Raw genomic sequence first — 144179 nt, forward strand, 5'->3', positions numbered from 1 at the left:
CCTTTTTCGTCTATCTAACGCAAGCCTTATAGTGAGGCTCAGATCAAGAGGTGCCTCGTCTAGAAAGCCTTCCTTGATGTCCTCACCTCCACTCAGCACATATGTGCGCACCCTTAATACCTACTGCATTTCTCCATTGCACTGTAATTGCATTTTTCTATGTCTTTCCTCTTAACCTGTCTCTCACTTGTTTGACTACAGAAACTGGATTGAATGCATCATTAAATTCCATGTTTCCAGAACTTAGTGGCTGTTCAGTAAATAATTTTGGAACGAATGAATGACTGAAGTGTCTTTAGTAACTTGTAAACCTACCATTAGGAAAAATCGACTTAGATAATTTTATAAAGGGCAGTGTTTTGAGTCCCAGATTTGCAATTCTTGTGGGCTTCAATTAAAAGCCTTTAATTGCTGGCTAGGCAAAGCCAGGGTTAGAAAGATACTCTTGGTAGGTAGGAAGATATTGAAATGACTATTCTAACAGAACTAGAAACATTGGTACATACTGCAATGAGTCATTCAGAAACTGTGAATTTCATTTCATTTAATATCTCTTTAAAAATAAAGTAACTTCTGTCATTCATTCACATATTTATTTTTGAGAAATTATAATGAGCCAAGCCCTATGTTAGGATCTGGGGAAACAAGGCTGGATACGACACATGTTTTGTCTGTGAGAGTTCACAGTCTGGTCAGAGGTAATACTATGGCTAGCAGACAATCCTATGGGGATGAAAGATTTTGAGTGATGAGAATTTAACCTAGTACATGTAGAAAAATCTTCAAATAGAAACAGACAAGTTAAATCAAATCTGCAGACTAAAGCAGTATGGGAGATGGCAAGCCAGAAGTTCTCAGGAGCCATCAAGGTGGGCAAGAGCTCAGACTTGTGTGATTTATTTTCCTGGGAAGGATTTTCATGGAAGAAAGAGAAGGAAAACAGTGAAAAAGCCTGCTTGAGATAGATTATGGTGGTAGAGGTGGAAGGGTTACACCTTTGTTCTATAAGCTTTTGATACTGTCCTGAACTTAGCCTCAGTTTCCTCACCTGTAAAGTGGGTATAGAGAAAGGGTGATGTAAAATCTTTATGCAAAGGCAAAGTAAGAATCAGACAATACTGCTGTTTTTTTTTTTTTTTTTTAAATCAAGACATTTTTAGCATACTTTTATGCAGAGACTATAAATGCTTTGGGTGTTGTTGGCTCCGGCTGAGGTGCCCCTGACAGAAGACCCTCTGAAGGCCCCAGCCAAGGCAGTGCTGGCTGAGCAAGGCTCACTGAGCTCAGGAGCACAGCCTGGCCTTCTCTTCTCCGCATTTGTAGCTTGAGGCCTTAACCTCTTATCGTTATTTTAATGATGTTTTTATGTTTAACTGTAAATCACAACAGAGTTTTGACTGGTATGTCAGAGGGCTCAAAACCGAGTTAAACTCACTCTACGAGCTAAAGAATTTGTCAGGTCTGACGTGTTTAGTCAAGATGATCCGTTCAAGTGTGGAGATGTCGGAGAGATGGTGTAGGATGGTGTTTAATTTGTTTAGGATTTGAGGGGTGGAAATGAACTTGTAGTAGAGCTTTTGCTCCATAGTAGCAACTGTTAAGAGGATAATTTATGGCTTTTGTTAAGGACATTAACCAAGGCAAAAATGCCCCTGTAAAGCAACTAATTGTATATTATGCTTAAGTTATTTTCTGAAGAATATGGTCACACCAGAACATGGCATAATTTAGGAAGGATTAGTGAAATTCTATACTTCCCTTATATTTCATAAATGTATTGTGGTAATGAAAGACAGGCGTTCATTTTTCTGTATTTGGAAATCATACCTTTAGGGGTCGAGAAAAACCATTTGTGAGTTTTTTATTGCAAAATAGGTGTTTAAGCAAGAGCAATGTAAAATATAAACTAGCGACTGTTAATACTGTTAATATTTTGATATATATAGTATTTTCACTCTTTTATATGAATAATATTAGTCAGGATACCTCAACTGCTGAACAGATATCCTCTAAAATATTGGGGGCTTAACGCAAGAGTTTCTTTCTTACTTAGAGGGGATTGCCAGCAGTGGGGGGAGCGGCGCAGGGGTGCTCTGGTCCATGCGGTCACTCCGGGCAGTGCCAGCATGAAAGCCTGCTACTGGAGATTCCTGCCCTTTGACCTCCAGCCAGTGGGGAGAGGGAGAGGATGGTAAGAGAGGTGTTTATACATTTTAGACCGCAATATGCCCAGTCTGGAGGGGAAGCAAGTTGATGTGCATATTGTCTCTGTGCCATAGCAAATATGTGTGTAAACAGGCTCACACACTACTATACATTCTGTTCACTCTACATTCTCCATGTACAACATTGTTTATTTACTCAGTCAATGTATCTCAACTACTTTTCTTTATTTGTATCATTGTTTGATTGTACTGCAATTTATTTTCCTTGTTAATTTCTCGTTAAACATTTTGGTTGTTACCAGTTTTCATGACTGTGTGCAGTTACTCTAATCACATTCTTGTACTTTTGCTTACTAGCCAAGTTGCTTTCTTAAAAAATTCCCAGAAGTAGAATTTCTGGGTCAAATGGTACGTAATTAAAAAAAAAGACTTTTGACACTTTGCCAAATTTCCTCCAGAAATTTATTTTCCTACCATCAGTGAGTGTACCAGTGGAGGACATTTTCCTTTTGAGTAATGGGGCCTTAGGTGGAAGCTGAAAATTGCACTTACAGTGTCCTTTTTATTTTTGTGTGAATTAAAGAATCAATTATCACATACTTGAGCATCTGTTGTACTAAGTGACTGGCCTGTGCTGTAGGGAACTCTAAGTGACTGGCCTGTGCTGTATGGAACTCAAGAAAAGTAAGTAAGCTTGTTTTTATTGGGAAACAGTACCCTATTCTATATATTTAACACAAAAAGGGAGTTGCAGTTTCCTGCCTCTCCCCAACTCAGTAACTGATGCTTTGGTTTTTATTGTGGCTATAGAAGGGAGTAGGGAGACTAAGGTTTTTCTTAAAATTATGAAGGATGAGACACCTATGCTATAACAAATTCAAATGAAAAAATAAGGTACTTAAGCTTATTCTTATTGTGATAATGAGTTCAAAATGATTTCTGGCTACAGGTGGTCGTAAGTCACAAAATTAGGTAAAGGCACCACTAATCCAAGGAATGTCTAGAGAGGACCTCAGAATCATGCCTCAGCTTTGGCTTCATGTATTTCTTAAAAAAAAAAAAAAAAGGATATGTAATTACATTACTGTTGTATTGATAATTAAGTTATGAATTCCCATGGCCAGTAGTAGCCAAAGATAAGCTTAATTTTTAAGTTTAGCATTAAACATTAAGGATACTTTTAAAGAGGTGTAAAGTTTGAGGCATCTCGTGAGCTTTCTTACTTTTTCTCATTACTTTGATGACCATTTTCTGAGTGGCTAATGATCACTATGTGCTCATTTTAAAATATAATGTTTGGATATACCCTGAGACCACATAGATTGACTGTATTTCAATGATAATTATATTTTTTCTTTCATTATTTAAAATTATATTGGATTTAACTTTTATTTTAAAGTTATGGATTTCTCAGATTTAGATTTGTTGCTATGTTTATGTATGTATGTATGTTGCTATGTTTATGTATGTATGTATTTGTTGCTATGTTTATGTATATTAAATGGAAATAATTTATTAGGAAATTCATTAATTAGATTCTTGTTTGCTTTCCTATTTTAAGCTATATAAATTTTTAGTGAAAGTAAGACCCTGTGTCTTCCTGAGATGTAGTGTCTATAGAAATGCTATTTCCATGAAATGGAAATATGGCCTTTGTTATTAGATAGATGAGTTATAGGTATGTATATATGTACCTCTATGATATATAAACATTTCTGTGAGCAGATAAATTGATGCACGTTGTATAGAAATCAGAAACTTTTCAGATAGATACTCTAGTCTTTAAATACTCAGAATGGCCCTGAGAAAGTTAAAAGAATAATAGAGTAGCTTTCAAATCTAGTAGGCATAGGTACTTGGAGTTGAGACAATAATTACAGCTGTGCCTCCGTATCTGTGGGGGACTGGTTCCAGGAACCAACCCCCGACAGATACTAACAGTCACAGATGCTTAAGTCACTTATATAGAACAGCATAGTATTTGCATGTCATCTGCACATATTCTCCCATATTCTTCAAATCATCTCTAGATTACTTATAATACCTAATACAATGTGAACGCTGTATAAATAGCTGCTGGCATATGACAAACTCAAGTTTTGCTTTTTGGAACTTTCTGGAATTATTTTCCAGAATATTTTCTATCCTCAGTTGGTTGAGTCTGAGATGTTGAACCTGTGGATACAGAGGGCTGACTCTATAAACAACAGACAAATAAATCACACGAAAAAGGAATTCCCATTTAGGTATTTTAAAATACCTAAACTGAAATTCGCAATGTCTAAACTTGCCTCTCAACTACTTGTTAACTTCAAAAACTTTTTTTTAAACCTAAGGCCATTGACTCAATTAATTCATCAAGCACACATTGTGTGTGAGATACATAGTCCATTTTTCTTAAGTTTTCATAGTCTGCTGGAGGAGACAAACAGAGAACCACAATTCAAAATGATAAGTGCTCTCATAGAGGGAAGTCCTGGGTTCTCTGGGAACATAAGAAAGAGACCGAATCTAGAATACCAAAAAAGGTTTCCTGAAGGAGGAGGTCAGAGACAGAGATTGTTTTATATTTAAGTTGACTAGTTGTATTTTGAAGCATTTGCTAATTTGTTAGTTCTGAAAACTTCTGAGTTATAACCGTTGCTAAAGACTCTTCTGACCATTCAAAGAGGAACACGTCTAGCTGTTCAAGTTTATGAAAAAGGACTATAAAAAGTACTGGGAAGGCAGTCTGTAGTGAACCGTAGTGGTCTGTGTGGCTTGTCGTCTTTAGACTTCAATTATTATTGATGTTACTACTCCAGACCATACTATTTGCAAATCTTATTAAAGTGTACACATCCTAAACTTAGGAAAAATATATACTGCATAAATATTAATAATTATGATGACGTGTGAATTTTGTTTATCCTCAATCCTGTAATTTTACAAGTGATCACAATGAAGTCCAAATAGACTTGAAATGGCTTAGGTCAAGGGGGGTTTGAAGGACTTGAATTGGACTGAGAGAACATCAAAAAGGACCAGAGAATCGACATGTACACACTGCTGTATTTAAAATGGATAACCAACTGTATAGCACAGGGAACTCTGCTCAATATTATGTAACAACCTAAAAGGGAAAAGAATTTGAAAAAGAGTAGATACATGTATATGTATAACTGAATCACTTTGCTGTACACCTGAAACTAACACAACATTGTTAATCAACTATACTCCAATATAAAATAAAAAGTTAAAAAAAGAAAAGGACCACAGAATCTGCAACTTAGGGTCGGAGTGGCCTGAGGTCAGGAAGAGGGAGGGTCTCTGTAAAAGTCTCCCAACAGCTGGGTTGTAAAAGGTACAGCTGGAGCAGTTGGAAGAGAGATTGGAAAGGCCTGAAACTGCAGAAGAATGAGGGTGAAATGAGATGTGACTTGCTCAGGACAATAAAGGAAAGGCAGGAACAGCTGCAGGGTTTGGATCTGAGATGCACGGCAAACTCAGTTTGCAGATGGCTTAAACGAATTGTGATGGGAAATGTATATTTATGTATATATAGATCTGAAGACACAGAAAACAAATGCTTAGGAAAAACTAACATGCTTAGAAAGTTCTGAGCAATGCCCTGGAACAATGAGGATTAAAAGCCAGAGAGAACTGTATTTTGATTATGCTTTCATGTTAGCAATGTACTGTAAATACCATGCTAAGAAATACTTGGAACTCTACACTGGTCACCAAAACCAGTTATGTTCTAAGTGAGTTTGGTATATTACAAGTTCTTAATTGGAGCCTTTAAAACATGCCCCAGTCTATTTTTACATGGACTAATAGGAAATCAATTTAACTTGCTCTACAACAGTTTACAAATATTAAAACATTTCCATAATTTTGAGATATTTTTCATCGTAATTTTAACAGGGTATAGTAGTCGATTAATTTTTTTCCTTCATTGTTAACAATGAGCTTTTATGAAATTGCTGCTTGGTGCAAGAACTGCCTTATATCTTTGGGTCATAAGATTTGCTGACTTGAATTTAAAGGGAAAATAATATTAATCCTCCCAAATATCTTCTCTTCAAATTATGTAGTGTTGCCTTTTTTTTTTTTTTTCTCTTCTGTTTTTCACTGCATAATATAGTCTGGCAAAAAGTAAGTGTGATCTTAATTGTTAGACTTGTTTATTCCAGGGAGGAACCAATGGAGCACTTACAGTAATTAACATATTTTCTCTGGTCTTCTCATTTTGTTAATGATACCTTATTGAAGGCTGTGCAGTAATTACTGCCCACTGAGGTACATATGCTGAAACAAATTAATGGCCAATGACCAATAATGATTACACTTGTAATTACCTCTTGTGAAGTATAAGCATAAAAAAATTGAAATTAAAAACAATGTTCTTTGAAGCTAAAATTAAACTATATTGTGAAATTGTCCTAAAAATCATATTAACAGGGCTTCCCTGGTGGCGCAGTGGTTGAGAGTCCGCCTGCTGATGCAGGGGACAGGGGTTCGTGCCCCGGTCCGGGAAGATCCCACGTACCACGGAGCGGCTGGGCCCATGAGCCATGGCCGCTGAGCCTGCGCGTCTGGAGCCTGTGCTCCGCAACGGGAGAGGCCACAACAGTGAGAGGCCCGCGTACCAAAAAAAAAAAAAAATCATATTAACAACTCAACAGAGAAATAATATTTCATGACTTTATCATTATCCCAACCACTTTCACATAAGTTACAAGACACATTTTTTTGCTGTGTTTCAGAGCATAAAGAATAGGACATGTTTACTTTTAGGTATGACTTTTGGGTATTGGTGGAACATTTATCTTAACATGGGAAGCATAATTTTCAGTGATTTCAAGAAGTTAAAGTAATTTTCTATACCAGCAGGCAATATTTCCTTCTTCCTTCTCAAGAGGAGATATTTTTTCTCCCCAGTGGCTTCTTTCTACCTATCTATGCTTAAGAAATTCTGGGTCACTTAGCACTTTTAGCAAGATCAATACTCTTTAATGCTCAAATTTCATTTATCTCATGGGTTTATCAAAATAAACAGTAATTTTCCTGTAATGCTGCCACTATAACTTGGGATAGAGGGTGGTGATAGATGTTCACACAATTTTCATATGATACAGTTTGATTTTGTAAATTTGAGTGATTTGAAACTCCTCTTTCTTTAGACTGCCAACAACTTCAGCATCTACTTTTTACATGTGGAAAAAATAATAAGTTTTAGCTAAGGATTAACATAGTACAGTATTTGGTTTCTCCAGACTGAAATAGAGAAGACGTGGGATCTAAGTCTGTGTCACTAATTAGCTGGCAAGTCACTCATTGTCTCTGGGCCTTGGCTTTCTGACCTGAGAAATGGGAGCTTTGTATTAGATCATCTCCAAGGTCACTGGTAGGCGCTAATGGACTATGGTAGGCTTTGTGATAAAGATCACAGGAGACTGGGAATTCTCTCTCTTATCTCTGGTTAAATTGTTGTGTGAAAACATCTTATTAAGATTTTTGGATTTTTTTTATTATTTGGAGTTCAGTTTACAAGTCAGATTTTTTTTTTTTTGCGGTACGCGGGCCTGTCACTGTTGTGGCCTCTCCGGTCGCGGAGCACAGGCTCGGACGCGCAGGCTCAGCGGCCATGGCTCACGGGCCCAGCTGCTCCGTGGCATGTGGAATCTTCCCGGACCGGGGCACGAACCTGTGTCCCCTGTATCGGCAGGCGGACTCTCAACCACTGTGCCACCAGGGAAGTCCTACAAGTTAGATATTTTAATGTTTCATTCTCAATCCTTATCAAATACTTGGATATTGAACAGGATAATAAATTTTTGTTCACCTGAGTAGGAAAAATGAAACTAGCTTCTAAATCTGGATAACTAGCTTAAATGTATACATTTTCAAATTTCAAACACTATAATAAAATCTCTACATTTTATTAAATATTTTAACTGAAAATTATATCCTTCTAAATATTATTTTTAATTATAGTGTTTTGTTTCTAATGAGAATTTGAGTTCCTGCAGGATCAGAATTAAGTTTTTATGTATTTTCATACCTGTTAGCACATTTTTGTGTTCAAGAAATATTCATTGAAAGAAAAAAAAACATGATTGTCAACATATCTTTGTTTTTGGACATTCTGTATGTTGCTATGTTGTTTTAAACTGTTTTCAGGGTAAACTATCTTCTCTCCCTCAAATGGGAAGTTGACTTTCTATATGACAACTTCAGTGTTCTACAATGAAGCAATTAAGGCTTGATTCTTTGAGTTCAGGTTTCTTATTTGGGTATGGACATCACAATGGAATTATGATCTTGCTGTTATGTGTTGGATATCACATCCAAATTACTTTTTTTACATATGAGGAAATTGGGCATAATGAGGATGGAAATTGCTAGATTACTATTATCTAAAATCTCTGCCCCAGAATTTGTGGTCTATTAAAGCTTATTAATGTCTTCTTTAAGATCCACTAGCAAAAGATGAGAAAAGTTGTTATCCAGCTTTAGATTTTTCAGGACCTCTTACTGCTTTTAATTTTTCCTTTCAGTTCATGGGAGCTAGTCTTGTACGCCTGGTTGAACTTGGTTTAGAATTTTGACAGTTTTTTTATGTGTGTCCCATTTGGTTGTTTCTCACAATGTCCAGACTTTTCACATTACATCTGAATAAGCACTGCCCAATGGTTTAATTCAAATTGTCTGACATACCTCTGATTAGTATTGTTAATGTTTACAGAGTACTCTTAATAAAATAAAACTTTCTGGCTTAATTTAAAAACAAGAAATGATAACAGAAAAAATTTTAAATAAATGTAATGTGGAAATTGTCATCAGTTTTACAGAAAAACGTGCTTATAAAAACTAACTTTGATAGAAAACTCTTGGTTGGGATGAAATGAGAAATGGCAGAGTGCCAAAATAACTGTCTTATGATATATTTCTTATGATATAATTCCCAATTTAAAATAACCTTGATAGTCATCTATTCATATAGTTAGACTTAGCAACATTGGCAAACTGAAGGTTATAGAGATGTATATAGAGAATGGTTAGCTAGTCTTGCTATACTAGTAATTACCAGTAAATTTTAATTATGTCCAAATCCATTATATGCCTGCACATCTGTACGTATTATAGCAATTTAAGAGAAGTCAGTTTGCTACAATATTAAGTTAGAACTTTTTTCCAGTTCTAACTTAACAGTGAGTGAAAAACAACAGTTTCTGAGAAGATTATTATTTAAAGGTAGACTGGAAAAATAAAATACTCATTGTATGGCTATATGTTTCCAGCCCTGAAGTCATGATATGCTTTTGTTTCTTTTGCTCAATATCATTTAAAGAAAGTTATTTAAAAAGTAAATAAGGCAAGAACCTGAAATTTGTTTGATTTCAAAAATCATGACTTTAAAAAAGGGAGGTGCCAGGCTCTTGTACTATGATTTTGTCTCTCTAGCTAAGCTGCTTCATGAACTTGGGCAAGCGTATCATTCAGAGGCTCATTTTCCTCATCTGACATTCTAAACTTGTCTGAAGCAGCACTAAAGTCCTTTCAGAAACCATTTGCTATGTGTATATTGGTGTTTATGGTTTTAGTTTATATATATTATATTAGTTTACATTTAGTTTGTGTATATATGATATATAGCATTACAAATTATCTTAAAATTTATATGAACATTTATAATTTTTCAATGTAAATATGTATGTATACCTTTTATGTTAAAGAAGAATAATGCAAAGGAATAGATTACTTTCCTTATTTTGTTCATATATTTAAAATATTTCCTACCATGTCATTTTCTTCAATGATGTGTGTATTGGAATTATGGTCATAGTAATATCACATTCATTATTCTTTTTTGGAAGCATTTCAACATTTCTATTCAAGGACTGAGTAGATTGTGTTTACAGAGGCTTTACAAGGCATCTGTTCTTAGCCACAGCTGAGAATGGGGCCCACCGTGCAGACTGGAAGCATCCACCTAGAATTTGTTGAATTAAGTCCTTGCACCTGGATATAATTGTCGAGCCGCTGTGCTGGGGTTTTCTTAAGCTACTGGTAAAACAAATTAGCTCAATTTTAAACTGGCGTCCAGTAGAGAAGCAACAACTCACCTCATATAATCTTTTTCAAATAATTATTTTTGTATTGCCAGTTTTACCTCATGAATATTTTCCTGGGGGCTGAGTGAGAAAAAAAAAATGTAGCTAAACCAGAGACGTGATAAAAATTCTCCTCATGTTATAGGCTTTGATATCATGGCAGTATAATTAAGATATTGGTAAATATGTGATTATAATTTCAGTTCAGCTGGATCTTTCCCCCACTAAACAAAACATAAATTCACGTATTTAGTTGTGATGTAGAGTTTAAGAAATATTGTCATATCCATATGCAAGTTTCATAAACCATTGTCATATTTGCTGTACTTTAATGACGGCTATTTTTATAGATAGAAAAGATGCATGTGAGAATCATGGTAAACAGGAGACAAGACTCATTTATGTTTGTCAGTAGAATTCATGGAACTCATTTGGTTATGCATTTTTGAGTCATTTATACTTGGCAACAAATTTCACAAGTTTTCTAGAAATCCAATAAATTCAAAACTTTAATGGCTGGTAAGAATGGGGTTAGTTCTTGTGGAATTATGAAGCTAATACATGCATGTATTTCTGTGTGTATCCATTACTTATCCATTACTTATCCATTACATCCACTTATTCATTACTTATCCACTTATTACAAATTTCACTTATTACAAATTTTACAATTTAGGGGTCAGGCAGGATTCTCAGCATTGAGGACAGAGCAGGGAAGCATGAGAAGTTCCTGCCTTCCTGAAGTTTATGTTCTAGTTTGGGAGACAGACAAAAAAAAAGAAAGAAGGAAGGAAAGAAAGGAAGGGAGGGAGGGAGGGGGGAAAGAAGAAAGGCAGAGAGAGAGGGAGGGAGGGAGGGAGGGAGGGAAGGAGGAAGGAAAGAAGGAAGGAAGGAAGGAAGGAAGGAAGGAAGGAAGGAAGGAAGGAAGGAAGGACAAAACAAGAATTTAATTTCAGTTAGTGTTGTTAAGTTCTATGAAGAACAAATGTGGGTTAATTACAGAGTAGTGAAAAGGTACAATTAGATTGGTTAAGAAGACCTCAATGAGAAAGTTTCTGTGTTGCTCTGTGTAACAGTAAGCACATATGCTAGCTCATTAATATACACATTTATTTCTTAATATGCCTTCCAGTGTTTTACACAATGTCTGGCATAAGATGGGAGAAAAATGCCCTACTTGATTTGAGATGAAAGGCACCTAGCATTTAGAAAAGTCTGTGCACATGTGTAGCCATGTATCCCAAGTATAACATACAGGACACAATAGATCAATATTATATATGATTTATTACAAAGGTTTGAATGTAAAGCCCTACAGAGCCTTTCCTAACCATTTTTCTTCAAATGTTGTCACTTCTTCCCATCATAATAACTTGTACATACTTCTTTTGTAGCACACCCCACCTTACATTGCCTTTAGTTGTACACCAATGTCTTTTCCTTTCAAGATTTTACTCTTTGATACAGCTTTCCTTTATATATCTTTATATTTCCAGGGCTTTACACCAAGTCTAGAAGCAGATACAATGTGTTTTAATATAAATGTGTAATAAAGAGATTCTACTGTATTTCAGTTAACATGCTCAGAGCTGATTACATAGAAAAGTTTCACTGATTTATTGATGTTCCGAGAGTAAAATATTGTGTATAAGTGACGGAGCTGAATTCCAAATTCTAGCAACCCAGCTAGCTGACTTGTGCTTATTGTTGGCAATAAACATTGCAGCCGAGTTTGATCAGCAGTGACAACACTGCTGCTGCTAATGGAAATAGCTACCATTTATTCAGCTCTTTCTAATGTCGGCTGTTGGCCACTATGTACATCATCCTCTAAAATCCTGACAATGAGGGCTTCCCTGGTGGCGCAGTGGTTGAGAGTCCGCCTGCCGATGCAGGGGACGCGGGTTCGTGCCCCGGACCGGGAGGATCCCACGTGCCGCGGAGCGGCTGGGCCCGTGAGCCATGGCCGCTGAGCCTGCGCGTCCGGAGCCTGTGCTCCACAACAGGAGAGGCCACCACAGTGAGAGGCCCGTGTACCACAAAAAATAAAAAATAAATAAATAAATAAAATAAAATCCTGACAATGAGCCTGTGAAGCAGGTGTTATTGCCCCACTTTGCGATAAGTAGTTGAAACTCAGAGACAATGAAAAACTGGCTGAAGTCACCAAGTTTGTCATAGATTAAAATAGATTATAATAATGTGTATTCCAAATTATATTTATGAAAGGTATGATGTATAATAAAAATAGTATAAAATTTCAAATAAAAAATTATAAATGGCTGCTATATCTATCTATCATCTATCTATATATCTTTGTGTTGTTATGTGACAGGGATGATCTTTCCAATGCTTGGTGAGGAAAGGGTGTGAAGTGGCAGGGATATGTACTTTGGTAAAGTTTGGGATGGTAAATACATGTGTGAGTGTATGTGTGTGAGTGTGTGTGTATATATATGCTCGTCATATGCATAGATATTTGCATAGTTTGATACTATTAGTTTTGAACTGACTTATACTCATTATGGTGCAATGTCAACTTTGGAGGACAGGGCTGTTTCTCGGTTATCCCTGTATCCCCAATGTAGGTGCAGTACAGTGTAGGCACCTACTAAATGCTTGTTTCAAAAATGAAAAATTAAAACAATGTTATCACTAAGGCAATTCATGGAATAGGAACACTTAAGGTTTTTACTCCCATTAGCTTTAAAAACTAATGTCAACAACACGGGAAAACAACACATAAATATCTGTTGGTTTTTTTTTTTTATTTTAAAAGCTCAGTGGAGCTTTTTTTATTACAAGAATTAATCTATTTCAGTATTATAGTTCTGAGTTAGGCAATATGGTATGGAAATGCAAAACTTGAGAAAATCACACATATGTGGAAAAATCTAGCAATAGTTTTCCTTATTAAAGTCTAAAACTGGCATGTAATCAACAAAATAAGCAGCTAAATGAGGTATTTTATAAACCTGATGCTAATGGTCATTGATATTCACACATTTACATATAGTCAATCAGCATGTCATAATATTGACTACTATACGTGTGTGTTCTAATACATCATTCACACATATATACTCTGTAACTCAAAGTAAGGCTGCCACACTATAGAGCTAACTATATAGGTTCACCAAATATCACACGCTTTTCAAGTTATGGACTTTTTTGTTAATATAAACAAAGGCAGAAGAGATGTGCAGACAAAAAAATATCAGTAAGCTAAAAATCAGAAGTACGAATCTTTACAAATAAGCCTTTTCAGAAATATAAAAATAGGATTGGTTAAAAAGTAAGTAAAAGGATATTTTTGTCTTTCTATGGGGTGATGGAGGTGAAGGTCAGTTCCTCACTGCTGGTAATTTATGTTTATATGCCTCGAAGTACAGAGAAAGTAGAACTCACCCAAAATGCTTTCTAAGAATTTAAGCACACACACTCTATTCTATGCAGCTCAAAGTGAAGACCTGGTCTGGATATAAATGTAAGCAATTTTACTAAGCAATCTTACTTTTATGTAATTATATACTTCAGACACTAGAAAAACCAAAATATGATTCTCAACGAGTTCAACTTCCAAAATTACTAAGTGCACAGTAAGAATAATCCAGTCCACAGCGTCTATTTGTTAGAAGTGGGAGATTTTGGGTAGAAGCTCTTTAAAGACTGTGCAGTGCAAGTGCCCAATTCTCAGAATTAAAGGGAGAATTAACTCCCTTTAGTTCATTCTCTGGAATTGGAACCACCTTGGGAATAATGTCTCACAGAATGACATGCTGCCTTAGACATCCCAGTATAAGCAAGACTCTTACAGTTCTAATATTTTTCTTAAATTAATATTTAGACCAAAATGTGAATGTGACAGGATTTAAAATTTCCCACCTTGTCTGATCTACTCTTAGTGTTCCAAGTGTAGCTCTGAAGACAAATTAAATTGTGTTTGTTGAAAGATAGTGTTGGAGAGACTTATTATAAAGGCTCTAGATGTTACCTGCCTGTCACAGAAGATTTGTTTTTATGCAACTGAATGAGAGATTGTTGGTTTCATGGAAAATTCTATATTTTCAAACTTTTGATGTCCCAAATTTAATTTTACTAAATGATACCCGTAGAGTGGTTATGCTAAAGTGATATGGGGATAGGTAATTGGAAATGAAGAGGTACACAATAAGCTAGGTGCTCCAGACAAAAACTAAGGAGGCATTTTTGATTTTTCCCATTCTTTCATTACTGCAAATGCTCTACACTCTGCTTTCAAAGTAAGTATTGATTTCTTTTTGTCTTCACTTGAACCAGCACCAACTTCTGTCACCTGGACTACTGGGCTGGCTTCCCTGCCTCTGGCCTCCCACTTTAGACACCCTCAAATTCATTCTCCACACAACAGTCAGAAAGTGGGTTTTTGTGTGTGTGTAAGTCAGATCATGTCACTTCTTCTCTAAAAGCCTCCAGAGCTGGCCCCAACTTCAAAGAACCCAAATGTTTATCAACCAGTGAATGGATAAACAAATAGTACATTCTTAAAATGGAATTCTTTACGCAAAAGTGAACAACTGATACACACAACAACATGGATGAGTCTGAAAGGCATTATGCTGAGTGAAAGAAGCAGGACACAAAAGGCTACATGACACCATTTATATGAAATCCTGGAAGAACTATAGGAACACAGATCAGATCAGTGGTGGCTAGCGGGGGAGGACACAAAGGAACTTTTGGGTGATGAAAATGATCTATTTCTCGACTGTGGTAGTTACACAGCTTTATACTTTTGTCTATAATCTTCAAACGCACGCACGAAAAGGGTGAATTTTATTGCATTTACGTGTGCGATGGTTACATATATATAGTACATATAGAGAGAATATATATAACCAGCACATATATGAATGTAATAAAACATAATAATTACGTACATATATATAATATATATATACATATGTACATATATATATATATATATATATATATATATATATATATATATATATGAGAGAGAGTGCCAATTCCATAGATACACTAAGTACTAAGTGTCCCTGGAGAAACCAAGAGAATAAACCCATCTTTATAAAGTGCCTCCCTTGAACTCTGAGAATTGTACATGTATACTATGGAGCTTTTGAGGGGCTTCTACCCCAAATTATATACCCATGAGGTAAATTATATCTCAATAACCATGACTTAAAAAAAATAAAATCAAAAAAAAAAAAAAAAAAAAAAAAAAAAAAAAAAAAAAAAAATAAAATCATTCTACTGCCTCCTCCTGTACTTAGAATAAAAATCCGTACGCCTGACTCAGGCCTGTAAGGCCCTTTGTGAACTAGCCCGTGCCTGCCCTTCACCTCATTTCTCTCCCTGCCTCATATAGTTCTAGACTATTTAGGATATTTTCTTAGACATTTGATTTGATGTTTAACTTTTAAAACAAAAAATTTATGTAATTATATAAAAAATAAATCATTAGCCTTTAAAAATGACATTTAATTTTTACTAATGAGGATTTAAAGTATAAAATTATGTGTTAATAATTCTTTTGCATAATACCTATATTTTCTCATAAAAATTAAAAAACCCATCTACAAATACTCTGCTGTCATCATCATAGGCATCCTGATTCTCTCTTTGTTCATGGAAAGGGAAGAGAAGAGGCAATAATTTTAAATGTCTGAGATCATCTTTAACTTACTTAGTGGCCAGGTACTTTCTGTCAGTTAAACATAATATAAGAAAAGATGAATGTATGCAATATTAATCAATTAATTAAACAAGTGATTTTGATACTATTATGTAGCAGGAGCCTCAAGGGGGCTATTTTTCACTTTATAAAAATATGAAAATTGAATTTAATTAAATAACCTCTCCTATTTTATTTACAAATATAAATGTAATATGCAAATGTTTAATCACATATATTTCAGATATACATCTTCAGGTATGTTGAATGTGAAGCCAACACACAAACATACAGAAAGTATAACATAAAAGAGATAGAAACTCTGTGTAGAAAACACACACATCTACAACCACGTGCACATTTTATTCATTTCTAAGAAAAATATATTTTTCTAACAGTGGTACCATATAGAACTAAAACTTCAGTTCACATATCTGAATTAGATTTACAGAACTTCCATAAATGCATTAAAACAGATTCACATAAATCACTAAAATGTCATCTTAAAAAAACAAGTCACATATATTATCTGATAGTATACCTCATCACATCGGTTACATTTACATATCATGCACCCCAGGAATACATCAGGACTAGACAAAATTTTCAGCTCATGTGAGACATAGCAAAAATACAAGCTGACTCTTCAGTGGGATTAGGGCACTTGAATTTTATAAATTTTTTTAATTGACTATTTCCTTCCTCTCTCTTTTTCTACTCCTTCCTCACTTTCCTCCTTCCTTCCCACTTCTCATTCTTCTTTAGGCTTCCTTTTTTCCTTACGTCACTTAAAGAATATGGTTAATTGCAGGAAGTTTCCAGTTTATGGCTTTAGGATATTTTCAATTTACTCTAAACTTTTGCTGTTCATCATGAATACAGTCAACATACAGATTGCTTACTAGCCCAGAGTCCCAGAATTTGTTTCTTTTCTTTAATTTCTCTTTAAGCTATCCAAGAATAGGATGATATTATTCAGGAAACATCTTGTGCAATGATGCCATATCCATCACTGGACTAAGAGATTGTTTTCAATTTTATAAGCCAGTGGGGTAAGCTTCTGTTCCCAAGAGAGGGCTTAAAATGCACTGGGAAAAGCTCTGCTTCTTGAAATAGCTGTTCACTGTTACAGATGTTCAGGTGACTGACTGATGGTTTCCTCCCCCCATAAGACAGCTCCTGGGAAGCTCTAGAATGTGACTTTAAACTGGAATGACTCTGGAGATAAGTTTGATATGGCATGGTCTCAAGGCATTCTTAGTCTGAAGTTCTTCCAGAAAGTCTGGTGAGTTCTAAAACTTCCCTGGCAACCCAATCTGCTCCGACAGCACAAAGAGGAAAATGTAAACAAGGGAAATATCAAGGTCAAGGTTTTCTTTGGTGCTTCCTGGGTGTCATATAACATAGTGGTGAAAAGCTTTAGCTCTCAGGTTAAGATGCTTGGCTACAATTCCTGGGTTCACCCCTGCTGGCTGTAAGACCAGAGCCTCAGTTTCATATTTATTATTATTTTATAGTCATAATAATACTCTTACGATGGAATTGCTCTGAGGATTAAACTCAATTAACACAGAGCCTAGCACAAAGTAAAAACTAAAGGTTATCTATTAGTATTGTTGTAATTGCTATTATTGTCATCCTAAGCCTCGGAAGATAATTTGGCCATAGTTGAGAGACTGCTAGGGATTTTGTCCTTTTATCAACTATGAGAATAATTTATGCAACAGCTGTGATAAAATGTATGTAGAGAGCTAAGCACATTGGTAAGTAGAATTCAAAAATGCAATTGGGTGCTGAAATTTAAAATATTCAGGACTAGTTTATATAGAGGAAGGAAAACTTTCTGTTTTGAGTCAGGTTACTTTGTTAGTTCAGTTTTATGCACAAACATCTCATTTTCCTGGATTTCTAATTAGATATAATTTTTTTGTTTTGTTTTTGTTTTTGTTTTGCGGTACACGGGCCTCTCACTATTGTGGCCTCTCCCGTTGCGGAGCACAGGCTCCGGACGCGCAGGCCCAGCGGCCATGGCTCACGGGCCCAGCCGCTCCGCGGCATGTGGGATCTTCCCGGACCGGGGCACGTACCCGTGTCCCCTGCATCGGCAGGTGGACTCTCAACCACTGCGCCACCAGGGAAGCCCAGATATAATATTTAAGGTCACTAAAATATTACTTACTGGAGGCGGCAGCTTAAGAAGAAAATCAATATGTGTTATATTTTTCTAGTATAACTTTTCTGTGAGAAATTAGATTAAGATAAGAAAAATAAAATCTCCTGTTAAAGAGTTCCTTCATCATTTTGTAATACTCCTTATACAAAATGCTAAAACCAAAAAAAAATCCTGTTTTATTTATTTACTGCACATACTTTGGTAAATTCTGTACCAAGTCTGGGAAGCTAATTATTAAAAGTGCATCTTCCAGGGCTTCCCTGGTGGCACAGTGGTTGAGAGTCAGCCTGCCGATGGTAGGGGACACGGGTTCGTGCCCCGGTCTGGGAAGATCCCACATGCCGCGGAGCGGCTGGGCCCGTGAGCCATGGCCGATGAGCCTGCGCGTCTGGATCCTGTGCTCCGCAACGGGAGAGGCCACAACAGTGAGAGGCTCGCATACCGCAAAAAAAAAAAAAAAAGTGTATCTTCCAGAAAATAAATAGGTAAATGTTATTATGCTGTTTTAATATAAAATTAGTAGAAAATATTAAACATTATCTTTATGGTATCTGTTTCCTCATCTTCCTTTGTTTCTCATTAATATTTTTAATACTATTATTATTAGTGTAGTGGCATAGAAATGACATACTATAAATACCAGTGAACACTGGAGGTTAAACTGGAAGTTAATTTATGCAGGAAAACTCCAACTAGAAAAGAGGGAAAACCATTTTTTACTTAATAAATACACTATTAGCACAGGTCATTTTTACCTGCTGAGTATTTCCAGGCATACCAAATAATTGTTATTCTCAACTGTCTCTTCTTGTGTCTTAGCCAAGCTAAGCCACAAAGGACAAGCACCTCAGAGCTTAGTGAGTGCTTCTCTGCTGTCCCACATAAGAGCTGTGGGCAAGCCTGAAGAGTTTCCCAGAAGGCCTGAAAGCACGCAGCAGCAGCACCTTGGATAAAGCAGAAATGGCCTTGGATAAGGTTCACTTTGGATTCATCGTTTGGCTTTGTGCTCTTGGGAGAGTTACCGATCTTCCTCCATTTCTTCACACACAAAACAAGAGGATGAATACCTACCTTACAAATATTTTTTTAAAAATGAGAAACAAAGGAAATAATGTTTGTACAATATTTGCTAAGTGTAAAATGCTTATTCCAGTTAAATCTATCACAGTAGTTCAAAGTGTGCTATCAGTTTGATTCTCGGTTCTCAGATGGGAATAATAGTCTTACTGCTCAGTTGTTGGAAGGGAGCTATTACATATAAAGCAGTTGGGGCAATTCTTTATACATTTTAATCCTTTTGTTATCATTAGTCCACATACTTAATGTAGATTGCAGGAGTGATAGGGAAATAAGATTAATTTAAAAAATTGAAATCGAAAAGAATAACCACATGTTGTTTATGAATATGCAGTATTTAAGTTCTACATGTTTGACAGTGATCAGATGGTTCCAATTACAGAAATATTAACTGAGAGGAGTAATTTTGATCATTTAGTTTTTTATATTACTTGGACAGGCTCATGGGAGCATGAAATGAGATGGCTTTAGAAAGCCTTTCTGCCTTTGGCTGGAAATAATGTTTTTAATCGGAGGCTGTTTTGCACCTGGTGGAGTTTAACTTCTTCAGTAATTAGTACATGTAGCACTAGCTAGGTGGTTTTTGAACATTCAGAGATTTTTTTTTTATCGTAAAAAGATTGTGTTTCATGATTCATGTAAAACATATAAGCTTATATGCTCTTTAAGATCTGATGAAAAGGAATGATTTTATTCTACATTAGAAAAACTGGGCTGGTTCTTCCTAAATGTTAACAGGTGCAGTGAGGACAATAAAATTAATCACAATAAAAAAATTCATCTGGTCAAGTTTGAGAAACACTAGGTTAATTAAACAGTAAAAGTAAAGCTTCTACTGCAGCATTTCTCAGAATCATTACTGTATAATGTGTGTTGAGAATTTCTAAGCATGGCAGTAATTGTTTGCTATGCTTGCTAATATTATTTGACCACTGTATCCTTTTCTTGAGGGGCTATCGTGAGGAATATATTTTGGGACGTGCTGGGCTAGAGGATTGTTGTGTTTCTTGTCTTCATTTTTAAATGAGGGCAAACAATGTGCATCCAAACGCCAGGATGACATATGAGTTTAGAATTTTCTACCACATTCCCACCTTGTTTGGTCATTTCCATTGGGGGCATCCTTGTAAAGTTAGCTTATTAGCCAATTCCCAGGATAAGGGACTGTAGCTCCTGGTTTACCCCTTTCTTCCTTCTCCCATTTTAAAAGTGCAAATGATTTCATAGGCTAGGTCCAGAAAAATGCTGGGTTTGCTTCTGAGAGTGTCTGATCCTGAGGATGAGAAAAAAAGTAGCATCTGTGATTTAAAGTACCAGGAGAAAGAGACAACACTCCAAAGAAAAGTTGATATTCACAAGAATAGCCTGGGAACTTTAAAATATCATTTTAAGTTAGAAATTTAGAGCCATCAATAAAATCACAAAGGTGATGGTGATGACAGTTGTTTTTATCATGAGTTTTATCTATCTTTCTCCAGGAAGGAGGGGACAATAGAAAAAAAGAAAATCTCAGTTGAGCATCCTTTTATTTTGTTTTGTTGTTTTTGTTTGTTCGGTGTTAGTCTTCCAGCCTTGACACTGTTGACGTTTGGGGCTAGGTAACTCTTCCTTGTGTGGGGCTGTCTTGTACACTATAATATGTTTAACAGCATTCCTGGCCTCTATCCACCAGATGCCAGTAGCACCTCATTCCCTACCTGTGATAATCAAAAGTATCTCCAGGGTTTCCCTGGTGGCGCAGTGGTTGAGAGTCCGCCTGCCATACAGGGGACACGGGTTTGTGCCCCGGTCCGGGAAGATCCCACATGCCGCGGAGCGGCTGGGCCCGTGAGCCATGGCCGCTGAGCCTGCGCGTCCGGAGCCTGTGCTCCGCAACGGGAGAGGCCACAACAGTGAGAGGCCCGCGTACTGAAAAAAAAAAAAAAAAAACGTAACTCCAGTCACTGCTGAACGTCTCCTGGGGGTCAAAGTCACTGCCAGTTGACAGCCATTGGTCTACTCCTTTCCCACAGTTTCCACCCCTTTGGTACTAAACGATGGATGTAGACAATTGAAGGGCCTCATGCTGTATATGTTCATGTGAATAATACAGTAAAACTGCAAATAAGTTCAAGATGAGTAACAATTCTGTAAAAGGTTTTCTGTCATTTTTCTAAGTCTCAGTCTGGAAGTATGGGATCACTTTCTAATCTATTAGCTGACTTAATTTTTGTCCTTCTGCCCTGACTAATTGCCATTTCCACTTAAAAGAATACTAGCAAAATGTTTGCTCTTCACTTAAGAAGGAAATTACTAAACTGTGGCTTAAGCTGTCCCCTGGTTGGTGTAATGTTTTTGGAATTATCGAACTTTAGTCATTTAAATGAAATAAGTTGCCAAATATGTTGGTTAAATCTATAAACCCAGTGAAATGGGATGGCATACAGTGCCTTGCCTGTTTATATACTGACATTATTTTGGGCCTTAAATTTACACCTATTTTTCTGTCTCAATAGTTTCCACTTTTCATACTGGTGTATGGGACTCCGTTATAAGACTAGAAATGAAACTGTCCATGATGGGTTAGAAAAGAGAGTGTCTGAAAATAAGATTGTGGTTTTCTAGCACAATCATGACTAAAAATTACATTGTGAGATTATTATTTATGTTTATATTTGTCTTGAGTGTCTAGGATTGAACATTCACTTCTGGAAGGGAACACAATGAATTTTAAAATTTAACTAACTTATGTTGAATTTGAGTAACTCCCTAAATAAAGAAGAAAAAAAAGGAATAACTGAAAAAAAAAGGCTGTATGTTCTCATAACTATATAGATTCTCAAAGCTTGCTTCTGTGATGTATCCATGGAAAAATTTAACATCTTGACATATATTCTGTTTAATTAATATTCAATTATATATTTTCCAGTTTTAAATAGTATATCTAATTATAGTGTAGGTAAAAGGATGAGCTCTAAAGACATCTATATCTTAATAGCAGGAATATTCTTTTCTTTTTGCTTCCCAAAGTTTTTATTTGAGTACAGAGTTTTAAACTGATACAAGATACATTCACCAACCACTTACTCTTAGTGCTTATATTAGCCTTAAATAATAAAAAGCTTAAAGCGCATTTTTTCATTTTTGAGCTGTACATGTGATTACATTTAATTTAATCTTCTTTATTTGTTTTCCTTTTATAAAAAGTTACTCTGTTACCTCTGTCAGATTACATTAGAGGATTTCAGTGACATTCTTGTACTAGAGAAACTACAAACACTTGTGCAAGCTATGTATTTATGCAGCCACAATGGGCATAATCCTATTTTTATGAAGAATGAATAGAATTGACTTAAAAATAAAAATACCTTCCTGAAATCACCTATATTCTATTTAGTCCAATTAAAAAAATATCTTGAAAGCATGTTGCAAACATTCAAATCAGATAAATTAGAACAATCCTTTGCCAAAGGTCAAAAAGATTGCAATAAAAATCCAAACAGACTATCAGTTGGGACCTGACAAGGCAAAGGAAATGGGCAATTCAAATAAATTTCTTTTTGAATACACATTTGCTCATCTTTGCTCAAGGGTCAAGACAGAATTATTCTGGAATAGAAATGGTGGCTATATGACCTGTTGTTTAATGCATGTTTCTAAACTGGTCTATAATTACCAAATTAATCTCAGTATATATTACAAACCTATTTGCACAAGCTACGTACAAGTAAAAAAGGGAGCAGAGCACTTTACCTGCATCAATACAAAGCATTGCATAACACGTATTTGTTTTTGTAGCTATTGTGGCTTTGGGAACAAGTAAATATAAACAGCAGGAAACACAAATACAGAGGCAGTGCGACTGGAGGTTGTCAGGGAGCAGTATGGTGGCTTTAGGAACTGAATTTGGCTTGAAATAAGCTTTGTCTCAGTATGCATAAGAGGCTTTGGCACTGTATCAGACCTCTGGGGCCACCACTCAGCGGGACAGGGATTATCCAGTGGTTTACTATGGTCTGTGCTTCCCAATTCATAGAAAACTTGCCTCCCTGTCATACTCTTACATTAACTCACTAGGTGCTGACGTTTCCATCTATTTTTTTTTCCTTCTGGGAGTGTGGGTCTTTTGGCTAAAAACGGTAGCAGATGTTAATTCAGAATCTAAAAAAATACTTAATGAACATGATTGAGAAGATACCAAATGTTTGACATCTACAGGTAGTAATAAAGCATAACCGTGGGTCGTTTTGCAAGCTAACTCCCATTTTCTGAAATTGATTTTCTTTTTATTGGTGGCCCTACCAAAATGTCCTAAGCACAGATGGGCTGTATTTTAACAAAGCTGCTACTCACTCAAAGTTCCAAATGCATTTCTATTCTAACAATGAGATGTATTCTTTTTTTTTTTTTCCTTTTTCTTTTCTTCTCTCTTTCTCTCTCTCTCTCTCTTTTTTTTTCTTGAGGCTTGACAGGGTTAATTCCATTTAGCTGTGGGAAGACGATGCTGTGGTGGAAACCCCATGGTTATTCCAAACGCATGACCATCAAAGAGCCAGATTAGCTGAGTGAGAAGGGAAAGGAAGCTGTGCACTTCCTGTCTCTTAATAAAGCTAAGATTACAGAAGTATTTAATAACCATTGTGGGTTTTCATAGGAAATTGTATGAACACTTTCGGTAATTCGCTCAATCTACGGTTACCGTTGAAGATTGTTTTTGTTTAAGCTAGCTTAGATATCTAGAAAATATTGTAAAACCAGGATCCTATTATGCAAAGCACTGCTAAGTAATCAACTATAAAGACATTACAGGTTCTTTTTGGATATCTCATTTGCACTGAGAAGAGTGGGTTGCACCATGGCCAAAGAAACAAGAGCAATAGTTTTATAAGCACTGAGAAGGCAATAAAATGTGGATTTCTTATGTAGGTCCAAATGTAGCAGCTGGATTTGGCTTTATGAACCATGAAAAATAGTTTCCATCTGGAAGTTGATGTTGAATAAAGATGCAACAGCAAGACAGCATTTTACATGAAACATTTTATATGTCCAGAACAATCATTGGTACTTTCTAGTTATAATTAGAAAATAATAATGGAGGATCCATGAGTTTAGTAACAAATACCCAAAAGTTTCTTAATCTTGGAGTGATGTTTGTTTTGTTCATTAAAAACAAACTAGATGATAGCAAAATTGTTTTTGCATTTTCTTAATAAATAATTAGTACCCGGTAGTTACACAATTTCAACTTAGAAGTAAAAATTGTCATTGCCAATAATGAAATATTGATAATTAGTAAAAAAATGGTAAATTCTTTACTAATCGAAAAGTGTATGGTGATGTGTACAATGCCTCCCTTCATTATGCAGCATATAATAAAATATTAGTTTTCCCTTTGAGTAAATTCCCTATCAAGCCTTCCATGTAACCAATACATGAAGTTACATATGAACAGGACCTTCTGAGGTTATTTAACTATCCCCTTGCTTTTGAGGAGGAATATTCTGGAATACCAAATAAACATATAACCATAAATCCAAATTTATAAGATTGGGATAATGCTTGTCAGCATGTTCCAATCTCCCCCTGAATTTATTATGTAAATTGATCAAAATTATTGCTTACTGCCAACTCTTTTTAGTAGATGTTTTGCATTTAGCAAGGACAGACATAATTTGCCCCCTTTTTCCAGTTGTTTTGTCCATATTAAAATTGAGAGACTGAGTAAATAGTAAGAATACTGACATTGTTTATAGTCTATAATACATCATTTAATTTATGTTAATCTAACTATATAAGATATAAACTCAAAAATACTATTGTTTAGGTTCTTTCACCTTGATTCTTTAAAACAGATGAAGATTCTAAATTACTAATCTGTCTTTTTTTTTGCTTTTTAAAACATTGCATTTTTGAGTTACTTAATCATTTCAGATAAAACAAAGTCTGCTTTAGTATATCTGAAAATTAAAAATATCTTTGTAGCGTGGGATTGCCACAATAATTCTTTGGACAACTATCTCTCTATGTATCTATCTATCGATATGTGACATGATATACATATACATGTAGTTTTGACTTTGTATTTGTAATCTTCTACTCTTTAGATAGTCACACAGGTAAATTTAGTAACCAAGTACATAGTAACTTTCTTAAAAGCAAACACTGTATTTTCACAATATGATGACTCATAATTCACAGCTTTGAATATGATGGGCACACAGTAAATATTTGTTGCTTCTCAATACTTGACAAAGCATTAAATCAGTAATTCTCAACCGGGGTGGTTTTGCCTCTCAGTAGACATTTGAAATGTTTAGACAGTTTGGGGACATATTCTCTCCTTACAGTGGGGGGCTGGTATGTGTGTGTAGGAATGTGGGTTGCTATTAGCATCGAGGGGAGGAGGCCAGGGATGCAACTAAACATCCTATGGTGCACGGGATGACCCACTTGCCTCCCTGACGTACTCTTGCTTACTAGGTACTGTCTTTGCCATCTATTTTTTCCTTCCAGGATTTTAGGTCATTTGGCGAAAAAGAGTAGACCCTAAGACAGCAAAATGTTATATAGCCCAAAGTTTCAATAGTGCCAAAGATGAGAAACCCTGCATTACATCAAATTCCATGGTCACACAGTTAAGTAGCAAAAATTCAAAAAGAATCTTTGCTGGGGAAATCTAAAGATATATAATTTTTCCTTTGTCCAGAATTTTACTAAATTTTGCATAGAATGTGAAATATTAGGCATTTTTATTATGTAAATTATGTTACTCTTTCTCCTGAATATTTATTTAAAGATCATACATTTTATTATATAGATTTTACCATTTTGCCAAGTAGGTTCCTTTCTGGTTTGAAAGCAGAGACCTAGGGGAAAAAAGCCAATAGAAAAGTCATAGAAATCATATGTGTTTTACCAGGTAGAAAGAAAATAAAAATTAAGGCAATTTCTTAATTTTGCTTATTTTGGGAACTTAACTGATTTCAATATTTTATGTTGAAATATTTTACCTGCTTTCTCTTCCCTCAGATTAAACTCTGTACCTATCTTTATTCGTATCTTACCACTTTTACAACTAGGTAGCAAAGATTCCATTAAATTCAACTGTGCTTGGGCTGGCTGTAAATTTCAGAAAGACAGGTCCACTGGGACTTTTTTTCTGAGGGAATTAAAACAAACATCTTATGAGAAGGGAGTGGTACTTCCATCTAATGACAATGGAGAGTTGAGATTGCAAAATGTAGAACTGAATCCGTCGTAAGGTTTTTACTCATTTTGTTCTCATGCCCAGTCATCCCTTCCCTTCTTTCTTATACTTTGAGTCTGTGCCAGAGCCCTGGGGAGAAAACCGTCGTGATGGTCTTTGTCTCTCCAGTCTTTCTTAGGTTTTTGACACAAAACAACATAAGGTGGGGGAAGGAAGAGGCCATAACAATATTCACCTCTTTGTGAATATTGGTGTATTATGTATTTTCTTTTTAATATTTGAAGGTTTCTTCTAATTTGTAAAGTAGAAATATCAGGAATTAGCTTCTAAGTTTATCTTTTAAACAGCTTTCTTAGTTTTGGGACTATCTTTCACAGTTATAAAGAAATTTTAAGTAACAGCAATTTCTTACCAACAGCCTGGTACAAATTCTATGCCAGTGTTAGCATATTTAAAAACATTCTCAGAATGTTTTTCTTAGGAAGTAAATTGTGAAAGCTGTGGTTTAGCAAACTATGTAATTTGCATTATACGGTGGTATTAAATTCCTAGGTCTATTTTGCACTCTAGAACATCAATATTACTTTGTTGGAGACCAAACTCTGTTAGAAACAGTTATCCCTTGGTATCTGCTGAGGATTGGTTCCAGGACCCCCGCAGAAACCAAAATTCTTGGGTGCTCCAGTCTCATATAAAATAGTGTAGTGTTTGCATATAGCCCACTGCACATCCTCTTGTATACTTTAATCTCTAGATTACTTTAAATACCTAATACAATGTAAATGCTATGTAAATAGTTGCAGGCATGTGGCAAATTCAAGTTCTGTATTTTGGAATTTCCTGAAATTAAAAAAATATATATTTTGATCCTCCATTTGTTGAATCTGTGGAAGGGGAACCCATGGATATGAAGGTCAACTGTATTATATTTCAAAATAATAGACTTACTCTATATTGAAGCAGGTCATGTTTAAGATACTGTCAACAAAAATACTTTATGTATCCTGTTCCATAATACCATGATTTCAAAAATAACTTTCAGTTTCTCTGAGAAGTGATCTCAAGAGCCACCATGCAAGAGATGCATTTATTTAGACATCAAATTTTTATAACAAATATCCCCATCTATTTCTTTTTCTTTTGGCAAAGCTATCCCTCCATCATTGAATTGCTTTTGCACCTTTGTCAAAAGAAAGTTGAGTATATCTGAGTAGGTCATCTTGATTTCTTTCATTAACATTTTGTAGTAGTTTTCCTCATGGAAGTTTTGTGCAAGTTCTGATAGAATTACACTGAACTATTTATTTTAGTAAGTGATTATAAATAATATTATATACATATTTTTAACATCTTTACTGGAGTAAAATTGCTTTAAAATGGTGTGTTAGTTTCTGCTGTATAATGAAGTGAGTCAGCTATACGTATACATATATCCCCATATCCCCTCCCTCTTGTGTCTCCCTCCCATCCTCCCTATCCCACCCCTCTAGGTGGTCACAAAGCACTGAGCTGATCTCCCTGTGCTATGCGGCTGCTTCCCACTAGCTATCTACTTTACATTTGGTAGTGTATATATGTCCATACCACTGTCTCACTTCATCCCAGCTTTCCCTTCCCGCTCGCCGTGTCCTAAAGATGAATGGATAAAGAAGATGTGGTGCATATACACAATGGAATATTAGCCATAAAAAGAAATGAAATTGAGTTATTTGTAGTGAGGTGGATGGACCTAGAATCTGTCATACAGAGTGAAGTAAGTCAGAAAGAGAAAAACAAATACCGTATGCTAACACACATATATGATGGGATAGGGAGGGTGGGAGGGAGATGCCAGAGGGAGGAGATATGGGGATATATGTATATGTATAGCTGATTCACTTTGTTATAGAGCGGAAACTAACACACCATTGTAAAGCAATTATACTCCAATAAAGATGTTAAAAAGGGCTTCCCTGGTGGCGCAGTGGTTGAGAGTCCGCCTGCCGATGCAGGGGACGCAGGTTCGTGCCCTGGTCTGGGAAGATCTCACATGCCGCGGAGCAGCTGGACCCGTGAGCCATGGCCGCTGAACCTGTGCCTCCGGAGCCTGTGCTCCGCAACGGGAGAGGCCACAACAGTGAGAGTCCCGCGTACCAAAAAAAAAAAAAAAAAAAAAAAGATGTTAAAAAAAAATGTTTCTAGGGGCAGGAGAGGAATAAAGACACAGACATAGAGAATGGACTCCACATCTATTTCTAAAATCCTGTTCAGTATTCTTAGATTAGCTATCATCAATTTTCCCTTTCTGGTAAGTTTCTTTTTCTTTCTTTCTTTTCTCAAATTCTTTATTCTTACAAACCCCCACTGATACTTGGAAAAATAAAATATTTTTGCAGAATTCTTTCAAATACCTTCTTTTTCCCCTTTTCCAGTTATAATTCTATGTATCCTACAAATGCACATTAAGTTGTCTTTTAAAATATTTGTCTCTATTTTGAGCTTATTCTAAAAGGGAATGACCAATGAATAACTGCAGTGGTGCTTTGAAGTGTGATGGCTATCATTTATCATTCTAGTTGGAGAATGAGACTACTGTTAAATTATAAAAAGTAATCCCTTATTGCTCATACACTTGAAAATGACTCACTATTTTGCAAATCATCAGTCTTACTTTTATTGGGTCTGGTTTCGCTTAGTCAAACAAAAATGTGAGTGCAGAAAAAATAATGTGGACATCCTGAATACCCAATGGTACTAGACTTTCGAAAGGAGTCAATGTTTAGGCTATAGATACAGAAAGAGGTAGACAGTATTTAAAATTATGGGGTTAGAGTGAAGGGAGAGATAATAGGTAAATATGGTTCCTTTAAGAAATTTAAAGACAAGTAGAGAAAAGATATAGGAAATGTATATTAAGCTAATTCTGAAGTTAATTTCCTTTTTTGTTTTTATTACCTGCAGGAACTTCCTGCTGCCTCATTATCTTTTCTTTCTTTATATGTACAACTCTCCAACCACATGATGAATTCCTGAGGGCAGGAATTGAATTTCATTCTTTATGTCCCCTGGACTATATGAACTGAAGTAGCAAGTATGTTCATTGGAATAATCAGAATACATGAAAAAATGGTGGAAATATAGTGGTTTTGAAAAATCATCATTGAACTTTAAAAAATATTTTAAAAATTTCCAAAGCTACAGAACAGTATGGAAATAATAAAACAAACATGCATGTAACCAACATACTGATGTAACAGATGTTGACAGCTTGCAGTATTTGCTTCAAATCATTTTTAGAAGAGCTAAAATTCCTTTTTTACCTTCTTCAATCTCCTTCACTTCCCTTCCTCCTCATAGGCAATCACTTGTCTGACATTGGTGTGTTTACTCCCTTTTCATGTTTTTAAGACATTTAAGAAACTAACACAACATTGTAAAGCAATTATACTCCAATGAAAATGTTAAAAAAATACAACCTGTAAACAAAATAGTGTATTGTTTTTCATGCTTAAAATTTACATAAATGGTATGGTACTCTACGTGTCCTTCTACATCTGGTGAATTTAAAGTGTATAAAATCCTATCTCATTGTTATTTTAACTTACATTTGCATATCTCTGGTTTCCAGTGAGATTGAGCAAAGTAATATAGGTTTACTTGTTTGTGAGGTTTCTCTTCTGTAAACTGTCTATTCATACCCTTTGCCCATTTTTCTACCAAAAAGCACCTAAGTTATATGTATTGCCAATATTCTCTTCCTATTTCATTTGTCTATAAATGTTCATAGTGCCTTTTGTACAGGTATTTTAATTTTTTTCTTTTTTTCTTTGATTGTATTGAAATATAGTTGATTTACAATGTTGTGTTAATTTCTGGTATACAGCAAACTGATTCAGTTATATATATATATATATATATATATATATATATATATATATATATATACTCTTTTTTTCATATTCTTGTCCACTATGGTTCATTACAGGATATTGAATATAGTTCCCTTTGCTATACAGTAGGACCTTGTTGTTTATCCATTCTCTCTCTCTCCCTCGCTATATATATATATATACATAATAGTTTCATCTGCTAATCTCAAACTCCCAATCCATCCTTCCCCCTAAAGGTATTTTAATTTTAAAGCAGACACATTTATCAATCTTTTCTGATAAGAGATATTTTATTTAAAGAAACTTTAAAACATATCATGAGGTCATAAAACTTTTCACTATATTTTCTTCTTTTCTAATGCAAGAGGTCCATTTAAGTCTTGTCCATCTGGAACTTATTTTGGAGTATAGAGTGTGTTAGGTTTCTTATTTTATTTTATCCCATATGGATAACCAATTTTTCTGGCCTTTTTCCTTGAGCAGAACATCCTTTATTCATTGCATTGTAATGCCATATGCCAAATTCCCAGATATGTGTGGGGTTGTTTCTGGCCTCTCAGCCTAATTTAATTGATCTATTGGTTTTTGTGTGCACAAATGCCATATCATTTTAATTAATGTATTGTTATATTATGTTTCAGTATGTACTAGAGCGAGTTCTACGTTTTTGTATTGGCCATTCTTGGCTATTTGCGTTTCATATGAATTTTAGGATAAACCTATGAAATTAAAACTTGGTATTTTGATTGTATTTGCACTGAATCCCTAAACCAATTATGGAGTATAGCATCTTCATGCTATTGAGTCTTTTCAACTCTGAACATTGAATATGTCTCCAGTTTTTAAAGGCTTTTTAATGTCCTTCCTTAGAATTAGATAATTTTCTCTCTACAGTCCTCATTCTTGTTTTGTCAGATTTGGTCTTGGCAACATTATTGATTATACCAGTATTGTTAGTGGAATTTTCCCTTAGTGTAGAGTAGATAGCGGTTAAGAAGTCTGGGTTCCAAATCCCAATGCCTGAGTTCAAATCCTGTCTCTACCACTTACTACATGTGTCTCCATTTATTTAGCGCTAATGTGGGAATGATAAGCACTTAATAGGGTTGTTGTGAAGAGTAACTGAAATAATATAAGGCTAGACCATAGTACTTAATATATTTGAGTTATTAGAACTACTCCAAATTTTATTACTCTTACTCCTTAGCTTTTGCTGTCATAAAAGACATTATTAATTTTTGTATGTTGCTCTGTAGCTACTCTTGCATTTTCCAGATAGAAATTTATATCAGACAAAGATGTCACAAAGAAATAATAATAGGCCAATAACATTGATGAACACAGATGCAAAAAACCTCAACAAAAATGCTCGCAAACAGAATTCAACAGCACATTAAAAGGATCATACACCATGATCAAGTGGGGTTTATCCAGGGCTGCAAGGATTCTTCAATATATGCAAATCAATCAATGTGGTACATCATATTAACAAATTATGGATAAAAACCATATGATCATTTCAATAGATGCATAAAAAGCTTTGACAAAATTTAATACCCAATATGATAAAAACCTTCCAGAAAGTAGGCATAGAGGGAAATTTCCTCAACATAATAAAGGCCATACATGACAAACCCACAGCCAACATCATTCTCAATGGTGAAAAACTGAAACCATTTCCACTAAGATAAAGAACAAGACTAGGGTGCTCACTCTTACTGCTATTATTCAACATAGTTTTGGAAGTTTTAGTGACAGCAATCAGAGAAGAAAAAGAGATAAAAGGAATCCAAATCAGAAAAGTAAAAGTAAAGCTGTCACTTTTTGCAGATGACATGATACAATACATAGAGAATCCTAAAGACGCTACCAGAAGACTACTAGAGCTAATCAATGAATTTGGTAGAGTAGCAGGATCCAAAATTAATGAACAGAAATCTCTTGCATTCCTATACACTAATAATGTGACAGAGAAATTATGGAAACACTCCAATTTACCATTGCAAAAAAAGAATAAAATACCTAGGAATAAACTTACCTAAGGAGACAAAAGACCTGTATGTGGAAAACTATAAGACACTGATGAAAGAAATTAAAGATGATACAAACAGATGGAGAGATATACCATGTTCTTGGATTGGAAGAATCAACATTGTGAAAATGACTGTACTACCCAAAGCAATCTACAGATTCAATGCAATCCCTATCAAACTACCAATGGCATTTTTCATAGAACTAGAACAAAAAATCTCACAATTTGTATGGAAACACAAAAGACCCTGAATAGCCAAAGCAATCTTGAGGAAGAAAATTGGAGCTGGAGGAATCAGGTTCCCTGACTTCAGACTATACTACAAAGCTACAGTGATCAAGAGAGTATGGTACTGGCACAAAAACAGAAATATAGATCAATGGAACAAGATAGAAAGCCCAGAAATAAACCCACACACATATGGTCACCTTATTTTTGATAAAGGAGGCAAGAATATACAATGGAGAAAAGACAGCCTCTTCAATAAGTGGTGCTGGGAAAACTGGGCAGCTACATGTAAAAGAATGAAATTAGAACACTCCCTAACACCACACACAAAAATAAAGTCAAAATGGATTAAAGACCTAAATGTTAGGCCAGACACTATCAAACTCTTAGAGGAAAACATAGGCAGAACACTCTTGGTCTTGGACATAAATCACAGCAAGATCCTTTTTGACCCACCTCCTAGAGAAATGGAAATAAAAACAAAAATAAACAAATGGGACCTAATGAAACTTCAAAGCTTTTACACAGCAAAGGAAACCATAAACAAGATGAAAAGACAACCCTCAGAATGGGAGAAAATATTTGCAAATGAAGCAACTGACAAAGGATTTTATTACTCTTACTCCTTAGCTTTTGCTGTCATAAAAGACATTATTAATTTTTGTATGTTGCTCTGTAGCTACTCTTGCATTTTCCAGATAGAAAATTATATCAGACAAAGATGTCACAAAGAAATAAAAATAGACCAATAACATTGATGAACATAAATGCAAAAAACCTCAACAAAAATGCTAGCAAACAGAATTCAACAGCACATTAAAAGGATCATACACCATGATCAAGTGAGGTTTATCCAGGGATGCAAAGATTCTTCAATATATTGAAGAATTCTTCAAGCAGCTCACACAGCTCAATATCAAAAACACAACCCAATCCAAAAATGGGCTGAAGACCTAAATAGACATTTCTCCAAAGAGGGTATAAAGATAGCCAACAAACACATGAAAGAATGCTCAACATCACTAGTCATTAGAGAAATGCAAATCAAAACTACAATGAGGTATTACCTCACAGCAGTCAGAATGGCCATCATGAAAAAATCTACAAACAATAAATGCCGGAGAGGGTGTGGAGAAAAGGGAACCCTCTTGCACTGTTGGTGGGAATGTAAATTGATATAGCCACTATGGAGAACAGTATGGAGGTTCCTTAAAAACCTAAAAATAGAACTACCATATGACCCAGCAATCCCACTACTGGGCATATACCCTGAGAACACCCTAATTCAAAAAGAGTCACGTACCAAAATGTTCATTGCAGCTCTATTTACAATAGCCAGGACATGGATGCAACCTAAGTGTCCATTGACAGATGAATGGATAAAGAAGATGTGGCACATATATACAATGGAATATTACTCAGCCATAAAAAGAAACGAAATTGAGTTATTTGTAGTGAGGTGGATGGACCTAGAGACTGTCATACAGAGTGAAGTAAGTCAGAAAGAAAAAAACAAATACCGTATGCTAACACATATGTATGGAATCTAAAATAAAAGTGGTTCTGAAGAACCTAGGGGCATAACAGGAATAAAGATGCAGGCATAGAGAATGGACTTGAGGACACAGGGAGGGAGAAGGGTAAGCTGGGATGAAGTGAGAGAGTGGCATGGACTTATATATACTACCAAATGTAAAATAGATAGCTAGTGGGAAGCAGCTGCATAGCACAGGGAGATCAGCTCAGTGCTTTGTGACCACCTAGAGGGTTGGGATAGGGAGTGTGGGAGGGAAACGCAAGAAGGAGGAGATATGGGGATATTTTTATATGTATAGCTGATTCATTTTGTTATAAAGCAGAAACTAACACACCATTGTAAAGCAATTATACTCCAATAAAGGTGTTAAAAAAAAACTCAAAAAAGAAAATTATATCAGATGTGAATAATGACTCGTTTATTTCTCTTTTTAAATTCTCACACCTCTTATTTTTTCTTCTCTTATTATGTTAGCTAGGACCTCTAATATAATGCTGCATATTAACACATCGCTACTTCTTCAATTAAACAAATTAGACTTTCAGAGAATATTTATGTGAGTTGCCTTTTGTGCCAATGATTAATTACCATATAAGTGTGGTAATCTACTCTTTCTGCTTATTTTAGATATTTTGCAAAGAAGACAAAACATGGAACTGTATATCAGACTTTTCCTTCTGCCTATAATGTTATTCCTCTATCATATTCATCTTCCTAAATCCTACCCATATTCAAGACCTAGTCTAAATGCTACTTTCTCCATGATTCCTGTGGCTTCTTCTAGCTGGAAATAACATCTCCAGTCCCTTACTCTTTAATGCTTAACCAGCATCTCTCTTATTTATACTTTAAGTTACATTGTGGCTTTTCTACATGTTTTATCATCGCTACTCCAATCCTAAGATTTTTGAAGTCAGGATCAGCATCTGTTTTGTTTTGAGTTTCTTTTTCTGCTACTACTAGCAAAATTCACATTCAACAATTAGTAAGTAATTGAAAGAATAAATAATGTCTGGAACTAAATATCAAAAATGCCTAAAGCCTATAAGGGAAGAAGCACAGAACCAGAAGCATATCCTTATTCTTTTCTGGTAGCTTGCTATCATTCTTAAAAAAAAAAGTGTGTGGCCATTAGTATACATACATATAAATATTCTGCAACAAAGTAAGAATTTGACTACCACTGTGGTTTTTGATTAATTAACTCCTCTAGAATAGAAAGATAGTACAAGAGCACCCTCATGGGGACAACCAGGATGCACAAATAAATGTTATTCATCACTATTTAACAGAAAACTTAATCATCTATTCCATTTTATTCTCTCTAGCTTATTCTGGGCCATTTCAAGAGTGCTCTTTGGAGAAATATTTTTCAAGAAGTAAACTGACTCGGGCTTCCCTGGTGGCACAGTGGTTGAGCGTCCGCCTGCCGATGCAGGGGACACGGGTTGGTGTCCCGGTCCGGGAATGATCCCACATGCCGCGGAGTGGCTAGGCCCGTGAGCCATGGCCGCTGAGCCTGCGCGTCCGGAGCCTGTGCTCCACAACGGGAGAGGCCGCAACAATGAGAGGCTCGCGTACCGCAAAAAAAAAAAAAAAAAAGTAAACTGACTCAGGTGTTTGTAAATATGATCTTTTGATATTTCTTCCTCTTTTTCGACACTTTTTTTTTTTTAATTAGAGGAATGGTGTATTGGAAAATACATTGTAGTGATTCCTATCATCATTCAGTCTTTGAGTTTTCCATAGTTGCTTCATCTTACATGGATTTTGCCCTGTTGGAGTCTCTAAGTTCTTTGCATCTAGACCGAGTGTCACAGCAGATAGAAACTGTTTGACATAAATGGCAGACTGTTTCACCTTTGAGAAGAAATAGAACCCAAGGTTTTTACTCATGAACCACACAGAAGCTTTATACAAAAAATGTTCTAAATATGTAAACATAAGATGTCCTAAAAATAATTTCCCGAGTTCTTAATTTATACCGTCTCTGGTTTTCGGAACTTGATCTCAACTTTATTTCTCAGAATATATCTGCAGAGGTCTGCAGGTTTCTGCAGACCAGCATCTGCTCCTGGAGGCCAAGTTTCCAGTTTGCATTGACTTTCAGGATTTTCCTTCAGGCACACACCTGGAGGCTATCATCTGCACATGCCATTCTGTGAGCAGATGTATATGGGTAGGACAGCAGCACTTTATGCCATTAGAACAGCTGGGAGGAACGAAAATGAATGTGTTCTGCTTTCCTCTGTGTCATATAAAACTCCCTAAGAGTATTCTCACCTGGAACCCATTTTCCTTCTCTTATGGTCTTTGCTTGTTTGGATGGGGAAAGAAACTTGCCTTATCAACCTTCCAGGTTAAGAGGAAGTTTGTTCTTCCTTGACATCAACTTGGTTGAGAAAGTTGCTTGGCCAGCATTCTTACATTTGCCTAAAATGTTTTCTTTTCCAGGAAGTGAGCCTCTTGAAGGGATTACCTGTGATTCTGTAATTACTCCACTGTATGGTGCCTAGTACAAGTTTAAACACACAGAGACACATAAATAATTATGATTTCCAATATATGTCAGGTACAGGTGAAAATTTAATGTGTATGATTTTACTTATCATTTAAAAAATATATCCTCAAATTTGTTTTATTGGTGAGATTTAGTTTGGAAAAAGTACTAATTTGATATTACACTTGAGAAACAAGTTTGATCCTTTTTATTCCTCAGTGGCATTCCATCGTAGATATATAGCACAGTTTGTTTATCCACCCAGCAACTGAAGGACATTTGGGTTGTTTCCAGTTTTTGGTGACTGTGAATAGAACTGTATAAACATTCATGTTCAGGCTTTTAAGTAAACATAGGTTTTCATTTCATTTGGGTAAATAGTTAGGAGTGGCATTGCTAGGTCACGAAGTGAGTGTACACTTAACTTTATAAAAACCTGCCAAAATGTTTTCCAGAGAGGTTTTACCATTTTGTATTTCCACAGCAATACAGCAGAAACATATTAAATTTTCTTAACTTTAAGACTTTTAGTTAAAGTAACATTGACCAGATGAAAAAAATCACACATAGTAGATACTACCAATTAACTCCAGGCAGTTTTAAGATTCTTCTTTGAAATTCCTTTCAGAGCCTCTGACACATATCTGAATAACTCATGATACTATTGTGTACTTGGAGGGTGGATTCAATTTTTAGACATGTCAGAAGTCATTTACTGGTCAGGCTTGGTAAGGGAGGTAGAGATCAGGAAAGAAAATACTTCCAAGTCTTTGAGACTGAATTGTACTTAAGTAACACTCCTTACTCCTCAGATTTAATGGAACAAACCCATATGGATGCAAATATTCTGCATATCTGTCCAAATCAATCTACTTCCCAGTTGATTCCTTGAAATAAGGACTGTGCTGTATTCACTGCTGTGTGCCCAGTGCCTAGAGCAGGAGTTGGAATGTGACATACATTCCACCGATAAGTGTCGAGTAGGAGAATATTATGATTCTCATTTAAAAACTCATGACACTGAATTTCAAATGGGTTAGATAGAATCAGAGAGTTTGTAGTTGGTGGAACCATCACTGAAATTAAATATATGATTTTCCTTATTCAAAATCCAGTTTGTCTCTCTGATTTTCTGCTAAATAGAAGGTTCCTAAATGCAGAACTAGGGAAGAACTGTGGGCTGTTGCCATATCAAATGAAGGCATGAAGATAGAATGAGGGACCCAGCTCAGTGGATTCAGAAGCAGAATTAAGTCTGACACGTATGATGATAACAGTTGGCATTTGTAATAACTTTATGTGGCGTTATGTGGCATTATATATTCATTAATAAGTCTACATAATACTTCGTTATGTGAGTTTTCATTACTGAATTTTAAGTACCTCAGAAATAACACTGAATTAACAATTAAACTAAGCCACATGAATAAAAACAGTACAGCATTCTATGAAGTCAAAGTGAACATTCAGTTCTTTGGAGTAAGAGCTCAGAAATCAGGCTTTTCTTCATACTATTAAAAGTACTTTCCTTTTCCCCCTTCTCTAGGGCATCATCTCTCATGAAGCAGCCAGACAATTCATTGAAAAGCCCAAGTTAATTGATTTTTGCATTTAAGTTAATTTTAGTTATGTAATCAATTTTTTAAAGTTTATTTCTGTCTTGAGGGAAATTAGTTATTTACAATTTTATTATCCAACTTTTTTTCTCCATGTAATATTTCTATTCCCTGGCAATGAAAAAAAAAGTAGAATACTCTTTTAAAATTTCCATTCCTCAATTGTACTTTAACTTTCCAAGTTGAAAGTAAAATAAATCCAATCAAGTTAGCTTGGATAAGTAAGTAGAGAAAAGGCCAAAGCAAAAAAGGTGTGAATAATAGAAACTGTATTTTAAACACTAAATTTTAACAGAATATATACTATAAGTGAATCTTTTTTCCTTTTTTCATAAGGGAGGTAAACAGGAGGCAAACTTTAGAATAGCCTTTACTTTGTTTCAGAAAGAGATGTCTGCTAAAACAGGCATGTTCTAGTTAAAATGGGATTTTTGGGAAGGGAGAAGACTATGCTACATGTTTTTTTCCCCCTGTAACAAAGGATCCCCAGGAGGCAATTGAGCCCAGGGTTAGAGCCTTAAGGTACTGACACAAACAACAATGGCAGGCGAATGGGATTTTCCTCTGTGAATTCTGATTTTCTCAGGGCTTTCCAGAAGTGGAGAAGAGGCTGAGAGTCTTGCTTCTCCTGTCTGGCATAGGAAGAGGGAGACTAATAACAGAAGCTGTGCAGGGCTCTGCCTCCATGGGGATGCTTTCATTTGTTCACTTCTCCTCAGATGAGGCAGAATTATTTTTAAATGTTTGAAACTAAAACAGACAAAGTTAGTAGTTAAGAAACCCTAACTATAAATAGTTGTTACCCTTTAAAAGATATAAAAATTCTAGGTATTGGTTAAGTAGAAGACACCCAGGAACTATCAGGATCTGGTCTGGAGCATGACTGGTACAGCAGCATTATTTCAGGTCTTGAAGCAAGAGAACATCTGTACTATGGAGGAAATAAGTTCATTAGAAGTCCCTAGAGGTGCACATAGCTAGGTGACAGTGAGCAGTGCTGAAGATCGCCCAGATGTAATGGAAATAATATATCTCTTCTTGGTGTCTCTAACTCCAGCTTGAGATAGATGAAAAGATGTCAATCTGGCTTTGGGGACTCTCTAACTGTCAATTTGGCTATAATAGTACTCATGAAGCAAGAAGCATACACAAGAGATAGCTGTATGGCATTGTAAACGAAAATGTAGTTAAAATCCTCTATAGAAATACTGAGAGAGATGCTTCAACTGTGAAATACTTTTTAAAAAAGTTGAAAATAGAGTCACACATTTCTTCTCTTTAAAAATTGCCTGTCAAGTTAGTGGTGAAGAAGTGTGAATGAAATAAGCTAATTTCAAATTTGAAATTAGCTAATTTGAAACTAATTCAAAACAGAGTTTATAGGGCAGTCAGATGCAACTATGGTCTAGCCATATGTTTCACTGGCAATATAGTTGTGTTATTCCAATAAGGGCAGATTTGTGTACCATTTCTGTAGGATTTTTAAAAATTAAATTTCAGAATTGCCTAGGCATAATGTGCATCAAAAAAATCATTTTAGGACTTCATGAGAAGAAATGTAGATGGGCCGCATACATATGAAGAGATGTTCAACTTTTCTACAAAAGAAAAAAATCAAATTAATAAAAATGTTGACGCTTAGTTTTAGAAAAAAACTTTAAGATAGATATTTTAAAAATCTGGTATTGGCAAAGATATAGCCCAATGTGTACTCTATACACATTACTATATATAAAATGGTAACTAGTTAGAACCTGCTGTATAGCACAGGGAACTCTAGTCGATACTCTGTAGTGGCCTATATGGGAAAAGAATCTAAAAGAAAAAAAGAGTGGTTATATGTATATGTATATCTGATTCACTTTGCTGTACACCTAAAACTAACATAACATTGTAAATCAACTATAGTCCAATTAAAAAAAAATGTGTACTCTCCAGAGCTGCAGAGTACATAAATTATTGCAACTTTTTTGACAATCTACATCAAAATTTAACTTTTGTACACAATTTGATCCAGCAAATATACTTGTTTAAATTCACTCTCAGGAAAAGATTGGACAAGTATCCAAAGATGATTTAAACATTGGAATAGCAACACTGTAGTTGGTGGCAAGTAGCAAATATTCATTAAGTGGTCAAGTACATTGTGGTGTATTCATAGAACAGAAAACTCTGATTACTAAAAATGATATTGTATATTTATCTTTATTGATGAGAAAAGCTCTCTATAAAATATTTTTGGGTGAACTATGGATATTAAAATGCAGCATTTAGATTAAGCCCATTAAAATTACATTTGTATGTATTGAGGGATGTTGAGGATCATGTTCCCCAAAATGTTGAGTGAATCTTCCTTAGTAATGGGATTACAGGTAATGTTCAACATCCTTTGTCATACTTTTCTGTTTGAACTGTATAATGGCATATATTTTAAAATCTAGAAAACCTAAACCTATTTTAATTTTGTAAAATAAATCCTTCTTAAATGCTATATATATATACTTTATTTTCTACAATAATAAAAGTAAAGTTCAACAAAATTAAGACACTTTTTCACTTGCTGTCACTATATCTGTCTCCCCTCCAATCCCCAGCTCTCAGTGTTGCCATGGAAATGTTGATTAGGCCAGCTATTCTACTTATAAAATTTCTATGGGATTTAAAAAGTTACTTCCATCCCCCTAATGATACAAAAGGTAAATTAAATTGCAAAGATTGCTACTTGTATGGCATTTGTTTAGGTAATGATTTAAACACAGGTAGTGTTGTACGGAAAACTAATAGACTACAACCAGATTTTTTTTTTTTTTAGCTTTAATTTCTATGAAGTTTGGTTTATTGTTTTGTCTCGTTTCCTAAAGTAACATAGATAACAATCATGTTTTCATTACTACAGCATCCCCAGTAAAGATCTATTCATATTGAAAAAAAAGTACTATATTTTTGAATTTGTTTACTCATTCTTTTATCTTGAGAATTTATTTTTGATAAACAAAAGGATAAATATTTCAAGTTATTGAAGTATTGAATTTAGTTTTTGAAGGATACTTATGGGCTGAATAAAGTTAAAAATAGAGGCTGTTTCTGACTAAATGCTCCTAATAAAAGTTTGTTTTGAAACTGAGATGATAGTAATAAATTCCAAAAATCTGTGTACAACTTGTAGCAAAATGAAAGTTGTGGTGAATTTCCCTGATTTTGAGCTCAGAATCTTTCAGCAGTTACATTTCTACAAGGTTCAAAATTAAATACTCATTATCTTGTTAAAAAAAAAAGAGAAATGCCTAGAAATAGCAGAAAGTGGCATCATAATTCTCAAATTCTTTCCTTAAACAATTTCATAATGTGAGTGGATGAAACCTACAATGCAGCATTACAGTAGCTATCATTCCACATGAATGAAATTCACTTCTAAGCTGTAAATTATAAAATTCTCATGAGTAGACAAAGAATTCTGAATTTAGCTGTGCTAGGCAAATAACTACTCTTTAATTTTTTAGGAAAAAAGAAACAAATACTTAATAAACACTTCGGATCTTTTTTCATCTTTTTTATTTTACTGTCAACTTTACTGAAGAGAAATTCCACTCCAAAATGAAAATGAGTCGACACGAGGTAGCTGCCCATGAGGTAATGAAACTATTGAATAATAGCTTATGAAAAATTTTATAAAGTTTTTAAATTTATGAATTCAAAATTTTATGAATTTGTGAATTCTCTATAAAAGAATTCTCAATTCTTGATAATATACCTTATTCTTCTGTCTTCTGTCTTGATAATATACCTTATTCTATTTATTCCACAGTACTTCTTTCTAAAGAGGTTGCACTATTTGGGATATATCCTTGGTGGAAAGTTTGACCGTGAGCTTTTTTTTTTTTTTTTTTTTTATTATTTATTTATTTTTGGCTGTATTGGGCCCCCGCTGCCACGTGGGCCCTCTCCAGCCGCAGAGAGCAGGGGCCATTCTTCGTTGCGGTATGCAGGCTTCTCACTGCGGTGGCCTCTCATTGCGGAGCACAGGCTCCAGGCGTGTGGGCCTCGGTAGTTGTGGCTCGCAGGCTCCAGAGCACAGGCTCAGCAGCTATGGCGCACGGGCCTAGCTGCTCCACGGCACGTGGGATCCTCCCGGACCAGGGATCGAACCCGTGTCCCCTGCATTGGCAGGCAGACCCCCAACCGCTGCGCCACCAGGGAAGTCCCTGACCATGAGCTTTGCATGAAAATAAGATAATGTGGAAGCTTTGATAATTGGACTAAAACAATAGGCCATTATAAACAAAGACCTTTGAGTTGGAAGGAAGTTTATTGTCCTGTGGGTTGCATGATATAAGAAATGTAAGGACTTAAGGAATTTATAAATCAGTGGTTCTTCTTACTGGCATTTGTTAACTAGCAAAAAAGTTTAATGATTTGTAAAAACTCAGTTGATTAATTGACATGGAATTTGAATGAGCTAAGCTAACAGAAGTTGAAATTGTTTGGGTCAGTCTCTTGTCTGACTAAGGAATAGCTTTCTTTTAGTTACCTAGTCACTTTTAGTGACTAAACTATCCAGGCTCTTTTTTTCTTTCTTCCTCTTTCTCTCTCTTCCTTCCTTCCTTTTTCTTTCTGACAAAATAGCTTACCATGGAAACTTTTACTTTATGTGCTATTTCCATAGATCATAGATAATGCAACTTATTTATAACATAAAGTAAAATGAATTGCAATTACAATTTAGCAAAAGTAGGAAATAATATTAATAATAGAATCATAACCACTAATAAATTCCATGTTAAGTATATCTACCTTATTATCTTGTAAAGTAAAGGGGAAAATAGGATTCTGTTAAACTTTTATTAAATAGCCATTGATTTCATCCATATATGGAATGTTCATGTGAACCTTTGATTTTGTCGTAGTTTCTTTGAAATATAAAGGAAAAGTTCTTGCTTCATTTGGAAAACTGTATATTCTCAACTGAAGCTTGATTTTACTTGAAAACAAAGACTGTAGATTTTTATGATAGAGATGTGATGATAATGACATATTTCAAAATTCTTTAAAGTTGATATATAACCGAGAAACTTAGAACATTGTACTATTTGAAGCCACTAGGTGTTCTGTCTGAAGGCCTTGGATGATATTCTTTGTGGTTTTCTTGACAACAGTAATTGAACTTATGTGGAGAAATCAAGCTACCAGAAAGACTTATGATCTACTTTATGCTCTTTGTTCCATTGAGTTTCCCTTTAGTTTTAGAGATGACAAAAATAGTAGTTATGCTTATCCAATAGTTTTATGGCTTCACATGTGTCTAGTTATCTTCAATTTTGTGTTGGTCATTGTATTTGAAAACCCATTTGTAGAAAATATTTCTGGTTTATATCTTCCTCTGAAGAAGATTTTCTTTGCTTTTTCTTGGCATGTGGGAGCACTAGCAATCCATGACCCCATTAATCCAAATCCAGAGTTTGATATATTCTGCAGTGCATAAATGACTTGAAGCTAGTCAGCAACCCATTGTAGAACTGGCTTACTTCCAATGCAATTCCTAAAGTGCAGCTCTTTGAGTCCCAGTCTAAGTGAGTTAGTTTATCAAAATGTCTACCCTTTGTGAGCCCTGAACTCTAACTATTGTCTCTAGTTCTAAGTGTCACCAAAAAGCAGCTCAGCTGATTTCCTACCTTTCAGGATTGGCAAGTACTTTACAGGTGAAGACAATCCAAGGGCCAGAATTATCTGTTTGAACTTGGGGCTGGTAATTATTTAATATATTGTTAGCTCTTTAATACTTTTAAAAGATTTCTAAAATATGAAATCTAGTTTTTAAGTTAATTTTAGTGGAAAGTGATTTCAAATTACTTTACCATTAACAGAAGCAGAAGTCCCATATTCCCTTTAAATGTAAATATTTCATCATGTAACCTCCTTGGGCATTTTTTCCTGTGAAATTATTGTTACACACACACACACACACACACACACACACACAAACACATATAACCAGGAATAGAATTTCTGGATCTTAAGATATAGTATCTTTAACTGGAGTAGATAATAGTAAACGGCTTTCCAATGTGGTATACTACTTTATACTCCCATCATATTATATGTGTTCCCAGATATTGCAAACTCTTTTAGTATTAGACTTTAAAATGTTTGCCAATATGGTGGGGTAGTTGTATTTCATTGATGTTTTAATTGGCATTTCCAATTTTTAATTTGATTGAACCCCTTTGTGTATCTTTATTTTCCATTTGAATTTTTTTCTTTTGAGGAGTGCCTGTTATCTCTTGCTCATTTTTAAAAATTGTATTGTTTGTTACTTTCTTACTGCTATGTATGATTCTAAGTCTTTGTCTCTTAATTGTGCTGCAAATATCTCCTCCCACTCTGAAGTCTTTTTCACTATCTTAATGGTATTTTTGGGTGAGCAGAAGTTATTCATTTTATGGAACTCAAATTTATTAATCTTCTCCTTTATTACTAATGCTCTGTAATCTCCTGAGGTCAGAAGATATTGTCTGAAATTATCTTTTAAATATCTTTTAATTTTGTCTTTCAACTTTAGGTCTTTAAACACTTGTAATTTATTTTTGTGTATGGTGTGATTCATGGGTTCAGTTTTACTTTCTTTTTCTAAAATGGATATCCGATTTTCCTACCACTGTTTATTAACAAGACCACCTTTTCCCACTGCCCTATTTGAAAGTAGAGGAGTGATAAGATGGTAACCTCTGTCATAAATTAAATATTTATATACGTAGGGTTCTATTCTGAGCTTTTTGTCTTATTCCATTTTTCTATTTGTCTATCCTTGTATAAATACAGCACGATTCTAAATACTCTAGTTTTATTATAAATACTGATATCTAGTAGAGCAAGTCCTCACAATTTGTTCTGCAGTGTGTAATGATTATTTCTTGCCCCTTGCATTTTCATGTAAATTTTAAAATAAATTTCTCAAGGTCCACCAAAAATAAAAACAAATAACTTTTGTTGGAATTCCAGTTGGAATTGCATTTAAGCTATAAATAAATTAGGAAAGAATTGTCATTTTTATGATACCCAGTCTTCCAATCCCTGAACATCTTATAAACAATTTACGAACAGTTTATCCTGTAGGGTTTTTAGGCTGAGCAAATGCTAGTAGCTGAGCAACTCTTAATAAAATGTTTCATATATATGTTAGATCATCATCATCATTAGCAGGAACATTTTATGGTATATCACTCTATATCATATTTATATCTCCCTTTACTGTTTCTCAAAAAGTTTGATAATTTTTTGGTAATTTTCCTGATAGAGGTTTTGCACAACTTACATTTAATTTATTCCTAGGTACTTGATATTTTTATTCTGTTATAAATGGAATCATTTATATATTTTATTCTATGTTTCTTATGTATAAAAATTAAATTGATTTCTTATATTGATTTAAGTCTAACAACCTTGCTAAACTCTTTAATTAATTCTAATAATTAATCTATAGAATATTTTGGATTTTCTATACACTTAATTTTATCATCTGTTAACAATGACTATTTTTTTTTTCTTTTCAAGACTGACCTTATTATTTTCTTTCCTTTTTGGACTGTGGGCTAGGGTCTCCTTTAAAATACTGAATTGATATTCTGACAGCAGATCTTTTAACCTTTTTCCTCAACTCAAAGGGAAAGTTTTTAAGGCTTTACCATTTAATACAATGTTCACTATAGGTTTTTTGTAAATACCCCTTATCAGGTTAAGAAAGCTCACTTTTGCTCTTAGTGTGGCACAAATTCTTATCATCAATGGGCTTTAAATTTTATCAGTGCTTTCTCTACACCTATTGAGCTTAATATATGTTTATCTCCTTTTATTTGTTGATGGAGTGGTGAATTCCATTAACTGATTTTTTAAAATAATGTTAAGCCAACATTTCATTGTGGGATAAAATCAGTTGGTCATAATATGTTATCCTCTTTGTATATTAATAGATTTGGTTTAGTAACATTTAAAAACATTTTTGTATTAAAAGCGAGACTTGAAACTCACTTTTTTTTTCTTTTTCTTTTGCGGTACGCAGGCCTCTCACTGTTGTGGCCTCTCCCTTTGCAGAGCACAGGCTCTGGACGTGCAGGCTCAGCGGCCATGGCTCACGGGTACAGCCGCTCCGCAGCATGTGGGATCTTCCCGGACTGGGGCACGAACCCATGTCTCCTGCATTGGCAGGCGGACTCTCAACCACTGCGCCACCAGGGAAGCCTGAAACTGACTTTTAATTTTCCTTTTTCATGCTGCCCTTTAGGTTTGCTATCAAGTTGGTTATAAATGAACTGGGATATAACATGTTTTTCTATTCTGTGAAAGAATTTGTATAAGTCTATGTCTTAGTCTGCCTGAGTTGCCGTAACAAAATGCCATAGACTGGGTGGCTTAAACAGCAGACATTAATTTTCTCACCGTTCTTGAGGCTGGACACTTGAGATCAGGGTACAGCATACTTGGACTGGGGTGAAGACTCTCTTCCTGGCTTTCAGATGCCTACCTTCTCACTGTGTCCTCACATCAAAAAGAGAAAGCGAGGGAGAGAGGGAGAGCGAGAGAGCGAGAAAGGGAGCAAGCAAGAGCAAGCTCCCTGCTGAATAAACTCATCGTAATCCAGAGCGTACAATCCCATCATTAGGGTTTCACCCTCATTACTTCATCTAAACCTAATCACCCCCCAAAGGTCTCTCCACTAGATACCATCACATTGGGGGTTAGGGCTTCAACATATAAAATTTGAGGGGACACGACTCAGTCCAGAACAATCTGGAAATGTTTCTTCAGTGACTGCATGGTAAACTTATTCATAAAGTTATCTGGACCTGTGGGAAGAATTTTTTTTACACTGGATTCAATTTCTTTAAAGGATTATTTAGGTTTTCCATCTCTTAGTCAAATTTTGTTTAAGATACACTTTTCGGGGCTTCCCTGGTGGTGCAGTGGTTGAGAGTCCGCCTGCTAATGCAGGGGACACAGGTTCGTGCCCTGGTCCAGGAAGATCCCACATGCCGCGGAGCGGCTGGGCCCGTGAGCCACGGCCGCTGAGCCACGGCCGCTGAGCCTACGCATCTGGAGCCTGTGCTCCACAACGGGAGAGGCCACAACAGTGAGAGGCCCGTGTACCGCAAACAAAACAAAACAAAACAAAAAAGTCCCCAAAGATACACTTTTCTAGGAACTTATAAATTTGTTCACAGTATCTCCTTTTTATCTGTTTCATGTCTGCAGCATCTGCAGTGATTTCTGCTATTCGTTCCTAATATTCTCTCTCTCTCTCCTTCCCTCCTTCACCCTCTCTATCTCTCTCTCTCCCTTCTTGGTTAATCTTATCACAGAGTTTGTCTTTCAAACATATGCTTTTAGCTTTGTTGGTCTTCTCTACTTTATATTTTTAAAACATTTTACTAATTTTTGCATTTGTCTCCATTTCCTTCCTCCACATTTCTTTGGTTTTATTTTTTGATAATTTTTCTAACTACTTTAGATATATGCTTAGTATGCTTAGTTTATCAATTTTCAACATTTCTCTTTTCTGTTACATGCATTTCCTGCTAATAATATTATTTTACATGTTACTTTATATTCATCCCATAAGCTTTTCTATATAGCATTTGTTATTTACACAGTTCAAAATATTTTCTAATTTCTTTTATGATATTTCTTTGACCAATGTGATATTTAGAACATATTGTTTAATTTCTGAAAATATGGGACATTTTCTAGTTCCAGTTTCTGAATGATTTCTGAAATAAATGCATTGTGGTCAGAGAACATACTTTGTATCGTTCAGATCTATTTTTAAAATATTGTGAAATATGAATCACACACAAAATGTGCATAAAATAGCTATATAGCTTAGCAAATTATTATAATGTGATTGCTCACGTTACTACCACACAGCATAAGCTACAAAACAATGCCAAACCCCCAGAAATTACCTTGTGCCCCTTTCCAATTTTCTCTGTGTTTCTAATCCTTTGATATTTTTGACGTGTACTTTATGGCACAATATACAGACAGTTTTCTAAATGTTCCACGTGTGCTTGAAAAAAATATGTATTCTACAATTGCAGGGTATAATGTCCATAGGTCAATTTTTTAAATTATGTTTTAAAATCTCTACAGCCTTACTGATTTTTTCTGTTCATTTTATCAACAAGAGAGGTGTATCATAATCTCCCACTATAATTATGGATTTGTCCCTTATTTTGGTACTATCAATATTTGCTTTTTTTGAGGCTATATGACTAGATGCACACACATTTGGAAACGTTATTATTTCCTCCGGGAATTTTTCTCTAAATCTTTTATTTGTCTTTTATATACTCTTATATTTTTCTGTGTTTTTATCTCTATTTGCAGCTTTCTGTATATTTTCTCTGGATTGATCTTCCAGTTTTCTACTTTTTACTATTTTACTGCTGTTTCATCTGCTGCCAAACATGACTACTGACTATATTTTTAAATTTTTAAATTTTATTTTTTATACTTTTATAGTATTGAATTTTTATAATTATTTTATATGTTATATTTTTGCTGTATTGTATTTTGTAATACTTTTTATTCCTTTAAACTGTATTTAGTTGTTTTTCAAACTTGCTTTTTCACTTTTTGTAGCTTCCTATACTCTGCAGATATTTTATGTATAGTAAGTGTAGTCATATTGTAATCTGTTTGTAATAACATCACTATGCAAAGTCTTGTATTTTCCTTTTCCATGTGTGTTTGGTTATCTTCAACTCTCATTGCTCTTGAAAAATCATTTTTGAGATTCCCCAAAGCTTAGGGTCTAGATACCATTTTTTTGGTGAGATAATTTGCTTATACATACTCCAGTGGAGGGTAACAATCTAAGATCACGTTAAACTGATTTTGGAGCTTAAAGGTACAAATTTGCACAAAAACCACAGATGACATTGTAGGGTAGTAGATTCCTTAACCACTATGACATAGTGCGCCCTTAAAAAATAATTTTGATAAATGAAATGATGATTGACAGGAGTTTTGTGGTAAGCAGAATTTCTCCCCACCAGGCAAGGCCTCATTCCCCAGCAGGCAGAAGAAAAACAAGCAAAACACGTCTATAATAGAAATAGTAATAATAGGGATAGTTGTATATATTGAACACTTACTCTATACTAGGTACTGTTAAACACAATATAGAATATATTATTTAATCCTCAACTTATTTTGTCCTCATTTTGCTGTTAAAGAAAGTCTCCATGAGGTCAAGCAACTTGCCTAAGGCATAAGAGGCTAATAAATCGACCTGAAATTCATCCTCTGGTAACTCAAGAACATATGGGCAGAGGAAAAAAAAAGTTTCATAGTATCATCTTTGGCATTTTCCCAAAAAGTACATTAGCATGTTAGTGTAGAAACAGTGGTTGGCAAAGGAAATACCTAAGCATTACCTTGCCTCCCTGACTTAGACAGTTAATTCATTTTATCCAGTCTTGAATAAATTCTCATGCTGCACTAAGCTATTTTTCTGGGTGAAAGATCATAAAATACTTTTGAATACTTCTGGATTAAAAAAAAGTAAGATACTCTTTTCTATTTGATTAATGTTGCTGCTGCTTAAAGTATTATTGATGACATTTGAAATGGATAGAAATGCCATTTTTATATTTTCTTAAAGAAGAAATAAGAAAAGAGCAATTGAGAAAGAAAAATAAAATGATTTTTTTGTCAGCTTGTAAGTGAAGCCTTTAAATAGTCGATTCTCAGTTTTAATGGAGGGGTATAAGGACAAATAAACAAGTCAGCCTAAAAATGTGAAAACTCAGGAAAGATATATGATTTGTTAACAGATAATACTGGCATTTTGTGAATCACAGTCTCTCTCTCCCTCTCTCTTTTTTGAAAGGCAGTAATACAGCTGTTTTGAAATCCTGAAAAAGCTTATTCAGGTTGCTGCATTGTCTTCTGTTGCTAACACTTCGGTACAATTTTTAACATGCAAAATCAGCTGCAGAGTTACTGTGCCTCTGTGCTTGGAAACTCAGCACCACTTTGCTCTGCTTATGTGTCATAACTTCTCATGCATTTTTTATAGTTGCTTACCTGGATAATTTGTGACACTGCATTCAGAATTAACTTTCCAAATTGTAAATTTGACCACAGAGCTCCAGTGCAGCTCCCTACTTAAAATCTTTTAGCAGCTTTTCTTTGCCTGCACTATAAGACAGAAATGTTACAGCTAGTATACAATGTCTTTCATTTTTGGCCTCTGGCTCATTCTCCAGTCTCACTTTAAATTTCCTCCTTCTTTATCCATTCATCTGTCCATGGTCATTTAGGCTGATTCCATGGAACCAAAAAAAAAAAAAAAAAAAGGTACTGATGAACCTAGTGGCAGGGCAGGAATAAAGACATAAACATAGAGAATGGACTTGAGGACACAGGGAGGGGAAAGGGTAAGCTGGGACAAAGTGAGAGAGTGGCATGGACATATATACACTACCAAACGTAAAATAGATAGCTAGAGGGAAGCAGCCACACAGCAGTGACCACCTAGAGGGGTGGGGTAGGGAGGGTGGGAGGGAGGCTCAAGAGGGAGAGGATGTGGTGATATATGTATACATAGAGCTGATTCACTTTGTTGTACAACAGAAACTAACACAGCATTGTGAAGCAATTACACTCCAATAAAGATCTATTAAAAATGAAAGGTATAGGCATAAAAAAAAATTTCCTCCTTACTTCCTCTGCCCTCAGCTACACCAAATTATTTGTTATTCCTCAAATGGGCCATGCTGTGTATTACACATGCTGTTCCATCTGTCTGTAATGCCCTTTTTTTTTTTTTCAGATTTCCAGGCACCTTTCTTCCTTTACCACTAGGTTCCCCTATCACTACCTCTTTGGAGCCTTAGATCCACCCCAACAGAAATTGGCCTTATCTTCAGTTCATTAACCCTCCAGGGACCTCACCCTGGCTTCTATATCAGTGCATCTCCATTGTATTGTAATTATTTACAAGCTTGCTACTGCTTTCCCAGTAGGCCTTAAGCCTGGCACGACAGCAAAAAGCAAAATATATTTTGTTGGATAAAAAAAAGCGCATGGATGATACCTAATTCACAAAGGTATTGTAAAATGATATGAAAAGATGGAGAGGAAACCCTTCGTAAGTTATCAGACATTATAGAATTGCTATTTATATATTTATCTATTTTCTGCCCAAATGCTCAGCATGCAAGCCAGGCCCGACCACACCTAAAGACGTTTTGAGGAGGGATGAAAATTATGCATTTTTGTGATTGAGCTTGTAAAATGTGTAAGACTATGAGCATAATCGGGGATTTAAGGAATACTATCTGATATCAGAAAGCCTGTTACCTACACTGTGAGATAAGACATAAAAAAGCCCAAATCTTTGGATAACAAATGATGCAGGATTGCCTAGTGGATGAATGGGTCTTTGGTGCTATAGGAGTTACTGAGTGTGGCGTGCGAAGGCCGTTATGAGGAAGCTGATTTTGAACTAGGTTTTAGGGAAGATTGAAATGAGAAGGGTGGTGACCTTTTAATTGAGGAGGGGGGTGTACCAAGGCTGAGTAAGGAGCTGCCGTGCTTTTTTCTATTAAATTTGTTCTACTGTGGGTGCAATGTCTTCTCTGAGATCATCTCTTTCATGGATTTCTCTGGCATTGATCACATGATAAAATTCTGGGCATTCTTCAAGGTTTAGCTCAAATGTTACTAAAAATACCCAATGGAAGTAATCCCCCCCCCTTTTTTTCCCCCTCTGAATTTCCAAGGGCATATCTTGTAGGACCAAGGTCAACTTTAGATAACAGAACCACCCCCCCTTCCTTCTTAATAGCTTAAGCAATAGAGGTTTTTTTTTTTTTTTTTTTTAACCTCTATTACCTCCACAATCATCAAAGACTCAGGCTCCATTTTATTTTTCTCTTCCTCCCGCTTCCACTTTGGATTTTCTCATCATCCAATGTAGCTGCTGGAATTCTGTTAGGTAGTTAGTCAGACATTAGCAGCAAGGAGGTGACAGCAGCGAAAAGACAATAGGGGAATAGTCAAGTTACACCCCAACCATCTGGGGACCCTCCCCTGACCCACCCAGAACGGGCGAAACTATGGTCGGGTGGTGGGCAACTTAACCTGATAGAGAGAGAGCACGGTAACACGAGGGAACTTCCCCGGGCTGCGCATGCCCAGACTAGACAGGCGTATAACCTAGAGTAAACCCAAACTCATTATACCATCAGTATAATAAAATCTGCATGTAGTTTTGCCTCCCGCCCCGTGAGCTTTTCTTAGCGAATGAAGGGTGAGGGCAGGCGCAATAATGAACTTGTTACATAACTTGGGACTGTTAATCAAATAATGATCCCCTGTCACTCATCCATGATCGCACCCCGCCTCCTCGCAGAATGCTCTTTATAAACACCCTTAAGCCTGTACAACAGGGCAGGTTTCACTTCGCAGAAACAGCCCACTCTCCCTCTGAGAGTGTAACTGTGCTTTAATAAACTTTGCCTTGCGCTTAAGCCCAAAGTGGTAGTGTGTAATTCTTTGCTTACTATCACAAGGACCGAGATTTCTGGTCCGGGTCTTCCACTGACCTTCTCGATTGAAGCTATTTGACCCAATGCACGCCAACCCGGTAACATAACCATCTTGTTTTAAGTTTCAGACAGCAGGAAACAGGAAGAGAAGCAAAAAACAAACATGTCCCTATAAAGAGCTTGCCAAGGAATCCAACTCAACTTTGGCTTTCATTTCATGAACCAGAGCTTCCCATGGCCACATCAGTTGCAAGTGAAGTTAGTAACAAAGCCATACCTAACCACAAAGGTGCCTAAGAACACTTCGAGCTAGAAGAAAAACAGGGTCTGGTATTAAGAGGAAGAGGAACATGGATGTTGTATGTCAGTCTCCTGGATGGGATCAGGTGGTGTGTGCACTGGAGTACTGGGAGATAAGAAAAGCAATGTAGATTAGGACTAGATTATAAAAGTAAGGAGTAAATAAAAATGCCATTATCTGGGCTTCGCTGGTGGCGCAGTGGTTGAGAGTCCGCCTGCCGATGCAGGGGACACAGGTTCGTGCCCTGGTCTGGGAAGATCCCACATGCCGCGGAGCGGCTGGACCCGTGAGCCATGGCTACTGAGCCTGCGCGTCCGGAGCCTGTGCTCCGCAACGAGAGGCCACAACGGTGAGAGGCCTGCGTACCGCAAAAAAAAAAAAAAAAAAAAAAAAAAAAAAAAATGCCATTATTAAAAGTTGTAAGCATTTACCTCAATTTCTACAAAGGATAATTAAGGAAATAAAATTGACCTCTCAATTTATTTGAAGTTTGTGTCAGTGCAGTGACAACTAGCAACTTCATTTTTTCTCCAGGAGGAATAAGTAGCTATGATATTGAACTATCCAAAGTGAAAATGGTAAATAAAGGAAATTAGCTGTGCAAAATCTGGTTGTCAAAAAGTATACACAGAAATGACCCTTCCACATGGGACGTTTCCTTCAAAGAGATAAGATGGAGAACAAAAGAAACAGACATTTACACATTTGACATTTTCTACAAAACTTCCTTTTTTTGGAATTTGCTAGAATGTGCAAGATTTTGCTGTGCTTCATTAAAATATTTATTTTTTATATCAAAGTCCTCATACTAAAAAAGTCTTTCAAGAGCTTTTTAGAATTATGGCCAGCACTTTATTCACTGTGGACAAAGAATCTATTTTCTTAAATCAGTAGCCTTCAAGTTTTTAAAATCATGTACCCTATGGGTAAAACATTTTTTACTCTCCTTACTTATTTACACTTACTTATTTCTAAATTCATGGTGAAATTTACTGTGTATAATAGCAAATATACTCCAATATAGAAATTAAACAAAGGATGATATAAAATATATATTACTAAAATTCCACTATTTTCTTCTCACCCCAAAGTGGATCATCTTCACACCTTTACATACCAGAGAACAAACCTCATTTAGCCGCCATTGCCATCTCCCTTCACCCCTCACCTCTATCCCTTTCTCCCCAGAGAGTTGGGAAGACTATTGAGGTTAAGCAGCGGCTTTCAAACTTTTTGGACTCAGGAACACTTTACACTCTTTTTTTTTCAATTTGAAGTATAATTGATTTACAATATTATATTAGTTTCAGGTGTACAACATAGTGATTCAGGTATATATATATATATATATATTTTTTTTTTCAGTTCTTTTCCAGTATAGGTTATTACAGCATATTGAATATAGTTCCCTGTGCTATACAGTAAATCCTTGTTGTTTATTTTATATATAGTGGTGTGTATCTGCTAATCCCATACTCCTAATTTATCCCTCCCCAATCATTTTCCCCTTTGGTAACAATGTTTGTTTTCTGTCTGTGAGTCTATTTCTGCTTGTAAATAAGTTCCCTTGTATTATTTTTAAAATTCCACATATAAGTGATATCATATTTTTTTTTCTCTGTCTGACTTACTTCACTCTGTATGATAAGCTCTAGGTCCATCCATGTTGCTACAAATGGCAATATTTCATTCTTTTTTATGGCCAAGTAATATTCCATTGTGTGTGTGTATGCCACATTTTCTTTATCCATTTATTTTTTGATGGGAACTTAGGTTGCTTCCATGTCTTGGCTATTGTAAATAATGTCGCAATGAACATGGAGGGCATGTATCTTTTCGAATTAGCATTTTCTCTTTTCTGAATATATGGGAATTGCTGGATCATATGGTAGTTTTATTTTTAGTTTTTTTTAAGGAACCTCCATACTGTTTTCCATAGTGACTGCACCAATTTACATTCCCACCAACAGTGTAAGAGAGGAATCCCTTACAGTCTTACAAAACAGTTGAGGACTCTGAAAACTTGTTTATGTGGATCTTACCTATAAATATTTATCATATTAGAAATTAGTGCAGCATTCAGCCTTTGAGATATTTTGTTTAGGTTGAAGTAGATCCAGAAAACCTGGCTTCACATGGATATGTCATTGCAAAAAGGAGGACTTCTTGGACCCCTTGGAAAGACCCTAGGAATCTGCTGGGGGTCCTTGGACCACACTGAGAACTGTTGAGATGAAATAATAGGTAGCTACAAAGTGTTAAAAACCAAAAAAAATATCCAAACAGGATCCCTTTTATGGTGGAGGGAAATACAAAATTTGTATAAATACATTATTATTTGTTTTGAAGACTCAATTCCATCAGTTTGTAGAGCATATTTTATTATACTGACATCGGTATGCTTCTGTTTAAAATGAGGATCCAGAATGCAAGTCTCACTTGCAGAGTTCTGAGAAAGAAGAGAGTTCTGTCCAATAGCATCTATAAGTCTGTTAAACATTTACTGCCTGCTTCATTTTAGAAAAGACAATGTCTTTACTTAAAAGTCATATATAAATGAGATAATGAATGTGAAAGTGTTTAATCTCCCCTTCCCTCCCTCTTGTCACAGCCGCTCTGGGTAAAGCCCTCCAGAAAGAAAACTAATCTTTTGAGGAGAGGTCTTTCTTCTAATTAAAAATATATGTAAACATACATACACACATCCACACCCAAAAATGTCTTAGGAAAAACACATTTTCTTTTTAGCTGACCTGGTAGTCTGCTGAAGGAAGATATGCAGGTTTGGGCCTGTTTTCACTCTTAATTATGATTCAGTGTCATTTATGCAGTTGAAGGAGGCTCAATGTGGCATAAAACAGAGCATGGCAGAGGACACAAATTTTCATGAGTCCCTTGGAATATTCCTGAGGCCTTTGGATACGGACGGTAACCTGCTAATTCTATGTCTGGGCCACCACCGTTTTGAAGGGACACACGCTTTGCTTAGATATGTCGAATTACATTCCATACTGTATGGATGAGACAGTGCGGGAATCTTCCTCTCCCTTCCTTTAACTAGTTCCGGCCTTTCTTTATGAAGTCACACCACCGTCACATGTAGTTTATTAGTCTCCTATTGCTGCTACATCAAACTACTACAAAGTCATAACTTAGTAACTTAAACAATACAAATTTATTATTTTACTGTCCTGTGGATCAGAAGTCTGACATGGGTCTCAATGGGCTAATATCAAGATGTCAGTGTGGCTGCCTTCCTTTATGGAGATTCCACTTCCTTACCTTTCCCAGCTTTTGGAGGCCACGTAAATTGCTTAGTTCATATGCTCCCTTCCTTCATTTTCAAGGTCAGCAATGTAGCATCACTCTGAGCTTTCATACCTTTTTCTAACCTCAGCTGTGAAAGTTTTTCTGTTTTTAAAGACTCATGTGATTAGACGGAGCTCACCCAAATAATTCAGGATTATCCCTCCATTTCAATATCTGTACCCTTATTTACATCTGCAAAGTGCCTCATGCCATGTGAGGTAACATCTTCACAGGGTCCAGGGACCAGGGCATGGACATCTTTGGGGACCATTATTCTGCCTAACACACTCAAATCAATGTCAGTGGTTTTAGTTTTGTTAACCCCCACTTTTAAACCATCAAAGCAAAAAAGGGAAGCTAGAAGAGGAGAAGAAATCTATGGAAAAATGGTATTGATGTCATCAACGGCAAGTTGGAAAACACATATTTAATAATCTATTATCCCATATATATTAGGTTAAAACTTTAGGATTCCCTAATCAATAATGTTTGTTATATAGTCAATTTTACTGTAAGAAAGACAAATGTCTGCACTTCACAGTCAGCTCATGTACCATTTGATTCACTGGTTGCTATGGAGATCACCCATTTTAAGTAAATATTAGACAGTATATAGATCTGCGTAAGATGATGTGATGTGAATGGGCATGCATTCTGAGGTCTTTCTTGTTCCTTAAAAAAGGTGTCTTTTCCTTTTATCGATTTTTTAGCTGAACTCTTACCTCATTTTCTTTTGCTTTATAGAACTTTTCAGACGTTAGACTGACATATCTATTTTATTTACACCTTAAAATGTCTCTATGAAGATGGAAACTCCCACTTCCTGATTTTGTTCAAATTGTTGAAATTAATATAAAGACAACATTCTTAGACAAATTTTAGGTAGGTTAACTTAAGTTAATTAACATTATTTAGAAACTGTGTTCAATCTGAAAAATATGTATTTTGTTTTTTTCAGATTTATTGAAGTATAGTTGACAAATACAGTCGTAATATATTACATGACATCATCCAACGATGATGATGATTTGATATATGTATGCATTGTGAAATGATTACCACAATCAATTTACTTAAAATATATACCACCTCACATAGTTACCCTTTTTTAAAAATGAGAATGCTTAAAATCTACTCTCTTAGCGGATTTCAAGTATACAATACAATATTATTAACTATTAACTATGGCCACCAAGCTGTACTTTAGATCCTCAGAACCTACTCATTTATAACTGAAAGTTTGTATACTTTGACCAATATACCCTTATTTCCCCCATCCCCACACCTCTGGTAACTACCACTCTACTATTTGTTTCTATGAGTTTGACTTCCTTGTTGTTGTTGTTGTTTTTTTTTTTTTGGTTTCCACATGTAAGTGATACCATGTAGTATTTGTTTTTCTTTCCTGGCTTATTTCACATAGAACAGTGCCCTCAGGGTTCATCCATGTTGTTTCAGATGGCAGGATTTTCTTCTTTTTTAAATGAATTTTGAAGATTACATACTTAATATGTATAAGCATTATATGCAGTTCATAAGTCTATAAAATGCAATATTAATTTGCTGGATGGATCAGGGGTAAACCATGCATAACTTAGATAACTGGCAAGGTTATCATTCAGAATTGAAGGAGAGAGAAATAATTTCTCAGAAAAGCAAAAACTATAGGAGTTCATCACCACTAAACCAGCCTTACAAGAAATGTTAAGGGGACTTCTTTAAATGGAAAAGAAAAGGCCATAACTAGAAACAAGAAAATTATGATTTAAAAAATTTCACTGGTAAAAGCAAACATGTAACAAGGGTAGTGGATCAACCACCTATAAATCTAGTAGAACGCTTAAAAGACGAAAGTGGTAAAACCATCTATAGCTAAAATAATTAGTTAAGCAACACGCAAAATTAAAAAATGTAAAATATGACATCAAAAACATAAAACATTTGGGGGGGGACTAAAAATGTGCACAATGTACTCAAACTTAAGTGACCATCAACTTAAAATAGACTGCTAAATACATAGATTTTTATATATGAACTTCATGGTAACTACAAACCCCAAACCTATAACATAGAAACAAAAAATGAAGAGAAAGGAATCCAAACATAATACTAAAGAAAGCCATAAAATCACAAGAAAAGGGAACAAGAGAAGAAAGGAACAGAGAACTACAAAAACAACCGGAGAACAATAAACAAAATGGCAATGAGTACATACCTATCAATAATTACCTTAGGGGCTTCCCTGGTGGCGCAGTGGTTGGGAGTCCGCCTGCCGATGCAGGGGACGCGGGTTCGTGCCCCGGTCTGGGAGGATCCCACATGCCGCGGAGAGGCTGGGCCATGGCCGCTGAGCCTGCGCGTCCGGAGCCTGTGCTCCGCAACGGGAGAGGCCGCAGCAGTGAGAGGCCCGCGTAACGCATAAAAAAAAAAAAAAAAAAAAAAAAAATTACCTTAAATGGAAATAAAATAAATGCTCCAATCAAAAGACATAATGTGGCTAAATGGATAAAGGAGACCCATATATATGCTGCCTACAATAGACTCATTTCAGACTTAAGGGCACATACAAACTGGAAGTGAAGGGATGCAAAAAGATATTCCATGGAAACAAAAAGAAAACTAGGGTAGAAAGCTGATATGACAATACTCATCTCAGACAAAATAGACTTTAAAGCAAAGATTGTAACATGAGACAAAGAAGGGCATCAGATTGTGAAAAAGAGGTCAATCCAACAAGAGGATATAAAAATTGTAAATATCTATGTACCCAACATAGGACCACCTAAATACCTAAAGCAAATATTAACAAATGTAAAGGGAAACACAATATTAATAGGGGACTTTAACACCCCACTGACATCAATGGAGAGCTCATACAGACAGAAAATCAATGAGAAAATTTTAGCCTTAAATGACACATCAGATCAGACACACTTATTAGATATATACCAAGCACTCCACCCAAAAACAACAGAATACACTTTCTTTTCAAGTGCCCATGGAATAGATCACAGAATAGGTCACATGTTAGTCCACAAAACAAGTTTAAATAAGTTTAAGAAGATTGAAATCATATCAAGCATCTTTTCTGACCACAGTTGTATAAAACTAGAAATCAACTGCAAGAAAAAAACTAAAAAAACATAAACATATGCAGGTTAAACAACAAGCTTCTAAACAGTCAATGGGTCAATGAAGAAATCAAAGAGACAAATGAAAATGGAAATACAATTTTTCAAAATCTGTAGTGGGGAAAAGGCAATCTCTTCAATAAATATTGGGAAAACTGGACAGTTACATGCAAAAAAATGAAACTGGATCACTTTCTTATATTATATACAAAAATAAATTCAAAATGAATTAGGTGTAAATGTAAGAACTGAAACCATAAAACTCCCAGAAGGAATCATATACTCTTTGACATGTCTTGGCAATATTTTTTTGTATATGTCTCCTCAGGCAAGAGCAGCAAAAGCAAAAATAAACAAATGGGACTACAGCAAACATTAATTTGAAAAGATACATGCACCTCTATGTTCATTGCAGCATTATTTACAATAGGCAAAATATGAAAGCAACCTAAATGTCATTGGTGGATGAATGGATTAAGAAGATGTGGTATGTATATATAGTGGAATATTACTAAGCCATAAAAAAGAATGAAATCTTGCCCTTTTTGACAACATGGTTGGAGCTAGAGGGTATTATACTAAGTGAAATAAGTCAGACAGACAAAGACAAATAACATATGATTTCACTTATATGTGGAATCCAAAAATCAAAACAAACAAAGAAAACAAAACAGAAACAGACTCATAGTTACAGAGACAAACTGGTGGTCTCCAGAGAGGAGCGTAAGGGGATGGGTAAAATACGTGAAGGGGATTAAGAGGTACAAACTTCTAGTTATAAAATAAGTCACAAGGTTGTAATGTACAGCATAGGGAATGTAGTCAATAGTATTGCAATAACTTTGTATGGTGACAGAAGTTACTAGATTTATTGTGGTAATTAACTTGCAATATATATAAATGTAGAATCATTATGTTGTACACCTGAAACTAATATAATATTGTATGCCAACTATAGTTCACTAAAAAATAAAAAGGAAAAAAGATTTATACATGAAGCATAGGCAAAATATCCTACTTTTGTTTTTCTGTTTTCAAACTGTATGTGAATGTAATAATGCTCTAAGTATTCTTTGGTGCTTTGCATTTTGATCCAGCGTTATGTTTATAAGATTCATCTGTGTTATTGTGAGTAAATTTAAATAGTTTGTTTTCATTGCTCTGCAGTGCTCCATTTCATGAATGTACCAAAATTTACTTATTCATACTACTCTTGATGGACTTGAGTTGTTTTTAGTTTACATACCTTTCTTCATTGTAGGCACCAGACTGGAATTGCTGTGTTACAGTATATAGAGAGCGATTTTTGTGTTTGACTATATGTTGCCAAAGTGTTTGCCAAAGTGCTTGTGTCAATTGCACTCATACCAGCCCTATGTGAACATTTCTATTGCTCCCCATTCTTGTTAACGTTTGACATTGTTGGGATTTTAATTTTTTAAATAATCTGATGTGTTTTTAATGTTTTCCATTATACTTTTAATTAGCATTTTCCTATTTCTAAATAAGTTGAGTAGTTTTTCTTTTGTTTACAAGGCATTCATATATCTTATTTTATGAAATGTACACTGAGGTCATTTTCTCATTTTTCTATCTAGTTTTCCATTTTCTTTGTTTGGTTTGTAGTTCTTTATATATTATGGAAACGATTATTTAGCCTCTTACCTTTGTTGCGAATATTATCTCCACTTCTGTGGGTTACCTTTTTACTCTCTTAATAGTGTTATTGAGAAACAGAATTTGTTAATTTTAATGAAGTTCAATTTCTCACTTTTTACTTTTTTGTTACTTCTATTTTTGGTTAGTTTTTTTCCAAGAGAGTATGTTTTGTTCTGTCCCTATCCCAAAGTCAAGAAGATGCCCTTCTCTATTAGGTCTATAATCTGAAAAGGAGAACAATAAAGCTTCCAGGAGATAATTAAGGAGCGTCTCTTTATGACCAGGGGATAGAAAGATTTCTTAAATAAGAGGCAAAAATATCTGTAACCTTAGTTTATTTTTATTTTGTGTACAATGTTAGGTCAGGGTCCATTTTTTTTTCATAGGACACCAAATGTCATAATACAATTTATTGAATATGATTCTTTTCACACTGCTGTGCATGCTACCTTTGTCATGAAAGTTTCATTCTGTTCTACTGGCCTATTTGTCTAATTTATGCCAACTAAACACTCTTTTAATTGAGAACTGATGGAGCAAGTGCTTCCACCTTGTTCTTCCTCTTCAATAGTGTCTTAGCTATATATCTTTTTTTTACATTTCCATATACATTTTAGAAATAGTTTGTCAAATTACACAAAATATCCTGTTGCTATTTGACTGAGATTATATTAAACCTGTAGAACAATATGGGCAGAATTCAATATCGAGTCTTCCAACATAGAAACATAGATATACATCCATTTTTGTGAGTCTTTTTTCATGTTTCTAAAAAACGTTTTGTAATTTTTCCTTATTTGTGTTTCATTAGACTTATTCCTAAGCAGTTCATGTTTTTGATGCTACTGTCAATGGATTTTTAAAAGTTATATTTTTTATTTGTAAATGATGTATAAAAATGCATTAAATTTAGGTAGTAATTTTTTATTCAGCAAACTTACTAACTCTCATTAATTACAGTAATTTATGTGTCTATTCTGTTGGATTCTCTATGTAAATGATTATGATATTTTAGAACAATGACAGTCTTCTTTGTTTCTTAAAAAATTTTTCACTAGTTATTTCTTTTTTTTTCTTATTGCACCAATTATGACATAATTAAAATGTTTAATAGAAGTCTGCGTAGAGAACATCTTTATGTTGTTCCCCAACTGAAAGTGAAAATTTGTTATGTTTCATCACTTATTATGATGCTTGCTATGGGTTTTTTGTAGATATTCTTTTTCAGTATTTCAAAGATCCCTTCTATTTTGGCCAGCTCAAAGTTGGTTTTGCTTTTTTTTTTAAATCATTAACACATGGTAAATTTTACCAATGTGTTTTCTACATCTGTTAAGATGATTGCATAATTTTTATTCCTTCATCTGTTTATGTGGTAAATTGCATTAAATCTCTAGTATTATTTTATTTTAATTTTTTATTCTTTCATTGTTATCATATATTATATGTCAGGTGATATACGAGGCATTGGAAATATAAAGATGAAGAAGCTTTGTTCCAGCCCAAGGTGTTCTTGTTCTAGTGGAGAACATATAGGACTGGGTAATTATACAAGGTGACACTTGGTATGAGAGAAGCAAGAGAGGAGCTGGCTCTGTGCCAGAGTATGGGCTGGATCATGGCACCTGGAGGAGGAACCATTTCAAGATGGGCCTTGAAGGCTGAAGACAAAAGAAGGAAAAGTCATTCCAGAGAGATGAAATGGCATAGGCAATAGCATGCTCAGAAAATAGTAAGGACTTCAGGGCCATGGGAAAAGACAGGAGGAGACAGATTTAAAAGACATTTTGTAGGTAGAATTGGTAAAACTTGTTCATTTGAATATAAGAGTTGACAAAGGCAATGTAAGGATATTGCCAAAGATGACCTTGAGGTTTGGACTTCTGGGTTAATCAGTATAGGGGATATTTAGTTCTGAGCATAGTGAGCTCTTGAGGTGAGTGTGTGGAACTTACCTGAAGGTACTGGCTGCGCTACTAAGATTCTAGTCTGAGATTTAAGGGGTGGCTGCTAATAGAGGTTTGGGCTGCTTCTTATGGTCATGGGCCCTCACCAAGTAACTTTCTGTTGTAGAGAGAGCATCTAAGTTTGATCTGTGGGTCAAAGAGCATGACAGAATGCATTTATTCTACATTAATTTTAGGCTTTAAAGAACAGATGATCTGTTTTGCTTTGGGAATTTTATTGAAGAGAAATCTGAGAGAGAGAAAATTATGGTATATGTATTCTCCTTTAAGTATAATTTAAATTGAGAAAAGGAATTTACAGTAAAGTTCTTTAGAAGGAAGGGAAATAGAATAATCAAAACGCTTCATGGAAGATACGGCATAACCCTCTGTATTCTTTTACGACCCCTGTATTTTTACAAAACTTCAGTGGAATTTAAAAAAATGGGCAATTTCAGGATAATGGTAATGGGTGTTTTCCCTGATTGTTAGAGGATAAAAAAGAATCACTTGCAGCCTGACAGAAGACATGTAAAAAGAGATATCCAGGGGCCTTGATGTTATCCATACTGTTTATTAGAACTTTAATTATTTGCTTGATATCACTTCAATGGAATTTTCTTATTGGTTAAAGATTCTAGTGTCAAATTTAAAAGCACTAGAGTTAGGGCTTTAGGGAGTTACGTGGTCCTGATAATATTCTGTACTTGATCATAACTACATTCACTTTGCAAGATTCATTAAGCTATACATTTAAGATCTACGGGTATTTTGGATATATTTTATACATCAATAAAATGTTTACTAAAAAAAGCAATAGTGGGACTTCCCTGGCGGTCCAGTGGGTAAAACTCCGCACTCCCAATGCAGGGGGCTCGGGTTTGATCCCTGGTCGGGGAACTTGATCCTGCATGCATGCTGCAACTGAGTCGAGTCTGCATACCTCAACTAAGAAATCCACATGGCGTAACTAAAGATCTCACATGCCACAACGAAGATCCCAAGTGCTGCAGCTAAGACCTGGAGTGGCCAAAAATAAATAATAAATAAAATAAATTAAACAGACAAACAAACAAAATCCCAAAAAAGCAATGGTACATGTTTCAGATATACATAATGTGGTTATTTCTTATGCTTTTATTTATTTATTATTACTTTTTGCGGTATGTGGACCTCTCACTCTTGTGGCCTCTCCTGTTGTGGAGCACAGGCTCCGGATACACAGGCTCAGTGGCCATGGCTCACGGGCCTCGCCGCTCCGCAGCATGTGGGATCTTCCCAGACCGGGACATGAACCCGTGTCCCCTGCATTGGCAGGCAGACCCTCAACCACTGTGCCACCAGGGAAGCCCCCTTATGCTTTTTTTTAAAAAAGTACGTGTTCTGCAGTGAAATAATTTGATTAGAAATTTTACATACTGTTACTTGTTTTTGTCTGTTAGATTTGCATATGTTTTCACGTAGTCACATAAAAATTGCATTGCACCAAGCAAACTGGTTTGAAAAATACAGAATGTTCTCTATGTGTGTCAGGTGATTTAAGGTTTTCCAAACAGTGTTCAGAGATTCCATTTATGTACCCAAACTGCAAACTAAAACTTAGAAAAATGCTTCCCTGAGGTGAAGTTAACTTGCCTGGGACAGAAGACTTTTTAAGGATGCCAGTTTGCCCACTGTATGGCCAAGTGTTTATTCAGCTGAGGCTTGGATGAAAGCCACCACATCAATGTCACAGTCTCAGCACATGTGAGGAAAATACATGTGATACATAGCAAATTAGGTGTCATGCTCTGGGAAGGGTGGAATGGGATTGATTTGCCACTTTTAGCAATGCTCTTTTACTGTCAGCTGTGGCTTTGAGGAAAGCATTAGAGATTCTTGTCACAGATGTTTCTTTCATAAACTGTTGTGGGAGAATGACGTTCTGCAAAAATGGTTTACTACTCTTCTTTCTTCTCTTGGGGAAACAAAGTATGCTCACCATCCTAGCCAAATGGACTCAAGGAGCGCTCTTCATTTCTCCCACAATAGCATTAAGGATCATGACATTTACGAAGTTGATTTTAGAACTTAGCTCGCAAATGTAGCATGTTTAGGTATTTATTCAATGTATGTGCCATGGAGGAGGTTTGTAAGACTCATTATGGGGGAGGTAGAAACCAGCCCTTTGGGTGTTTATTAAAAAATGTTTGTACAGTTTTTATTTAATGGTTCACAATTAATTAAAGTAATTCTTCTTTTTAGCATATTATACTCCACACAAACTACTGAATTACAAGAAGTTAAGAATTCTTTCTAGCTCAGCCATTGATGTTTATAAGATGATGAAATTTATGAAGACCAATACTGGTATGAAAAAACATGATAAAACTATTTGACGGTAATTTTAAACTTAAGGGACAAGAGCTGCATATCCACTGCACATTTTAATTCATCACTTCCATTGGGTATAATTTTCACTGAGAATTTGGTGAGTAAATGTAAGCATTCTCTACATAGAATTTTCCTGCTGAACAAAAATACAGTTACTATAGCAACTGCAACATCACATAGGATCTAAGCGATAGAAAGAATATTTTACAAAAGTGTGTTATCCATGTGTCCTATTAATTTTTCTACTTTATACTATGGGTGAGTCAGAATATTTTCCTTCGATGCTATGTGGATATCCAGTATTAAATTATTCGTTAAAGGTTTTTATTTTTAAATGTTCCAGATTGCCTACAGAAGTTTTTCTCTATTTTAAATATAAGTGCATACCAATTGAGGTATGTAAAATGTCACTTGCCAATTTAAATAATGAAGATTAAAATAGGGCAATTGCCTGTTTCTTTAAAGTGAGTTGATTACTTTTTAAATTTATGTGAAAAAATAATGCACCATATTCTTTTGAGGTGTAAGGAAAGCAAACCATATTAAGGCAGGTCATATTGCTGGTTGAAACATTTTGTCCTCTTCCACCAGGTTGCAAATATGAAGTCTTAAATGTTTATTTTGAAAGACTCCCATCCTCTTTGCTGACAGGGAACTTAAATTTTTGATTAATTGAGTGTAAATGAATGAGAAACAGATGGTGAAAATATTTTTGATACAGATGAGTTTAAAGTTATATTTTCCTTTTTTTTTTTTAAAACACAAACATGTAGCAATTTACTCATTCTGAGGTCTGGATGGTTTCCTCTACGAAGCAGAAACATGTCATGGAGCTTTTCTGTATAATTACCTCCCAATTCTATGCTTCAGAGTATCTGTTCTTATTGCACTTTGGAGTCTGTTTATTCGGTGGAAAGTGTTTTCCTAAAATCATCTTTAGAACTATTACTTTTGTGAAAGAGGCTGTGTTCTCTGGAAGTTTTGCTAGATAACAGGTTCACTGAACTAGGGTGGAAGTGACCTCAAATTCTTTTTTTATTTCATACTCTTCCTTTGTGAGTTCCAAATTCACATGGTTCATGACAGTGATTTAAAATCTGAAGGTCACTGAGGAGAGATTGAGAGAGATGTTTGGAGTGACTCTTCTCTAAGAAATACTGTAATATCTTACTTAAAAAAGATTCAAACTAGAATTGTTGGAGCCACAAAAGACTTTTTTTTGGAGGCAATGCCTGTAACATAAACTGAGGGCCATTTTTGATGAAAAGTGTCTCACAAAGTTAGATAAAATTCAACAAATAAGAGCTTGTGTGATGGTTATAAAACATTTGTTGACTTGAATTTGTATGCATATTATTTCAGAAGTGTGTGGATTCATAGTCCAAACGGGCACTTTGACATGGTAGTTTACATGCTTGTTTCAGGTTCTACTCCAATAGTGATTCACAGTCAAACACTTGTGTGCTAGAGATTAGCATAAAGGAAGTACCAGCCTTAGCATTACTTTCTTCTTCCCCAGTACAAAAAAGGGATTTGTTTCAGTCTGTAGAATTGGTACTTGACCTCTTCATTTACAGGCTGCTTGACTGTTGTAGATATCTGCTTTCTTCCACCACTTCCTTAAAGAAAACACAAGTTAGCTTTAGATATTCACATTTAAATTCTCTTACTTTATTTATTTATTTATTTTTTGTTGTATGGTACGCGGGCCTCTCACTGTTGTGGCCTCTCCCGTCGCGGAGCACAGGCTCGGGACGCGCAGGCTCAGCGGCCATGGCTCACGGGCCCAGCCGCTCCGCAGCACGTGGGATCTTCCCAGACCGGGGCACGTACCCGCGTACCCTGCGTTGAAGAATTTTGGTTATTTGTAATAAATCTTGAGATTAATTTCCATTTGAAATAGTGATATAGCAGGAGACTTGCACAAGCTTCTCTTTCCCCATAATGCCATGCCAGGAAGTAGATTAAAATTGGGTTGAATTGGGTGAATTTTTGGCATCTGTGATAGATCTTGTGTATAATTTCCATTTCAGATAATGATAGAATAGCATGAACTTCGCACAATCCTTTTCTTTCATACCATGTACGGTAATGTTGAAAAAACCTTGACTGAATCAGCAGACGAGCAGGTGTGGGTATTCTCAGGACTTTAGAGGCCAATTTTAACTTCCCCAAAGCCTTACGGTCACCAGGGCTGTGTGTGTGCGTGCGCGCGCGCGTGTGTGTGTGTGTATGTGTGTTTTAACAGCGGAAGCTGATGAATGGAATGAAGGTATATGCTGGTTGCTGAGCTTACTGATACTGGGCTTACTTACTACTTTACTGCTGGAAATCACTCAGACCATGCATATATACAGCAGACATATTCCAGTTCGGCTGGCCTTGAAGATAGATTTGTTTCTCTAAATGCCTTGTCTGGAAGTTAAGGCTATGAATGACCCCTAGGTAATGGTGTTATATTATGTCCTACGTCCTTGTCATTTAGTCCTCCTCCAAACACAGATGGATGAGATGCAGAAACTGCTTGATTCAAAAGGACATGTGTGCTCTTTCATAATATATTTTTAAATTAAAATAAAAATAATTAATTAAATAACTGCTCAGTAAGGAGTGGTTGGTCATAACAAAATACAAGATATGAAGAATTAAGAAACCCAGATGTCATCAAATTTTTTTTTTTTTTTTTTTTTTTTGGATCCCCGTTAGGGATAGCAAACTTACACAGAGCTAGTGCCAGTTCATGTCATTACCTTTCTACGGTTCACCAGGATTTTCACTCAGGGGCCAACCAACGGACCTGTTGACTCTCAGTGATCTCATTAGCAACCTGCCTCCTCTTCTGTTGTGCCCTACACTTGCTGTGGTGAGGCAGTCAGGGCTGATCCTTCTTGGGCTGAGGCTGCTGCTACTAAACAGCAACCACCAAAGAAGTGTTGATGCCAGTAGCATCTCTACTGTCAAAACTTTTTCCTAAGTTAGAAAAGACACCTGCTTCTCTCTAACTCTTCTGACTTAACAGTTCAGGTCAATTCATATCCACTAAGGATTGGACCTAACCTGACTGCCCAGAAGTGTTAAGACTCCCCCAGATATCAGACACACCTTCTGCACTATTTCTCATTCTCCTCTATCTTCAACTCCTTCTCCCAAACCTCGATCCCTGGCTTCTTAAGGCGACCAGCTTTGGACAAGCTTCGTATATTCAGAAGAATTTGTAAACTGTTTAAGAAGTGACTTTTCAACTTGTCCTTACCTTTTTTAAACGAATCCAGATTTTTTTCAATTAACCTGACCCACTTTAATCACTCATTATTCCACAATCACAAAGTCAATTCATACTGAAAATATTTTCTTAGAAAACAGAAAATTAGAAAATTCTAGAGTAACAAGGCAATCTTTGCTTTGAAATTCTTTCAATCTTTTTTTTTCTCTTTCAATCTTTTAATGAATTATTTTAAATATTTTCTCACCAACTCTTTTTTTTAAACATCTTTATTGTAGTATAATTGCTTTACAATGGTATGTTAGTTTCTGCTTTATAACAAAGTGAATCAGCTGTACATATATATCCCCATATCACCTCCCTCTTGCATCTCCCTCCCACCCTCCCTATCCCACCCCTCTAGGTGGTCACACAGCACCGAGCTGATCTCCCTGTGCTATGCAGCTGCTTCCCACTAGCTATCTATTTTACATTTGGTAGTGTATATATGTCCATGCCACTCTCTCACTTCGTCCCAGCTTACCCTTCCCCCTCCCTGTGTCCTCAAGTCCATTCTCTACATCTGTGTCTTTATTCCTTCCCTGCCCCTATGTTCTTCATAGCCATTTTTTTTTAGACTCCATATTTATATATTAGCATACAGGATTCGTTTTTGACTTTCTGATTTACTTCACACTGGATGACAGACTCGAGGTCCAACCACCTCACTATAAACAACTCAATTTCGTTTCTTTTTATGGCTGAGTAATATTCCACTGTATATATGTGCCACATCTTTTTTTTTTTTTACATCTTTATTGGAGTATAATTGCTTTACAATGGTGTGTTAGTTTCTGCTTTATAACAAAGTGAATCTGCTATACATACACATATGTTCCCATATCTCTTCCCTCTTGTGGCTCCCTCCCTCCCACCCTCCCTATCTCACCCTTCTAGGTGGTCACAAAGCACTGAGCTGATCTCCCTGTGCTATGCGGCTGCTTCCCACTGCTATCTATTTTACGTTTGGTAGTGTATGTACGTCCATGCCACTCTCTCTTTGTCCCAGCTTACCCTTCCTCCTCCCCATATCCTCAAGTCCATTCTCTAGTAGGTCTGTGTCTTTATTCCCGTGTTACCCCTAGGTTCTTCATGACCGTTTTTTTGTTATTTTTTTTCTTAGATTCCATATATATGTGTTAGCATACGGTATTTGTTTTTCTCTTTCTGACTTACTTCACTCTGTATGACAGACTCTAGGTCCATCCACCTCACTACAAATAACTCAATTTCATTTCTTTTTATGGCTGAGTAATATTCCATTGTATATATGTGCCACATCTTCTTTATCCATTCAACGGATGATGGACACTTAGGTTGCTTCAACATCTGGGCTATTGTAAATAGAGCTGCAATGAACATTTTGGTACATGACTCTTTTTGAATTATGTTGTTCTCAGGATATATGCCCAGTAGTGGGATTGCTGGGTCGTATGGTGTTCTATTTGTAGTTTTTAAAGGAACCTCCATACTGTTCTCCATAGTGGCTGTACCAATTTACATTCCCACCAGCAGTGCAAGAGGGTTCCCTTTTCTCCACACCCTCTCCAGCATTTATTGCTTGCAGATTTTTTGATGATGGCCATTCTGACCAGTGTGAGATGATATCTCATTGTAGTTTTGATTTGCATTTCTCTAATGATTAGTGATGTGGAGCATCCTTTCATGTGTTTGTTGGCAATCTGTATATCTTCTTTGGAGAAATGTCTATTTAGGTCTTCTGCCTATTTTTGGATTGAGTTGTTTGTTTTTTTGATATTGAGCTGCATGAGCTGCGTCTATATTTTGGAGATTAGTCCTTTGTCAGTTGCTTCACTTGCAAATTTTCTCCCATTCTGAGGTTTCTCTTTTGGTCTTGTTTATGGTTTCCTTTGCTGTACAAAAGCTTTGAAGTTTCATTAGGTCCCATTTGTTTATTTTTGTTTTTATTTCCATTTCTCTGGAAGGTGGGTCAAAAAGGATCTTGCTGTGATTTATGTCACAGAGGGTTCTGCCTATGTTTTCCTCTAAGAGTTTTATACTGTATGGCCTTACATTTAGGTCTTTAATCCATTTTGAATTTATTTTTGTGTACGATGTTAGGGAGTGTTCTAATTTCATTCTTTTCCATGTAGCTGTCCAGTTTTCCCAGCACCACTTATTGAAGAGGCTGTCTTTTCTCCATTGTATATTCTTGCCTCCTTTATCAAAAATAAGGTGACCATATATGCGTGAGTTGATCTCTGGGCTTTGTATCCTGTTCCCTTGATCTATATTTCTGTTTTTGTGCCAGTACCATACTGTCTTGATTACTGTAGCTTTGTGGTATAGTCTCAAGTCAAGGAGCCTGATTCCTCCGGCTCCACTTTTCTTTCTCAAGATTGCTTTGACTATTTGGGGTCTTTTGTGTTTCCATACAAATTGCAACATTTTTTGTTCTAGTTCTGTGAAAAATGCCATTGGTAGCTTGATAGGGATTTCATTGAATCTGTGTTTTGGGTAGTATAGTCATTTTCACAATGTTGATTCTTCCAATCCAGGAACATGGTATCTCTCTCCATCTGTTCATATCATCTTTAATTTCTTTCATCAGTGTCTTATAGTTTTCTGCATACAGGTCTTTTGTCTCCTTAGATAGGTTTATTCCTAGGTATTTTATTCTTTTTGTTGCAGTTGTAAATGGGAGTGTTTCCTTAATTTCTCTTTCACATTTTTCATCATCAGTGTATAGGAATGCAAGAGATTTCTGTGCATTAATTTTGTATCCTGCAACTTTACCAAATTCATTGATTAGCTCTAGTAGTTTTCTGGTAGTATCTTTAGGATTCTCTATGTATAGTATCCTATCATCTGCAAACAGTGACAGTTTTACTTCTACTTTTCTGATTTGGATTCCTTTTTTTTCTATTTTTTCTCTGATTGCTGTGACTAAAACTTCCAAAACTATGTTGACTAGTAATGGTGAAAGTGGGCAACCTTGTCTTGTTACTAATTTTAGTGGAAATGGTTTCCGTTTTTCACCTTTGAGAGCAATGTTTGTGATGGGTTTGTCATATGTGGCTTTTACGATGTTGAGGTTAGTTTCCTCTATACCTACTTTCTGGAGGGTTTTTATCATAAATGGGTGTTGAATTTTGTTGAAAGGTTTTTCTGCATCTATTGAGATGATCATATGGTTTTTTTCCTTCAATTTGTTAATATGGTGTATTACATTGATTGATTTGCATATATTGAAGAATCCTTGCATTCCTCGATAAAACCCACTTGATCATGGTGTATGATCCTTTTAATATGCTGTTGGATTCTGTTTGCTAGTATTTTCTTCAGGATTTTTGCATCTATATTCATCAGTGATATTGGCCTGTTTCCTTTCTTTGTGACATCTTTTGCTGGCTTTGGTATCAGGGTGATGGTGGCCTCATAGAATGAGTTTGGGAGTGTTCCTCCCTCTGCTATATTTTGGAAGAGTTTGAGAAGGATAGGTGTTACCTCTTCTTTAATGTTTGATAAAATTCATCTGTGAAGCCATCTGGTCCTGGACTTTTGTTTGTTGGAAAATTTTTAATCACAGTCTCAATTTCAGTGCTTGTGATTGGTCTGTTTATATTTTCTATTTCTTCCTGGTTCAGACTCGGAAGGTTGTGCATTTCTAAAAATTTGTCCATTTCTTTCAGGTTGTCCATTTTATTGGCATAAATTTGCTTGTAGTAATATCTAATCATCCTTTGTATTTCTGCAGTGTCCGTTGTTACTTCTCCTTTTTCATTCCTAATTCTATAGATTTGAGTTTTCTCCCATTTTTCTTGATGAGTCTGGCTAACAGTTTATCAATTTTTTTTAATCTTCTCAAAGAACCAGCTTTTAGTTTTATTGATCTTTGCTATTGTCTCCTTCATTTCTTTTCCATTTATTTCTGATCTGATCTTTATGATTTCTTTCCTTCTGCTAACTCTGGGTTTTTCTTGTTCTTCTTTCTCTCTAATTGCTTTAGTTATAGGGTTTGGTTGTTTATTTGAGATGTTTTTTGTTTCTTGAGGTAGGGTTGTGTTGCTATAAACTTTCCTCTTAGAACTCCTTTTGCTGCATCCCATAGGTTTTGGGTCATCGTGTTTTCATTGTCATTTGTTTCTAGGTATTTTTTGATTTCCTCTTTGATTTCTTTAGTGATTTCTTGGTTATTAAGTAGTGTATTGTTTAGCCTCCATGTGTTTGTATTTTTTACAGAATTTTTCATGTAATTGATATCTAGTCTCATAGTGTTGTGTTCAGAAAAGATACTTGATATGATTTCAGTTTTGTTAAATTTACCAAGGCTTGATTTGTGACCCAAGATATGATATATCCTGGAGAAGGTTCCATGAGCACTTGAGAAGAAACTCTATTCTGTTGTTTTGGGATGGAATGTCCTATAAATATCATTTAAGTCCATGTTTTTTTAAAGTCTCATTTAAAGCTTGTGTTTCCTTATTTATTTTCATTTTGGATAATCTGTTCACTGGTGAAAGTGGGGTGCTAAAGTCCCCAACAATGATTGTGTTAAAGTTGATTTCTCCTTTTATGGCTGTTAGCATTTGCCTTATGTATTGAGTGCTCTTATGTTGGGTGCATAAATATTTGCAATTGTTATATCTTCTTCTTGGATTGATCATTATGTAGTGTCCTTCTTTGTCTCTTGTAATAGTCTTTATTTTAAAGTCTATTTTGTCTGATATGAGAATTGCTACTCCAGCTTTCTTTTGATTTCCATTTGCATGGAATATCTTTTTCCATCCCCTCACTTTCAGTCTGTATGTATCCCTACGTCTGAAGTGGGTCTCTTGTAGACAGCATATATATGGGTCTTGTTTCTATATCCATTCATCCAGTCTATGTCTTTTGGTTGAGGCTTTTAATCCATTTACTTTTAAGGTAATTATCAATATGTATGTTCCTATTATCATTTTCTTAATTATTTTGGGTTTTTATTGCAGGTGTTTTCCTTCTCTTGTGTTTCCTGCCTAGAGAAGTTCCTTTAGCATTTGTTGTAAAGCTGGTTTGGTGGTGCTGAATTCTCTTAGCTTTGCCTGTCTGTAAAGGTTTTAATTTCTCCGTTGAATCTGAATGAGATCCTTGCTGGGTACAGTAATCTTGGTTGTAGGTTTTTCCCTTTCATCAATTTAAATATGTCTGCCACTCACTCTGGCTTGCAGAGTTTCTGCTGAAAGATCAGCTGTTAACCATATGGGCATTCCCTTGTGTGTTATTTGTTGTTTTCCCTTGCTGCTTTTAATATTTTTTCTTTGTATTTAATTTTTGATAGTTTGATTAATATGTGTCTTGGCATGTTTCTCCTTGGATTTATCCTGTATGGGACTCTCTGTGCTTCCTGGACTTGATTAACTATTTCCTTTCCCATGTTAGGGAAGTTTTCAACTATATTCTCTTCAAGTATTTTCTCAGTCCCTTTCTCTCTTCTTCTTCTGGGACCCCTATAATTCAAATGTTGGTGTGTTTAGTGTTGTCCCAGAGGTCTCTGAGACTGTCCTCACTTCTTTTCCTTCTTTTTTCTTTGTTCTGCTCTGCAGTAGTTATTTCCACTATTTTATCTTCCAGGTCACTTATCCATTCTTCTCCCTCAGTTATTCTGCTATTGATCCCTTCTAGAGAATTTTTCATTTCATTTATTGTGTTTTTCGGCATTGTTTGTTTGCTCTTTAGTTCTTCTAGATCCTTGTTAAGCGTTTCTTGTATTTTCTCCATTCTACTTCCAAGATTTTGGATCATCTTTACTATCATTACTCTGAATTCTTTTTCAGGTAGACTGCCTATTTCCTCTTCATTTGTTTGGTCTGGTGGGTTTTTACCTTGCTCCTTCATCTGCTGTGTGTTACTCTGTCTTCTCATTTTGCTTAACTTACTGTGTTTGGGGTCTCCTTTTTGCAGGCTGAAGGTTCGTAGTTCTAGTTGTTTTTGGTGTCTGTCCCCAGTGGCTAATGTTGGTTCAGTGGTTTGTGTAGGCTTCCTGGTATAGAGGACTGGTTCTTGTGTTCTGGAGGATGAGGCTGGATCTTGTCTTTCTGGTGGACCACATCTGGTGATGTGTTTTGGGCTGTCTGTGACCTTATTATGATTTTAGGCAGCGTCTCTGCTAATGGGTGAGATTGTGTTTCTGTATTGCTAATTGTTTGGCATAGGGTTTCCAGCCCTGTAGCTTGGTGGTCATTGAGTGGAGCTGGGTCTTAGTGTTGAGATGGAGATCTCTGGGAGAGCTTTCACCATTTAATATTACATGGAGCCAGGAGCTCTGTGGTGTGCCAGTGTTCTGAACTTGGCTCTCCCACCTCAGAAGGCACAGGTCTGACACCCGGCCGGAGCACCAAGACCCTGTCAGCCATACGGCTCAGAAGAAAAGAGAGAAAAGAAGAAAGAAAAAATATAAAATAAAATAAAGTTATTAAAATTCAAAATTAAAAATAATTATTAAAAAAATTAAAAGTAATTTAAAAAAGGAAAAAAGAAAGAAAGAAGAGAGCAACCAAACGCAAAAACAAATCCACCAATGAGAACAAGTGCTGAAAACCTCACTAAAGGGGCTTCCCTGGTGGCGCAGTGGTTGAGAGTCCACTTGCCAATGCAGGGGAAATGGGTTCGTGCACTGGTCTGGGAAGATCCCACATGCCGTGGAGCGGCTGGGCCTGTGAGACATGGCCGCTGAGCCTGCGCGTCCGGAGCCTGTGCTCCGCAACGGGAGAGGCCACAACAGTGAGAGGCCCGCGTACTGCAAAAAAAACCCTAAAAAAACTCACTAAAACAAACAAAGGAAAAAACAGACAGATCCCTAGGACAACTTGTAAAAGCAAAGCTATACAGACAAAATCACATAGAGAAGCATACACATACACACTCAGAAAAAGAGAAAAAGGAAGAAAAAAAAATACTGTTGCTCCCAAAGTCCATCTCCTCAATTTGGGATGGTTCGTTGTCTATTCAAGTATTCCACAGATGCAGGGTACATCAAGTTGACTGTCAGGGTACATCAAGTTGACTGTGGAGATTTAATCCGCTGCTCCTGAGGCTGCTGGGAGAGATTTCCCTTTCTCTTCTTTGTCCGCACAGCTCCTGGGGTTCAGCTTTGGATTTGGCCCCGCCTCTGCGTGTAGGTCGCCTGAGGGCGTCTGTTCTTTGCTCAGACAGGATGGGGTTAAAGAAGAAGCTGATCCCGGGGCTCTGGCTCACTCAGGCTGGGGGTAGGGAGGGGTACGGAATGCAGGGGAGCCTGTGTCGGCGGAGGCCAGGGTTACATTGCAACAGCCTGAGGTGCACCGTGTGTTCTCCCAGGGAAGTTGTCCCTGGATCACAGGACCCTGGCAGTGGCGGGCTGCACAGCCTTCTGGGAGGGGAGGTGTGGACAGTGACCTGTGCTTGCACACAGGCTTCTTGGTGGCGGCAGCAGCAGCCTTAGCATCTCATGCCTGTCTCTGGACACTGATAGCCATGGCTCGCGACCATCTCTGGAGCTCCTTTATTTTGTGCTGTGAATTCCCTCTCCTCATTCACCCCAAAACAATGGTCTCTTGCCTCTTCGGCAACTCCAGACTTTTCCCCGGACTCCCTCCCGGCCAGCCGTGGCGCACTAACCCCCTGCAGGCTGTGCTCACGCTGCCAACCCCAGTCCTCTTCCGGCGCTCCGACCGAAACCCGAGCCTCAGCTCCCAGCCCCGCCCACCCCGGCGGGTGAGCAGACAAGCCTCTCGGGCTGATGAGTGCCGGTCGGCACCGATCCTCTGTGCGGGAATCTCTCCGCTTTGCCCTCTGCACCCCTGTTGCTGCGCTGTCCTCCGTGGCTCTGAAGCTTCCCCCTCCGCCACCCGCAGTCACCGCCAGTGAAGGGGCTCCTAGTGTGTGAAAACCTTTCCTCCTTCACAGCTCCCTCCCAGAGGTATGGGTCCAGTCCCTATTCTTTTGCCTCTGTTTTTTCTTTTCTCTTTTGCCCTACCCAGGTACGTGCGGAGTTTCTTGCCTTTTGGGAGGTCTGAGGTCTTCTGCCAGCGTTCCGTAGGTGTTCTGTATAGGAGTTGTTCCATATGTAGATGTATTTCTGATGTATTTGTGGGGAGGAAGGCGATCTCCGCGTCTCACTCCTCCGCCATCTTGAAGGTCTCACCTTAAGCTATTGAGAATGTATTTGGTCTTAGCCTGCAAACAATAAACTGCAACATATATTTGTGAATTAAAAGACTTCTTCCAGATGAAGTCTTTTAAGTATGTTTACAGAAAATATAACACAATAAATTTATGCTTAATGTAAAATGGTCAAACAGTACAGAAATATTAAAGTAAAAATGTTACTCTTCACCCTTTCTCTTAATCCAATCTTCTCTCTGCACAGAAGAGCAATGTTTATAGGTTGGTAAATGTCCCACAGGCCTTTTCCATGCATATGTACACAAACATACAACTCTATAAAGTATGCACATTTTTCTGTCTTGAAGATCTTTCCACGTCACCCTATATAGTTTCATTACTATTAACAGGCATACAGCACAATAATTCAGTTATCTTCTTATTGCTACATACTTATTGGAAAAAACTTAATATTATAAAAATACCATAAATAAACAGTTTTGTCCAGCTATGATGATTTCTATAGGATACACTTACCAAGAGTTGCAATGCAAATGTGGTTTTAAAAAATTGTAAGTATTACAGTTTTATAATGATTCTGATATTTCCAGTAGGCACAGAGGCTCTTATTGGAATTTTAATATATGTTCAGTCACTGAATTTTAAGAGGGCTATAAGGAGATTTAAGAAAGTGGTTTAGGGAGGATGACAACAGTAATTAAATAAATACAGAATGAGCTCTTTGGAGATAAGTTGGGAGTAATGGCAGTTTAGTCACAGAAGAGAAGGCTGTTTTAGGATGCTGCCCATTTTTTTTTTTCACTTCTGCAGAAATTCCAATTGTAGATTTACATTTCAGTAACTGAAATCAACCAGATGTGGTGAACACTTCGTTGTTATACTTTTGCTTATATCCTAGGACTAAGTAGAAATGGACGTTATTAAACCTCTGATTTTTGAAGTCTGAAAATGGAATAGGCATCTGCATTTTTTATGAGACCCATGAGTTATTTTTTTCCCCATTTATGTTCCCACCGCTTTATTGGTGCTAGTTTTCAACATAAATCACATCCCTATAGGAATTTACAGAGATAAATGTAAGACTCAATATTCTCTCCCAGAAACACTGATAGTTCCCCTCTGAACTCTTGCGGTTCTGGTTTATCCCACTCACATATCTCATGAAAGACTTTGGAATTTATCTGGGCACTGTCTCGTCTCCTTTAAGAGATTTTAGACATCTTAGTGGAAGGGAAAAAGTTTTGTTTATCTTTGTGTCCTGCCCAACATTTGGCACAATTTTTCATGTACAAACAATGCCCAGTAAATATTCTTATGAATAATTAGCGGATAAAAGGTATGTTTGCCCCTGGGCACAAGGTGACTCAGAAAACCTAACACTGTTATGAGAAATATGGTTTAAGGAACGGTCTGAATGATAGGGAATCAGGATCACTTTCTCACACAGGAAGGACAGTATCATTTTATGAAAATCCTTTTTAGTGTGAAGGGAAAGTGGTATAAAAATCATCAAAAAAATGTAAAACAAGCTTCTCTAGAAAATTCCATTGCTTCTGTATATACAGTATTCACACATTATAGGATGTTATGATCAATTTTCTGCGATTTTCTTATTCTATACTTTCTAATGAGAATTTTTGATGTTTATCAAAATATTTTTTTAAGTGGTTAATTAGAAAAAAATTTTGAGTTATTATTCTCTAAAGAAAGAACATGGTGTACTTTGAAGCTGAGTTAAGGCGTAAACACAAAGGAATAGTATAAACTAGAGTCTGCCTCTTAGATTACCTAACATTGCTACCAAAAATAAAATGGATACATTAGCATTAGCTAGGAACATAGAGACAGAAATAGCTTTCAGTAGAGATTTACAGCAACACCTTTCTTTCTCATATCAAGGTTTTCTTTTTTCCCATCAATTATTGGGCTAATTCAAGAGAACTTTACTTTGATAGGGCTTTGATGATATTGAAGCATCTTGTAACAGTATCATTCAAAAGTCTAAAGTGGTTCACAGAACTCAGGGAAACACTTGTGCTTATTAAAGGATGCGATAAAAGATACAGATGAACAACCAGATGATGAGATACATAGACAAGGTCCAGGAGGGTCCTGAGTGTCGGAGCTTCTATTTCCATGGAATTAGAGTGCATTATCCTTCTGGTGGGGATGTGTTCACCAACCTTGAAGCTCTCTGAATCCCATACTTTTGGGGTATTATAGAAGCTTTATCACAATACATGATCGATCATTAACTCCATTTTCAAATCTTCTCTGTTCTCAAAAGAATGGGGGCATAATTTTATCGTAATTTGCTTGTTTGACGTAAATTAGTCATAGTCTAGGTCAATTTTTGATGTCGTTCTTCATGCTCTTTGGTACACTAAACAGAGATCCTTTTTTTTTAAGAGTGAAAACTCATATCCTGGCGTCTCCCTCAGAGAGGAGGGGAGGGCCTGAGTGTTGATTGTCATGTACATCTTTGTGGTCACTGCTGGGAGAGAGTTAAGGAGGTATGTGTCTGCAGCCTCCAGTCTTGGCACATCTGCGACCTTTTCTGCAAATGGATGGTGCAGGGATGGTGTGATTCTTGGGTCTTTTTTTTTTTTTGCGGTACACGGGCCTCTCACTGTTGTGGCCTCTCCCGTTGCGGAGCACAGGCTCTGGACGCACAGGCTCAGTGGCCATGGCTCACGGGCCCAGCCGCTCCACGGCATGTGGGATCTTCCCGGACTGGGGCACGAACCCGTGTCCCCTGCATCGGCAGGCGGACTCTCAACCACTGTGCCACCTGGGAAACCCTACCCTGTGACTTTTATAAAATTATGGACGTGGGAGAGACTGAGACCTGAGATTGACCAGTTAGTTTCCAAAATTGATTGGTGAACTGTGAAAAATTTGTTGGGAGTTCTTAATACAAATGAAAAGGTAAATGGATTAACTACCAGGCATTAAATTTTGAGAGGAGTGATACATTTAATCTTTATATATCCATAATGTTAATATTTTTGCTTTGGGTATATTCATATGGAGACTGGATATATTAGCAAGATAGAGATAAAATTCTCTCTAAACCACAGCTTTAGTAATATAATTTCTAATAAAAAGCACCAATTGACATTAGGAAGGGGCAGAACCATTTTGGCAAGTAGTGATTGAGTCTCCACCAAAAAATATTTAATCAAATAGATTTCTTAGAAAGGCAAACCAGATACCATGATTTAAGGTGATTAAGAGTAAAGTCATTCCCTGACTAGAGTAAACTTGCTTTTGGTTAATCTTGATAAACACAACAAAATACCGACTGACATACAAACAGGAGAGTTTTGAGAAGATTTAAAATTAACAAGAAGGACTATAAAAGAGCATTAAACTCGGTTTTTGATTCACTGGTTTTCAGTCAGGAGATAGCAGACACAAGCCACTCTATGTTGAGGTACATGTGTTTTCATGAGGGTTTTTTTTTCTTTAATATAAGCAATCTGATATATATTTTTGGATGTGGGAGAAGTGAAGCATGTAACAATTGCAGCCTTTGTAACCTTTGTTTCTTTCTAATGGAAAGGACCAGATTGCATCCAATAAAAGCTTTCTTCCTAGCCAAAATTTGGTCAGATTTTGGTGAATAGGATTTTCCCAGACTGGAACTACTAGCACTCAAATTACAGTAAATTATTAGAATTTGATCCTATAAGACACATAAAACTATTTTACAGTGCTACATTTATTTCCATCATCTCTTTCTTTGCCAGCTTTAAAACATTTAAGTTTTCAAAGCATAAATAGTATTCTGTCTAGAAATAATTGGATGACCACATAGATGATTCCTGTAGTTTTGGAACCATTATGACATGGCTGTGGAAGAAGTCAATGTTTTACAGTATTATTCTGGGTAATGGGATTGATTCTCACTGAAACAACAAACCATCTTATTTACATAATATAATAGCACATTCATTACATAGAGGGAAGTAGTAGAAATGTAGATGGTGAACATTCCAGACCTTGTCTTTTTCTTAAAGTACAAACTTTTCACTCTGAATCAGGAGAATTTCAGACCATTTAAGCTACTTTTTCTAAACCCAAGGATAAATAAATAAATAATATCCATTAGATTTAAGGTTTCATGAAACTTGCAGTGATCTCCTTAAAAAGGTTAGGTTCTGTTTCTTTGCTTATTCATCCGTTTGCTTGTTGATGGGCATTTGACTTGTTCCCACTTCTGGGCTATTAATAATGAATAATGTTGCTATGGATAACAACTCTGGAAACTGACTAAAAATCATTGGATTGTTCACTTAAAATGGGTAAATGTAATAGTATGTAAATAATACCTCAATAAAGCTGGTTTTTTAAAAGGCTAGTTTTAAATACAGCTAGATTATACAGCTCTAGTTGATTATTTGCAAGATGTCAAGAAGACTTTCTTGTCCCAGTGTATCTTGCCCACTTACCTTTATCAATATCTGACATTTCACCATTAGAGACTTATTGTTTGGGTTATGAACTTAATCATACTTGAGATGACATTGGGAAGGATAACACGTGAAAGCTAATCACTTTGTTGTGGGAGGTACAATCAATGATATACAACTGAATTAAAAATATATATTTGTCTTTCTATGTCTGGCTTACTTCACTTCGTATGGTAGTCTCTAGGTCCATCCATGTTGGCACAAATACCATATGATATAGCTTGTATGTGGAATCTTAAAAAAGGGTACAAATGAACTTATTTACAAAAAAGAAATAGACTCACAGACACAGAAAACAAACTTATGGTTACCAAAGGGGAAAGAGGGGGAAGGACAAATTAGGAATTTGGGATTAAAATATACACATTACTCTATAGAAAACAGATAACCAACAAGGACCTACTGTATAGCACAGGGAATGATACTCAATATCTTGTAATAACCTATAATGGAAGAAAATGTAAAAAAAGACTACATATATATTTATATATATTTATAACTGAACCACTTTACTGTACACCTGAAACTCATACAACATTGTAAATCAACTCTATTTCAATAAAAATTTTTTTAAAAAGAAAAAAATATAATTGGATAGAGTCCAAGGGATAACTTTGCAGGATGCTGGTTGGAGTAGAACATGAAAAGGGTGAAATAAAGGTCCAGAGCAGGGGAAATTCTCAGGAAGAGAAGCTGTAGATTGGGTACCACAGAGGAGGTCCCAGGGAAGCAGAGAGACACTGGAAGCCCTGGGGAGGGTGCATCCAGCTTGTGCATCCACCATTCCAAAATGGTGCTAAGAGGTTGCTCTCCTTCCTGAGCTTTGCCCTGCTTTATAATTTAGCTTAAATCTTTCCCCGGGTACTGAAATCACAGTGCTTACATCTATAAGTATTTACAAAAGAATACCGGAGTCTCACAGTGAAACAGTAGGCTCTGGCAGCCTACTGGTGATGATCAGATTCACAGACCCTAAGAGATGTAAACTATTAGAGCAGTATTGTGGAGAAAGCTAGCTTTTGGGTAATCTTAGAAAAAAGGAAACAGGATGTCATAATGAAAAGCAACATTTTAAGTTTTATGTTACGTTTGAATTCCTAAGAGTTACTGTTGATTGCAAATGGGGCAAATATTCCAGTAGTATAATTCTTTTGACTGTATAGTGAATTATGTCCCAAACAACAGTGTTTTTGATGACATTTGTTAATGTTGATTGTGGTATTTTTTTTAGGGTCAGAATTTCTGTTCAGGCCAATTTTTTACTGAAGTTGCTGTCTCACAGCCACCTGTTTTGTAATAGATTATTTTCACCCAGCACAAAGTCATCTCTAAATACTTAGCTATAAGCCTCAAGCTTTCTATTCTTCTATATTCAGTATGTCTGGGTTTTGATTAATAATTCTAAACCAAGCACGAGAGATAGTAGTAGACAGAGAATTACTCTTATACAAGTCTCTCTGTTATTATTTCATTGGAGCTTAATGAGGATGGGGCCAGTTGATGAGTTTTTCATGTAATGCGTAACTGTCACTCCAGTACCTGGACCCCCTCAGAGTTCCACAGATTTTACCAAAATGTTTTGTAGATTTCTAGTTTTTTAACTTAAAAATATGGAAGACTTGAATGAAATGGATAGGTCTCCTTCAAGAGTCAAAAAATATTCAATTTCATTGCTCAGCATGTAATATTTTTTCTTTGTATTTCAAATTATATTATGAAAGTAAATCTCCATGTCTTTTTAATACAAAACTTAGTGTTGTACATTGAAAAAAATCATACAATACATCAGCTTTCTGTGATTATGCTTTCATTTTTAATAAATAACTTTTTCTAATGCTCTATTAGTAGCACATTTAAATTTTATTTCTTAAGGAAGGTAACATTTAAGATAATATTTCCATGACTATGAGGAATGAGGAATCTATGCAAATACAGAGAACTTACATCACAGGTGTTTTGGCCTCTTGTACCTAAATACCTTCTTGCAAAGAATGCTGTCAGGATAACTCTAAAGGCTAAGTGTGACTGGCTGAAATATTTATCTGAGGCCTGATTGGAACCCTATTGGAAAATAGCATCATGCCAGGAAGAGGGCCCATAAAAACACTAATTTCCTTAGAGATGATTTCTAGTAATGCATTGATCACTGTATTGTATATAAGAAACAAGTGAAGAATTTTTTGCATTTGATGATGGATAATATCTTATAAATATGTTGAAGTCAATTTGTGGGATCTAGAACTTTTAATTAATCCAAACATATCTAGAATGTGCTTTCAAGTCCACATTACCATAATCTACCAATAGAAAGGCTATTAGACAAATACAACTCTTGCAGTTACAATTTTTTTAAATAAAAATGACTCTCGGTAGTTGCTAAAGGCAATTCAGGTGACAGTTCAAGAAAGTGAAAGGATAATGGAGTAGGTGTCATGTAAATAGTAGCACTAAAAGCTAGCATTATTGAGCCTTAGCTATGTGGTAGGACTGTTCTAAATATTTCACATGTTTTTTTTTCACAGTTAATATTATAAAGGACTTGAGGTAGCTACAACTTTATAAAGGGTACCTGAGTTTTGCAGATGGGGCAATTAAGCAAGAATGTCATTAGAGAACACATAGTGTGGCAAATACTAGGATTGCCTGCCCAATATTTATATCTGCCACCAGAACCCCTGTTGCAGTGATGTTCTCAGATGCATGTAATGGATCATTATTGGTCTAAATCTAGGGCCAGGAAACTTACTGTGAAGGATCAAATAGTAAATATTTTAGGCTTTGTGGGCCAGGAGTTTTATCTTGCAATTACTACTCAACTTTGCGATTGTAGCATGAAAGCACCTATATATAAAAAAGAATGTGTGTGGTTGTTCCAATAAAACTTTATTTATAAAAACAGACAGCAGGCAGCATTTGGCCCATGAGAATGGGATGTAGTTTGCTGACTCCTGGTCTAAACCAATCACGGCCATTCTGTTTCTCATTTTTCAGCCTCCGGTGCTGTGATTTTATGATAAACTCAGATAAATGAAAGACAATATCTGCTGGGAGTGTGGTGAGACCTATACAACTGGCATTACCCCTCTCTCTTTCCTTCTTTTTTCTGATTTTAATGCTTTGCTGGAGCAAAAAGTTCCCATTTTATGACCATGAGGTAACAAGGCGGTATGTTAAGAATGGAAGAACAGATAGACAGGGAGTTTCCCTATGGCAAAGTTGAGGCTCTGGACCATTGTCTGCAGCTGCCCGTCTTTGGACTTACTGTTATACGAGAAAAAGTAATTATTTGTCTAAAACTGTTCGGCTTTATTGTTGTTAGTTGCAGAGGAAGGGAATTCTGACACATTTCTCCAGAAATTCGAATTTAAATGCAAAATCCTAGAGAGTTAAATTATTCAATGTTGTAATTTTTCAAAGAACAACGATATTTTTGCATTTTAAAATATGGTGATCTACATTCTGAGCACACATGAACCTATAATTCCTAATTTTGGAGGTCATGAATTTATCCTTTGTACAGAGTACAAATTACTCTTTAACAGACCTCAACATTTTCTGAAAGTGCTTAAAGTCTCATTCTCATCCTTTGTCTCACTGGTGGGTCTCAAACTTTTGAGCGTATACAAAGTATTGAGAGTTTATTAAACGTTCAGGTACCTGAGTTCCATTGCAAAAGTTTCTGACATTGCAGGGTTGTACATAAGTCTGGGTTTTAAATAATTACTCCCAGTGATTGTGAAACAGGACCTTGAGAAACACTGCTCTAAGGTCTAGACTAATTTGAGTGGGTAAGAAGAGCCAGCGTGGTGGTAATTTTTATAGATAGATGTATTGACAAAAATCATGACTCTGAGACCTCTCTCTTAGTTCCCACCAACAACCAAACGTCTGTCTTACACTAATAACTTTTAAATGGAATTACTTTTTAGTTGACAGGCAATTTGATTCAGTGGGAAGCTTGATTCTTTTTGCTTTGGCTGAATAGCGTTGAGTGATATCCAGTAGATTCAGTCATGAAACAGCCATGGATGCTTAGGTTGCAAACACATGGGCGTGTTTTTCTGGCTTTAGTTAGGAAGTCTGTGTGGATGGTATCCAGTACTTTGAGCACAGTAGGTACACAATAAATATGTTGATTAGATTTTAGTTTTTTATGGTAGAATTGGCTGAGATATAGGTTTCACCAACATTTGAACCTAAATTCTTTATGGTCACGTGCAGTCAATCATTCACCATGAACAGCACTCTCTGAGGTCCAGGCATACACTGTGGTGCTTAAGAACATACCTTAGAGCCAGATTTTGGCTCTATCTCTGAGTGACCTTGGGTAAGTTAGTTAACCTCTCTGCAATTCAGTTTTCTCGTCTGCAATGAGAATGCTTCTAATTTTCCCAATTTGTGGGGTGGTTGTGAGGTTTAAATTAATTAATAGATGTAAAGCAGTCAGAACAGTGCATAATATGCCCTTAGTAATGTTAGTAAATACTATATTTATATATAAACACCTACATTGCATCCAGGTAGATTGTAGGCCAAACTTATAAATACCATGCTTATCCAAAGTTTGAGTGGGAAATGTATTACCTAGTTTGCCAAGTTTCTACCATTCTCTTTTAGTTGTCTCTGTACCTTTCACATATTTACACTGACTGCCTTATCACCGAAGACTGAAGTTTATGACCTTTGCTCATGACTTATTGTTATAGTGTAATTAATTTAAAAAGTAGGGCTTCCCTGGTGGCGCAGTGGTTGAGAGTCTGCCTGCCGATGCATGGGACATGGGTTCGTGCCCTGGTCCGGGAAGATCCCACATACCGTGGAGCGGCTGGGCCCGTGAGCCATGGCCACTGAGCCTGCGCATCTGGAGCCTGTGCTCCGCAACGGGAGAGGCCGCAACAGTGAGAGGCCCGCGTACCGCAAAAAAAAAAAAAAAAAGTATAATGGAAAAATTGATTGACCTACATGCAGAAAGGGAGTTAATGAGTGTCAAAAATAAGTTGAAATATTCAAGATTCAGGATACAAGGAGCCCAACAAATGGGATACTGTAATGGCAAATTCTAATGACAAGTCTTTAGTAGATTAATTAGCTAAGTTCTGTCTGAATTTAAGGAGAGAAGTCATAGGGCCCCAGTGATAACTCTGGTTCTAGCTTCTGGAGTCTTTTACATTTCAGCTCCAGTGTAACTTTTCAGCACCTCTCCCCTGCAATTAGTTCAGTTTAACCTTGCAATTTTCTGTTTCTGCAACTGGCATCTTTGCTCAAGAACACTCTTTTTGCAGTGCTCCAAGCTGTCTTCACCAGGGACGCCATTAGAAGGACTCTTTCTGTCCCCTAATATCTACAGCCTGGGTCTGCAGATTTTAAATGTTCCTTATTTCTTCCTACTATGTGACTGTACAGTACAGTGGAAAGAATATGGGCTTTCAAGACAGAGAAAAGAAAGTTAGAACTATGTCTCATGTTTGTTGGATGACCCGTGGGGCTTAGTAACCTCATCTATAATGAATGTAATATAACCCCCCTCCCATTCAGAGTTGTAGTAATCATTGGAGATAATCTGTGGTCCTAGAAGGAGGCGCTTCTCCCTGGTGACCCGAGTTTTGCTGCTGCTTCTCTGTCCCAGGTTAGCATGACGTTCAAGGCACATAAAGGCATGACTTGGCCATCGGATTCATGACACAAGATGCAGGAGCCTCCTAACTTTGAGTTACCCCAATACTTGTTTTATTCTTATGCCAGTGTTAGTTCAAGGTAGGAGGCTTGACAATCTGTAGTTCTCAAAAAACACAATTCAAAGAGCTGCCTTAAACAAATGCCTGAAACGTGCCTCTGATTGATTCCGCTGCCGTCTCCCTCCCAGCAGATGTCCTGGCAGGGCAGGGAGTCTGGCCTGGACCACAAATGGCTTTCAACACACTCCTGTTTTATTGCCTCTTTGTCTGCATTGGGTAACCCCCAAATGAAGTTATCAGTAGGGAATAGGGGAAGTGAGAAGGTCAAGATAGGCAGGCTGCTGAGGGTTTGGCCTCTAAGTTCCAGGTAAGTGTTGTACTTCACATCTCAGCCTTATGTGTATATCATCGAGAATGGTGATTGGCATGTGATAAGTATACAATAGTTACCGGCGACTGTTATGCCATTTTTATTTCTTAGTGAGAGTTACCATTATTCATTTCTTTATACCCTGTATGTAGCACAGTGCTTTGAATGTAGCAGGGCCTTACTGTATTTGTTGTATTTGTTAAGTAACACATAAAAATCTTGTAGGGGGTTGGGAATAAAAGAAGGCACTGGGCATATAGAGGGCAGAAGATACAGCTGTGGAGAAGAAAGGGTCAGAAAGGAGAAAAAATGGATGGAAAGGCAAATGTCACTGAATTATAGCTTTGATGCGCAGAATGTACCTTGACCTTATGTGTTTGGACCCAAAGTTGAGAACAAAGGTGTGCTTTGCCTTGGTTACCATCAGTGCTATCCTTTATTCAGGTCATTTAACCATTGGATAGAAGTATTTATTGAATGTCTGCCATTTGTCAGGCCCGGTGCTAGGTTCTGGATGTATAACATGAACAAAAACAAACAAGATCCTTACCTTTGTGGGACCTACAGTTTCCTGGGAGAGTTAGATATTAATGAAATAATCACATGAATAAATATAAAATTATTATTTGTTTAAATGCTAGAAGGAATTTCATGTTACACTATAAGAGTGGAAAATACGAGGATGTAACATAATGTAGGATCAAGAATGGCTTCCTTATAGAAATGATACTTGGAGTGAGATGTAAAGAATGAATAGGCGTTAAGCTAGCAAATGGAGATTGGAATAAGGTACAGAAGCACACGTTCAGTTGAGGGAACATCATCTGCCAAAGACTTTCTGAGGGAGCATGACACAATTGAGAAATGTGATATAAAACCCATGTGGCTGGACCACTAAGAGGAAGTGAGAGATGAGTCTGGCGTGGGGATTCTTTGGGGCCTTGTAGACCCAGATTTATTTTGAGATCAGAAGGGAATACTTACTAGGTATTTTAAATATGTTATGACATGATATGATTAGCATTTTAAAAATCACTCTGGCTGCAGTAGAGAACAGATTGGAAGATCTGTTGGCTAGATCAGTTAGGTTATGGGTTGTAGTTCAGGAGAGAGGTGAAGGCACCTTTTTGGAAAGAGGAGTGAATGAATTTGGGATCTCAAGATGTAAAATTGAGAGGAATTGATGGTGGATAGGATATGGCTGGGAGAAAGGAAAATGTCATAGATGACGTGTGACTGGATAGATGGTGATGCTATCCACTGAGGAAGGCAGTACTGGAAAAGAATCAAGTTTGGAAAAGATCATGAGTAAATCAGAGAGTCAGCTGGTTTTACTGGAAAGCTATATAGTGTTGGCTTCTAAAATTAACTTCCTATCATACATGGATTTTTTTTTCTAGAGATAACTTAAGAACCATTTCTTCAATGCCCCCCAAAAGTCCCCAGATCTATGTGTGCTACCTTTAAGTAATGTTCTGTCTCTACACCTTAAGCAAGAGTAACAATTTAAAAGTGTGTGCAATTATGGACACCAGGTATATTCTTTACCAGTAAGGAAAAAATTGCTGAAAGATAACCCTATCATCTCGGCATATTGTTTTTATTTTTTCATGTCTTTTTAATTTTGTGTCCCTATTAATCTTTTTCTATAGTCATAATCAAAGTGTGTAGTCCATTTTGAGTGGCGTGGAATAATAGAAAAAAATACTTCAGTGAGACATGGACCGAAAATTCCTGCTTTGTTTTCTAGCTACATGATCTTTAGCAAAAGTTTTTATTTCTCTAAACCTAAGCTTTTCCATCTGGAAAATGGGGTGGAGGAAAGGGTTATCATCCTCTCCATTCATCATTGAGGTAATGATTAAATAAAGTAATAGTTGTGTAAAATACTTAGTGTTTGGAACACGGTGCTTAATAAATGTTAGACATTCTTTCCGTATTTCTTGTAGCCTGCCCTTTCCACACAGCATTACATTGTAAATGTTGAAAGATCAGTATAATGTTTATAATTATACTTCTGTTTTCTTCAATGAGTTTGTGTTGCTTAATTTTCTTTAACTCCTTTCCTACTGTTGGATACTATTTTTCCAGTTTTTGTCAATTATAGATAATATTGCATCTGTGCATGTATTTTGAATTATTTCTTAATAAACATTCAATATTTTGATTACATTAGGTCAAAATTATGATGATTTGTACATTATTTGGATGCAAGTTTCTTGTATTGGTCTATAGAGTCATAAAAGTATGAATGCACCACATCAAACTTTTGCACTAGTATAACATGCTTCATGGGACTGGGGGAACAGCCCTAGGTTGGGAACACTACTATCACAGTGAAGAAGAACAGAGGCTCTGAACTCAGTCTATGAGTGGAAAATCTCAATTCCTGCATTTATGTATGACTTTGCACAGTTACCTAACATCTAAAAATGTCCGATTTTTATCTCTAAAAATGGGGAGAATAATAGTGCCTTCCTTTAGGGTTTCTGTGATAAATAAATCACAATAAATACAGTGTCTAATATATAGTAAACATTGTAAATATTAGTTTTTAAGTTACTATGTATTACAATAGCTAGTTTATAGGTTAAGCTGCTATAACAAATAGACTGTCTTAATGTGTTAGAAATACCTGACTTAATAGGATAGAAGTTTGTTTCCTTATATAACAGTCTGGAGATAGAAAGATGCTTAGAATAGGTTGGTGGCTTTGCTCTGTGGAATTATCTGGGACTCAGGTTCCTTCTATATTATTAATCTGCTATTCCATGAGGTGTTACCCTCATCTGCATGGTCGGAGCTGGCCAGTACGATATACCAGTACCTTGGAAAAGGAATAGAAGAATGGGGTAAGAGCGGAGGATTATCGGTTTCCTTTTTAAGACTGGGACTCAGAAGTTGGATACAATACTTATGTTCATATTCCAGAATATATCTTACTTGATTAAACCTAATATGCCACCAATTGGGAGACAAACCATTATTATATATGTCAATTAAATGATGACAGTGATTTATCATTCCCTATATGTTTTTATTTTAAACTTACAGAAAGAGCTCTTTTATATCTATTTACTCACAGTTTTTAAAATATCATATATCATTTTTGTGTATTCATAAACAGAAAAATAAAAGTGCAATAAATTGATTAAGGTATTCTTAAAACTTCTTTACATTTGAATGTAGACTACTGAATCACTTTTTGGTTACGAATTGTTGATGTCCATATTAATCTGTACAATATTGTTCTTTGTGCCATCAATTTCATTCGCGATATGGCCTTTCTTGAGTGCGCTCCACTGTTGTCCCCAGGATTACACTTCAAATCACTGACACTCATTCTGTAATGTGTATACCTTCTTATTTGATGAAGCTCATGAACTAATTTTTCTCAGTGAGAATGCCTCAGTTGAAGAGGATGAATTTTTTTAATAGCAAGGCTTTCAAACATGGTTTTAAGCATTTGACTTCTCTGTTTTGTAACAGTATCTCAGATTGAACTCATAGCTTTCCAGTTACTTTTAAGTTTCCCAAAGTTTGACTCAGTCAAGTCTAAAGTAAAATTTAGATCTCAAATTCATCTCAAGATTTACTCTGTCCCACAACCAGAATAGCTCTTGGCTTGAGGGAGGTGCACCTGTGAGGGAGACATAACCTATTCTACTCTGCTTTCCTTTCTGGGCTCCCTTTCTCTCCCTGGTGTGCAGTCATGAGGAGGTGGAATAGAGAAGAAGCAAGGACCTTTTTACTTAGCTGCCCTCTGTTGGTTTTGGAGACCTGCAGGATACTTGTGGATGGGTTTACTTGGATGTCATGCAACTATCCCCCTACTGCACAAGTTTCTAAACTTGAAAGATTGCTCTGGTGTGAACATTTCCTTCACTGCCCCCTTCAGCTCATTCTCAAGGCAGTGCACCTGTAGTCTTTATCACCCAAGGTTTCCTCATCTAGAAGGCGCCATGTCCAGGAGTGGCAAAATGGCCTAGATCCAGCTGTCTTCTATGGTCCACTTGACCCGCAGGCAACTCACACAGCCTTGCCGTGTCAAACAGTGGGAGTACAAACTGCTCTGCTGCATCTCTCCAATTCTTTTTTTCCTTTCTTTAAACAGGTACCCAGGGCAGCCACAGTAGTCTACCTTATAAACCAAAATTCAAATGGGAGGTGAGCTGTCAGATTTCCCCTGAGAGTTTTTAAAAGGTTCTCTTAGAATCCTTCTCATCTGGCTCTAGGTGAAAGAAGGGAAGATGAGATGCATCCCTGAAATGATCCTCCTTGATTCCTCTCATTTCATTATTATTATTATCATTTTTGCTCTGGTATGGTGATGGTAGGGGTAGCCAGGCACGTCTGCCTTCTCTTGGTAAGTTCTGTGGGGATGTACTGGGTGGTACTCTTTAGTTTGTGAGGCTACTTAGACTCCATTGTTCTTTTAGCATTGGAACTTTAGTGGCATTCTATGAAAACAGGAAAGATATGGGTTCCTTCTGGGGTTACAGAATGTAGATAAAAAAGTTTTGTGATTCCTGTTATTAAAATAGCCAAATCAGTTACTGAAATATGTAAATAACCGTTCTAGTTCATATAGGACTTAATCTGTAGTAGTGATTTGTTGCTATGCTATCACCATCTATATGTGCTCCAAATATGTAACAACTGATCATTAGCCTTTTAAGTCAGGCTTATTCAGATATAACTTACATGCAGTAAAATCCTCCCCGTTTAGATGTTTCAATGCTTTTTAGCACACATATACATACAGATATATCTATATATCTATATGTATCTATAACTATACTTTTGTAACCACCACCATCACATTTGAGTTATAGAACATCTCCATCATCCAGAGAAATCCCTTCACGCTCCTCTGTACTCAACCCCCTTGCTTGACCTCCAGTCCCTCATCTGATTTCCATCCCTATACTTTTTCTTTTGCTAGAATGCCATATAAATGGAATTATACAGTATATGGCCTCTTTGCTTCTGGCTTATTTCACTTAGCATTAGTATTCTGGAATTCTTCCATGTTGTTGCAGATATAAGTGATTTGTTCCTTTTTATTGCTGAGTAGTGTTCCATTATATGCATATTCCACAGTTTGTGTGAACATTCACCAATTGATGAATATTTGACACGGCTCCAATCTTTAGATACTATAAATAAAGCTGCTATCAGATTTACATATAGGTATTTCTGTGGATTTATACTTTTGTTTTTTTGGAAAAATGAATTATTTTATTTAGGAATGAGATTAATAGGTTACTTATTAATTGTATGTTTATCTTTCTAATAAACTACCACACTGTTTTCTTTTTTTCTTTTTTTTGTGATACGCTGGCCTCTCACTGTCATGGCCTCTCCCATTGCAGAGCACAGGCTCCGGACGTGCAGGCTCAGCGGCCATGGCTCACGGGCCTAGCCGCTCCGCGGCATGTGGGATCCTCCTGGACCAGGGCACGAACCTGTGTCCCCTGCATCGGCAGGCGGACTCTCAACCACTGCGCCACCAGGGAGCCCTTTTTAAAATAAATAAATAAATGTATTTATTTATTTATGGCTCTGTTAGGTCTTCGTTGCTGTGCTCTGGCTTTCTCTAGTTGTGATGAGCAGGGTCTACTTTTCGTCGCTGTGCGCAGGCTTCTCACTGCCGTGGCTTCTCTTGTTGCGGAGCACGGGCTATAGGCGCACAGGCTTCAGTATTTGTGGCACTTGGGCTCCATAGTTGTGGCTTGTGGGCTCTAGAGCGCAGGCTCACTAGTTGTGGCGCACGGGCTTAGCTGCTCCGCGGCATGTGGGATCTTCCCAGACTGGGGCACGAACCCATGTCCCCTGCATCGGCAGGCGGACTCTCAACCACTGCGCCACCACGGAAGCCCTGCTACACTGTTTTCTAAAGAGCTGTACCATTTTGCATTCCCACCAGCAAGGAATTAGAGTTCAAGTTGCTCCTCATCCTCATGAGTACTTGGCATTGTCAGGTTACCAGGTGTTTTTGTTTATTTTTTTAAATTTCAGTCATTCTTGTAGGTGTGTAGTGGTATCTTATTATAGTTTTAATTTGCTTTCCCCTAATAACCAGTAGTATGGACATTTTTAGTCTACTTATCTCCCATCCATATAACTTGTTTGGTGAAGTGTCTTTTGCCTATTTTGGGAAGGAGAAAAGGAAGTTGTTTGTTTTCTTATTATTAAGTTTCGGGAGTTCTTTACATCTGAACACACACAGCTGTGTTCTGCCCTCCCCAACTTGTGACTCATTCGATAGTGTCTATATTGTTATTTCATTAGTAAATGATTAACAAAGAGAGGAATAATTGACTCGGTACCTTAAACTTTAAATAGAAGACCAGCATTAGAAGCAGGAGATCCATAAAATATTACCACTCTTCTTCTCAAAGACAGTTTTAGAGACCTAGATAATAAAAACAATATGGCAATTCTTATTTTACCTTGTGGTACAATTGATATTCATTTGAGTCTTACTTGTTGGCCATGTAGGGACTTGATTCTTTGGGACTGATTTGTGTGATGCTGATAGGAAACCTCTGATCAAACGACCTTATACAACTAACCCATTAAAGGATTAACTCTTGCCATCTATTCTCTTGTAGAAATCAAGGAGTCCTGCAAGAATAAAACACAAGATACAGCAAATTGAAATTTTGTGGGTATATGATGTGTAGACCAACAGCATACAACTTAGCTCAGGGCTTCCTTCCTCACATATACATTACGTAATCTTGTATTATAAAAATTCTCTTTCTACGTTCTTAAAAACAAAACAATGACAACAACAAGCTCTGTATTGGTATTTTCATCAGTAGTTTGGCAAAGGAAATAAAACAAGTGAGTAAATTTCTTATTTGTTGGTGCTCTGTTGCCTTTGAGCTTAAAATGAGGTTTAGTGATTAATTTTAGCTTTCTAATTTTTTATTTCCTGAAGCATTGAACAAAGGCAATGGGAATTTAATTGCAGCATGAGAGATTTAAGTTAAAGAGAAGAGAGGCTGGGAGAAAAAGCATATATCTAGTATTGATCACTTACTCTGTACTAACACTGTGCTAAATGTTTTTTATATCTTACTTTGTATAAGTCAATGATAGTTGACTTTGAAAATAATACTAAAAAGGCAAATTAGGTCATCCTCTTATTTAGAAATCATTTATTGAGCATCACGTTTGTGTACAAAACATATACCAGAAGATAAAGAGGAGGTAAAAAGATTTGCAAATATACATCTTTTCTCTGGTTATAGGTTAAATCACCTTGGATCATCCTTTTTGAAAGAGAATGAGTAGGTGATTAGATTATATCCCAAGTCACTTGTAATTCTATCAGTATAATTCAGTATGTCTTATTCTACTACAAAGAGAGGAATCAATAAGTAACCACAATGCAGTGCTTTTAAATGTGTCGCTTTCAAGTACACTCTTGTAAAAGGAACACTTCACAACACTGTGTCTTCAGGAATGATCTTATCTGGGCCTTTTATCCAGCACTCATAAAGCATTTGTTGACTTAATTTCTTTATATCTATCTAAAATATTGCTAGCTGGAACTGTAGGATTTAACAAGATGCATCTCCTGGTCTCAAGGAGTCCACAGTCTAAAGAAAAGCAGAAAGGCAAACACTATTTACAATACAATTTGACAACTCTTTTATTTTTATTTTTTTTGCGGCACGCGGGCCTCTCACTGTTGTGGCCTCTCCCGCCGCGGAGCACAGGCTCTGGATGCGCAGGCCCAGCAGCCATGGCTCACGGGCCCAGCCGCCCCGCGGCATGTGGGATCCTCCCGGACCGGGGCACGAACCCGTATCCCCTGCATCAGCAGGCGGACTCTCAACCACTGCGCCACCAGGGAAGCTCTGACAACGGTTAAATAAGAGCATTGTAAGCAGGAAGACAGAGACTCTAACTCCACCTGAAGAGTCAGGGAAGGTCTTGCTTCAAAGAAGAAGGGAATCAGCTGAATTGAGAAATTCACCAGGTGAATCACCAGGTGAATGTGTGGAAGCACAGCCAAGAAAGAGCAAACAACATGTGTAAATACAAGAAAATGCTGCCTTGTTCCATTGGCTAGAGACACAGCTTGGGTTCGAAGGATTAGCTGGAAATAAGGCTGGGAGAGGAAGATGGGAGACAGGTACTGAGGGGCTTGGCTTTACTAGTCTTTAGATTAGAGCTTCTCAAACTTCAGTGTGCACACATTTCACTTTGGAAAATTTATTAATATTGCAGATTTTTATTCAGTGGTTCTGGAATGGGGCCTGAAATTTGGCCTTTCTGAGAGACTCCCAGCCATCTGCTGGCCCCCAGACCTCAATCTGGGTAGTAAGGAGTTGGGTAGGTGTTAAAGATTCTGAAACAGTGTAGAGGATCAATTAGATTTGTACTTTAGAAAGACAGCCCTGGACATAGGGTGGAATACAAATATATTGGAGGGTTGTCATTGAGATGCTTTTTTTCCCAATGAAAACTTATTAATTAGTACCTGTATGAACAAATTTAGGAGCAGTATAGAGGACAGCTGGAAATAAGTTTCATCGAAGACCAACTATTTCAAAAAAGATTGTCTGATCACTGATATATCATGATTGAAACAATAAGAATATTGTTTCTAATATTTTTGCCATCTTAAATGATACAGTTAAGCATAGACACCAAATTAATCTCTTACTTACCCTACTTTGACTTTCTTTCTTCCTCTCACTTTTCCTTTTAATAGTTGACCAAGCAACCTCAAAGTAGTATCATGATGAATATTTGTTGAAAAAAGTTAACCAGCTCCTAGTCTCAGGAGGCACACAATCAGAAGGGGAAAATGTTATTTTTATAAGGCTATAATAAATATAATAGTACAAATCCTACAGTAATATCAAGCCCATTGCAGTTATCACATCTTAGAAATGAGCATTCTCAAGAACAGCTTATCAACTGTGAAACGTGTAATGATTATAAATCACAAGCACATTACCTAGAAAAGAATAAAACATAAAACTCTTTGGAAGGATGTATATGGTTAGGAGTTCTATAATTTTGGTTGTCTATTCACATTTGGCTATCTCAGTGGTATTTCCCTCTGGAAGGGAAGAAAAATTCTCAAGACACCAGTTAGGTCCATGGTTCTGAATAGCTGGCTGAATGTTAGAATCATCTGGGGAACTTTCAAAAAATACCAATTCCCAAAGCTCGATCCCCAGAGATTCTGATTTAATTAGCTTGGAATGGAGTCACAGCACTGATATTTTTTAAATGCTTCATATTGAAGTATAATACATACATTGAGAAGAGTGCATATAGTTTGATAAATTTTCATGAACTGAAAACACCCATTATTCAACACACAAGTCAAAAACAGGATATTACAAGTCCTCATCATAGCAGCCAAGATTGAGAACCACTGATCTGGCTGATGACCATTCAAATCTGTGAGATTTCAAAGAAAGGAGACATCTTTTCAGGATGGATGGGGGAGGATAGAGAGAAAACTTTTGTTCATTGCATGGAGGATGTGACATCTGAGACTAGGCTTGAAAGATGGCGGAATTTGGAGATACAGGTTTTGGGGAAATGTATAGATGTGTGAATGAAGGAAGACTGACAGGAAATCAGTGTGATGTTTAGGGAACAAGGAATGGTTCAATTTGGTTGTACAGGAGAATGCTTGAGGTGAAGTGGAGTTAAAAATAGGGTGGAAAGTTGACTATTTATAAACAGGGCTAAGTTAGTATGGTAAAGAACATCACACATGACATAGCATTAAATTATTTCACTTATGGAACAAAGGTAAACTGCATGGTAGCCTATTTACGATTTTAGGCTTTTGTATTTGTAAGTCTGTATTTAACAATACAAGAAAAAACTATAATTAACATAAAGTATACATATGGTCTGGCACACTCACTTGATAATATTTTATATGGTTTTAAATATTCATTCATTTACTCATTCTGAATAACTTACATGAAGCAATTTTCAAAAAAAATTAAAAAGCTATTAATTTTAACTTTCTTTTTTAGAAAAAGAGCCTCCAATCCTTATAATTTGTGCAATATTTTTAGATCTTCCCGTAGCACAAGAAGGGAATGAAAATCATTTTTGTAAGCAAAGATAATCTTTTATTTCAGGTGTATTATGTACTCTGAATATAAAATTCATCATAATATAAATAATTATCCCTGTCACTTAAAAATGATAATTATCTCATTTACATATCTATGACTTTTAAAATGTATCATACTACTTCAATAAATTACATTCTGGATCATATCAGTATCTCTTCAAGAAAATGAAGTTAAATCTTTGTAGTAACCAGCAGCTTAATTTTCATTAGGCTAGCTACTTGATAATTAGTCATGCACCATAAATCAAATCGCCAAGTCTTCTTCTGGTTTCTTAATTGAAAATTATTGTTTCTTGGCTCTCTGGTTGAAAGTGCAGCAAGTGTGAGTGTGATCGATGTGGAATCTGGCACAAACAGTTTGAGACAGTCAGAACTTGATAGATCATTGCCCCGGAGGGGCTTGCAATGGTGGGTAGGCAGAAATCTCCGAATTAAAGATTTACTTTTAAAATTGCAAGTGCCAAGAAAGCTCTGGTATATCCCATCCATCTCTACATTTTGGCCACTTTACTTTTTTCTTTTTTTTCCATTAAAAAAAAATGTCAGTTAGAATCTACCCATTTACACCAGTGACTGTGGAGATAATATAAGATTATTGGAAAATCTAACTTCCTGTTTGGGATTAAAAAGATGAAAATATTCCTCATTAATGTCATAAACAAATATTGAATTTGTTGGTATTTTAAAGTAATTTGAAAACATTGACTAAAAACACTCTACTCATCTGACAGCTAATCGGAGAGAACAGATGGCTACCCAAGTATTGCCCCCAGTCATGAAATCATTTCAAATATGATACTGTTGAAGCTAAATAAAAGACTTTGCAAGTAATAAGGAAAATATTGCTTCATTGAATGGCTGCAGCTTGTTGCCATTTTTCTTCTGACAATCTAGGAGGATTTGCAGGAAACTTTGGTCATGTTTGCAGTTCTTTAGTTAAGAACAGCCACGGGGTGTTCCAGCATTCATTTCTTGTTTCCTAGTGGCCTGGCAGCCAGGACCTGATGAGGCCCACAGCGGGGAGCACTGTGAAATGCACCATAAATTTCAATGTGTGAAGTCAAAAGAGCTAAAAAAAAATCTGGGCACAAGAACCAGAGTTAGAGTTTGAAAATTACCTGGGCAAATGCGCCCTGAAATAAATACAGCATTTTACCAGTTCCATGTATAAAGCGAAGTTGGGGGGGGGGTGTTAAAGAGGGGTGCCTTGCCAATAGTGCATGAAGACTAACGTTGATATTATTTACTCCCGCATAATCACACCATTGTTATATGTTTTAGTTACATCAGCCCTTCTGGATGGCACATTGAAATAATTTTGGTTGGTTTTGTGAAAGGAATTTAAATAAAGCTTTTTGATAAATTACGGTTCAGGCTAAAATAAGACTGAGCTAGAAAGCCTGTGGAGATATGATACCTAGCCATGAATTATATTTTAGAACTCAAGGAATCTTACCACCCTTCAAAGAAAATCCAAAAATAATGACATACATATATTTTACTATCTTTAAGACTTTGAACAAGTTGTTAAATCTCTTTAGACAAAAGGTATCTTATCTATAAAATAAGGAAATTGTGGTCATTGAATTCCAATACTTTTTCCTATTCTAACATCTTGTGATTTTGTGGAAAATTGGTATATGAGGCTAAATTCCTCATTCTTGATTATATTGGATTTTGCCTGGAGGAATAATTAGAATCCATACTCATTTGCATAAGGTGTCTGTGTTTGTGTATGTAGTTAAGGTATGTGCAGATAGATTCACAAAGTAGCTGTATGAAGGCCTGATTCTATCAGTAGGTATGTTTCATTTTACCAAGAGTGTGTTAAAAATTCTTGATAATTGCCAACATTTCAAAATCCAGAAATGTCACTTAGAAATCTGATTCCTGACTTTTTCTATACAACAGAAAATAAAGAAAAACATCTTTTTGCAAGAATATAATCACCTAGAACTGGGCTTCCCTGGTGGCTCAGTGGTTGAGAGTCCGCCTGCCAATGCAGGCGACACGGGTTCGTGCCCCGGTCTGGGAGGATCCCACGTGCCGCGGAGCGGCTGAGCCTGCGCGTCCGGAGCCTGTGCTCCGCAACAGTGAGAGGCCCAAGTACCGCAAAAAAAAAAAAAAAAAAAAAAAAAAAAGAATATAATCACCTAGAACTGAATGGCAGTTTCTTTCTCTACAGATTACAATCTCTCCAATTCTAGTTTTCTTGTCTATGCAGAGGCTGGGTGTCAGTTACCATTTATCAGTGTTGTTGCCCTGTTATACACTTGGGTCCACGTGGTCTCTTCACTTATTTATATTATGTATTGTGGTGGCCATGGCCAGGCCATGTGCAATGAAACCTCCAGTAGGCTTGGTGATAATACAGGATATATTATGCAAAATGTAAGTTAAGCACATTATTTTTTCCCCCCTAGAAATAAGGGAAGTGCTGACATGCTTCTCTTCCAGCCACTCAAAAAAAAAAAAAAAAAAAAGTGAGCCTGAGGTTCTAGAATTTGCTAATCTGCCTGGTTCCTCACCCTATGAGTACTGTCAAACCTGTTGAAATTTAGACAAAACTTTGAGGATCCAGGAAGGCAACAGGAGCTGTGTCTACTGAATTATACCTTTAATCTGATGAGTATCCTTTACATTCCTTGTTTGCTGAATCAATAGTAAACTGACATTAAAACAACTTCAATGGAGTTTGAGTCATGGTTCATGCCAGTCTTTGAACCTATACCAGTCATTGTAGACTGGTCCAACTCACCTTGTTGGCCAGTGTGTTCTAGGTACTATCTGGATTTTCTTTGGTTGTTGTGTTAGAGAGGTTAATAATTCTCTCTAGATTTTCATGCTTCTTTCTAAAAGAACCTTTCCAACTCTAGTAGTCTGAGAAGAGGCCATTCCCATGTACCAACTAAATCTCTCGTGAGCACTGATCACAAAAGCTGACCTGACCGGGCCAATCAGATTCATTCTTCCAAGTAATGGGATTGAGACATGGAGACTGCACCACTTAGTTGGGGGAACTAAACTAGGTGATCCTCTGGATCCAAGGCTGATACTACCATCCTGGGAGGATATTGATGTGGCTATGAGAAAGCAGAGGAAGAGTCACAGGGGAAGACAGAGATAAGTCACAATGTGGCTCAGTGGAGCTATAATGTCTTTCTAGCAACTGTGTTCTGGGAGATTTCCTGTGATAAATTTCTTGGTGACTCACTCTTAAATATGAATGAAGAGCTAAGACTTTCCAGCATTTGAGCAAAGACTTAATTACAGTAATACAAAGGTCAAAACAAATCAAAAATGAGCTATAGAAAACTCCTAGAAGAAAGCATAGGCAAAATACTCTTTGACATAAATTGTAGCAATATTTTTTAAGATCTATTTCATAAAGCAAAGGAAATAAAAGCAAAAATAAACAAATGGGACCTAATTAGACTTAAAAGCTTTTGCACAGCAAAGGAAACCTTCGACAAAAGGAAAAGACAGCCTACTGAATGGGAGAAAATATTTGCTAATGATATAACCGTTATGTTTTGCATTTGAGCAGTTCAATTCAATAGCCACTAGCCACATGTGAATACTGTGCACTTCCAATGTGTCTGGTGGAACTGAGGAAGTGAACTTTTAATTTTAATTCTTTTAAATGTAAATAGCTAGCTCAGAACCTAGAGAAGTAGACAGTGGAGGTGCAGGAGGAGAAAGGTGGGAACTGAAGGAGTAAAGTTTTGAGTCAGTGCAAAACATAGTACCTAAACCGGTGTGGAACAATGGCACTAGGAGAGAAAAAAAATATATTTTCCATTGTTAGAGGAGGAAAAAGGAAAAGACGGAGTCACATGGAGTAAGTTAGTAGATGAGTGGGAAAATGAGGGCGTTGTCATAACAATGAAGCATGAAGCAAAGATAAGAGGGAGGGAAGGAGGAACAGATGGATGTTTCAGGAGGGGCTATGTGGCTGATCGTATTTCTTATACATAAAGAGTCTATGAAAAAATACATAAAAATTATCTGACTATAGGGGGGGAAACTGGATGGATGGAAAGAGGGATAAGAAGAAGAATTGTCACTTTATTTTCATTCTTTATTTTGTATTTTAAGCCCATGTAAATGTATTACTCATTCAAAAATTAAAGTTTAAAATACTAGATAAGAAGAGTTAGACATGAATTTATCAGATAATAATAAATAGGGAAATGCTGAGGACTCTGTAGACATTTCAGCTTTATAAGACACATGTTTTGTTTCTGTTTCTCTTTTTTAAAAAATGTGTATTTTCCAGTGCATATTATCATGGAAAATACTGATTCCATCTGCGCAAAAATAACAAAAAGTTTTAGATATTTTGATGTAGTAATGCAGTTAAATAGATTTTATTTAATAAATCTGTAGATTTAGTATACATCTGTCATATATGCATATTTATATAAATCCATAGATTTATAGCTGTGTGGTCCTTGACGGGTACTGATGGGGGTGAGGATAGGATAGTGATTGTGGGTGGATCTAGTAACATTAAACTGTTAAGTAGGTTATAGTTCTTTAGAAACTAGTTTTAAATAGATTGGACACAACAACTGGGCCCTACTGACAACTAAACATAGTAGGGCTATTCCATGGTATGTTTTGTATAAGTAGACATTGCCCAAGCCCCAGGTTTTTGGATAATGATAATGTGCTGTCAGAGAACTTTATGCCATTAAAAAAAAATCATTCGGCTAAACTCTTATAAGCAGGTTTTCTTCCAGTTTCCTGTTTCCTTGAAAAATTTTGTTTTCCTGTCACCTGAACCATCCTTCTTTGACTCATGTTTGCTAACACTTGGGACTCTATGTTCTATAGCAAAATAGCCCTGGTGGGCTCCCTGAAACTTGAACTAGGAACTGGGATCTCATAGCAAGATGACAAAAATGGAAAAGGGGAAAATGAATCCTGCTTAAGTTTGTACCTATTTTGCCCCCATTTTCAACAGAATGAGGCCTATGGGTATCACTTTGCCTTCTCATAGAGACTTAATCCATCAACCACCTTTTCTTCTTGCCTTCCAACTTTCTTGGAACTAAAATACACTGGCAGCCTGTTCATATCAGTGTCAAATGCAAGGCTCTATAACAAAAGATATATCTTAAATGCAAGAAAAATATAGAAAATCAAATGCCTTTGTGATCTCAGCTCTATATTTATGTGTGGGATCTATGTATATTATATCAAAGAGGCTATTACATATTAAAATTAGATTTTATGGTGATCATTCTCCAAGTGTCTTCCACACAAAACCTCTGCACTGAACAATAAACATTCCTTCTTAATGAAACACATTGCTTAGCCTGTCATGATGCAGCCATACTCTTCAGTAAAGACTCTACACATGGCTTTTTCTCAGCGTCCGTAGAAAAATGTGTCAAGAAACAAGCAGCAAGAACTGTGCCTGATTTTAAAGGACAGATTGCTTGGTTGTTCTGGGGGGGTCTACCTTGTTCAGGGGAGAATTTTCCCCAAACTCAGTGAGAGATTCCCTTCATTTTTGTTCACAACTCCTAGAAGAAATGACACCACACCTTTTTGCTTTTAGACCAAAATAAATACATCCTGTTGAAAGAGTAATTCCAAATAACCTATTGTTATGAAGGTGAGAACATTTAGTCATTTAATATTCGACCTGAAACATACCAGGGTATTAAGTAGAAATGCCTGGTATTTTAAGGACTTGCTTTCTACAGTAACCCAGTAGCGGAAGGGGATCACTCACCTACTCTAGGCTATTGGCAGAAGGCACTTAAAATGAGATTGAGTATGAAAATGAAACCTAACACCAGTGGGTCTCTTCTGACCACTCTGCCTAATCTAATGTCCTTAAACTCTTCCCGTAAAGTCCTGCTGCTTTTCTGTTGTTTGATATTCTGACCATTTTTGAACGCTTGAACTCTGACAGAGGAGGGACTTGGAGAGGCTGTCATCTGATCTGTGTTAGCAGCAAAAGGAATAGCTTTCTCTCTAATAGCACTTCTCTCTGTTAAACAGTTGGTGGGAGATTAAAATGCTCTAGGTGGAGAAGACTGGTGAAAGTTCTGGGGACATCACCTTTTTGGGAGGGCTTGTCTGTATGTCAAGAAAACAAGCAGGGTTTATTTTTTCCCCCTTTTCTTTGCTGTAGCATATTCATAATATTTCACTGCTTATTTATCCATTTTTATGATTTACTCCAAGTCAAAGGAGAATGAATTCCTGCTATGCTCCTATTTGGCCAGGATCATGGTTAGACTCTGACATTCTGAGTTCCAGCCATATTAATTTCTGGATAAAGGCTATAATCCTTCTCTCTTTGAAGCCCAAGGCTGATTTTTAGGCAACACTTCAAAAGCAGAGCACTACAAACACTGAATTACCACGATTGACTCAGCTTGCGTTAGTCTACATATGCCTTACATATTTGGTGACCCAACCAAACAACTTGATTTTGATACTAGAGAGTAAAAGAAAGTACCTTTCATTATCTAAAGAGTGATCTATAACTCCATGTGAGGTAGATTTCCCTGGTTGCTTAAAACACCTTAGAAATAGAAACACCTAAATCACTCTTTTCTTACACTAGAAAACACCATGTTTGAAACTCCTCTCCTCTGTCTCTCTCTTTCATGTTTTGTCATGACATCATATAAACCATCGGTCTGGGTCCTCTATGATTAATGACAAAAGCCCATGTAGACAAGGCATTTCACACATTCTCAAATTATTATATCCCTTGTAAGTTCTTTTCAAAATAATTTTCAACATCAGCTGTGTAAAATTCAACCTAATATATATAAAACAATTGTAACTGAGATTTTAAAATAAGGAAGTATGAAGTATAAATGTTCTGTAAAAGACTAAACCAAAACGACAAATACACAAAAACTAAAAAAGCAACAACACAAAAAATAAAAAAACTCTCAAGTAAAATGGAAGTCCATGACCAATATGGAACTCTTTGTTGGTGTCTATTTCACTTACAGCTTGTTTCTCTCTGGCTCTGTACTATAGGGACTTGCTCATATAGGATTTGCCAAGTATACTTAGTGTGCTATGTTTGAGAAAGATTAACAGTGTTGCAGATCAAAGGAGGACCCTGCTGCATGGTCTTAGGAGATTGTCATTCACTCCCATTATGGCTCATTTGCACAAGATTTTCATGTAATATGAGCCATTGTTTTGATGGCAGTGATTTGACATAAAGACAGGGCCGAACTGCATCTCAGCGTCCTCATCAGTCAGGCTGGGGGTATCTTGGTCCCAAAGAACTTGCCAATCATAAAAAGGCAACTGTTAGTTATGGATCAGCCCTCCCCCTCCACTGTCCTCTGCCCCCTACCTCCTTGTTTTCTAAGGTGGAAAACTTCTTGAATGTTCATGGATACCATAAAACTCAGACAATGCTTACTTGTGCTAGATTAGATACAGTTTAACCAGACAAAGTTTCAGATACCCTATTCAAAAGAGAAAGTTATGAGCCATTTTAGTGAACTGCTTTTTCTTCTTGTGCTTTCTGCCATGCTTATTTTGATTTTAAAATAACTTGAAGTGGTGAAAAGTTATGCCTGAGCTACAGTCAAAACTTTTCTTTAAGCTATATTTATGTTCTTCTAGTGATTTCGTTTAGTGGATATGCATGGAATATATATTTCCATATACTAGTCACTAATGTTCTCTCCCTCTTTCTTTCTGCAAGTTAAATTTAAAAGAAAAAGAGAGATGCTACTGCCTCTTTGATAGTGACTGATAATATAAGTGAAAAAGAAATATTCAGTCGAAGTCTGGATAATTTCAAATGTAACTTTATTTAACTAGAGAGAATATCCTTTTCTTAACTCTATTCAGCATATATCACAATATAAAAAATACATTTAGATGTAGCAAATATATAACTATGGAAAGAAAACTTTCGAAATGGCTGATTCTAAGTCTTACATTAAATGTAAAGAATTAAGAATGAAGACTACATTAGAATAATATAAGCTATTTTTAGTGTCTGGCTAGAGTTTTCTAAGTTAATGCATTTTAAATCTGGAATTGTAACGCTTGTATAGCATTTGCCATTTCTGGTAAAGTGCTGGTTTGTTGTATGTAGCATTTATTCAATGCCTTCTATACAAAGATGCATTCAAATTTTTAGATTTTAAAAACTGATTTTTTAAGTTATAACAACGTCTTACCTAAATTTTGTGTTTAGAACAAGACTGACTAAGATTTGCTTGGTTTTTTTAAAATCTATTTTTAAATTCTTTACAGCAACCATATGTTATAGAACAAAAGAAGTGAAATCAAATGACTTCATGATATTGAAGAAAATGTTTAAAACTCAGAGAAATCACTATTATATACTTATTTTAAAACATTTTGTAAAAATAGGAGTGAATATGAATTTTTATTTTAAAATTATTTTTCTCTGCTCAATCTTAATCAATTAATGAAAGAAGTATTATATTTTTCATATACTCAAGATAAACTTTTACATTTTAGGACTGCATTAAAAGTTAACCAAAAAGAAGCTAGCATGCTCAGTGATATATTTTTAAAATATATACTAACTTAGAAAAATAATTAACAGAAATAACCATAGAAATTAAAAATGAGTTAGAACATTTCCCCCAAGTTTTTAGTTTGAAGAATTTCAAATATAGAAAATGTTGGCAACACAATTTAACAAACACTTGCAAGTCCCCCACCCAGAAGCAGCAACTATTAACATTTTTGCCATTTACTTCTTTTTTCCCTGAGCCATTTGAAAATGACACCCCTAGACTTTTCAGCATGCGTCTCCTGAGTCACAAGACCGTTCTTTTTACATAATTATACTACCAAAAAGTTGAAATATTCATATAATATCTAGTAACCAGGATGTTTAAAATGAATTAAAGTTTCACTAGAACTCAGGGATGTTTAGAAATACACATATCCTTAATGTCAAATGCAACGACTTTAATGATCAATTACATGAACAGCTACTTTAAATTTAAATTCAGGCTTTACACGTTAATACTTCCATTGTAATTTATAGGCAGGTTTTGAAAAACAAATACTAAACTATTAGCTGAACGTGTTTTACTTTAGGAAACACTTTCAAAATACATGAACAACAGCGCCCTCTACATGTGGATAGCACATGATGAAAAAGATTTCACTGGTTGAGCAAAGGAGCATTTTAACAATAATCACTGTGGGTTTGGGGACAAATGATGTGATTGTAATACATTACAAAATTGCACGGTAATCTCTCATATGAGTTTACAGTATTTTAAACCATTGATTTAGTATGGGAAATCAAAATCTGGAAATTCAGTATTGTACCATTCAGCAAACAAACTGACAGAAATAATAGTCAAGAGGAAATAGAAAGCTCTCTAGGAGATTATAGAAAGCTGCTTCAAAAATAAACTTAATCATATTATTTAATAGGTTTTCAGAAATTAGTTGTGAGTAGTTAAAATCATATTATTTTCCTTTCTTGCTTCTATAAATAGGACGTTGTGATGTTTTCAAATTTGGAAATGGACTGAAGGTTTTTTAAAAATCCTTTATAGTTTTCAGTATCCAAATATTGAAGAAATGACAGACTTAGAATCTAGCATTTAATACGTTTGCTTGAAATAAAATAAGTTCTTTTGAAGATTCTTTTTCAGATTAAGTCGTAATAAAGTTGATATGAAATTATAAAGACATAAAAATATAATCAGTCATCTTATATGTAGACCTTCATGTCTGTAATTAATTAGCAAAACTATCCCCCAAACAATTAGAATATCATCCTTTAAATAATTCAGAAGGGAAAAATTATGCACATATGTTATACATTTAAGAAAATTATAACTGATTTTGTATAGCATAGAATAAAAATTTTAAATATATTTGCAATTCCTTTTTCTACCTATAAACTCTTTATTTTATGACACCTAAATTTTAATTTCTCTCAATAGACAACTCAGTTAAAAAAATGTGTTTAATAGCAATAAAATCAATCTAATAGATTGGCATTTGAAAGGTTTACTTTTCTGTTTAGTTTTGTTTTCTTAGTGCAACTTTTTCACTTAAGGAAAATGCTTATTTTAAAAATAATATTTTCCTTAAATGTATTCTTTTACACGCAAGTTTGATACTGCTTCACTGTGAAACTTTGAGGACAACTTAAATACTAGAGTCTAAAGTGAAAATCTTTCAGTGCATTATTTGTAAGCTCTCAGTTGGCAAAGAACAGATTAAGATAGGTAAAAATCAGAAACATATTGTGTTAACTCTCATCAATTTAAAGCAAGCGTTTCAACGTCTAAGTCACTTCATTTTAATAGAAAACAACATAAAAATTAGAAATGAATAATTAACAAACACATATCTATGTTTTAAAGAGTCAACCACTAAACTAACTAAAATAAACTCCTGCAGACTGCTTTGTGCATTTTAAGTTACAGCAAACCTGAATAATTATATAGCTTGTGAGAAGAAAAGAATGCTCTTTGAGATGATTCCTTCAGTCTTTTCCTTTGCTTAAGGTGCCATGAAACATCCTACAGCATGCTCTAAATTTATAAAGACAAAATGCCAGTGACTCTGGGGATCATCTTGTTCGTTTTAAGAACAAATTAAAACAGTGAAAGAATGGTGCAAATAATTGTTTCATATGTTCTTTGCTTGTGACTGCTGTAATCATCGGGCCTGATTTACAAATGTAGACTTGAAGGTTCCTCAGCTTCCTGCAGGGTAGGAGACTGTTACTTTGGCACTCACCCTCTCACCCTTGTAATCACCACTCAGAACTGTGCCTTGGTACTTCCAATTCCCAGTGTCTTGATTGAACACCTCATTCTGTGCTAACAAGGTGTTCAAGGTATTTGAACAGGGGCTTCAGTCAGAAAATTGTTATTGGTTTTGCTCATTAAGAGTTGCTGTACTTGTTTTGGTAATTTGGTAACTGTCTAAATTGCAAGTTGGTTTTTTCTGCCTTCAGCTTATGGAAGGATGCTAAATTTAAGACAGTAACGGTGCTCTGTTTCAATATTAACAAGGGAAGTTGAGTGCTGTCTAGATTATGATGCAGTAGTTTTCACAGAATTAATAAAATTATTTTGAATGTCTAGGTTTATTCCTGAGTTATTTTCAAGACATGATTAAAAAGGAAAGTTGAAGATAAAAAATTTTCACAGGATGCACCTATGAAATAGCTAAGATTTTCTAGAAGCTTAAAAGATAAATAGCAACAAAAATGATTTCTTTAAAAACATGAGAAAGTATAGGGTTATGACAGTGCTTCTAAATACTTTGTTAAAATAAAATTGATTAATTCTATTTTTGACACCTACTCTGTTTCTATAAATATATAAGTATATCTTTAAAAAAACACATGTAGCCTATTTTATTTTTAAGAAAATATGTTGATTTACTTTGTTTGCCATTAGAATGACTTTTTATGATCATAATTGCAAAGCCCATTTAATACAAAGATAGGCAACTTTAATAGATATATTTTTCTACTGAATGGTTGTTTTAAAAATAATTTTAGATATGATCTGAATGCTTGAATTTGACTTTTCCAAATATACATAAAAATCCTGAGAACATTTTTCATGAGTTTAATTGCAGTCGCCTCTATGGAAATGGCCCTGACAATGACAAATTCTTTTACTTACATAATCCATTTTTTAATATTTCTATACTTTATAAAAGATACATTTCCCAAGAGGAATTAAGAAAAAAGTCAATATTTATATATCTTTTGGTTTAGTTTAAAACCTGTGATTGACTTTATCCATTCAGATTTAGAAGGGAGAGCATTTCTGAAAAGAGTTTTTCTTACACATTCTCTATTTTTTTCTTTCATAATCATGAAAGGCTTTACTAAGTTTGGCAGCAATATCTGCAGGGATTTATTTTAAATTACTTTTAGTGATTTGGACAGTTGCCATTTTATCATAGAGATGAAAAGGTGGGAGATGAGATTCAGCTGAGGATGGAGTTTTTCCCCTATACAGAGCAAAGGGCTATTTTAAAGTGATTTATGTGGCAGTTTTCTTCTGTGTCACCATTATGTCCCTGCTGCCTGAGTGTGACAGCGCGGTGCTTGCTAACATTTTGGTAATAATTTATTGGGATGAGATTTTTTTGCCTGGAGTTCAGCCTGCAATCCTTTTAGCACTCTGCTAAAAGGCGTAAGTTCTCTACAGGCTTATTTATTTTTCACTTTGGAACTGTGCACTCACACAAAAACCTGCCTACATAAATCTGCAACTTTTCTTTTTGAATTGGAAGTTGAATACAGACCATGACTTGTGCATATAAAAAAATGCAGAAATAATGCCCCCCTACTGTGTAAGTATTTTTGTTTTTCATGAATCAAGCCCAAAGTTATTTAAATTAATTCTAGTCTCATCATGGTAATAGAATATCATTTTTTTGCCCCTTAAAAATACTAATGCATGGATGTAATTTTACCGGTTACTCGACCAAGTTTTTCACACATTTTAAAATTCTCTAACACAAAGAAAAAAACCTATGGCTATAGTTTCATGTTAACAGGCTTTAATAAATCAATGTGAAAATATAATTTTTGATGTTTACAAAGCATTATATTTTCATTATATCTTTGAAAATCTAGAAAACAAAGAATTTACGGGGTTTTTTTCCCATGTGTTTACATTGAAAGCTGTGCAACTGATTAATCAATCAGGAAACTTCTGAAATCTTGTCCTTTGGAGCTAGGGGTTATGATTTAGCAGTTCTACTGCGCATCTAGGCTGGATACATTTGCTTGAAAATAAAGGCTCTGACTTCCCTCTATGTCTGGCCATAAACATAGGCAGGTTAAAAATATAGTTTATTTTACTAGACCTAGTTTTAGTTATAAGTGAAAAATAAATTAGTGGGTTTTTTTTCCAATACTGAAATCTTCAACACCTAATTTAATTGATCTTTCCAGTTGTTTGACACTGCAGAGATTTCAATATGCCCATGAATGTATTAGAATGATTTTTGCTAATATTAGTGGCAAGTAGTCAGAGATTGGATTTGTTTTTTTAATCTTGGGGGTAAAACAACAGATTTCTGCTTGGAAAATACCACTGACTTTCATAATCTTGTATCTGTAATTAGGATATTATCAAGCCATAAACTAAAGAGATAAATGTTAAGTGCTAGAGATTCCAAGCTTCTAAAATTACTTTTGGAGTTTTCTATTGTGGTGTGATTTTCTTGACAAAACTAAGTACTGCTACTTCAAAGAAGATAAAATTGTTTTACAATGCTTTGGCTAGATGATATCAATGTATGTAGTCAATTTAGGTAATTCGTTTCTATATGTGGTCCTGAGAATCACTCAAAATTTGTCTATGTTTCTTGTATGGACAAAACGGTTATAGAATATAGTAAAAGAAACTATTATCTAGCTAGTTATTTTAAAAATATTTTGACTAGGCATGTTAGCATTAGTTGTAACTTTAAATTATGCTGAATGTACTTTTACCATTATAAAATAGGGCTGGCTCCACAAAGGGAAGGTAACACTTTTTATCTCCTTTTTTTGTGGAGGGGGAGGTGAGAGCCTAACTTTACATGTGTCTCAGTGCTTAATGTATTGTTTGTTTTTAATAATTGCTGAAGTGCATGCTCAGAGTTTGCACTCTAATTTCTATGAGAAGGTAATGCACTTATTACCTTAAAGGCTAGTATCACACTGTGAAAAGACAGTGAGCACTGAGATGCTTATTGTTATCAGTTTTGTTTATGTTATACTCAGATGTCTTACATCTTAAGTCATGATTATGGTAAGAAATCTAATGATGTGGCTCACTAATCTACAGAGAAGACAAAATTTGATTTCAATATAATAGTATAAAGAATTGTCTTTTAAGTGACTAAAATATGATGCATTTCGAAGCCTGTAAACATTTTGTCTAGAGTGAATTTATTCTAGTGTTTGAGAAAGCTGGCTTCATGTTGATGTTTAGGGGAATTCACATTTGCTTTATTTTGTCTATCACTGCTATTCAAAGGTGAAAATAGAAGTCAGTGTTGGAAGGGATGTTAAATGTTGATTTGCAAATGGGCAAAATTTGATACAGAGTTAAGGCAAACTTGCATATAAGTCTTCTTTCTAGAACTTGAATTTTAGAGTCAGAGACTTTTTGGTTAAATTATTCCAAGGGCTTCATTTTAAAGATAAGGAAGTTGAAGGCCTGAGAATTTCAGAACTTTTCCCAAAGTCCCACAGACAGTTAGCAGTCCCAGGACTAGAATACAAGTTCCCTACTTCCTAGGCCAGTATTCTTTCCATCCCCCCAGCCCATTCAGTCACATCAAAATTAATACCTACTTGAATGGTTGTATTGAATAGAAAACTAGCAGTTGTGCTGACTTGGAATCACTGAACTATTGAAGATGATTTGATCCTACTCATTGTGCATTCGTTACTTGTTAAAACACATTTAAATCATTCTTATGAACTAACTCGTGGTGCAAAGATTAGAAACAGGATGACAAGATGAAGTTTTGCTAAAAAGACTAGGAAATTTGGAAAACAGATTACTTGTGCCTTTTACTGAAGTTATCCTGAATATGAGAAATATTGAAAGAAGACATTTATATATGCTTGATGCTGAGCTGGTTTTCATGGTATTACTATGCCAATGGAGATGGTACATATTTTAGAGAAAAGACCTAAGTGTGCGTGTATAGGTATACATGTAGTTGAGTGTATGATATATGAGTAGCTGAAGTTGGGTTGGGTATGTTCTTGGGGATATTGTGTTCATCTATTAGTTTCTATGCTACTGTCTAGAAACCACCCATAAAAGTTATGACTTAGTTGTAGGAAACAAGTGTCTGGGATCCAGCCAATCAATGAGGACTGTTACATGATTATATAATATGGTGGTATAGTCTAAGTCAAGGGGAATAGAGATAGGAGAGCTATGATACAATCAGAGATGATCAGGGACCAGTGGAGGTAAATTTTATGAAAAACCTTGAAGGATATATAGGAGATCATTATACTAATGAGGACTATAGAGAAGGTTATCATAATGAGAACTAACCGTATTTTCTGGCCTACTGGAATATTCTCTGTGTTTTGGTATGCAGTATGCTTTCTCATCTCTGTGAATTTTCTCATTCTCCTTTTCCTACCTAAAATACACTTGTTCTACCAGAAAAATGCCCATTCATTCTTCAAAACCTGACTGGAGTGATGCTACAGCTCTTTAGCTCTCTTGGACTTTCTCGTGCCTCAGTCAAAATTAAATGCTTTCTAACATACCACACATTACGTTGTATTCTAAATTACAAGAGTAATAAATGCTAATTTAGAAAATAAGCATTCGCGATCCTGCCACCAGAGAAAACCATTTTCACATTTTGATATTTTTTTTCACCAAAAATACACACACATGCTCACATATACATGCTATTTACACATTAGATATATTCATATATAGTTAAAGTTATACTAGTCATACATTTTTTATCCAATTTATACAATTTTTAAAGTGTTTTTGTTCGCTTAATATCATATTGGGAGTATTTGCACTTAGAATTGTCTTCTTTATTTTGGCAATACCCAAAATCCTCTTTGAATTGAACAGATATGGGTTTTAGAAAGAAAACTGGAGGAGGTTGAGAGAAGACAGACTGGAGGGAAATTAGTTATTATAGTGTTTCAGGCAAGAGCCAATAAAGGATGAAGCCAGGGTAATGGGAGTGGGGAGCAGAGAGGGTAAGGACTCAGTCATGTTGAATGTGCTAGAGAGAGGTCAAGTGAGGTGAGGATCTCAAAGGTGCCCCTGAACATGACAATTAGTAAATTGTTAGTAATGCTGGTGAAAATAGTTTAAGAGAAGTAGAGGGGCAGGAGGAAGATAGCCTGGATAAAGGAGCAAATGAAAGATGAGAAGTTAGATGCTACAGTATGGATTCTCCCCCAAGGATTTTGGCGGAAGGGAAAAAGATAAATAATATAGAAGATTGAGGGGGAGACAGTGACCTGTGAGGTCTTTGCTACTTTCGCTGTTTAAGAAAATAATAATCACATTTGGGTTCAAAGTGGGAGAAACCAGTGAAGAGTGGGGAAATGGATAGATGCACAGGTAATTTGCAGAACGATACCCCAAGGATGCAGAAGGGATAGAACACAGAGTAAATCTGCCTATTTATAATCCAAATCTTTTAATGCTTGTATCTATGTATCTCAGAATTTTGAAATTGAACATATGACAGAAATATTTGTCATGAGAAATTTTTATTTGGCTATGAATAAGGGCTATGTGATTTGACTGAGCAGTCAATATGGAGGTTCTAGTGCAAATACTCAGGCTGAATGAGACCTGGCATGTTTGAGGAAAAACAAGGCCTCCAGTTCTGAAGCATAGTGAGTGAGAGGATAATAGAGCAGAAGTAAAGAATTAACACGTGGCCACATTTGGTAGTATAGAGGGGCTAATTTCCTCATCTTGAGTAGGGCACAATTAAGATGTCATCAAAAACTTCATAACAAGAAATAGAAGTTGATTATGTTAAAGTTTACTCACTAATTATATTATGTAAATAATAGAAAGTTACAAAAGCAAACAATAGAGAATTAAAATTAACAAACATTACTAATAGGGGAAAATAAGCTACAACTAAGTTCCTTAGCTTTCAAAGCTATCTGTAAATATATGTAAAATAATAAATGATGAGAAACAAGTCTAAGCATTTTATTTAGATTCATGGTTTTTAACAAGTAAAAGAATAAAGTTTAGATTGGGGGTTCAAGATAGCCAGGTAGGAAGATCATGAACTCACCTCGTACCATAGACAAACCAAATCTACAGTAACATATGGAATAATTCTCTCTAAAAAAGAACTGAAAACTAGCTGGACTCTTCCTCCACAACAAAGAACCACAGTGAGATGGGTAGGAGAGGCAGAGACACAGTCTTTCCAAAAAGCCCACCCCCAGAATTGCAACTCAACATCTCTGAGAGATCTCACAAGTCTGGAGCTCCTTTTGGTAAAGAGAAGTGTTTGTGCCGCACATCAGGAACCCCAATGCTTGGGACTTGCACCAGACATATGTGCCTCCAAAGGTCTGGTTTAGAAAGCCAATGGGATTTACATCCGAGAGACCCAACGGGATGTAGTGAACTGAAATTCTCCTTTTAAAGAGCTCATGTGAGGTTTCAGTCACCAGTTGACCCAGTGCAAAAGCAGTAGTTTGAAAACTGGACTATATGTGGAGACTCATTTGTTAATCTTAAAGCATCTGCTGGAAGGGCAGGGTTGCCACTCATCTAAATGCTTTGGATGTGCTCTCAGGGAATGTACACAGGGATACACTATCCTTGTGCACTCCCTTGGCCTTGCTACAGCTCAGTGGTACCTCCCAGAAAGGGGCTTACACACTCAGCTAGAGCCCAAATTCTGCATACGAAGGGATACCTCCAGATCCCCTGCTCTGGAGGCCAGTAAGATTTTCAACTTTAGCCCCACAGGACTATATATATTTGCATACTTTAAAAGCTGCCACCTGAGGGTCTGGCTTCCAATCAGCCTGAAACTAGGTACTAAATGAAGTCCCTCTCCTTGTAACACTGACAAGTTTTGGCACACCTTCAACAATGGGAACCTGTTAAGAATAAATCAGGCTGCTTAGATAATCACAAAGATACAAGAGACAACCAAGAGCTAGGGCAAATTTGAACAATAAGATTCATTAACCACACAAGGCTACTCCTTCAAGACTGGAAAAAGTAGCTGTTTTGCCTAATATATAAAAATAAAGAGTCAAACAAAATGGAATAAGAGAAATATGTTCCAAATTAAAGAACAAGATAAAGCCTCAGAAAAAAACTTTAATGAAAAGGAGATAAGTAATCTACCTAATGAAGAATTCAAAGTAATGGCCATAAAGATGCTCACTAAACAAGGGAGAAGAATGGATGGACACAGTGAGAATTTCAATTAGAGATAGAAAATATAAAAAAGTACCAAGCACACTTGGTATGAAGTCATAGAGCAGAAGAATACAATAACTAAACTGAAAAGTACACTAGAGGGATTAAACATCAGTCTAGACAAAGTATCATAAGAGACTACTGTGGGAGGACCTTTAAGACAGTGGAGGATTAAGACATGGAGATCAACTTTTCCCCCACAAATACATCAAAAATACATCTACAAGAGGAACAACTCCTACAGAACACCTACTGAATGTTAGCAGAAGACCTCAGACTTCCCAAAAGGCAAGAAACTCCCCACCTACCTGGCTGTGTGGCTGACAGTGTCGTGGTGCTCTGACCTGGTGTCAGGCCTGAGCCTCTGAGGTGTGAGAGCGGAGTTAAGGACATTGGACCACCAGAGACCTCCCCACATAATATCAAATGGTGAAAGCTCTCCCAGAGATCTCCACCTCAATACTAAGCTCCACTCGATGACCAGCAAGCTACAGTGCTGGACACCCCCTACCAAACAACTAGCAAGACAGGAACACAAACCCACCCATTAGCAGGGAGGCTGCCTAAAATCACAATAAGTTTACAGACACCCCAAAACACACCAATGGACGTGGTCCTGCCCACCAGAAAGACAAGATCCAGCCTCATCCACCAGAACACAGGCACTAGTCCCCTCCAACACGAAGCCTACAAAACCCAGTGAACCAACCTTACTGGGGGCAGATGCCAAAAACAACGGGAACTATGAACCTGAAGCCAGAGAAAAGGAGACCCCAAATGCAGTAAGTTAAGCAAAATGAGAAGACAGACAAATACACAGCAGATGAAGGAGCAAGGTAAAAACTCACCAGACCAAACAAATGAAGAGGAAATAGGCAGTCCACCTGAAAAAGAATTCAGAGTAATGACAGTAAAGATGGTCCAAAATCTTGGAAATAGAATGGAGAAAACAAAAGAAATGGTTAACAAAGACCTAGAGGAACTAAAGACCAAACAAATAATGATGAACAGCACAATAAATGAAATTAAAAATTCTCTAGAAGGAATCAATAGCAGAATAATTGAGTAAGAAGAACGGATAAGTGACCTGGAAGATAAAATAGTGGAAATAACTACTGCAGAGCAGAAAAAAGAATGAAAAGAATTGAGGACAGTGTCAGAGACATCTGGGACAACATTAAACGCACCAACATTCGAATTATGGGAGTCCCAGAAGAAGAGAAAAAGAAATGGACTGAGAAAATATTCGAATACATTATAGTTGAAAACTTCCCTAATATGGGAAAGGAAACAGTCAGTCAAGTCCAGGAAGCATACAGAGTCCCATACAAGATAAATCCAAGGAGAAACATGCCAAGACACTTATTAATTGAACTATCAAAAATTAGATGCAAAGAAAACATATTAAAAGCGGCAAGGGAAAAAAAATCATATAATACACAAGGGAATCCCCATAAGGTTAACAGCTGACCTTTCGGCAGAAACTCTGCAACCAAGAAGGCAGTGGCAGGACATATTTGAAGTGATGAAAGGGTAAAGCCTACAACCAAGATTACTCTACCCAGCAAGGATCTCTTTCAGATTCGACAGAGAAACGTTTTAAAACCTTTACAGACAAGTAAAAGCTAAGAGAATTCAGCACCACCAAACCAGCTTTACAACAAATGCTAAAGGAACTTCTCTAGGCAGGAAACACAAGAGAAGGAAAACACCTGCAATAACAAACCCAAAACAATTAAGAAAATGGTAATGGGAACATACATACTGATAATTACCTTAACGTAAATGGATTAAATGCTCCAACCAAAAGACATAGACTGGCTGAATGGATACAGAAACAAGACCCATATATATGCTGTCTACAAGAGACCCACTTCAGACCTAAGGACACATACAGACTGAAAGTGAGGGGATGGAAAAAGATATTCCATGCAAATGGAAATCAAAAGAAAGCTGGAGTAGCAATTCTCATATCAGACAAAATAGACTTTAAAATAAAGACTCTTACAAGATACAAAGAAGGACCCTATATAATAATCAAGGGATCAATCCAAGAAGAGGATATAACAATTGTAAATATTTATGCACCCAACATAAGAGCACCTCAATACATAAGGCAAATGCTAACAGTCATAAAAGGGAAAGCGACAGTAACACAATCATAGTAGGGCACTAACACCTCACTTTCACCAACAGATCATCCAAAATGAAAATAAATAAAGATACACAAGCTTTAAATGATACATTAAACAAGATGGACTTAATTAATATTTATAGGACATTCCATCCAAAAACAGCAGAATACACTGAAGTCTTCATGGAACATTCTCCAGGATAGATCATATCTTGGGTCACAAATCAAGCCTCAGTAAATTTAAGAAAACTAAAGTCGTATCAAGTATCTTTTCCACAATGCTATGAGACTATATATCAATTACAGGAAAAGAAACTGTAAAAAATACAAACACATGAAGGCTAAACAGTACACTACTAAATAACAAAGAAATCACTGAAGAAATCAAAGAGGAAATCAAGAAATACCTAGAAACAAATGACAATGAAAACACGATGACCCAAAACCTATGGGATGCAGCAAAAGCAGTTCTAAGAGGGAAATTTATAGCAATACAATCCTACCTCAAGAAACAAGAAACATCTCAAATAAACAACCTAACCTTAAACCTAAATCAATTAGAGAAAGAAGAACAAAAAACCCCAAAGTTAGCAGAAGGAAAGATATCATAAAGATCAGATCAGAACTAAGTGGAAAATAAATGAAGGAACTGATAGCAAAAATCAATAAAACTAAAAGCTGGTTCTTTGAGAAGATAAAGAAAATTGATAAACCATTAGACAGAATCATCAAGAAAAAAAGGGAGAAGACTCAAATCAATAGAGTTAGAAATGAAAAAGGAGAAGTAACAACTGACACTGCAGAAATACAAAGGATCATGAGGGATTACTACAAGCAACTATAAGCCAATAAAATGGACAACCTGGAAGAAATGGACAAATTCTTAGAAATGCACAACACTCTGAGACTGAAACAGGAAGAAATAGAAAATATAAACAGACCAATCACAAGCGCTGAAATTGAAACTGTGATTAAAAATCTTCCAACAAACAAAAGCCCAGGACCAGATGGCTTAACAGGCGAACGCTACCAAACATTTAGAGAAGAGCTAACACCTATTCTTCTCAAACTCTTCCAAAATATAGCAGAGGGAGGAACACTCCCAAACTCATTCTATGAGGCCACCATCACCCTGATACCAAAACCAGACAAAGATGTCATGAAGAAAGAAAACTACCGGCCAGTATCACTGATTAACATAGATGCAAAAATCCTCAACAATATACTATCAAACAGAATCCAACAGCCATTTAGAGGATCATACACCATGATCAAGTGGGATTTATCCCAGGAATCCAAGGATTCTTCAGTATGTGCAAATCAATCAGTGTGATAAACCATATTAAGAAACTGAAGGAGAAAAACCATATGATCATCTCAATAGATGCAGAAAAACCTTTCAACAAAATTCAACACCCATTTATGATAAAAACCCTCCAGAAAATAGGCATAGATGGAACTTTTTTCAACATAATGAAAGCCGTATATGACAAACCCATGGCCAACATTGTTCTCAATGGTGAAAAACTGAAAGCATTTCCACTAAGATCAGGAACAAGACAAGGTTGCCCACTCTCACCACTATTATTCAACATACTTTTGGAAGTTTTAGCCACAGCAATCAGAGAAGAAAATGAAATAAAAGGAACACAAATTGGAAAAGAAGAAGTAAAACTGTCACTGTTTGCAGATGACATGATGCTATACATAGGGGATCCTAAAGATGCTACCTGAAAACTACTAGAGCTAATCAATGAATTTGGTAAAGTAGCAGGGTACAAAATTAATGCACAGAAATCTCTTGCATTCCTATACACTAATGATGAAAAATCTGAAAGAGAAATTAAGGAAACACTCCCATTAACCATTGCAACAAAACGTATAAAATACCTAGGAATAAACCTACCTAAGGAGACAAAAGATTTGTATGAAGAAAACTATAAAACACAGGTGAAAGAAATTAAAGATGATACAACCAAATGGAGAGAGATACCATGTTCTTGGATTGGAAGAATCAACATTGTGAAAATGACTCTACTACCCATAGGAATTTACATATTCAATTCAATCCCTATCAAAGTACCAACCGCATTTTTCACAGAACTAGAACAAAAAATGTTGCAATTTGTATGGAAACACAAAAGACCCCAAATAGCCAAAGCAATCTTGAGAAAGAAAAAAGGAGCTGGAGGAATCAGGCTCCCTGACTTCAGACTATACTACAAAGCTACAGTAATCAAGACAGTATGGTACTGGCACAAAAACAGAAATATACATCAATGGAACAGTATAGAAAGCCCAGAAATAAACCCACATACATATGGTCACCTTATCTTTGATAAAGGAGGCAGGAATGTACAGTGGAGAAAGGACAGCCTCTTCAATAAGTCGTGCTGGGAAAACTGGACAGCTACATGTAAAGAATGAGATTAGAACACTCCCTAACACCATACACAAAAATAAACTGAAAATGGATTAAAGATTTAAATCTTAGGCCAGACACTATAAAACTCTTAGAGGAAAACATAGGCAGAACACTCTATGACATAAATCACAGCAAGATCCTTTTTGACCCACCTCCTAGAGAAATGGACATAAAAACAAAAATAAACGAATGCGACCTAATGAAACTTCAAAGCTTTTACACAGCAAAGGAAACCATAAACAAGACGAAAAGACAACCCTCAGAATGGGACAAAATATTTGCAAATGAAACAGCTGACAAAGGATTAATCTCCAAAATATAGAAGCAGCTCATGCAGCTCAATATCAAAAAAACAAACAACCCAATACAAAAATGGCAGAAGGGCTTCCCTGGTGGCGCAGTGGTTGAGAGTCCGCCTGCCGATGCGGGGGACGCGGGTTCGTGCCCCGGTGTGGGAGGATCCCACGTGCCGCGGAGCGGCTGGGCCCGTGAGCCATGGCCGCTGAGCCTGCGCGTCCGGAGCCTGTTGCTCCGCAACGGGAGAGGCCACAACAGTGAGAGGCCCGCGTACCGCAAAAAAAAAAAAAAAAAAATGGCAGAAGACCTAAATAGACATTTCCCCAAAGAAGATTATGGATTTCCAATAAACACATGAAAGGACGCTTATCATCACTAATCATTAGAGAATGCAAATCAAAACTATAATGAGGTATCACCTTACACCAGTCAGAATGACCATCATCAAAATATCTACAAACAATAAATGCTGGAGAGGTTGTGGAGAAAAGGGAACCCTCTTGCATGTTGGTGGGAATGTAGATTGATACAGCCACTGTTGAGGACAGTATGGAGGTTCCTTAAAAAACTAAAAATAGAACTACCATATGACCCAGCAATTCTACTACTGAACATATACCCTTAGAAAACCATAATTCAAAAAGAGTCATGTACCAGAATGTTCATTTCAGCACTATTTGCAATAGCCAGGACATGGAAGCAACCTAAGTGTCCATTGACAGATGAATGGATAAAGAAGATGTAGCACATATATACAATGGAATATTACTCAGTCACAAAGAGAAACGAAGTTCAGTTATTTGTAGTGAGGTGGATGGACCTAGAGACTGTGATACAGAGTGAAGTAAGTCAGAAAGAGAAAAACTAATACTGTATACTAACACACATATACGGAATCTAAAAAAGAAATACATTCTGACGAACCTAGGGGCAGGACAGGCATAAAGACACAGACATAGAGAATGGACTTGAGGACACGGGGAGGGGGAAGGGTAAGCTGGACTGAAGTGAGAGAGTGGCATGGACATATATACACTACCAAATGTAAAATAGATAGCTAGTGGGAAGCAGCCACATAGCACCGGGAGATCAGCTTGGTGCTTTGTGACCACCTAGAGGGATGGGATAGGGAGGGTGGGAAGGAGACACAAGAGGGAGGAGATATGGGGATATGTGTACACATATAGCTGATTCACTTTGTTATACAGCGGAAACTAACACACCATTGTAAAGCATTTATACTCCAATAAAGATGTTAAAAAAAAAGAGAGACTACTATAAAGAATTATACACCAACAAATTGGACAAGCTAGAAGAAATAGACAAATTCTTAGAATTATACTATCTTCCAAGACTCAATCAGGAAGAAATAGAAAATCTGAGTATAACAATTACTAGTAAGGAGATTGAATTAGTAATTAAAAAAATCCCTATAAGCATAAGTTCTTGACCATATAATTTTACTCATTAACTCCACCAAACATTCAAAGATTTGCTACCTCTCCTTAACCAAGGAGGTGAAAGACCTGTACCCTGAAAACTATGTCATTGATGAAAGAAATTGAAGAAGACACAAAGAAATGGAAAGATATTCCATGTTCTTGGATTGGAAGAACTGATATTATTAACATGGTATGTTACCCAAAGTAGTATGCAGATTCAATGCAACCCCTATCAAAATTCCAGTGACATTTTTCATTGAACAATGAAATTGTTCAAATGAAATAGAACAAACATTTCAAAAATTTATATGGCATCAGAAAAGATCCTGAATAGCTAAACCAGTCTTGAGAAAAAAAAAGAACAAATCTGGAGGCATCACTCTCCCTGATTTCAAACTAAATTACAGAGCTATAGTAATCAAAACAATAGAGTATTGGCATAAAAACAGACACATGGATCAATGGAACAGAAAGGAGAACCTAGAATTAACCTCATGCATATATGATCAGTTAATTTATGATAAAGGAGGCAAGAATATACAATGGGAAAAGGACAGGCTCTTTAATAAATGGTACTAGGAAAACTGGACAGCTACATGCAAATGAATGAAATAACTACTATGTTATACCATACACAAAAACAAACTCAAAATGGAGTTAAAACTTGAATGTAAGACCTGAAACCATGAAACTCCTTGAAGAAAACCTAGCCAGTAAGCTACTTAATATTGGTCTTCGCAATGAATTTTTGGATGTGACTTTAAAAGCAAAGGCAACGATACCAAAAATAAACAAGTGGGACTATATCAAACTAAAAAGTTTCTTCACAGCAAAGAAAACCATCACCAAAATGAAAAGACAACCTACTGAATGGCAGAAAATGTTTGCAAATAATGTATTTGATAAGGGTTTTATATCCAAAATATATATAGAACTCATAAAACTCAGTAGCAAAAAACCCCAAACAATCTGATTAAAAAATGGGCAGAGGATCTGAATAGACATTTTTCCAAAGGACACATACAGATGGCCAGCAGACACATGAAAAAGTGCTCAATCTCACTAATCGTCAGAGAAATGCTAATCAAAACCACAGTGAGATATCACTTCACACCTGTTAGAATGGCTGTTATCAAAAAGACAAGAAATAACAAATGTTGGTGGGGATGTGGAGAAAAGGGAACTCTTGTGCACTGTTGGTGGGAATGTAAATTGGTGTAGCCACTATGGAAAACAATATGGAGATCCCTCAAAAAATTAAAAGTAGAACTACCATCTGATCCAGCAATTCCATTTCTGGGTATTTATCCAAAAGAAACAAAACAGTAATTTGAAAAGATATATGCACCCCTATGTTCATTGCAGCATTATTTATAATAGCCAAGATATGAATGCAACCTAAGTGTCCATTGATAGGTAAATGGATAAAGAAGTGGTATATATACAATGTAATACTACACAGTTATAAAAAATAAATAAAATCTTGCCATTTGCAATAACATGGATGGACCTTGAGGGAACTACGCTAAGTGAAATACGTCAGACAGAGAAAGACAAATACCATACGATTTCATTTATATGTGGAATCTAAAAACAAAACAAATGAACAAAACAAAACAAAAATCACAGATACAAAGAACAGAATGATGGTTGCTAGAGAGGAGGAGGTTAGGGAGTGAGTAAAGTGGGTGATGGGAGTCAAGAGGTACACATTTCCAGTTATAAAATAAGTCATGGGGATGTAATGTACAGCATGGTGATTTTATTCAATAATATTGTAGAGCATACTTTTAAGTTGCCAAGAGAATAAATCCTAAAAGTTAACTTTGTATGTATAAATCCTAAAAGTTAACTTTGTATGGTGACAGATAGTAGATAGACTTAAAGCATTTGGTGGTCATTTTGCAATGTATACAAATGTTGAATCAGTATGTTGTACACTTGAAACTAATATAGTATTATATGTCAATTACACCTCAAAAAGAAAAAAAAAAGAATAGAGTTTAGAGTATTTAAGCCTAGGGAGTGAAAATGGGGTTAGTGAAAAATACTTTTGCATTCAGTTTAATACTGTTCTTTAGTATTTGAATTAGCTTATATGCATATATAACTTTTATAATAAAGAATCGTAGAATAAATAAATGAGTTAAGCATGTTTGGGGTTTCAGATTCTGTTCCTCAGAGTTCAGTTCAAGTGCGTCAAAAAATGTTCTGAGTGTTCAGGGTGGCTGAAAAATCAGGGTACTATGTTTCCTACCCTCACTTCACTAGAGCAGTTATGCTTTTATCATTTTTTAGAATTGTCATACTAGATTTCATTTGAATAAAGGATTCTGTTTCTGTTCTCTCTCATCCTTCCCCCTTCTTCTTCTTCCCTCCTTCCCTCCTTCCTCCCTTGTTTTCTTTCTTTCCTTCTTTCCTTCCTTTCTTTTTTTGTCTTTCTCCCATTAATCCACAATAGGTTTCCATTTTTTTCTATGACTTATTTGTGTACCCTTGTTGTAACTCTGAATCTCTCAGCAACTCAGTCCTCTTTTGCAAAATGAGATAATATTGATCTTTTAGAACTGTTTAAAGAATAATGTGAGATAATTCATGTTAATCATTCAAAGAAGAAAAAATTCTAATCACCTGCACAGACGTAAAAAGACACAATTATAAATTTTACTTCATCCTTGATAATAATCTTTTAGTAACATAGGAATAGACATACTTCTTTTTTTAGATGATAAAAATATTTACATTTCAAGACTAAAGCTTAATGGTGAAACATAAGCTCATGACTTCCACAATTATTATTTAAAGTTTTTCTGGAATTAATGGCCAATGTAATTACAGAAATAAGGAATTGGAAAATTATCATTGTTTACAGATAATATGATGATATACTCAAAAAACTCTAGATAAAATGTAAAAACTATTAGAAAAATAGGAGAATGACATACCATTGTTTTGATTAAAATACATATACTTAGGTTCTAGAAAGTTTTTCTCTGTTAATGTTTATTTATACCACTCTTCCTACTAAGGATGTAATTATGACTCATTCATTTAAACTTACCTTTTACATAGAATAAGAGACTATCTGGCTGCAGTGCATGAGGAAGGGAGGAAATAGTTATTAAAGTAGGTTTAAAAAAGGCAGATCCATCCAGACAAAGAGCGAAGAAGGAGCAATCAGAGGAGTGGAAAGAAATTCATAGAATTTAAGACTATGGAAGCCTAGATGACAGTTTGAAGAAAGAGAACATGGGTAATAGAGAAAAATAGTGTGAGGAAGGCAAACATAAAAAGACTGGAGAGAGTGTGAGAGGTGGCATTTTGAAGGTCAGTGTTTGACAGAGTAATTTCGGTAGAGAAAAGGGGCTGAAATTAGATTGAAGTGAGTTATTGTGTATTAAGAAAATCGAGGCAGAAAGAGAAATCTGGCAACTTAAAGAGGTAAAGTCAATTAATTACTATTATTTCTTTTTTTTAAGTTGGGAATTTTTGGAGTCAGAAAGTAGGAGAAGAGTTTTAAGATGATACAATGTCTCAGAGAAAGTGAAGTAAATGCAGTAAATAGTAAAAATAGAGGAATTAGGCTTGGCACCCGTTGAAAACAATTCTCTCTCAGAGACTGGCATCAAGAAGGCAAAAAAGCACAAATATGATTGAAAATTTTTGAGATGGGGGAACCATAGTCAGATGGCTGCAGTCTTCAGTGTCAAATAGGAGAAAAGGTTGTCTGTGAGTGTTTTGGGGACAGCCATTGGATTAGCTACTTAATGTGGTAGACTTTTGCCAATAATGTCATAGAATAACAAATAATAAGGAGGATTAAAGAATTTTTGAGCAGGTAAGGACCCAGTAGAGGCTAAGAAAGAATGTAATAATATGAAAAAAACCTAAACAGCTCCCACTGCGCTTCAAAGAAGTTACCCAAAATAATTAACATGCCCCTTTTTGTTTGATCACCTTTATTTGGACATCAGAAGTTACACCTTGAATCACCATTTTTGGCTCCATTTTTCAGCCAGTTCCAATTTAGTTAAACCTGGAATATTTAAAATTGGAAAAATAGGAAAATTGTTTACTATTTTAAAATAATTTTTATCTCTTGGAAATTCTTTTTGTGTTTCTACCACTATTATGATTAAAATATGTATGCTTAAGCTCTAGAATATTTCTTCCCCATTAATGTTTATTTTATCCCACTTTTCTAACCAAGGATGTAATCATGGCACATTCATTTAAAATTGCATTTTACATAAAAGCCTCCTCATCCTGAAAATGTCATTGTGTGCGACTCCTTTCAGTCAGATTTTGTCCCATCCAAGAACCCCTCCAGTGTAAAATAGTAGTTTAAAAATCATTAGTGTTTGGGTTATCTGGAGGACTGTGCAAAAATTTAAGTTTCCTTTATGGTTTTTAAAATGTTTTATTTTTATGTAGAAGATATTTTTGCTTAATTTTTCTTATTGCTTTGGCCGTGAAAAGAACAATTTTTCACTTACCTCTGGATAGGCTTCACTCATTCTACACTGAGAGAGTTCCAAGTTTTTAGTAATATAGTAGGGAGTAATGGTTAAGAAAGATCCACATTTGAATTCTGGTTCTGTCACCAACTAGCTGGATGACTCTGGAAAAATTATTTATCTTTTCTGGGCCTCAATTGCTATTTTTCCCAGCCTACAGTGGCTTTTCCTTTTCATTTAGAATTTCTTACAACTGGAGGTCTGTATTAGTTTCTATTGCTGCTGTAACAAATTACCACAAACAACACAAAATTACTGTTCTACAATTCTGGAGTTCAGGAGTCTGAAATGGATCTCCCTGGGCTAATGTCAGTGTGTCAGCAGGGCTGCATTCCTTCTAGAAATTCTAGGGGAATATCTGTTTCCTTGCCTTTTCCAGCTTCTAGGTGCCACCCTCCTCTTGCTTGTGACCCCCATCCATCTTGAAGGCAATGAATTGCATCACTGTGACCTCTGCTTCAGTTGCTATGTCTCCTTCTCTGACACTCTTACCTCCTTCATTCACGTATAAAAACCCTTGTGATTAAAAATAATCTAGGATAATCTCCAAATTTTAAAAATTTAATCACATCTGTAAAGTCCATTTTGTCATGTAAGGTAACATATCCTTATGTTACAGAATACAGGGATTAGGATGCAGACATCTTTTGGGGAGGAGGATGCATTATTCTGCCCATCACAAAGTCAGAAAGGATACGCTCTATAGATTTCCACCTCTTCACCCAACTACCGCCAGGGAAAAGTATCACTTTTATGAAAATTCTCCATGTTAGTGAGAAAAATATCTCTTTTTCTTTCTGAGTTTATTTGTATAATGAATTATCTCTCTAAAAATGCCAGCGTGTAAGAGTTCCATTAGTATGCTTGAACATTAATTAACAGGGACACTTCTTATTTCATTTGACTTTCATAGGTTTTGTCCATCAATACTACACTGTGGAATGGATGATTCTTTCCCACTGCATCATCTTATTTTATTTCCTATGTATGGCTTCATGCTAGCCAAAAGGTTAGATGTTACAATTATTTATGCTAATCTCAATTTGCTTTTGTGCTGTAGACAGTACAAATAAAGCTGCAGCAATTGATTACACATCGCTGACAGCAGAAGAAACATACAGTTTCATCAATGAAAAAACTGAGTCATGTAACAAGTCAATAGTTATGTGCAGCCTCATGAGAATGACAATCAAAACCAGGTCGTAATGATATAAATATTTATTGAGTACCTCATTCTGCTTGGTGATTTTAATAGTCTGTAAAAAAATATGTTTAAAAGGAAACATCTCTGTTTTTATTGAATACTCTTTTGTAAAATACATTGCATTATATTGGAGTTTTAAGTATTTTTACATTGAGTCTCTTGTTTTTTTTATTATTTTATAGTCATTTGATTTAATCTTAAAATGCATAAATATCATATTTAAATATCTATATTAACAAATATTTCTATGTCTGACACAGGTCTATTGTTGTCTTATACGGATATTATTTTGGTAAATTACACTGAGGAATAGTTAGAAATGGTATAAATGTGTAAAACTAATGTCTTAACAAACAGTTAAAATAAACATCTATAAAATTTATTCATCAAAACAATTGTCTGAGGCTTTGTAATAAATTACTGAAAGAATAGAAATAGAATGCATAACTTCCAAAGTGTTGGGGGAAAGAAAAAGGAGAATAAAGAAAACTCTCTCCATTCAACAGAAGTCTAGAAAGGAAGGGGAAAAATAATATCAGAGAATATATAGGCCAAATATTCAGCAAATATTTAATGAGCATCTGCTATAGACCAGAAATTTTTCCCTGAAAATGTTATTCAAACAAACTGGTAAGTACAATAAGTGTAAATAGATTAAACTCTTCTATTAAATGTCAAAGACTTTCAGCTTGGATACACTGGTTTTCTAAAAGACTCTAGATGTATATTAGTGACACAGCTAAATCAAAACATACAGAAAGACTTATAACAAAGGAATGGGAAAAGATATATAATCTGAATGTTTCATCTAATGACATAACCTTAAAATATGTAAAGCCAAAGATACAGAATTACAAGGTAAAGCCAACAAATGCACAATCATAGTGGGTTTTTAAAAAAATATTTCAGAAATTAATCTATCATAACTGAATTTAGTAAGGATTTAAAAATCCTAATATACAGACTACATTTAAAAAATTAAAGTTCAGCTTTAAAATTAGCAGAAGACACATCATTATTGTTTCTATTTAGTTGTCATTGACTAAATTGTCAGGCTATCTGATCAATCTAACAAATTATAAAGCAAAATATTAACAAAATCTTCTGATTCTGAAATCAAAATCCTCTGGCAATCTGGCTAATTAGTCTTAACAGACCTGCTTTCTGCCTCCATTTGTTCCTTGCTTTTCCAATGAAAAGTTATTAAAGAGTATTAAATCTCAGCCCTCAAGGAAAAGAGGACACAGATGAGAAAGTATCTACTTACTAAAGCATTCTCTATGAGTGAAGGAAATCACACTACTTTCTAATTCTGTAGAAGATAGATATCCTTTGCATATTTTAACACACTCAGATTGCCTAAATGAATGAGAAAATAACACAAAAGTTTTGAATTCTACAACTATTCATTCTAGTTGCCAAGAAGAAAATTACATGATGTGGGCATTCTAAATTTATTTTGGTAAGTAATCTTAATGAGGAAATCTTAATAATAAATAAAATGAGATGCAATATGAAAAAATTATCATATTCAAAACTGTATTTGGTTGTTTAAATTGGGTTGCATTATTTTGTTCTGAAGCTTGGTAGATAATGTGGTACTATATCATTTGGATTTTTTTTCAGTGAAACACAGATTGGGTATTTAAACACAAAGAATGCCTACAACACCCTGTTATATCATGTTTTCCTGACTCAAGGGTGTTCTTTTTTAGGTAGGATAACTAGTGAATAGAATCAGCCTTTATCACAATGAAATTAGACAGCATCCTAATGTTTAGCATACATCCCAGCAAAGAATACTCCTTTCAGAGAGGAATGAGAAAACAGATCAATCAGAAAAGATAATACTATGAAGTTAACATTTCAAATTATTGGGGTTTTTTGTGCGTTTTATTTTTTTTTGGTGTTTGGGCCTATATCTTATTAATTTCTAACTGGTTCTTCTGGCTGTTATGTTAATCCTCTGCAAAGTATCAGTGATAGCATGTAGAAAATAAGATGTGATCTCCAAAGCAGTGTTAATCTAAGCATAATTTTTGGTTTAAAAGGTCTTCACTACACACCTTTAAACATGGCCACACTTTGCTAGACCCAGGACTTTTAACATTTTTGATGATATTTGATTACTGTAAAATAGAAATGTAAAAGGTGTCTTTGAATAACTCCAGAACTGCTAATCAACCTAAACTAAGAATAAAAACCAGAATTAGAATCTCTTCCTAGTCTAAAATTTGTTATTCTTCCTATATTCTTTAATATTCTTTCTGAGAATATTCTTTAATATTTTTATTCCTATTTGTTATTCCTTTTCTTTATTACTGTATTTTTAAAACCTAAAACACTAAAATCTAAAACAGTTTAATCTTTCTTAATTGCCTACAGTCTGTAACTTTTTTGTATTACACATGATTACATAACTGATATAAAGTTTAAATACTTAATCAAAGGTAGGTTGAGGGAGAGAGTGGGAGGAAATAACCCATACTAGTACTTTCATTGTCATGATGGGCCACTGAATTATTTTGATTAAAAATCTCCTCTTACTGGGCTTCCCTGGTGGCACAGTCGTTGGGAGTCCGCCTGCCGATGCAGGGGACACGGGTTCGTGCCCCTGTCTGGGAGGATCCCACGTGCCGCGGAGCGGCTGGGCCCGTGAGCCATGGCCGCTGGGCCTGCGCGTCGGCGGCGGGAGAGGCCACAACAGTGAGAGGCCCACGCAAAAAAAAAAAAAAAAAAATCTCCTCTTACTGTTCAAATAAGTTTGTATTTGAACAGTACAAGTTAGTAAGTTAGCTAGCTGGACCAAAATTTTTTACCAGGTCAATAAGGAAAGCTGCTAACTATTATCTTCTCAATTTTAGTTGAAAATGTCATGTAACTTAACTTTACCATTTAAAAAAATCAGCATTTACACTAATAACTTCTCATGTTAGGCTGGAAATATAAATCCTCCATTAAAATATTTTTCTTGTTATATGATATAGACAAGTTAAATAGAATATCCCATATAATGTTATTTCTTAAGTTTTTTATTGATTTTTTTTTTCACTGTGGATGTCATTAAAATATTATTGAAATGGAGAGTCTATAGAACTTTTTTCTGTCGGTCCCTTTGTTTTATGGAATAAATTCTGTGACCATATGTATCTTTATGGACTGGAACTGGAAATATATTTTTCATTTTATGTAATATAATAAAAATTTTAAAATTATGTATAATAATCACCCAGTATAAATTTATTATAATGTTTCACAGTCTTTGATGTAGCCTGGAAGAAAACACTGTGCTAGACAATGGCATGATTGAATTGACAATTAAATCCATAGTTGGGCTGCATTCAATAGAATTTCAGTCCCTAGAACCAAGGAGGTAATACCCTGACTCTACCCTGCATGCCTATTTTATTGTCTTCATTTCTGTTTCCCACTAAAAAGATTGTAGAATCAATCTGGTGGTGAGACAACAGGATAGAAAACATTATATGGATCAGGGCATATGAGGAGCCACTGGAAGAAAAGAAAAATGGAAGACTCTTGGATTATGTGATAATAATCTTAAATAACTTACTGAATAGAAAAAAGGATTTTACATTCTTCTGTGTACGATAGAGAAGGATAAAATGTGAGATTATATGGACATAAAATTAGATTCAATAAGAAACAATTTAAGTTATATCAAGCTGGAATGAGGTAGTGATTTTCTTCCATGGAAGCCTGAATAATCATTTATGGATGGTATTTATAAAGCATTTTGGTGTGGTTGAAAACCTAAGATAGATTACTTCTGAGCTTTCTCTTAAACTCTAAATTTTATTTTTCCATATTTAAAGAGTGGAAGAAATTCTCTACCAAAATTCATCTGGGCCATGTGGAACATTGATCTCCTGCTAATTGTACTCTAATAATAATTATTAATGATAATAATAGATAAATAGTATCATTACTTCCATTTTACAGATGAATATACTGGGGCAAAGTAAAATTCAGCAACATGCCCAGTCACAGAGCTAAGGAGACCCTTGGAACTGGGATTTTAACTCAGGTGAATCTGACTCCTGAGCCTGAGCTCTTAATGCATATATTCTGCTGCCAATTTATGGAAAAAAAGCTTAAATAGCCAATGTGCTCTCAAATCTCTGGAGAGTCATTTCCCTTAAAGAAATTAAAGTTGCAGGATAGGTATTTTATTTCTTATGCCAAAATTTCAGAGGACATGATAATAATGATAGTGAAATCAACAATTACACTTTCTCCTGAAACAGTTGCTGCTATCCTAATTTATTGGGACTTACAAAGTCGCAGCCACTCTGTAAACATTTTCAGGTATTATCTCATTTAATTCTTAAAACAATCTTTCTTGTAAGGTAGGTACAATTATTTCTGTTTAACAGATGAAGAAGCTGAGGTCCAAAGTTATACTCTAAGAAATGATAGCTGTCTTATTACCTAGAGCAGCTTTTATTCACTCAGCTTAGTCTTTCATTCTATAGAATGAGTCTATTCTCATTTTATAGAGAATCATTGTCTCTTATCTAGAAGTTTCTCCAAATGCAAAAGTTGGCATGTTCTCAAACCAGGATCATAGAATACTCTCTTAAACTCATTTTTAACAGCTATTTATAAACAACAGAATTCCTATAGTCTATGAAGAATAGTCTATCAGTCAATTAATTACCGAATTAGTCAGCAATCAGTGTGCTAGATACTGTGAAGGATACAACAACAATTCCTGCTGTCCAGGAGCTTACACCTTAGCTGAGGTGTCATAAAATGTAGACCTAAACACTTAACAGTAAAAGAAAGTCAAATGATTGGTACAAACAGTAAAAGATTTTGCAGTGAAAGGAACTGTATTATGGTGCACCATTAGTGCTAGGGAAAGCCTCATGGGATTTACCCTGTCTGTGGATGAATGACTGATTTAGATGAGTGAAGAGAATCAAGAGAGAGCATCTGACATAGAGAGAAGGAAAAGAATGAACACTGACAAGCAGTTTGTAGTATATAAGACATGTTGGGCTCCAGTGACATCTTACATGGGTAAGGCCGTGGGCGAGTGGGTATTTTACTTGATTATTTATAATGTTACATTGGTTCTTTATTTTCGTAGTAATACTTTTACATTTTCCTTAAGAATATGTACAAATATCAAAAGCAATAGATTCTGATTGAGAAGCACGGTAAGATGTAAAAGTTAACTTTTTCAAGCGTCTTATCTATAGATTGGCTGCCCAGAGGAAAATGTCCCCTTGCAAAGCTCTAGTAAATTAGTCTATTCAATCCTGGTGCTGTCATTTACAAACATGGCCCAAATCTATGACATTTTCCCATCAGAGGGCTGGGTCTAGGCCCCAACTTGGGTGGAACCATGCCTGCTTTTACCAGTAGAGTGGAGCAGACATGACACTATGTGATCTCCAAGGCTGAGTCATGAAAAGCCATGAAATTCTGTCCTTTTTCCCAGAACACTCACCCTTGGAGTCCAGAGCCAGCGTGTAAACATGTCTGTCAACCCTGAGGCTGCCGTGTTCTCCTTAGGGAGAGGTCATGTTTGGATGCCCTGGTCAACACAATCGGCCTCCTTGTCCTTGCCAAGGAGCCAGATATGTGAGTGAAGCCATGTTAGACCCTCCAGATCAGCCCACTTGCTGAATACATCAGTTGTATTCAGCCAGCTGAATACAACTCAAGCTCTGTCAGTGCCACATTAAACAGAAGAATCACATAGCTGAGACTTGACTGCATTTCTAACTCATGAAATCATGAGGTATATATAATATAGTATGTTTTTATGCAGTAGTAGATAAGTAAAAGACCTGATCAACTGTAAGGCTTGAATCCCAGCCCCGACCACTGACCCCTGCCATCATGCTAGTAGTGTACCTTTTGCTTCCAGAGTTAGGAAACCTGATATGGCAAATACCTTCACTATCCTGCACTGCCCTAGAATGTAATAAGCTCTAAGGGAACTGAATCTCCTCTGTTGCTCCAGTCCCTGTGAGTATTCCCTGGTGAATATTGCCAAGCTGACCTAGCAGAGGGTGTACTGCCTGTTCAACCACCAGCTCTAGTTTGCGCAAACATGGGTTTTTCAACATTCCATGAGATACTGTGGGACCTCATTAGACAATCTAGAAGTAGGGTGGGCACTAAAACACTGGAGAAAAAGATATTCAAAAGCAGGGTACTGACCACACTCTACTATTGTGAATTTTCTGGGGCAGCCCTGATTCTAAATGTTCTATCTCTATCACCAAAAATTATTGAAACATCTTAGAATTTCCTATATTTTTGGTGTCTGACATTTCTTCCAGACTACCTCTTTCACTGGAAGAGTCACACAATCTTTTGTCAGACTATATGTCCCAGTTTTGTGTTCAGAAAAATAGGCCAATGTACTTTTAACTCAAAGTTACAGTGTGACAAATTTGGTACCTCTCATCAGAGTATAGAGGCTGAAGGCCTGCTGGACATTATAAAAGGAGAAAGTAGAAGAGAAAAAGTTTCTGTATAAGGTCTATATTTAGTTCATATATACAGATATCCTGAAAAAGTCATAATTTAGCCTAGTTTTTTAATTGTTGAAATTGTCGTTATAAGTCTTTCTGGTAAGTGTGCATTTCTCAACAATATTTTCTTGTGGATTTTTAAAGATGTGCTTTTAGTATCATAAGAGAGGAAAAATTTCATCTCAACAAGAAGCTATTGAAATTCCTTAACCTATTTTTGTGTTTGTCTTTTTCCCTGTTGATATACTGAACTTTTAAAATTATGGTAGACCATAGTCATTGCTATAATTCACGTTTTACCTTTACTATATTCTGTCAGACTAAGAGTGAGGGGAAAGCTATCAAAACTTCATGGATCCATAGCTCAACTGGGTTCGGGACACTCCACAAATAATGTGTATGGGGCTAATACTGCCTTGACACGCAACTGTTTACCATATACAGCTGAACTTTCATGAGGCACCTCCTTGCTAGAGATGGCCAAATGGACTTTATGTACTAGTCTCTTTAATGATAATCAAATTAAATGAGACTTAGGTCCATGGAAACAATATCTGTCAGCTAAGGTCTTTTCCAGGATGTCAACGTTATATAAGTAATTCCAACATTATTGGTGTACATAATTAAGAATTTTTTGTAAAGTATAGTCTTCACATTTCTAATTATATCTCTAACATATCATGGAGTAATTTTATCACCATATTACTCTGCATCTTCTAATCCATCATTGTATTTTCCCTTAAATTTGTTTACATTACCGCCATAAACTGGATTATCTTATTGATCAGTAGTAGTCTATAAAATGAGAGGATATCTGTATTCTTTCCTATAAAAAAAAGATACCTTAATGGTTAATTGACACAATTCTCCTAAGGAAAAATTTAAATTTTACTTACAAAGAAACTAGGTTACTCTGAGGTTTACTATATTTTAAAACTTCTTGAGAAAATATTCATTAAAAAAAATTTCTTAAAGGGAATGGCCACTTTAGGAAATAAGAAATGATGGCAGAAGAATGCAGATAATAAAAATGCATGATTTGGTCAAAGAGGGATTCAAGTAGTTGAATACATATAAAGGAGGAAAGGGAAAGTCAATTAAATGAATGAGTTATTTAATTGCCAACCTTCTTGAAAGAAAGTGACATCAAAGTATCTGAATAAAAATTTACATTGATTAGGTGCACATAGTTTGGCTGTTTCTCCAAGTTTTTGGTTTTTGATGGAGAAAAGAGAAAAGATTTATAGAAGCTGAGAAAGTGGTAGAAAAGACAGTTGGAGGCCTGCTTCAAGATTAGCAAGGCGGCCCCTTTTTTTTTTTTCTTTTGCGGTACGCGGGCCTCTCACCGTTGTGGCCTCTCCCAATGCGGAGCACAGGCTCCGGACGCGCAGGCCCAGCGGCCATGGCCCATGGGCCCAGCCGCTCTGCGGCATGTGGGATCCTCCCGCACCGGGGCACGAACCTGCGTCCCCTGCATCGGCAGGCGGACTCTCAACCACTGAAGGCGGCCCCTTTTTAAGAGCTTCCTTGCTTAATTAAAGCTAAGTGCCAGGATAGAAGTTAATCTATCAGTGATTCTGAATTAAAGCATAATGTAGGGGAAAGTAAGAAGTTTTGTAGCTGGTGGCTTGTTTAAAGTCATGGACAGGAAAAAGAGATAAGATATTTCAACTCCTAAGAGCTCTGTCTTGAAAGCAAAGGCATATCAGGAATGGAAGGGAATCTAACATTTAGTTAGGAAGCCATTCATCAACAGTTCAGTGAGGCAAAGCTCTACATGCAGGTGTTTACATTTGTTTAACTTGACACTGTGGCTTGCCTTAAATACATTAATAATATGCCTGGTGCAGTAGAGAGCATGTGGGATCACGACTGGATGACTACATAGAAATTAGAATTCTGATCCTTATCAGTAGTAAGTTCTTTATAACTGGCATAAAATGATAACCTTTGTATGTACTTCTATTGTAATATTATTGAGTTAAAACATAGGTCAGGGAAACGTTAGCTTGGGTGGAGACTCTGTCTTATAGTCTCACCTATTCATGCTGGAAAAGGATGGGGCAAGGGAAAGCAATTTACATTTTTTGAATGCCTACTGCATGCCAGGAATGAGACTAGACACTTGATTACTCAGTTCTGGGGGAAGTTTGTGAGATGGTTAATCTCATACCCGTTTTATAGGGAAAGAAACTGGGCTTCAGAGAAGTAATCTGTTCAAGTGTTGATGATGATGGTTTATACAGTTTGAGAATCAGACAGATCTGCATGTCTTTAAAGGTCATGCTCTTTCTTTTCTACCAACTTCCTGATAAAATCATATGAGGAAAAAACTGTTCTTCAGTCATTAAATGAAAAATCTAGTAAAAAAAATCTAGTAAATGACAGGTAATAACACTCATGAGGGTGGGTGTTCAATTCCTCTAGCATTTTTTTCATGGCTGTTTCAGGGGCCAATATTCTCACACCCTCTGCTCTCCTGCAGTTCCTAAATATATGATAGTCATTTCAACATTGGTTTAAATTTGAATTGGTATACTAACTCTTCCAGCAAGATTTTCATTTTCATTATTATTTCTACTGGTAATAATTTTGAAAAGCTAAAACGTGTTAAAAGGTGCCTAGTAAAAAGCATATTGTGTGCCTGTTGTATGCATCAGTTCATTTGAATCTCATGATAACTTTTGAGGTGATTTACAACTGTCATTGTATCTTACAGATATTGAAATCAAGGCTTGGGAGATTGCCTACATTCAGACAGTTAGTGAGCAGAGGAGCTTGGATTTCTAATACCAAAGGCCTTCTTCCTGGGCACTATGCTGCTCTGTTAGATGCCTAGAGGTGATGAGTATCTCTTGTTAGCATGACCACTGATGCAAAGTTCATGAAATGTGCAAAACATGCTAGGGATGAGAACATTCTTAGAGCTCTTGATAATATTAACCTAATGTTGACCCTCGAGTGGTCACACAATGTAAATTCACACACACAAACACAGATACACACATATCACAATGTTTAAGGAAAGAACAGATGAGCTAAGTGATGTCTAGGACCAATTTTGTGAAATGATTTTTAGAATTGATTGAATGTAAAGTATTCAATATTATATTTAAATATTTCCATTTCCACATGAAGTATATGTTTTTGAAACCATATCCTAAATCTAATTTCTGCTTCAGTGAACAAAAGAATACCCTCCATGAACAGCAACAGCATCAGATATATGGGTAAGAGAATATAATTTCTGGTTGACTTGCTTAGAACGACACCATGGTTATGAGGGGAGCATTTCTGAATTCAAATTTCTGCATGATCTCTGAATTTTCTCACCAAAGTCTGGCTTTGGGTATCCAGCCATACTCTAGGAAGATACTCAAATACATTTTTTTGTTGTGGTGGTTTTTAACAGAATATCTGGTATTTATTGGCAGAATGCATTATTGATGATGTCCTGTAAAATTTAAGCCAAAACTTGATGGAGTATGAGTTTGTTTTGTTTTATGTCACTTTCTCTGTGTGAAATCCAAAGTCCAAATATTGCTTCCTACCTACAATGGCATCTGAAAACATACTAATCACAGTCATTGGATTTTAGAGATTTCAACTGAAGATTAGCAGAGCATTAAGATGAAATAGCAGATGAATAATTTAGAATGATAACAGACTCTAATGTTAAATATATAGGAAAAGCGACTTCACAAAAATACACCTTTTCTCTTTTAGTTTTCAATATTGTTGGAAAGAGACATATCTTAATTCCATTTCTCAAAGCGCAAGTATATTCCCTCCTGAACCAATCTTTCCTCAGCAGGCTGATTTAGATAAGAAAATGAAAAGGAGATAACTGAATGGATCCTCCAATCTTGTGATTCAGGAATTGGGGCTGGGTGCCCCTTGGGGTGGCAGAGCAATTCTGAGGCTGTTGAAGCTCTCTGAACAGCTGTTTGGTAGTAGTCTCAACAGAGCCCATTAGCACAGCTCCTGGTCAGGGCCAAGTTAACTGCATCCTTTTACTGTCGCCACCACACTCCCTCTTATCATGTCCCTCCATTATCACTTGCTCGCCTCCCCAGCTTGCTCTGTTAGCATTTCTACTCTCCTAGGAGGAAAGAATTCTCTCTTGTTCTCTTCCCCACACCCCCATCTAATTCTCTCTCACCTCTCCCACTTTTCCTCTCTATCCAAGACTGCTGCCTCTTTTCCTTTCCTCCTTCTCCCATGGCTATTTCTCCCAAACCAAATACGTAGGTTCTTTCTTTCCCGCTGTCAAGCACTACTCTTCACTAGTTTCCATACATTTGATGGAGGAAACTGCTTGAATATCTTAAACCATCAGACTAGAGGTGTATTCTTTTCCTTTGGGAGGGAGGCAGTAAACAGAACTGGTTAAGAACACAGCCTTTGAAATTAGACTAGAACTTGACTTACAGCTCAGTTCTGACATGCTGTTGAAAGCAGCGCACATTACTTATTCTCCCTTAGCTCCCATTTCCACCTCCATTAAATGGGGATGATAGTATCTTCCTAAAGTTAAGTATAGGGATTAAAGAAACCATTGTCATAAATGCACTTTACCCAGTAATTGGAACAGAAGCAGCAGGCAATAAAGAACAGCTCCTGTTATTCATACACCATACTTGTTGATCAGATAGGACTGGTGTCAAGTCTCTGCTAAATTCTCTGTCTTCCCTCTTTGCCCATCCAGGGATGCCTGTTCACCTACAAGTACCTCATTCATTTATTCACTGTTCATTCAGGAACCTATCTAGAGGATATGTTATATCCTATCCACAGGTACACTTTTTTAATATGAATTTTATTTATTTATTTATTTAGGCTGCGTTGGGTCTTCGTTGCTGTGCGCAGGCTTTCTCTAGTTGCGGTGAGCAGGGGCTACTCTTCGTTGCGGTACGTGGGCTCCTCATTGAGGTGGCTTCTCTTGTTACAGAGCACGGGCTCTAGGTACACAGACTTCAGTAGCTGTGGAACACAGGCTCAGCAGTTTTGGCTCACGGGCTCTAGAACCCAGGCTCAGTAGTTGTGGTGCATGGGCTTAGTTGCTGTGTGGCATGTGGGATCTTCCCGGACCAGGGCTCAAACCCATGTCCCCTGCACTGGCAGACGGATTCTTAACCACTGTTCCACCAGGGAAGTCCCTCCCCAGGTACTTTTTATCACTCTACCATAGTCACAAAAATTAATCCAATGAACAATCTAATTAATAATTAATTTAATAATTTAATTAATAAGTAATAATTTAATTAGTCGATAAACTTCTAGGCATTATTCCTTCTAGACACTTTAATGATCTAGAGGTGGGAGAAGGGAAAGAGGAAATGAGGAAGAGATAAGGAAGGATGGTAGGGAGTCCCTTTAACTTCTAAAGGGTCTTCTGTTCCCAAAGAGTAGATTTCCTGGTAATGGACCAGCTGTGTGGGCAGGAATTGTGAACTGATGAAATTACAACAGCCATAAAACACTGATTTTTCTACTTGCACTATTTAGGTCTAAAGAAAAAGCACAGGTTCACACCTCACCAGAGAAGAATGAAGATTTGAAATCAGAAGCTGCAAGCTAATGGACTTCAAGGTGAATCACACTCATAGACATATGTGGTTTAACTCACCCTGTGTTTTAGTTTTGTCTTTCTTTCTTTTTTTAAAAAATAAATTTATTTATATATTTTTGGCTGCATTAGGTCTTTGCTGCTCTGCGTGGGCTTTCTTTTTAGGTGCAGCAAGCAGGGGCTACTCTTCGTTGCGGTGTGCAGGCCTCTCATTACAGTGGCTTCTCTTGTTGCGGAGCACAGACTCTAGTCTACGGCTTCAGTAGTTGTGGCACATGGGCTCAGTAGTTGTGGCTCGTGGGCTCTAGGGTACAGGCTCAGTAGTTGTGGTGCACTGGCTTAGTTGCTTCACGGCATGTGGGATCTTCCTGGACCAGGGCTCGAACCCATATCCCCTGCATTGGCAGGCAGATTCCCAACCACTGTGCCACCAGGGAAGCCCAGGATTTTATTTCTTTCTTGAATTAATTGAGAATATTTAGAAATCAATAGATTTCACATACAGATTCAGATGTCTAGTGTCACTTGAAAGATCAGATGACTTCATAACACTGGGCTGGGGAGTAGCAACTTCTACGGGGCACACACCCTCCTGTTTGCCACAGTTGTCCTCTGGCTGATTTATTTTATTTGCTTAGATCCTGTAGCATTTGAAGTTTTGATCCCAGGCTTAAGGACTAGTTTTCAGATGACATTTCCAACATATTCATTTTTGATCTACTTCCAATTCACCTCTTTTATCTGTGGGCACCTACATCTTATTCTCAGGGTGGGTACCCAAGAGATCAGACTAGTGGGCAGCTGGCTTCCAACCACCAGGCACCAACCAACTAGAAAGAAGTCCCCACAATGCAACCTGCAGGATCTCATGCTGGGCCAGTTTCACCCCTTTTGTTTCTAAACCTTGGGAAAGTTGGGGGAGGGGCTTTGGCAGCCAAGGTGAAGGAGGGTATTCCAGTATGGAAATGCTTCACCATTTAAACAAGTAGGACTACTGTGCTGGTGCCTGCCCATGGAGGATCAGCCCTGCCTATAACTGAGGCAAAGTGTGCAGTGTCTTTGCCCTTGAACTCACCCTCCACAAGTCTAACTCTGTGCATTAGCTGTGTATGTTGTGTGTGTTTGTGTGTATGTCAGTTTTGCTTACTAGATTTAAGCTTTACAAAGGTAGTATAGAGCCTTGCACAATGTAGACAGGTCATAAACGTATTTTAAGTGGAGTAGATTGAATTATTTATTTATTCCAAGGTCTCTGTAATTTTCATTGCCATGTGATAAATGAAACCATGTTTGGTTTCCTTGTGCATATTTGATTTTCATACACCTGTATTTCATATCAAGGAGAAAACCAATCAACACTGTCATATAGAAACATCCCTGAACCACACATAAAATACCTTTAAAAAAACATTTAACCTTTGAAATTGAAGTATAAACAGAAGAAGAATTCATAGATTTTCTAATTGTCTTATCCTGCTGTGGGCACTAGCAGACATTCTCTCTATAGCTATGACTGTGAGTGCACACAATAATTAATGCAGAGCCTAGGAAAATTAGTTTAAAAGTATAAGGTCACTTTCAGATCACTAGATATTGATAGTACTTTTTATTTCATCTTCTACTATAATTTGAAGCTTGGAAAATTTTAATACAGATAGAAATAATTGCTAGAGGAAATATTTCTATTAAAATGGTGGATTAAGGAGAAGGTAAAATTTTCCCAGCTGAATACAAATTTTCCGTATAATTATACAAAGATCTTAAAATAATCATAAAAGATTCTTCCAATAAAAGCTATTAAATGACTGTGTAGTTGATATAGAAGATTTGGCTCAAATATTCCATGTGTAATAGTGCAAAATACTTTCTAATGGAAACTTTTCAAGGAGCCATATTGAGTCAAGAAATTTCTTTCTGTTTAGACAATACTGTGAATAGTAATTGATGCTTATCAGGGTTTAAGAGACTATTTCTCTTTGAAACAATGGATTTTCCTCTAACCCCATTGCCTTTTGTAAAAAGATGTCTTTGGAGATATTGGTAAGACACACACAATTACTGAATTGACTTTATTAAATGAATCTGCTGTGTTATTTTACTCCAAAAAAAAATTCACATGCATTCTGAAATTTGATGACTTAAAAGTTAATTTTAAGAGAAGATGCAAGTAATTGAAGCAAAAAATAGTTTCTTTCAATGCTTAGAAGATTTCGTCTCTAACCATACACACTCACTTTACCATAACACAAATAGGATTCTTGTATTTGTTCTTTTCAAGTGATCTATAATTTCAAAGTCTGGATTACACAAAAATGGATATTTAATTTGTCTTAAAAACAACTATATAGTGGCACAAAAGTGTTACCAAAAAAGCCTAACCAAATTAGAATTATGTCAGTGGAGGGAAAGTTTGGTGCCCTGGCAGCAGCAGCCTGATTTGGCTGCCTCTACTCCTCAACATGTCCAGAATGCTGGGCTGAGTCCAGGGTCTTCAGATGGCAGAGTTGATTTTGGGTTGCTTAGTGAAGAGCTGTCAGCACCAAAATGATAGTAGCAAAGCTGAAACTAGAGGCTACCCACGGTCAGTCAGATGTTGAGTCACACAGCAGGGGATACTGGAGTCCATCAGACTGAGAGTCTGGAGGGATGGGTGAGTTCAGAATCTGTGGGTTCTGTCATGGAAGCATTTCTTTTGAAGACTTCAGGACTAGCCACTGAGGTCATGGCTTTGGCCAGTCTTAAAGGTAGAGTACTTAGAAATTGGGACATGACAAACAGCACCGGAAATGTGGGGTTTTCTCTTCAGTGGAAGATAAAATGTTCGCCTTATTTCTCCATACCTTGCAAGCTGATTGGCCATAAATTCTCATGAGAATTTCATGACTATGCCCAGTCATGTATGGTCATTTTACTCTGCTTTACTAAGATTTCTGGGCTAGGCTGACACTTCACTTGAGTTCTTCGAAATTTTAAAGGGTCTTTGTAATAATATGGTGAGTCTTCAATAGGTCTCCTTAAGCCTCATGGTATATTGTGTTATTGTCCAAGTGTCATTTCAGATGAATAGTTATTGTCTATGTCAAAAGACTAAATCCTAAAGATGCAATTTAAGCAACGCATGGAGTTGCCAACATGCAAATCAGTTTGGTTTTTCAAGAAGTTCAGTTGTTTTGGATGAATGAAAGATTTTTACTCCTTGGACTCTGAGTATAATATTGGTGGATGCAACACGGAACTCAGTCAGTCCTGGGAAATTTTCTTGGATTCGTTACTTGGGCTTTGAATCTTGGGTTTCTCCATTTGAAAATAATTCCTATCTTACAGGCTTGTTGTACTAATTAATAATAAGCTGGATACATATGAAGAAACTTTATGTACAATAATACACTATACAAATGTCAAGTAAAAAAAAATACTTTGCCTATAGGTAAAATCAGGAGTCAGTGGGTACCAGAGCTGTTGGTAATGATATTTCATGCCCTCTAAGAAAATTAATTTTCTTTTTACATTTCTATTCTGAACAATTGAAACATCTAACTATGTGAAACATACGTTACTGAACACAAGTTCCTGTGCCTGATGCACCGTGAAGCCAACATCAGAGTTTGGAGCAGAGAAAGGTTTACTGCAGAGCCATGCAAGGAGACATGCAGCTCATGCCCCAAAAACCCCAAACTCCTCAAAGGGTTTCAGCAAAGCACTTTTAAAGGCAAGGCGAGGGAGGGGAGCAGGTTAGTCGTTGCAAACTTCTTGGTGTCTGAATCCTTTGTTCTTGCAGCTGTCCACCTAGGTCAGGTCATGATGTTCCTGTAAACCTCCAATAAAACAAATGTTATTCTCTGTTCTGCAACTTTATATCTCTATATGAATGGACTGTTAAAGGTCAGAGCCCTGAGAATAGGCTACCTTGTGTATTTCAGGCTATAGGCAACATTCTTTTACAAAAGGTGCAGAGCCAGCATGACTAAGCACAAGCAATAGGACAGATCTAATATGGAGTCAGATTTGTTCTTCCCTATTACATATACACTTACTTTCCGAAGATTCCAAACTCTAGAAACAGGGAGGTGGATATATTTACAATATAAGTAATTTATCCCCTGGTTCTTCTCGTACATCTATGTCCATTACTTCTTCTTTCCTTGGGTTCTTTTTCTCTCTTTTTATTTTTTCTGTTTCTCTTTGTTCTAGCTTTTTCTCATCACAATTTTGTCATATACCATGGACTTAGTGACCACTTAACAAATATTCCTCAATCTGCATTTTTAGCTCAAAACTTTCTTCTGAACTGCAGAGTAGTGCACACCTAGGTATTCACAGATGCCTGAGCTCCCAAGCCCCTAAACTTGTTCCTTTTTCTGTATTCCGTTCCTTGGTCATACTCCATTTAAATTTATTCTCCGCTGGAGTTAGCGTTATCTTTCTTAAATGCAAACCTGATCATGTTAAGCCCTTATTTATTAAACCCTTCTATTTTCCATCCCCTTTAGAATTCATACCTGTTTATCTTTCCAAACACAACTCCTCACAGAATTGACTTGTGGTTTTCCAAATGTGTCGGACAGCTTCTTTCCTTCACCCTACTGTCCATGCTGTCCTCTCTGTCTGGAATGGCCTTTCTGATCTCGTTTGCTTAGCAAGCTCCTGTTTCACATTCAAACAGTCAAAATGTCTTCTGTAACATCTGTCA

Source organism: Phocoena phocoena, chromosome 4, assembly GCF_963924675.1.
Source record: "Phocoena phocoena chromosome 4, mPhoPho1.1, whole genome shotgun sequence".
Lineage (NCBI taxonomy): Eukaryota > Metazoa > Chordata > Mammalia > Artiodactyla > Phocoenidae > Phocoena > Phocoena phocoena.